This window comes from Hemiscyllium ocellatum, chromosome 2 (assembly GCF_020745735.1).
Source record: "Hemiscyllium ocellatum isolate sHemOce1 chromosome 2, sHemOce1.pat.X.cur, whole genome shotgun sequence".
Lineage (NCBI taxonomy): Eukaryota > Metazoa > Chordata > Chondrichthyes > Orectolobiformes > Hemiscylliidae > Hemiscyllium > Hemiscyllium ocellatum.
This window is the reverse complement of record NC_083402.1, coordinates 18,970,426-19,081,270: the sequence shown is the minus strand read 5'-3', so window position 1 is coordinate 19,081,270 and position 110,845 is coordinate 18,970,426. Positions and strand designations below refer to the sequence as shown.

The window sequence follows — 110,845 nt, the reverse complement described above, 5'->3', positions numbered from 1 at the left end:
CAACATATAACACTACATTTAAATATCTAATCCCCTTATAAACTCTCTCTACGTGCCTACATACAGACCAAACAAAAATGGTGTTATGGGTAGTCGCAAAATCGGGGAAGATAGCTCAATGTCTATAGTGTTCTCTGAGGTAATCCTTTTGTCTTACAGGATTTGGTGATTTCTCTTTTCTCCAGACAGTTTCGTTCACCTATGCAGGCACAAATGAGAAAGTCTCTGATTTCCTCAGTAGAATATAGAGGAGATTTACAAGGATAATGCTTGGACTTGAAAATTGCAGTAATAAAGAAATATTGAATAGGCCAAGGTTCTCATCTTAAGAACGGGGTAACTGAAGGTCACATAGATGAGGCACAAAAAATAATGAAGGATTTGGATAGAGTGGACTGGTAAAACATGTTACGCCTGGCAAAGTGATTGATAGTAGGGTTAAAGGGGATATGAGGGTAAATGTTTTCATCATGAGATATTCTTGGTGAGAGCCTTAAATTCCGACCTTAAATTTGCAATTTGTTATTATTGTTGACCAAAACAATCATAATTTCTTCTTTTTAAAAGTTATTTTCTCCTCTAGATTGCCATTTAATTCTAGTTAACATCAGCTGCTTGGTGAATGTCACTCAGAACAGTTAAATCTGCAGATCCCAGGGTACGAGTCTGCAATCTCTGCAATTGCTTGCTGCCTCATTTTTGGAAAGCTTTGCTCTCCGATACCTTGGTGATGCTACAAATGAGTGTGCATGAGAGAAGCCAAATATTTACAAACATGAAAGCAGGCAACTTGCCTATGTGCTCACAGATAATATTGGCCAGGAGTTCAGGAAAATTAAAGGAAGAGTGAAGCAAGGATGGGGGAATTAATATTAACAGGGTTAAGAGTGAAGTACATGGCGGCCTTCATTGCAGTTATGATCAATTTCAGTTGTAACATTTATTCATTGCGACACAAAACAAGGAAATAAAGGGAACTGAAGGTCAGACTGGAAGGAATGACCACAGAAACTAACAGATCCAAGGTAAGAACCGAGATAACAAGGAACCTTGCTTGAAGTTGTGAATTAAAACTTTGTGCTGAAAGCTGTGAAGTTCTTTGATTTTCCAAAACTTATTTTCCCTTTACGCCTCCACAAATAAAACCTTTGCTTGCTTGAACCATGTAGACTTAAGGGAGGCTATCTTTTTCACCACAACAGAGAGAAAGAAAATATGTATCTGTTATGCGAGGTGAAATTGTTCTTTTTTTGCCAAATCTCCAGCAATTGCAATGAATCCTCTTTCTGCAGGCAAGACATGAGCAGTCTACCACCTGCATTAGTGCTGACCAAATCATTGCATCAGTCATGTACAATACAAAGGTCACTAACCCTGCCTGTGTCTTGGACGGATGTGAAACCAACTTGTGCTGTTTTAGGAGCTGGATTAAAATAGATTTAGCGGCAATAGAAACTGACTACGCAAGTCAATGCCAACACCACAATCAACTTATCAATGCTAAACATTTACAAACTTCTTCAAAAAGTAAATTATCTTCTGTGAAGTTAAAAAAAGTTTTATGATGGCTTTCACAGACAAAGTAGAGAGTTTCACAACTAATGGGGTATTGTTGAAGAATAATCACTGTTGTAATGTAGACAATGTGACTGACAATGCACACACAATAACTCCTTCATTTAATCTGCTTTTCTGTTGCACTGGACAGTCTATTTTTCTTGAAAAGAATGCTTAGTTCTCACTGATTTATGTGTGAAAAATGGCTTATCCAATACCCTCACTGTTATATTATTTATTTTTGTTAATGGTATGTGGTCACCAGTAGCCAGGTCAGTATTTATTACCCCAATCCTATTTGCCCAGAGGGCAGTTTGGAATGAATTACATTGCTCTGGGTCTCGAGCCAGACCAGAGAAGACAGCAGATTTTCCTCCCTAGAGACAATAGTGAGGTAAGTGAGTTTTTTTGACAATGGTTACATAGTCAGCATTTCTATTTTTGACCTTATTTTTGACCAGGACTCATTGATTAAGTTCAAGTTTCACTATCTACTCTGGTGGGTTTTGAACCCAGAGCATTAGTCCCCAGGCGTTTTGAATTACTACCCAGTGATATTAACATAGTACGACTGCCTCCCTGGATGCATTGTCCTAGATATTGGACTTGAGTCTCGAGGATGAGCTGTAAGCTGACAGCTTTCTAACTTATTGGTGAGAGATTTACAAACAGCATCCCCTTAAAGCCCTTATGAAGTCCAGCATCAGTCAGTAAAGGTTGCATCTTGAAATCTTGTGATACCACTGTCAGAAAACCAGCAGGATATGAGCAAGTCATAGAGCCACACAATCATCTTAATTTCAAAGTGGGCAGTATGATTTTCCTCTATCACTAAATTACAATCAATGTTTCAGAATCAATGTCCAGGCAATGTTATATTGACACTCCACCAGCAGTTGATATTACTTTTTCTGTATGAGTGAAAGCATGTAAATTAGCTGTTTAAATCACAGCATAATTTCTGATGCAATAATATGGTTTGTTCTGACAAAATCTTTCATTGCTTTGCAGTTTTCATTAGAAACCATCTCGCCTCGCTGAAATTGGCCTTGTACAATTTTCTACCCATTAATCACATTAAATTTAGCCAATTTTACAACAATTGGCTAACATTACATTAATAAAGTTTATTAAATACATTGAGGAAGAGAACATCATCATTGTTTCAATGTAAAATGACAGCAAAGTATTGGAATAAAACAGAAAACACTGCAGAAACACAGTAGGTCTGGCACCATCTGTTGAAAGTGAGACAGAGTTCAAGTTCAATACTCTTGTTTGGAATCCCACTAACAACCCATTGTATGAAGATGTCTTTCCTCGTCTTTGTCCCAGATAATCAAGCCTTTATTCTGAGATCTAACATCTCCTCATAGGGAAATCTTGCCAAGCCCAGCCTCAGCCTGGTGAAACTACCCCTCCTTACAGATTACTATACCACCCCGTTTTATGTCATCAGTAAACCTGGAAATGTTGCATTGGGTTCCCTCACCCAGGTCATTTATTGCATATTGTGAATAGTTGGGCTTCAAGCACTGATCCATGCCGTCATCCTATCTGTCTGCCACTTGGAAAAAGACCCATTTATTCTCACTATTTACCAGCTTTCAACCATTTCTTGATCATGCTAATGTATTATCCCCTACCCCTATCCCATGTGCTTTAATTTTGCTCCCTAACCTCATTTGAGGGACCTTCTGAAAATCACTTTGTTTTCCCTTCTATGTTCTACTGGTTATATCCTCAAAATCATGCTAGTAGATTTGTTAAGCATGATTTTCCTTGCATAAACCCATTCTGGCTTCATTCAATTCAATGAATGCTTTCAAAGTGGATAGAGATGCAGGTCTAATGGGTCAAATGGCCAAGCCCTGCTCCTATTTTCTATATTTCTAACCCTGGAGATCAAGGAAAGGAGCAGTTTATTGATGTTTGTAAGCTGATTAAAGTTAAAAGGAGAGCAGGGCACATATGTTTGGGGATGCATTAATGCTACAATAAGCTATCAAAGGAAGAGTTGTAAATTCTGACCACTTGCACCATCCAGATGGGTTCAGGCTGAATCTTCGGGACAGGCATACAGCAAGGGAGGTTGGGTTCCACCTACCTTATTGTTTATGGGGTTAAGTGACCATGAGTACTCTCCTCCATTGTAACTCAGCTAATACTGATCTGAGAGTCATGACTACTGAAGTGAAGTGAGATATAATTGTTATGGTGGACTCTGCAGTGTTTTCTGTTTTATTTCAGATCACCAGTATCCACAACACTTTACTATCATTTTATATTGAAACAGTAATGATGTTCTGCTCCCCAGTATTGACTGGGAATACTATCAGTCAAGCATTTTAGCTGTGTCAGTTTTTGTCCAATACATGCAGGAGGGTTTTCTGACACAGTATGTAGACAGATCAATAACAGGTGATGCTATATTGGCTTTGGTACTGGGGAATGAACCCGGGCAGGTGTTAGATTTAGAGGTAGATGAACACTTTGGCGATAGTGACCATAATTTGATTATGTTTACAATAGCAATGGGCAGGCATAGGTATATACCGCAGGGAAAGAGGTATAACTGGGGGAAAGGCAATTATGATGTGATTGGGCAAGATTTAGGATACATAGGATTGGGAAGGAAACTGCAGAGAATGGACACACTTGAATGATCAGCCATGATCATAATGAATGGTGGTGCTGGCTCAAAGGGCAGAATGGCCTACTCCTGCACCTATTGTCTATTGTCTATAAATGTAGAGCTTATTCAAGGAACAGCTACTGTGTGTCCTTGGTAAGTACATGCCTATTAAGAAGGGAGGTAGTTGCAAGAGAGGGAGCCATGGTTTACTAAAGAGGTTGAAGCTCTTGTGAAGAGAAAGAAGAAGGCTTATGTGAGGATTAGGCATGAAGGCTCATTTAGGGGGCTTGAGAGTTAAAAGTTAGCCAGAAAAGATCTAAAGAGACAGCTAAGAAGAGCTAGGAGGGAACATGAGAAGTTGTTGGTGGATAGGATCAAGGAGATCCCTAAGGCCTTCTATAGGTATATCAGGAATAAAATGACTAGAGTAAGATTAGGGCCAATCAAAGACAGTAGAGGGAAGTTGTGTGTGGAATCTGAGGACATAGGGTAAGTGCTTAATTAGTAATTTTCATCAGTATTCACACTGGAAAAGGGCAATGTTAGTGAGAATACGGAGATACAGACTATTAGATTAGATGGGATTGTGGTTGACAAAGAGGAGGTTTTAGCAATTTTGGAAGATCTGAAAATAGATAAGACCCCTGGGCCTAATGGGATTTATCCTTGGAATTACTGGGAAGCTAGGGTGGAAATTGCAGAGCCCATGGCATTGATCTTTATATCACCATTGTCGACAGGAGTAGTGCCAAGAGACTGGAGGATAGCAAATGATGTTCTCTTGTTTAAGAAGGGGAGTTGGGACAACTCTGGTGATTATAGGCCAGTGAGCCTTACTTCAATTGTGGATAAGGTTTTGGTAAAGGTTATAAGGGTTAGGATTTGTAATCACCTGGAAAGGAATAATTTGATTAGGGATAGTCAACATGATTTTGTGAAGAGTAGGTAGTGCCTAACTAATCTTATTGAGTTCTTCAAGAAGATGACAAAACAGGTAGATGAAGGTAAAGTGGTTGATGTGGCGTATATGGACTTCTGTAAGGCATTTGATAAGGTTTCACGTGGTATGCTATTGCGCAAAATACGGAGTTTCGCGATTGAAGGTGATGTAGCAGTTTGGTTCAGAAATTGGCTAGCTGAAAGAAGGCAGAGGATGGTGGTTGATGAGAAATGTTCATCCTAGAACTCAGTTACTTGTGGTGTGCTGCAAGGATCTGTTTTGGAGCCACTGCTGTTTGTCATGTTTATAAGTGATCTGGATGTAGGTGTAGAAGGATGGGTTAGTAAATTTGCGGATGACACTAAGGTAGGCAAAGATGTGGATCGTGCCAAAGGATGTTGTGGATTACAGATAAACATAGATAAGATGTAGAGTTGAGCTGAGAAGTGACAAATGGAGTTTAAAGCAGAAAAGTGTGAGGTAGTTCACTTCAGAAGAAGTAACAGGAATGCTGAGTACTGGGTTAATGGTAAAGTTCTTGGCAGTGTAGATGAACAGAGAGATCTCGGTGTCCAGGTGCATAAATCTCTGAATGTTGCCCACCCAGGTTGATAGAGTTGTTGAGGAGGCATATGGTGTGCTGGTGTTTCTTGGTAGGGGGATTGAGTTTCAGAGCCATGAGGTCATGCTTCAGCTATACAAGACTCTGGTTAGGACGCCCCTGGAGTATTGCATACAGTTCTGATCACCACATTATAGGAAGGATGTGGAAGTTTTAGAAAGGGTTCAGAGGAGATTGACTAGGACATTGTCTGGTATTTAAGGAAGGTCTTACGAGGAAAGGCTGAGGTAACTGAGACTGTTTTCATTGGTGAGAAGAGGGTTGAAAGGTGACTTAATCAAGACATATAAGGTAATCAGAGGGTTAGAAAGGGTGGACAGTGAGGGCCCTTTTCTTCAGATGATAAAGGCTAACACTAGGGGACATAGCTTTAAATTGATGGGTGATAAATTTAGGACAGATATCATGGGTAGTTTCTTTACGCAGAGTGGAAGGGGCATGGAATGGCCTGCATGCAATGGTAGTAGACTTGCTGACGTTAAGGGCATTTAAATGGGCATTGGACACACATATGGATAATCAGGTCGACGCAACATTGAGGGCCAAAGGCCCTGTACTGCATTGTAATGTTCTATATTCTATATGGAAAGGGTTCCACTCATCAGCAATCAGTCTGATGAGCAGGAAGATATATTATCAGTAAAAGGAGCACATTGCATTAACATTTTCCAATAATGCTGTTTTTCTGAATGATTTTCTTCATTTAACAATCAACAAACAAATTGACAGGGAAAGTAAGGTTTGACTAATGAACTCCATGACAGATGATATATTTGGCTTGTCATCACTCAAAATGGTGCAAAGCCCATTCTGGGAGCTATTAAAATGGGGCTGAAAGATACATAACAATCAATTACTTGGAAATTATGTCATTTTGTTAGTACGCCTAAATCCTATTTCATAGGAAACATAGAAACATAGACCTTTTTGTTTCTGTCACATGGTAATGTATACTTCAAAATAATATTAATGACAAACCAATACTTAGTGGTAAGGTTTAGCCTCTGCTGTGTTAGCTGCCCCATGTCAGAGTGACGGAGCAGGCTTATTATTGCTTGCTTTTCCTTCATTTATTCAATAAAGGGATGTGGGCATTTCTGTCAAGGCCAACATTTGTTGCCTATCCCTATATGCCCTTAAGCTTAGGGGTCTGCTAAATTGAAGTGGATTCAAGAAAGATTTACAAGGATGTTATCAGAACTGGAAGGTTTGAGTTATAGGGAGAGGCTGGATAGATTAGGACTTTTCTCACTAGAAAATAGGAGGTTGAGGGATGACTCGGACAGGTTTATTTGTGATCTTGTAGAGGTATTCTGTGTAATGGGAGATTTTACAGGATTTACTTAAATAACTGCTGTCCAGTGATGCTACTGTACAGGTGTTTTGTGTCGATAATGATCATACATCAAGAATGCCCACTAGCAAAATCCTGGAAAGTGTAAGAGCTGCAATGAGTTCCACAGATTCACGCCTCCGGCTGAAAAAATTCCTCCATTTCTCAGTTTTAAAGAGTAATCTCTTTAGTCTGAGGCTGTGCCTTCAAGTCCTAGTCTCTCTTATCTATGGAAACATCTTCTCCAAATCCATGCTATACAAACCTCAGTATTCTATAAGTATCAATGAGAACCTCCCTTATCATTCTAAACTCCATCAAAATCAGACTCAACTGCTCTTCATACTGGACCCCCTCCAAAACCAACACACCTTCCCTCATTTACAGGGCCTAATACTGCTCACAATATTCCAAATGCATTCTGACCAGAGCCTGATACAGCCTCAGCACTACTGAAAGAGGGGAGGAAGACATAGTAAGCAAGTAGAAAATGAACTTGAAAGAAAACAATCTTATGGTTAGCTTTACCACATAAATCCCAACAGAAATTTCAGGTTAGCAAAAATAATAAGACCTTGAATTGAATAAAGCTGATTATGTTAAAGCTACATATAATAAATAAAATTAAAGCTATAATGCTATCAATTTTTGTGCTCCTGTCCAAAAGATTGTATCAGTATATTTGTTGGTGTTAATCTTCAAGTTGCTACTTTAAAAAAGAACAAATTTATAAAGAGGTAGTGAGTTGGGAGAATTGCAACTTCTAAGCTTGTAACCCAGTGTGACTGCCACCAAAGAAATTGCATTTGAATTGCACCTTTTATGACCTCAATTTAGCTGAAAATGTGTTCCAGTCAACTTGAAGCTTAGACACTTTTGTAATGTAGCACAGCAGCCAATATATGCACATCAAGGCTCTCTGAAATAACAGTGAGACAAATGACCAGATAATCTTTATTTTGATTATGAGTGTTCAGAAAGGAATATTTGACAGGCCATCAGGGAGATCTTTCCTGCTTAATAGAGTTGTCGTTTCTTCGACTCTTTTGCATCCAATTAAGAGAGCAGATGTTGCCTCTTTATAACTTCAGTTCTGAATGATGCCTCCAATTCTGAATGGGCCTTCTACCTTCACTCTAAATGGCATTCAGCAAACCGACTATGCTATTTGCACAAACATAAATATCACACAATTATTTGCAGGAAGTGTTTAACTTTCGCGCTCTCAGAAATAATTATGTCCAAGAAGTTGTTCTATCAAAACCAAGAACTATATTTGACTGGACATTTTCTAACAGGAGAAATTAACTAACCAGTGAAGAACAAGACAGTTACTTATTTGCCAAACAGCAATGTATTTGTCAGTATCCAACGTTTTGTTTCTAGTAAGATACAATGTCATCACATTCTAGTTATATGTTAATTTCCTTATAAACAAAAGAAAGCTTTAATATCAAATGCACTGACTTCAATGCTATTTCTTTAATGTTATTGCTATCACATTGCTCTTAAGTAAAACTTACAGTTGTCAATCAGCAGATCGTCCAGCTCATGAGAGTTCGGAATGAATTGCACAAAAGTTCAGAGAGCTTTCTTTTACCACATCATATGTTTGCATTTCTCTCGTCCTTGGAGCTGGTTTGAATAAATTAACATGACTGCTCACTTTTTCCATGTCGTTTCACCACTATGTCTGCAGCTCAACTCAGCAACAAGTCATCAATGAATGTTACAAAGTTATGCGACTAGTTGATTAGCTTAGGGGAGATTAATAGCACTCAAAGATATCCAGACAAACTAAGTGGATAGGGTAAGGACTGGGGAAATGGATTATAATGTGAATAAATACAAGGCAGTGAATGTCAACACAGGAAACCTGAAACATCGTATACAATGAATGGGTACTATTTAGAGCTGTCCATTAGCAAAGGTGGAAGAGGAAAAAGATTTGTGTGTAATTATTGTCCAAGTGCTCTGTCAAGGTAAATTTGTCAGTAGAGGACTAATCAAGGAATGGAATTGCAACAAGTATTTTCTTTTTAAACCTACTTAGCTGGGGCTTTATTTTGCTTTGTTGCTTGTATTGTGGAAAATGTCTGCTGAGCAGAATACAGAAAAAGTGAAATATTCTCTGGAAAGAGCTTATGATTTAATATCCATCGGTGCTGTAAAATAATGTAGCCAGACGATTAGCATAAGATTAAAAAATTGAAAGGTTATGGGTTAGAGACTTAAGTCTACAATCTAGACTGAGACTCCACTGCACTGTCAGAGCAGCCATTTTTCACACAGACTATTAAATTCAAGACCCCATCTGCCATTGTCATAGAGATGTTACAGCACAGAGAGATTTTTTTTTTCATTCACAGGATGTGGGCGTCACTGCCCAGGTCAGCATTTATTGCCCATCCCTAATTACCCAGAGGGCAGTTAGGAGCCAACCACATTGCTGTGGGTCTGGAGTCACATATAGTACAGATCAGGTAAGGATAGCAGTTTCCTTCCATAAAGGATAGTAGTGAACCAAATGGGTTTTTTTCTTACAGTCGACAAATGGTTGTCATTACAATCCTAATTCCAAATATTTTCATTAAATTCAAATTCCACCATCTGCCCTGGCTGGATTCCAACCCAGTTCTGCAGATATTATCTGGGTCTCTAGGTTGATAATCCAGTGACGGCACCACTAGACCATCACCTCCCCAGAATTTAACCCATCAAGTTCATACCAGCTCTCTGTAGAGTAGCCCAGTCAATCCCATTCCCTCTTTTCATGCCCATAGCCCTGTCAGCTTATTTCCTTTAAGTGGCTAACCAGTTACCGTTTAGAATTAGTTACAGCAAAGGCCAATAATCCAGTAACCAGCTATATATGGGAGTGGGGCAGAAGCAATGACAATCAATCACTTGAAATGAAAATTGGAAGGGCACTAGAGTGAAATAAACTTAGAGGGCGAAAGGGAGAGAATGAGGGAAGTGGGTTTGACTGGGTTGCTTGAACATGGACTTGATGGGCCAAATGGTCTCTTTCTGTGCTGCAAAGGTTCTATGGATCCCTCTCAGGAGAGAAGTTGATCAATAATGCATGTTATAAGAGTGAGCAGAGATGGCAATGATCAACGAATAATTATTGCTGGAGTGATGGCTAACTCATTTATAGAATACAACAGGAACAGTAAAATTGTTTGATTTAGAAAATGGATTACTATCTCTATTACTAACATTAAAAGTACACAATGATATATCGGCTTACGATCAAAGGATTTAAGGAAATAGGTTGTAGCCTCTTAAAATAGCATTATGTAGAATCATTTCCCATGATGTCACACGTCATGAAGCATTCTTTTAGTTTAATCCATCCAGAAAGACACAAGAAACCTATCCATGATGGCATTCAGTTGCCGGGTAAATATTTCCACACCTTCTTCCACAGCACAGGAACCAGTTTTGAAATTTAAAGCAAAAAGAACTCACCATTTTTGGCAGCTGCTGTAGAATCCCAACCCTCCCCCCCCCACCCACCCCCACATCAGTAAATGATCATGTTCCCATGTATTTGTTTCAAGTGCTACACTTTTCTGTTTGGCCCACTAAATGGAGACCAACACTGTACAGAGACAACAGATGAGGTCTCACAAAGGTCAGATGAACTTGAATGGAAAAGATTTGAAAGAAAAATCACCAGTAGCCTGGTTTTAAGCGGATGTCACAGTGTTCAGGACACCTCACCCGAAAATAGGTTCCTCTACTGTGATGTTCCTTATTAACAAAATTATACTGTCCATGTTGGGGGAAGGGAATGCTTGACGGAAGTGTTCTGGAGAGTGGATTATTCAATGGAGTTCATTCAGAAGGTCTTTTGGCCACACAAATGGCATAGATTACAAAAATAAACTCTTTATATCAATTTTCCAGCATGGAGCAATATGGGGCAAGTCAACCTTACTAATCACCAATATAGCAAAATGTCTGCAAACCTCCAATGGTTGTGAAAGAATCTATATTTGCTGGAAAGGTCACCCTTCAGTTGACAACCTAATCTATCTCCTATTTCGCTTTCCGACCTCAGCCTTAATTTTTATATTGATAGTACTATTTAATGTTCTCCCTCACATATCAAGTTAACCATGGGTTTGACTGGGAGATAATTGTTGGCTTGTTAAGAGCAATTTCCAATTAGCAATGTAAATAGCAGGTACACAGCGTGGAGAAATCTAATCTATGTTCAAACTTTGATTAATGAGCCCCTTCCAAGTATGTGATTAAGTTTGGGAGGACTCTGCTCAAGCCATATGTTTCACTAAACTGCAACAGGCATTTGCACATCACACACAAACTCAGGGACATGTAATGTCCTAAGCTGCATTCAGCCAAGAGACAATAAAAATATCTGGAAGTAAACCTTGACCTTGAGTAGCAACAAGAGAAACATTGTGAACTCTGTGGTCTGGGATTATTCTCATCGCTGGAGGAGCAAGGAAAGGAGGAAGGGTCTGGAATCAAAGGATGAAGATTTATAGTAATGGCCTTTTACACTTTGTCTACCTCAGTTAATATTGGGGAAGTTGAAATTCGTTACTATTGTAATCCTAATATTTTTACACCTCTCTGAGATTTTTCTGTCTCTATCCGATTGTGTGGGGATCTATTTTACATTTCCTGCAATGTAAATGCCCCTTTTTGTTTTTAAGTTCAATTTGTAAGGCCTCATTTGAGGAACCTTTTAAGATACCATCCCTCCTGCTGCAGTAGTGACTCCTTCATCAATATTGTGACATCACCTTTTTTATAACTCCTCCATATCTTGCCTGAAGTCTGGTTACACTGGAATATTGAACTTCTAGTTCTGTCCCTCCCTTGACCATGTCTTTGTGACTATAATCATATCACATTCCCATGCACTAATCAACATTCACACACATCTACCTAATTTGTTAGATGCCTTGCATTAAAATGACACCCTGCCTTGCCATGCTTCTTTGTGCCAGAAATTGATGACATACATTCGGTCTTCCAAATTGACTTGTGCTCTTGTTAGTGCATTTACTGACAAATTGGTGCATATGTCCTATGCACATTCAAATAGTGAACTGAGAGTAAGGCAATATCTTGCTAAACTACACAGCACTTGATAACTTTATGTTCACAGAATTGAGCTCCACAATATCTAAGTCACAAACTCCATTCTGCACCTCTATTCTGCAACCCATTCCACTATCAAATTTAGTTATACCCCATCAACCAAATTAGCGAACTACTCCATAACGGTGTTAGTCCTATTCCGGTTCAAGTGTAACCTGTCGAACTTGTACAGGTCTCATACTTTTCCCAGAAATGAACCCAATGATCCAGGAATCTAAAGCCCTTCTCATCGCCCCAACTCCTCAGCCACACATCTACTCACCGAATCTGACACTCACTCGCATGCATTGGGAATTATCCGGTGATTACAATCTTTGAGATCCTGCTTTTTAATTTGTTTCCCAGCTCGCTAGTTTCTTGTTGCATCCCTCTTTCTACCTATGTCATTAGTCCCAGTTTGAACCACGATCTCTGTCTTTTCGCCCTCTCCCTTCAGAATGCCCTATAGCCATTCGTGAGATCCTTGACCCTGGTCCCAGGGAGGTAACACATCCTCTGGAGTCACACCTGTAGCCACAGAAATAATCTTACAAACCCTTTGTATTTACCCATAGATACATGGCTGCCAAATTAAAGTGGAGTTTGTGACTTAGATATTGTGGAGCTCAATTCTGTGAACATAAAGTTATCAAGTGCTGTGTAGTTTAGCAAGATACTGCCTTACTTTCAGTCCACTATTGGAATGTGCATAAGACATATGCACCAATTTGTCAGTAAATACTTCAAAATTTTCAATCAGTTTGAATCTGAATGAAGAGGGACTGTTCAGAATGGGGTTGTTTTCCTTGGGGCAGAGAAGGCTGGGGGTGGGGACATGGTTGATATCTAAATAAGGTTTCACTTTACAAATTGTCACAGAGTTATCATGCCTCAAAGGGAAGTCATTTGGTCCATTAAATCGATCTTGGCTTTTGTAGAGGAGTCAAAAAGTGTGGCATTGGAAAAGCACAGCAGCTCAGGCAGCATCCTAGGAGCAGGAGAGTCGACATTTTGGGCATAAGTCCTTCCAATGACTCTCCTTCTTCTCAGATGCTGCCTGACCTGCTGCACTTTTCCAGCGCCACACTTTTCAACTCTGACTCTCCAGCATCTGCAGTCTTCACTTGTTCTCAGTCTCTTTGTAGAGGAGTCTAGTCTGTTTCATTATCCTACTCTACCCCTGCAGATGGAAGTTTATTTTCCTCATGTTTGTCTGATTTTCCTCTGTAAACATTCAAATTTTTCATCTTCTCTCCATCCAATGTCCCGAACCTCCCACCCCAAAGTTGAAGGCAGCAATATCTAGATTATTCCTTCCTAAAAGTTAGTACACAGGTATGAACAGATTCATGAACACCTTCTTCATTGCTGTTATTAATGAACACCTCAAATTTTAAATTTAATGTTGATCTCACACTACGTGCATCTTCTCTGCAGCTGTAACAATGTATTCTTTGTTCTGTTCTATTACCCTACACTTTGTATAGTATAATCTGCCTGCACTGCATGCAAAACAAAACTGTACTTAGGTATATATAGCAATAATAAATCAAATTAAAACTTACTGCATAAGGTTCTTTATCACAAGCCCCCTATTTCTCTGCCTTAAATCTGTAAAACTGAGTGCCACAGTAATTTACTGATGAATTAATGGGAGCATATTCATTTTGGCTATTCTAACCTGTCATAAACTTGTACATCTCTATCAAAACTTCCTTCAATCTCCTTTGCTCCAAGAAGGACTCCAGCTTCTCCGGCCTAACCTTGTGGTTAAAGTCACCCATCCCTGGGAACATCCTGGTCAATCTCTTAGACACCTTTTCCAAGACTCTCATAACCCTCTTAATGAATGATGACTGGAAATGGATGCAATATTCCCACTGTCACCTAACCAGAGCTTGATAATGTTTAGCCTAGTGTCCTTGCTTTTGTCCTCTGTTTATGAAGCCCAAGATTAGATGTGCTTTGCTCACAACTCTCTCAATATGTCCTGCCACCATCAAAGATCAATACTTATGCACTGTCAGGTTCCTCTAATCCAGCACTTTCTTTAGAATCGTACCACTAAATATATATTGCCTGTCCTATCCCTTTTGCCAAATGCATCACCTCACAATTTATGTATTAAATACTATCTGCCACATGCCCACCCATTTTGCACTGTTGCAATTGACAAGCATCATCTTCCCTATCTGCTATGTTTCCAAGTTTGGTATCATCAGCACCTTTCCCGCTTCCACAGGACATCTTAAAGTAACATACTGCCAATGAATTGGTTTTGAAAATGCTTTCAGTGTTAATATGTTGGCAGAGAATACTGGTTAAAATGATGGTAATGACAAATAATTGTCAATGGATTAGTGGTTAGCACTGCTGCCTAACAGCACCAGGGGCCTGTGTTTCCAGGAGGCATTCTGTTTTCTTCACAGTCCAATGATGTGCAGGTTAGGTGGATTGGCCATGTTAAATTGCACCATAACATCCAAGGATGTGCAGTTTAGGTGGATTAGCAATGGGAAATGCAGAGTTACAGGGATGGGATGGATCAGTGCAGACTCATGGAGTCATAGAGTTATACAGCATGGAAACAGACTTTTCAATCCAACCAGTCCACACTAATCATATTCCCAAACTAAACGAACCCTGAATGATCAGTTTTTGCACTGTGGGGATTCTGTGTTTGTATAGCCTCCTATAAAAAAAGTCACATTCATTCCAAGATGAATGGTAGAAGGATATTTAATTTCAGCCTTGAAAAAGAAACTGCACACATATTTGGAATATTTGAATAGCTGTGAGGCTACATTTTTTCCTAGCTGACCTCTGGCTTCCATGCACAGCAGCAGGTTCTGGAATTGGACATCATTGTGTTGGCATGTTGAGTAGTACGCATAGAATCTCTGAGCACCTGTATGACCACAGGGCCAGGAGGTCAATTGAATAGCTGTTTCCCAAAGCACAGGCACAGTGAATGGCCACCTTCTGCACTGCATGATGTTACAATCCAAATAAATCTTGATTCCTGCCATTTCAGTTAATGGTTCCACTCTGTCATACTGACGATGTTTAGCCTTAGTGATTGGCAATCACGAATATCTTAAACAATATTAGAGTTATGAGAAACACATTCTCCATGAGAGATGTGAATGCTATTACATTCGTCCCCACCACCATCTAGAAAGTGGAGTACCGAAACATTAGTATCAAATACATAATAATTACACGTAATGCCAACTGAAAAATTGTCATTGGGTAACATTAGGATTGATGAGATTTAACTGCTTCTCAAAACATTGCCATATTATCTTTACTTATTTTCTGTCTGTACAAACACTACACACACTTGGTAGTGAATGAGGACTGGCCCTATGAAAACAGAAGCAAATGTACAGTTTGCTCAGAAATTAGGTGAAAAACTGAAAAGCTGCCAATATAAATGTCCTAACGTTCAAACACAGAGAAAGCAGGTAAAACCACTGGCTATTTCATATCCAGCTAGAGGTTCACATTTTTCTTCTCACATTTCAGAGAACTTGCAAACATTTTAGGATTGAAATAAAATGTTCCTTCAAGACTGATTGCTTCATTTATTGTCGAATTGTCGAAGCAAAGATTACATAAACTGTCCATGTTCAGTGACATACACCCATGTTCAACCTAATGAGAGTGAAAATTAGCATGTCTGTGGAACGTACAATAAATTAACCTAAGAATGTGCTAAAGTCATTGCTGTAGTAATCCAGAGGTTTTGCTGACTTAGGTCTATTTTCACACTGATGATTAATGAAACTTCTTGATCCAGAATTTGCACCATCGATATATCAATAAACATAAATTAAGTTGGAACTTTAAACAGTACTTTGAAACAGGAGGATACCCATATGAAAAGCTTTAGTTTTACATTGTTAAATATTTTTTTTAAAAATTGCTATAATCATGGCTACACCTAATTCAGTAATTGGTTTTCTGCAGATCATGTTCAAATAGAGTAAGCAAGTACTAAATTTAGTTTTTACTGCTTTAAGTGCTTAAGCTGTGAATTTGCAAAATTAAAAGAATTTAAACTACTCTTGAAAAACATTCTCCATTTCCAAAAGACAAAGCACCTCCTTTGATTATTTTTGATACCACAGAAATTAGAATGGTGCTCTAATCCTTTGCAGCTGTAAATACAACTGTGCGACTGACAGATCAGATAGCCTAGCTAAACTGGCTAGATTTTGTTTTATTATTTTTGTTTGCTGTTCCTACATCATTTCTGAAATTACTTTATGATGTTCATATGTTCATATGAACACACATAACCACTTCGAACGACAAGGAGTTAAACATAGAATTTTTTTTTCTCAGAACACTATAAACACAGGGGAGATGCATATACAGTGGTAATGTGACTGGGCTAGTAATCCAAAGGCGGTTAATGCTCTGGGAATAGGGGTTTATATCCCATCATTACAGATGATAAAATTTGAATTCAATACAAACTTGGAATTAATAGCTCCCCTATTGGTGATGAGGTTGATTGGCATCGATGTCTGCCTGGTTCATAAATGCCCATTAGGGAAGGAAATCTACCATTCCTACCTGGTCTGGCCTACATGTGACTCCAGATGCACAGTAATGTGACTGACTCCTAACTGCCTTCTGGATAATTTGCACTCTATAGACAAACAGAAAGAACCAATATCATTTACTCTCCCTTTGAAATCTTTTCATTCATTTGTCTGCCCAATTTAATCCTGAAATGACAGCATATACTGCTAGAAAGTAAGGAAGATATTGCCATTCTGAAGATGTCATCATAGTTTCTGCCTCAACCAAAGGTCTGAAATGTGAATTGACACAATGACAAAACTCGATGGTGCTCCTCCCAGGATTGGGAAATGAGATGATGAAGGCATGTCATTGTACAAGAGGTGAAAAGTCATCTTCCTGAATTTGGACAGTGAAAATGATGCAAATATGAAGAGATGGAAGTGTGTAGGCAAGTGATGATTGAGAGTGAAGAGAAGCTTTAATGGGCATATAGGTAACATGGCTGCAATTGTTCTGGTTTCAGAAGAGAGTAATTAAGGTGACAAGAATTAAAGTAATTAAACTTCTTCAGCATTACCATCATCCTGGGAGCAAAGCCCCTAGCATTGATCTTCTGTTCGATATCTTCCCATTGCCAGTAGCTGTGGTACTAGAATTACTTACTGACCTTGAAAACAATCAGATCATCATCACCACCTAGACCAGGCTATCCTGCAATGAATCATTGCTCTTAATATGACTGCTTGCCTTTTTCAGAGGAATTTGCCTCGTGGCTTTTGCCCTATTAAATCTCTTCACATTTTAAATCCCTCAATCTTTTATATTCAAAGGAATCTGGCCAATTGCTTTTCAAAAGCAGTTAAGATTGGCCACATCCAATCAATAAAGAAATAAAACATTCCTCATCGTGTCATGCCTCACTGGGGAAGCGTGCTGGAAATCGAGTCCTACTATTTATCCTCAGTGTCATCACAAAAATTAAACATTATATAAAGGCACACAAAATTTTATAATTTACCTGATCTTCAGATGTGGATTGATAGAAAGCATGAACCAGCTTTCTGTACAGAACAAGTATTCTCATTTATTACAGCTAAGTAGATTCTACTGAGAAATAAACAATTATGAACCTTTAGCAAATCAATTTACTTATTAAAACTTTTGCTTATAATCTTACCCTTACACAACACACACATGAAACAAAAGAGTGTTATGGACAAATGGAAAACTAGAAAAGTAGTTCAATGATCTCTATTCACAGATTTGCTGAAGCGGTTTTAGTGCTAATCAGGACATTGTTTCTTGATCTTCCTTCACTGGATGTTATCACTTGTTGCAAATGGCACAAGGCTGGTTCATACTTAAAAACATTCTCTGACTGATTCATTAAAAGTCCCTGTTTGCAGAAATGGAAGAAGGAAAATTAAATTTATTCCATTCAGACTTCAAGTGGCCTTTACTGCAGAGAACAGAGACACCTTCCGAGCTGGTGGAGGTCTGAGTGGTCACATTATCTTATTCATAGCCTCAAGCTGGTCTGCTACATTAGAACCAATCACAAAGCTGTTTACAGGCAAAAAGCCTTTGCCATCATAACTGGTCATCTATCCACAGACCAATCAGGTACTTGTTATTGGCTGAGTCTCAATTTTAACACAATCCTTCAGCTCCAGCTCACCTGCAAACTACACTGGCTACTGCTGGAGCCAGGATCTGTGAATTTTTTTTATTCATTCTGTGACATGGGCCAGAATTCATTGCCTGTCTTTGGTGGTCCTTTAGAAAGTGGTGGTGAGCTGCCTCCTTGCTACAGTCCATGTGCTGTAGGCATACCCACAACGCCATTAGAGAGCTCCTGGATATTTACCCAGTCACAGTGAAGGGAATATATTTCCAAGTCAGGATGGTGAGTTACTTAGAGGTAACTTGAAGATAGTGGTGTCCTAGATGAAAGTGGCCATAGGCTTGGAATGAGCTGCCTACGAAGGCTTGGTGAATTTCAGCAGTGCAGCTTGTGAGTGGCACGCATTATGCCACTGAGTGCAGTTGGTGAAAGGAATGAATGTTTGCAGATTTGGTGTCAATCAACAGGCTGCTTTATGCCGTATGGTGTGGTGTCTACAGTTGTGCTACATTCATTCAGGCAAGTGAATTTCATTGGCCTTAGAAGTTGGGTCAGGTAACTCTTGGGACATAGAGTCATAGAGATGTACAGCATGGAAACAGACCCTTCGGTCCAACCCGTCCATGCCGACCAGATATCGCAACACAATCTAGTCCCACCCGCCAGCACCCGGCCCATATCCCTCCAAACCCTTCCTATTCATATACCCATCCAAATGCCTCCTAAATGTTGCAATTGTACCAGCCTCCACCACATCCTCTGACATATCTTGATGATTCAGACATGCTTAGGGGCTCATACCAGAGACAAATGATTCGTCCTTGGTTTGAACTTCGAAGAGGGACAGGGATTTTAACTTCTTCTATACTGATTGGGACAGAGGCTTGGATCGGAGAGGGAGGTGAATTTGTAAATTGGGTCCAGGATTGTTTTTTGAAGCTATATGCAAGTATTCCAATTAGGCAAGGAGCCAAACTATTGTGCAATGAGCCTGGCCAGGTGATCGAAACCTCAGTGGGGGAGCATTTCAGAAACAGTAATTCTGTAAAATATTAAGTTACTTATGGATCAAGACAAGAGTAGTTCTCTGCTGAAAGTTTTAAACTGGGGGAAGGCTAACTATCACAATATTAGATAGGAACCGGGGAACATAGATTAAGTGCAGCTGTTTGAGGGTAAATCCTTACCTGGCACGTGAGAATCTTTTCAAGATCAGTTCATTAGAGCTCAGGACCAGCATGTTCCAGTCAAAATATTAGGAGAAGTATAGCAAGATTTGGGAACCTTGAATGACGAGAAATTGACAGCCCAGTCAAAAAGAAAAAGGAGACAACTGTAAGGTTTAAGAAACTGAAGGCAAATAGAAGCTTCGAAGAGTGCAAAGATAGCAGGAAAGAACTCAAACAAGGAATTAGGATGGCTAAAAGGGGGCATGAAATATCATTGGCAAATAGGATTAAGAAAAATTTAAGATATTTTGTACATACATAAGGAGCAAGAGGGTAGCCAAGGAAAGGGTAGGTCTATTAAGGACAAAAGTGGGAATTTATGCATACATCTGAGGAAGTGGGTGAAGCCTTTAATTAATACTTTGTGTTGTACTCACAAAGAAGGAGGACATGGGGTGTGTATGTGTGTGTGTGTGTGTGTGTGTGTATGTGGGTGGGGTGGCGGGGGTGAGTCTCAGGAGGGATATCGTTAATCCTGTAAGGCATGTCAACATGAAAAATGTGTTTAGTGGACTAAAAAGCATTAAGGTGGACAAGTCTCCAGAATCTGATAGATCTATCCCAGAATGCTGAGGGAAGCAGGTGACGAAATTGCTCAGACCTTGTGCAAACATTTTGTATCATCTTTAGTCATAGAGAATATCCCAGAGGACTGGAAGATAGCCAGCATTGTTCTTTTGTTTAAGAAGAACACCAAGGGTAATCCAGGAAATTACAGGCCAGTGAGTCTTACGTCAGGAGTAGGGAAATCATTGCAGAAGAATCTTAGGGATAGGATTTACTCACACTTGGAAAAATATGGACTTATTAGCGATAGGCAGCATGGCTTTGTGCAGGGAAGGTCATGTCTCACAAACTTGAGTTTTTTTGAGGACGTGACAAAAGTGATTAATGAGGCCAGGGCAAATGTTGTCAATTTGGACTTTAGTAGGTTCTTGACAGAGTCCCTCCCTCAAGGTGAGCTGATCATGGAATCCACGGTGATCTGATAACTGGCTTAGCTATAGAAGACAGACAGTAGTGGTGGAAGGTTGTTTTTCAGACTGCAGATCTGTAATCAGTGGTGTTCTGCAGGTTTCAGTGCTGGGATCCATGTTGTTTGTAATGCACATAAATGATTTGGAGGAGAATGGAGGTGGCTTCTTTAGTAGATTTGTGGACAACACAAAGATTAGTGGACCTGAAGACAGGAGGATTGCTAGAGAGTATAATAGGGTATAGATCAGTTGCAGACTTGGGCATTAATCCAGATAAATGCAAGGAAGACCTAATGCAGGAGGGAAGAGTACAGTAAATGGCAGAACCCTTAGTAGTATCAACGTACAGAATGATCTAGGCATATAGGTCCACAGTTTCCAGAAAGTGGCAACATAAATGGATAAGGTTGTCAAGAAGGTGTATGGTATACTTAACTTCATTGTTTGGGTATAGAGTATAAACAATGGCAAAGCATGTTGCAGTCGAATCAATCTTTAATTCAGCCGCATTTGGAATATTGTGTATAATGCTGGTCACTTCTCTACCAGAAGGATGTTGAGGCTTTGGAGAATGTAAGGAAATAGTTTACCTGGATGTTGCCTGGATTGGAGGGTATGAGGTACGAGGAGCTTTGTTTGTTTGTTTTCACTTGAACATGAAAGGATGTTCATAGAGGAATCATAGAAGAAAGAATCATGGAATCCCTTCAGTGTGAAAACAGGCCATTTGGCCCAACAAGCCCACACTAGCCCTCCAAAGAGTAATCCACCCAGACTCTTTTCCCTACCCCATTATTCTACATTTCCCCTGACTAATGCACCTAACTAGAGTTTAGAAAATTATGAGAGGCAACAGATAGAATGGATAGCCAGAGTCTTTTTTTTTCCCAGAGTAGAAATGTCAATTACTCGGGAACACAGGTTTAAGATAATAGGGTGTAAGTTTAAAGAAGGCCTGAGTGGCAGTCGTTTTATACAGAGGGTGGTAAGTGTTTGAATCTGCTGCCAGAGGAGGTAGTGGAGGTGGATACAATAGCAACGTTTAAGAGGAATCCTAACATATATAAGAATATGAAATAGAGGGATACGGACCACAGAGAGGCAAAATGTTTTCAGTTTAGAAAAGCTCGTTGGAGGGTGAGTACAGACGTGATGAGCTGAATGATCACCTTCTGTGCCATTTCAATTTTATAACTTTAATTTAACTTAAACATTTGATCTTGCAACTCTGCATTAATGTACATCTCTCTTTAAATAACCTTTCTTTGAGGTTACTATCTGAATAATTTTGTTTACCTTTTGGATCAAACATTTTGCTTCAGACTTGAGAAATAAAAGCAGTTCCTGGTTAAATGGATTAATTTGAATTGGGCATCTACATAGGAAAAGCTAACATCTGCTTCCTGAACAAAACATGCAACACCATTTTGATACTGCTATAGAGTCAAAATAAAAAGCAATTTCACACAGATCCATCACTTGAGAATTTTGGTGTATAGTTTAGGATGACCATCCCTTGCAGTGCTACTGGATACCAGCATAATTAAAATCGCACTTGAAATAACTCCAAACAGACTGGTGTTCTGTCACCAAATGACCCTTTATTTACATTTGGAGAGTTGTTGAACTGATTCAGCTCCATTAGAGGCAGTCTCAGAGTGAACAGCACCTTTGACACTCTTGTTTGTATCTATCAGCCAGGGCTCTCTGATTGGACTAGGTTAACAGCCTGAATCAGGGAATTCATATTCTATGACATCCACCTGGCTGACTTCCTTACAATCGCTACATCTCTGCCCCTCTGAGTCCAATGACTTAGGATGGTTCATTTTATCATAGCTCCTCTTCAGGTGTTTTAGCATCAGGTCAGGTTCCTCAACACTACCTCTGATGCAGGCAGTGTGAAATGCGCAGTATCTCTCCTCTTGCACCCTGAGTGTCTCAGAAGAAATTCATTCTCGTCATCAGATGGCGACATCCGCTGTGTCCATTTCAGATTCTAAGATATCTCCAACACTTGATGGAGTTGGAGAAGCCATGGGCTCCAGGACAGTCAGGGCAGCATGGTGGTTCAGTGGTTAGCACTGCTGCCTCACAATGCCAGGGACCCGGGTTTGATTCCACCTTGGGTGTCTGTGTGGAGTTTGCACGTTCTCCCTGTGTCTGTGTGGGTTTCCTCCGGGTGCTCTGGTCTCCTCCCCCAATCCAAAGATGTGCAGGTTGGGTGAATTGGCCATGCTAAATTACCCATAGTGTCAGGTACATTAGTCAGGGGTAAATGGGTCTGGGTGGTTTCTTTTCGGAGGGTCAGTGTGGACTTGTTGGGCTGAAGTGCCTGTTTCCACACTGTAGGGAATTTAATCTAATCTAAATACCATCAAGGAGCCCGGCACATTTTGCACTTGCACCTTTTTGTGAGTTTGCGGCTTCCACATGGTCCACTTGCTCATTCAGGACCATCGCAGCTATCTGAACTTTGTATGTCACTGGACCTGACTTGGCATTAACCATATCTCTTACCCATGCAGAGCTATTCCCATGGTTCCAACATCAAATTTCATCCTTGAAATAAACTTCCCCTCTCACTTAAATGAATTTTGTGCCTGGCATTCATGTTCCAAATGCTGTCTCACCCTCTCCCCACCAGGTCAGGGAAGATCAGATTTAACCTTGTGCAGCGACTTCTCCCTGTTAGTAATTCTGCTGGAGCCAACTCTGTAGTTGCATGAGGAGTGGTCCGATAATCAAATTGGAACCAGAACAGTTTGGTATCTAGTGAAGCTCTAGACTGTTGGTTTAAACCTGCCCTCAAAGTTTGGATTGCTTTATCTCCCACATAATTGGATGATGGATGGTATGGAGCTCTCCTTATAAGTTGAATACCAGTTAAATTTAGGAAATACTCAAATTCCCTGCTAGTAAATGATGGCCGATTATTTGTGACAACACTTCAGGGAGTCCGTGAATTGCAAATGATGTGGACAGTTTTTCTATCGTTTCCCATGTTTGATAAATAAATTCTATGCACCTCTAGCCACTTTGAGTGGACATCCACAATGACAAAGAACATTGGGCACATGAAAGGACCTACATAGTTAATGTGTAACTAAGTCCAGGATTTACCTTGTCATTCCCATGAATGTGGGGTCAGTAATTTTTTATCTTGTTTGCACTCTGGTCACTGCCCAACCTATGTGGGGACATCTGCATTCAATCCTGGCCACCAGTCATTTCTTCATTTTGGAAACCCCTGGATGACTCTCGTGGTGCTTAGTCTGTATCTGGTTCAGGACAATCACTCTTGCTCTCCATCTTCACCTATGATCTGGTCTGCCAGAAACCAAAAAGATTTCAATTCTGGTTGTGACTGCCCTTTCACAGAATCCCTACCATGCGGAAACAGGACATTTGGCCCAAATTCACACCGACCCTCTGAAGAGTAATACACCTAGACCCATTCTCCTTCCCTATTACTTTACATTTCCCCTGACTAATGCACCTAATCTACACACCCCTGACAACTATGGCCAATTTAGCTTGGCCAATCCACCTAACCTGCACGTCACTGGACTGTGAGAGGAAATCAGAGCACCCGATGAAAACCCACACAGACACGGGGACAATGTGCAAACTCCACACAGCCAATCACCCGAGAATGGAATCAAAGCCAGGTCCCTGACGCTGTGAGGCAGCAGTGCTAACCACTGAGCCACTTTGCCATCCCTTTGGTTTCCCCAATCACCACCAGCTGTTTCAGTTTTACCAGAACCAAACCTTTCTGCACCCAAAGTCTGGTGCTGTCAGCTGTGATTGGAAGTGTGTCCAAAAAATGTAAAACCATTACGGATTCTACCAGCAACAGTACCACTGGCTCTATATTGGCTGGCGGGAGGGAACTCAATGCATCCACATTTGCTACTTGGTCTCCTGGACAGTATTCCAACTTGTAATTATATGCATTTAGCATTACAGCTCACCACTAAATTCAGCCTGAAGCTACAGGCAGCACTACCTTGTCCTCTTTAAGTAAACCTAACAGAGTTTGTGGTTCATTATTAATACAAATTTATGTCTGTAAAGGTGTTAGTGAAACTTCCTGATTCTGAATATGACTGCCAAATCTTCCTTCTCTATCTTGGTGTATTTATGCTCGACATCAGTCAAAGTCCTGGAGGCATACATTACTCTCGATTGGGCCACCTATGAGGTAATACAACCCTGATGCCATAATGGGAGGCATCACATAGGAATACCAGATATTATTTGGGATTACAGTATGTCAGCATCTTAGAGATGATACCTGGTTCTTCACTTCCAATAAGGCTATGGCTTGGCTATGCAACCATTTCCAAGGCTGACCCTTTTTTAAGGGTTAATGCAAAGATGCCAGAATGGAGGCCAGGTTGTGTATGATCAATAATTCATCAGTCCAAGGAAAGACCTAAGCTCTGGTAAAAATGTGGGAGCCAGGGCACCTTTGGTTGCCCTTACTTTATCTTCCAATCGGTGTCACCCAGTCTCTGTAGCCTACATAGTTCACTCTATGGTGCCCAGAACACATATTTCCACCTTCTAAGGCATACACCTGTCTGAGAGAAACATCTAAGGATTATGTCCAAGTTCTCTAAGTGTTCCTTATTGGTCTTCCCTGTTATTAGGACATCATCTAGTAGACCTTGTTAAATGACCTCCACTGTCCACTAAAAAAAATTGCATCGGCTGGCAATACCCTAAATTGCAGTCTAATATATTGGCACAAACCTTTATGGGTATTAATTGTAGCATACTCCTGGAAATCCTCATCTATTCACAATTACAGGTATGCATGGCGCATATCCAGCTTCGTGAAGGACAGCCCCTCTATTAGCGTTGCATATATATCAACTATGTGAGGGATTGGGTATTTATCCAGCTGTGAAAAACAGTTTACTGGTTGTTTAAAATCTCCATGAATGCAAACCAACTCTGCAAGCCTCACAATTTGCATAACAGATGCTGCCCATTCTGCAAATTGAACTGTTTGACGATTCCTTCACTTTCCAGCCTTCTTATTTCTGCCTCTACATTTGCTCATAAGGCAAATGGCACTAGACAAGACTTGCAGAATTGTAGAATTGCTTTCTGGCCAACATGCATGGTGGCCTACAGTCCTTCAACTTTCCTGAAAAACTTCCAGGCATTTAATTAGGACTTCGCTCAGGCAGCCATTTTCTAAATGGAAATGTTGAATCAATGTAGGTGAATTTTTCTCAACCAATTTCATCCCATCAAGTTTGGGACTAAAACTTTCACTACAATCAGTGGGAACTCAACTAGCTGCTTCTCATAAGAGACAGGAACCGAAGTTGTACTCTTAATCTCTAAAGGTTCCCTGGTATGGTTCTGTCTAGCTGAGGTCTTGCGCAAAAAAAGGTCTGGAGTCCCTCAGGACTTTTGTTAAATATTGGTTCGCCAATCACTGAAATGGTCACATCAATATCGACCTCCATTAGAGCCAGGTGATCATTTAACCAGATGCTTATGTTGATTGGTTCAGACTTGGATGTTGCTGAGCAACTTAGCTGTTCCAAACTAGATGTAGGTGGATTTTTCAGTGTGTATTCTCCCAGATACAGGTCTATGAGTTCTCTTATGCAATTTAGGTCTAATTGGACTCTTCTATATACTAGCAGCAGGTACAATGTCTTGTTGGCCTGGATTCTGAAGAAAATGTCAACTGATTGGCTGAGGCTTGGCTTTATTTTGGAGTTTTGCTGTGGGCTGTCCTAGAGTCCCTCTGTTCAGGATATGTCCTGAGTGAAGTTATGTAATTGCCTTTAAATGGTGTTCCCCAGTTTCAGTCAGACTGGCGAGGAGGTCTACTTTTATCAGAATACTTTACAACTCATATGTTCCACTTGCTGCATTTTCCAATGATAAATGTCAATTATATTGCCTGTTTGAAGTTCAGTTGTGCTTCAGCTAGTAGACACTTTTGCATCATTATATCATTAATCCTACATACCAAAGTCTCTCTCTCTCTCATCCTGTCATTAAGGGTTAAACCACAGTCACATGTCTCTGCCAATCATTTTAACCTAGTACCAAATCCAAATACGAATTCTCTTAGTTCTCAAATTGCTGAGTAAAACTGATAGTATCTCAGAATGAGAGGCGGATTGGAGACCTAATATTCCTTAACTAAATCCATCAACTCTTGAAAAGTTTTAGTATTTGGTGCCTCAGGAAAGTTTGGTGCCTAATAACTGAAAAAGCTGTGGGTCCACAAGCAGTCAGGAGAATTACTCATTGAATTGCCTTTCATCTGCCCCAATATTATTTGCCTGGGGAAAAAAAGTGTTCTTTCCACATACTGTGCCCAGTCTTCAACAACAGGATCAAACAAGTCAAACTTCTCAAATAACGGCATGATGCCAGAAATACATACCGAACTCAAAGATAGGCTGATAGGTTTAGGGAATGCTGAATGACTAGAGAAACTCAGGTTTTGATCAAGGAAAAGGAGGAAACATATGTCAGGTATAGACAGCACAGTTTGAGTGAATTCTTAGAAGAGTATAAAGGAATAGGAGTATACTTAAGAAGGAAATCAGGAAGTCAAAAAGGGGACATGACATAGCTTTGGCAAATAGACTTAAGCAGAATCCAAAGGGATTTTATAAATATATTAAGGACAAATGGTAACTAGGGATAGAATAGGGCCCCTCAAACACCAGCAAGGCAGCCAATGTCAGGAACTACAGGAGGTGGGGGAGATACTAAACGTGTATTTTGCATCGGTATTTACAGTGGAGAAAGACATGGAAGGTACAGAGTGTGGAGAATAGATGGTACATCTTGAAAAAGGTCCATAATCACAGAGGAAGTGGTGCTGGATGTCTTGAAACACATAAAAGTGGATAAATCTCCAGGACCTGACCAGGTGTACCCTCGACCCTCGAACTCTGTGGAAAGCTAGGGAAATGATTGCTGTGTCGCTTGCTGAGGTATTTGTATCAACAATAGTCACAATAAGGTGCCAGAAGACTGGAGGTTGGCTAACATGGTGCTACTATTTAAGAAAAATCATAAGGAAAAGCCTGGGAACTTCAGACCAGTGAGCCTGTCATTTGTGGTGAGCAAGTTGTTGGAGGGAATCCAGAGGGACAGGATTTACATGCATTTGGAAAGGCAAGGACTGATTAGGGATAGTCAACATGGCTTTGTGTGTGGGAAATCACATCTCACAAACTTGACATAATTGTTTTAAGAAATAATGAAGAGGATTGCTGAGGGCAGTGGGGTGGTTGTGACCTATATGGACTCCAGTAAGGAGTTCAAAAAGGGTCCTCATGGTAGACTGGTTAGCAAAGTGAGATTTCACGGAATACAAGGAGAATTAGCCATTTGGTTACAGAACTGGCTTGAAGATAGGAGACAGAGGATGGTGGTGGAGGGTTGACTTTCAGACTGGACACCTGTGACCAGTGGTATGCCACAAGGATAGGTGCTGGATCCACTGCCTCTTGTCATTTATATGCACGATTTTGATATGAACATAGGAGATATAGTTAGTAAGTTTGCAGATGACACCAAAATTGGAGGTATAGTGGACAGCGAAGAAAGTTACCTCAGAGTACAATGGGATTTGATCAGATGGGCCAATGGGCTGAGGAGTGGCAGATAGAGTTTACTTTAGATAAATGAGGTGCTGCATTTTAGAAAAGCAAATCAGAGCAGGACTTATATACTTAATGGCCAGGTCCTGGGGAAGTGTTGCTGAATAAAGGGACCTGGGAATGCAGGCCCATGGTTGCTTGAAAGTGGAATCGCAGGTAGATAGGAGAGTGAAGGCGGCATTTGGTATGCTTTCCTTTATTGGACAGGGCATTGAGTATAGGAATTTGGAGGTCCTGTTGCAGCTGTATAGGACATTAGTTAGGCCACTTTTGGAATACTGTGTGCAACTCTGGTCTCCCTCTGGATGTCGCCAGGGTTGGAGGATTTGAGCTATAGGGAGAAGCTGAACAGGCTGCGACTGTTTTCCCTGGAGTGTCAGAGGCTGAGGGGTGACCTTATAGAGGTTTATAACATCATGAGGGTCATGGATAGTGTAAATAGACAAGGTCTTTTCCCTGGGGTGGGGGAGTCCAGAACTAGAGGGCATAGGTTTCGGGTGAGAGGGGAAAAATTTAAAAGGGACTTAATAGGCAACTTTTTCCCGCAGAGGGTGGTGTGTATATGGAATGAACTGCCAGAGGAAGTGGTGGAGGCTGGTACACTTACAACATTTAAAAGGAATCTGGATGGGTATATGAATAGGAAGGGTTTAGAGTGATAGGGGCCAAGTGATGGCAAATGGGACTCGATTAATTCAGGATATCTCAGTATGGATGAGTTGGACCAAAGGGTCTGTTTCCCTGCTGTACATCTCTATTACAACGTTGCGAGCAAATTTCTTCAAGAGCATGCTTTCCTGTCATTGTCACTGAAACAATTCCACAGAGGCTGATACTCTGTCACCAAATCACCCTTTATTTACACGTGGAGAGTCCTTGCCACTGATTCAGCTCCCTCAGAGCCAGCTCTCAGAATGAACAGAATGTCTGATACTTCTCATCTGTCAGCCAGGGAACTCATATTCTATGAGGTCCACCTGGCTGGCCTCATTACAATCACTACAGCAATCATGATAAAGTGACTGTTTTCTTTTATAGGTATAGCTTCTATGATATTCCAGTTCATTAATTTGCTAGTAGCTAAAGTGTTGCCTGTATATTCTGCCAAGTTTTTATCTTTCCTGCAACAGTTGCTACAAGCTATGACTTTTAATTGATCGGGCAGTCTTTTATAAGTGAACTGGCCACCTTGTCTCACTTACCAACCAGTGGAAATATCTGGAGAAAGATGCCAAGGTTGGAGGATTTGAGCTATAGGGAGAGGCTGAATATTCTAGGGTTTTTTTTCCCTGGAGGGTCAGAAGCTGAGGAGTGACTTTAGAGGTTTATAAAATCATGATGGGTGTGGATCAGGTAAGTAGACATAGTATTTTCCCTGGACTGGGGGAGTCCAGAACGAGAGAGCATAGGGTTAGAGAGGGGGAAAATTTTAAAGGGATCTAAGGGGCAAATGTTTCCCGCAAAGGGTGGTGAGAGTATGGAATGAGCTGCCACAGGAACTGGCAGAGGCTGGTAAAATTTACAACATTTAAAAGGCATCTGGATGGGTAAATGAACAGAAGGGTTCAGAAGAATATGGGCCAGGTGCTGTCAAATGGACTAGATTAAGTTAGGATATCTGGTTGGCATGGACGATTGGACCGAAGGGTCTGTCTCTGTGCTGTGCATCTCTAAAACAAGGAACAATTCTCATGGTACCCTCAGGATAGATATAGCAGCCTGCTCGAGAAGACCCAAGCCTGGCTGGACCTTATCATTGGGCCTCTAAGAGTTGACTACTTCAGAGCCACAAAACCAAAAACACTGCACAAACTCAGCAAGCAGCATTTGAGGAGTTGGTGGTATACTGATAATGTAACTGGATTGGTAGTGCAGAGATTTAGAGTAATGCCTTAGGGGCACAGATTCAAAACACACACACACAGCAGCTCGTGGGAGATATATTCAGTTAACAAATCTGGAACACAAAACTAGCCTCAGTCATGGGGACCATGATAACAATATCATCAATTGTTATAATAACCTAGAAGTGGGGTTCACTAGGTTTAGGAAAGGAAATTTTGCTCTACTTACGTGCTTGTGACTTCAGAGCCACAGCAATATGGTTGACTCTGAACAATCTTCTGCTGTGGTCTCACCAGCTTTTCTCTGTATAAAAACGTACAGCTTTATACTACTACTAATCTCACCTCTTCTGTAACCCAGTGTGGTCTCCTCTACATCAGGGAGACAGGATGGCTTCTTGCAGATCATTTCAGAGAACATCTCTGGGATACCTGCATCCACCAATCTCACCGCCCCGTGGCTGAACACTTCAACTCCCCCTCCCACTCAGTCAAGGACATGTAGGTTCTGGGCCTCCTCCCTGCCAAATCGTTATCACCTGACGCCTGGAGGAGGAACGCCTCATATTCCACCTTGGGACCCTGCAACCGCATGGGATAAATGTGGATTTCAACAGCTTCCTCATTTCCCCTCTCCCCACATTATCCCAGTTCCAAGCCTCCAACTCAGTACTGCCCTCAAAGACCCATCACCTTCTCCCTCACCTTCATCCACCTATCACTGTTCTAGCTACCTCCACACAAACCCACCCCCCCTCCCATTTATCTCTCAGCCCCGACCCACAAGCCTCATTTCTGATGAAGGGCTTATACCTGAAACGTCAATTCTCCTGCTTCTCAGATGCTGCCTGACCTGCTTGCTTTTCTAACACCACACTCTCGATTCTTCTGTAACCTACTCTCCTTTTTTTCTTATCATTGGCAGCTGTATCACAATCCTACAATTTGAATTTTCTTACAAATGCTTCCACCAGTTTTATAAGAACTCTTAAAATCCACCTTCTTGACTATGGTTTCGGTCACACCCTGCTGCTTTGGTCTGGTATTCCTTTTTGTCTGATTACATTTCGTTGATGCGACTTATTGTACTTTTCTCTGCATTAACGATGCTGTGCAAATTCAAGCTTTTAATTACTGATATGATCATTCATTTCCGAATCATCCTCCACCTTTAAACTTTTCATTTGCTTCACTTTAAAACTAAATCTAACAATGCTTCAATCGGTAGGTTCTAGTGACTTGAAGAAGACTAAGTCATTTCATAAAAAAGGTTTCCTTTGTCGCTTCCAATAACAACTCAATAATATACTAAGACAGGAGTAAAGAGAAGTTATGACTTTTTCATTCCTGCATAAGGTTTTCTATCCAAGGGTTTGCATAGACAATATTTAAAAAAATATTTGTTGGTGGTGCAACTATTCAAACTATTTTAAACTAGCAGCACATTATGTTTAAAATCATTAATTTTTTTCTTTGATAATAATAGAAACTAACAATATGATATCAATTGAGTAGCAACTCTTACACCACCAGGCTATTCCAAATAATTTCTGTTTTGAAATGTCGTCAACTGTTATTACATAGCAGCAAACTTGTGAGCCCAGTAGTGAGATAAATAAATTTACTGATGTTGGTTGAGGGATCAATGTTAGCTAGGGCACCAGATCAATTTGAAATACAGTTATGGGGTCTTTCACACCCACCTGAAAAGGCAAGTACAGCCTCCTTTTTAAGATCAAATGCTGCACAGAGAGCATTACCACTGAGCAAAGGCTGAAACAATTCAGTGAAAAAAAAACATTGTTTGAGTTTCTTAATGGTTAAGGTTAAATTTGTTTGTTTCCACTTCTGTATGTTGCTAGCAGATAAAACTACTGTAAAGTCTTCATTTGATCAATAGTTAACCAAAAATTCTAATGCAAATATCAAGCAAAGAGGAGACAACACAAAAGGGGAAATAAAAGGCAACACGAATTTGTGAAGGATACAAGTTAATCTGTAGTTCATTATTTCTGGTTGTGTAATAATTCAATACCAAATGGTGCCAGCTATACATGATGTTCCTGGTACAAAAAACATAACATACACATATTGAAATCTAATCTTTATTCATATCAGATAATTTTGAAAAGTTTAAACATTTAATCTCTTCACATTGCTTGTTCTTAACACAGACGTAAGCTATTGCAACTTCTGATAGTTTGGAATTACCGCTCTACAACAGTATTACAAATACTTAGCTCATAAGAATTTCAGTGTTGGTGAAGAAGCTAAACATTCAACTACATTAAAATATTGCAAAAATATACTCTCAGTTTTATCACTACAAATACTATAATTTATAAACAAAACTGACAAAACACAGTGATCGGCACCATTATTGATGAAAGCTCATGGACCTGAAACTTGAATCTTTTTCTTTTTTGACAGATGTTGCCGGGGCCTGCTGATCCTTTTCAACTTCCATCTTTATTACAGATTTCCAGCATCTGCAGTACTTTGTCTTTGTGATAGAAAACAACCTGGCATATTAGTGTCAGCTGAACCTTCCGTACACTTAAGTAATTCTGTAGTTTCTTCAATCCTGGAGGATAATAAAAATGATCAATTATTAACTTTTCTCTGCTACTCTTGAGATTCTGGATACTTAAAAATATGATGACGTCAAATTATGTTTGAAACAAACAAAACTACAAGTATTTAACAAGGAATGACGGAAGGGATGAACAAGTTGCATCTATACAAAGCATTGAGGAGAAAGTGAGAACTGCAGATGCTGGAGATCAGAGCTGAAAATGTGTTGCTGGAAAAGCACAGCAGGTCAGGCAGCATCCAAGGAACAGGTGATTCGACGTTTTGGGCATAAGCCCTTCTTCAGGAAGGCTTTCCTGAAGAAGGGCTTATGCCCGAAACGTCGAATCTCCTGTTCCTTGGATGCTGCCTGACCTGCTGCGCTTTTCCAGCAACACATTTTCAGCTATACAAAGCATTCACAATCTCAGAATGTCCCAAAGCACTTTAAAGTAATGGAAGCAGTTTTAAAGTTTTACAGGCTGTTGCCATGTAGGAAACACAACAGTATAATAATCTCTCACAAACAGCAAGGTGATAACAACGTAATCATTTATTTCTGTAATGCTGGTTGTGGGATAATTCCCTGCTCTTTACAATTGTGTCGTGAGATCTGTTACTTTCATCTGAATGGGCAGATAGGGCCTTGGTTTAATTTATCATCTGAGAGAACGCAGTTCTGACAGTGGATTGCCCCCATTACTGGATGTCAGCCTCAATTTTTGTGGTAGACAAGCAGGATGCAGCAAGCCAGACAGCATCAGAAGGTGGAGAAGTCAACGTTTTGGGTGTAACCCTTCTTCAGCAATTTTTGTGCTCAAACTCTGGAGTGGCATTTGAACTCACAACCTATTGATTTATAGGCAACAATACCATGTTGACACTAATTTACTACTATTTTTAACAAATAGCTCATAAGTCAGCAAGAATCAAATTCTGTACTTATAGAACATTATTTGTCTTGAAAGTTCCAAAACATACATCGTTCAAATTTTATCACAAAAGTCTAGGAAAATGGTTGATGATTATCCTGGGTGCTATAAAAGGTAAATCGTTAATGCAGTTGCATGATTTTACAATGCCAATTTTTTCTTCTCATAGCCACTGGCTTCATCAATGACCCATCCATAAACTGATCAAAAGCTGCACTCAGTTTACTCAAGTGAAGTTTACAAACAATTACTGTTGTAGTTTTCAGTTTCTTCCACAGTGCGGTGCTGTGCTGAAACAAATCATGCAGCAACATCACATGTCAGTCTGGAAATCTGTCCCACCCGGTAGCTGGAACCAGATTTACAAAATTGTACCTGACATTTTCGATAGGCTTCAAAGTAATTTTATTTACCTTGAAAATATAAAAATAAAGAGAAGTGGAAAAAAACAAAAGTGCCATTTTTTTGTTAAAGTGATATACCTTGGAACATTTTTGTCTGTTGTATTAGATTAGATACCTACAATGTGGAAACAGGCCCTTTGGCTCAACAAGTCCACATTGACCCTCTGAAGAGAATCCCACCCCCTTTATTTACCCCTGACTAATCCATCTAACACTACGGGCAATTTAGCATGGCCACTTCACCTAACCTGTACATCTTTGGACTGTGGGAGGAAACCGGAGCACCCGGAGGAAACCCACGCAGACACGGGGAGAATGTGCAAATTCCACACAGACAGTTGCCCGAGGTGGGAGTTGAACACAAGTCCTTGGTGCTGTGAGGCAGTGAGCCACCGTGCCACCCATGTTAAAGGTATTGTTTAACAGCATGTCATATATGACTCAGACAATGGCTAGCCAGGTTTCTCTGATACCCAGATGATATAGTTACCAACTCCCTGATGTCAGGATTACATGACATGTGGTTGTATTCATGGTGAGAGTTAAACTGCTGGAGTTAATTCTACTAAAATAGGTTAGCAGTCAAATGGCATCATTGAAAAGGAATGAGAAATTTGTGGAATAAGAGCAAAGAAAATGCTGAAAAAAGTTTGTTATAACCTATTTCATAAATCCCCAGAGAAGGATTTCAAATCTGTAACAACGCATCTGATCAAAAATGACCACTTTTTTATTGATGTGAGATTTGAGAGCAATAATTACCAATTAGAAAAATGCAGAAGATGCCCCAGAAAATAAACTCAGCAATCAGGCTTCTCCTGCGAATCACTGCAATAAGAAGCAGTGACGTAAGTAATCTTCCCTGATGGAATGACTATCATTTACTTATCCATCAAAGCGAAGAATTTGATTTTAACTCAACACACTTTTTGATAGAAAGGCAGAGAAGAAACAAAATAAAGAAAGGCGGTAGAGTGAAAAAAAAAGTTGGGGACATAAGGAAATAACAAAGTAGAAAGAAATAAGTTACATTTATATAGTTTGACCTCAAAAAATCCCAAAAACTAATTCAGCCTTTCGAAGTGTGGCTTTTATAATATAGGGAAAATATGATGATAACATTTCATAATTGCTATAGTATTTTCTAAAATATGTGAACAAACTTATCATGGCATAGATGTTGAATACAATATAAAATTAGCGTCTTTAATTATTTCAGTAACAAAAGGAAAACACTCACATTTTGCTTATCCTTTCAACCTTATGTTTCATTGTCTGTGTCTGTAAAATGCAAGATATCCTCAAATAATTAAGTGCAAATATTTGTCATAAACATATATAAATGACAGACACAAATAGATCAAACAAATACTGTGTGTTTTATGGTGATACAAAATTAGCTTTATCATGTTCAATAATATATAACATACTAGAATTAGAAATAGGGGTAAGTAAGGACTAGATGCTTTAGTAAGAACAAGGTAAAAACAATGACTGCAGATGCTGGAAACCAGATTCTGGATTAGTGGTGCTGGAAGAGCACAGCAGTTCAGGCAGCATCCAAGAAGCAGCAAAATCGTTGCTCCTTGGATGCTGCCTGAACTGCTGTGCTCTTCCAGCACCACTAATCCAGACTTTAGTAAGAACCTGGAGAGTTATAGATCAGGAGAGTGCCTGCATTGCTCAATTCCCAATTGTATGATAGTGCAACACAGAGATATAAAAATAGGAGACTTTTACCTTACCCACCACTCCCCCACAACCTTACTTGTGATCAGAACTTGATATCCCTTTTGTATATGCTCTCATATGTACATTTCCATTTTAGGGAGCTAAACAGAAATATTTGGTGAGGCAAGGTCATTAAGCAGCTTTACTTCACTGATCGAAAATAAAAGTAAATATCAAAGCAATTTCCACTTGCTGGCCTCAAATTCCCTTTTCGTTTTGAAAACGTAGGGAAAATAATAATAAATTATATGCCTCATCCCTTTCAGAGACTGACTCACTTGCTTTTGTAATTATCTTTTCTTCAGACTACTTGGATGGCCTTAAGCTCATCCAAGTATCGCCTTTAAAATATGACCCCAAAATATCCTCCAGGTTTCCATTCCTTTTACTAATAACTTTGATACATAAAAGGAGGAATGGTTCTAATACTTTTCTATGCAGAGATTCTCCAGCATGCCTTGCAACAAAATCCAAGTCTCCCAGGATTGCATTCTCTTGAGGAATCTCCTGTTGTTTTTGAGTGAATAGAACTTTCCATATCACAATGAGTGTGTTCATTTGTTGGTCATTAGGGATGAGATGATTAACTAGTTAATGTTCCTTGGCATCCTCTGTACATATCTGAACTAGGCTGAATTACAATAATCAAAAGAGGTTAAGTGCTGGAGGCAGCATTTACACTGCTGGTCACCTCCTCCCAAGCTCTCAATAAGGCAGCCCTCTAGATCATGTGGAATTGCCTCCATTACTGCATCAACAGAAATGGTAACTTTTATTTGAGGACTCCATATATTAGAAAAACAGAAAATTGCTTTTACCTACAGTAGCTTATTTTCCAGTAAAACTCTATTCCATTTTGAAAATGTAATAGAGCCTGGAAATTCTTCTCAGGTTAATGAAGCTCTCAAAGGCAGTTTACTGGGTAGCGCAACAAATCAATTGTAAAAGTGTTAGCTCAAGCAGAAATACCCAAATGAGTATACTAATGTGCATTTTCCATCGAGAGGTTGCATAGATTGACATAGATCTGAAGATTCTTGTTTATAACAACTTTCCATTTGGTGCAATAACAAAAGCATCTGCAATTGATAGCAACCCTTTGATATTGGTAGGGATTGAGACAGAGAATAGGATAACTGGAGTGTATTCAAATTGACTCATGTTTATTAATGTCCTCTAGGAACGTGTATTGGAGTCCCAGCCTTTCAATGTATTTTTATACAAATTATTAAGGGACAGAGAAACAGGTTTGTTAATTATACTAAGGTGACAGAGTAGTGTAGCAAGAAAGAGAAAATTGTAAAGGAACACTGCTACATAGGAGCATGCAAAGCAATGCCAGGTAGACTTCAACGTGGAGAAATGTAAGTTCATCCACTTTGGGCCTAATTTTGAATGGATTATTATGTAAACTATGAGAAATAGGAAGTGTCAAGGGTCAGAGAGATTTAGAGGAAATCACTAAGAGTTGGTGGCAAGGTATTAACTGCTTGAGGAGAGTGCAAACGATATGTTTGTAATGCTCTTCATAACATGTAGGAGCAGAACAAGGCCGTTTAGCCTTTTGGGTTTGCTCCCCCATTCAATAAAATCTTGGCTGATCTGATAATCCTCAAATCACTTTCCTGCCTTTTCTCTAAACTATTGATTCCCTTACTTATTAATCTATATTTTAATGTGATTAATGATCCTGTTTTAACAGCTCTCTCGGTTTTTCGTGGTTTTTGTGCACATTACAAACTGTCTTCTTTAAACTGAGATGAGATAAGCATGAAAAGATGGCCTTTCAAAGGCTGATTGAGTCATATCTTGAACGTATTCAGAATCTTTAAAACAGGGATAAGTAAGTTGTTCATATCAAATAAATAACTTTTCTTTTTCTTTGCCAGAGAAATACTGCTGAAAGCTGATACACTGTAACTTGGAATGAGACAGGCCACTTTGACTTTGAAGTAGCACTTAACACTCAATATGGAATACACAATAAATAAACAACATCTAACATACTGCATTACAAAGAATGTCCAGTTTTTTAATAATTATAACATGAGATTCACTTAAGGTTGAGGGTGTTTAGAGAAATAGAAAGGGAAGGCTAAAAACAGCCAAAGAACATGTATTTAACATCTGTCAGGATTATCGTCTCCAACTATTACACATCAACTAATCTGACGCTCACTTGAGAAAGGCCAACTACCAGCAAGAATTGTGATGTAATAGTTCACAGTAACACATCCAACACAGAAATTTCACTATTAAACCTCATGTTACTTTACTTGAAACAATCTGTGAAACTCAAACATGCACACAAACATAGGAAGATTTTTTTTACTATCTGTCAATCAGCAGTTGAACTACTTTATATAGGTCAAAGTAATAAAACAAGGAAATCAAGTTTGGGGCTTTCTATCCAGACTTTATTTCTGACGTGGCTGATATCGACCCAGTGGCAACCCAATCAAATCTCCCCCCCTCCTGCCACCTTTCCTGTTGATTATTGGGATGGAAAGATTTCATCGCAAGTTGTACGGTGCTGTGAGAATTTTCCTAAATTCTGTTCCGAGAAAACTACGATTCAAAAAGGTACCAAAGAGAAGAAAGAGATGCAAAGATGCAAAGTTCAGATCTCTCCCCCAGTCAGAGGCATGAGATATCCTGGTGTGAACACAGCAGCGGTGGCACAGGACAGTTAGGTAATCAGACGATTAAAGTAAACTGAAGTCATAAGGGGCTGTCTGAGCTTGATGTGAAAACATATTAAGAGCCCAAAGTCAGAAATACTGACAATTCTGGTAACTGCAAATCAAGAGTATGGACACCAGACTGTTTCAGCAGTGAAAGGGTGGTCAAGTCAGGATTTTTCTCAATAGTTTTGGCAACAAGTGGCAGTAGGAGTGGGGAAAATCCAGCTTTATCGGGTTAAGGGATTGCTCCTGCCAGCTCTGAGGAAAGGAGTTGAGAGACATTTGTAGTTAGAACCCGAAGGTTCAGAGTACAGCAAACAGTTTAACTTTATGACAAAGATTATTGATACATGAAGATGTTGTGACATTTACAACAAACCTCCATTGCAACACTATTTGGGCCCTTGCAAAGAACGGACACTGGATATAAACATCACTTTTTAACTAATCCGAGGCTCCAACCATTCTAGTCCCTTAGAGCCATTGAGATATACAAGGAAATAGGCCCTTCGGTCCAACTTGTCCACACCGTTCAAATATCCTAAATAAATCTCGTCCCATTTGCCAGTCTTAGGCCCACATCACTCCAATTCTTTCCTATTCATATACCTATTCAGATGCCTTTTAATGCTGTAATTGTACTCCACCACTTCCTCTGATAGCTCATTCCATACACACACCATCCTCTGTGAGAAAAAGTTGCCCTCTTTTAAAACTTTCCCCCTCACCTCAAATCTATGCCCTTTAGTTTTGGACTCCCTTACCCCAGGAAAAAGACTTTGCCTATTTACCCTATCCATGCCCCTCATGATTTTATAAACCTTTTTCAGGTCACCCCTTTGCCTCCAATACTCCATTCCCATTTCATTTTCCATTAATCCCCTCTAATTTTTCCCCTTGATGTTTTTTCCTCTTCCTTTTCTATCTTCATTTTTCATACATTCTCTCTGCCTTCTTTATCTCAGTGTTACTCCTTTCCGTTCTTCATTTTACTATCTCCTGTTCCCTCATCCCATTCAGTCTACCTCCTTGCTCTCCAAACTACTTACCCTGTTATTTCTCCCTTTCCTGTCTTCTCTCCTCTCCACCACCTTGGTTCAATTATCTTGCTGTACTTTAACCCTTACTGACCTGAACGTGTCCTTGGTCTTGACTACTTGTGTGCAGTGTCACAGGAAATCATATTTTACCTTTATTTATGTCTGTGTCAAGCTGAGCTGTCAAACTGAATTGTCCAGCAACTTCTTTCCCTTTATATTGAAAAGGCAAGGCTGAATGAAAATGCATTAATGCACTTTTCTCACCCTTCTCATCCTGATTATTCACTTTAGGCTCTTGTATCTTAGTGCTGGTTGCACTTAGAACATAACTGCCTGAATAAAATGCATGTAATATTAGCATGTTTCCCAGACCTTATAAAGATTTGAAGGAAACCTTTGCCAATCTTTCTTACCTTTGTAACTTCTGTCAGATATAATGAATTGCTACTCATAGCTTTGGGCGATTCGTCTGTTGATAGCAGTGAGTTGTATCCAGATGACTGATGGCTAAGACTCTCTGGCGTCTCAACTCTCGTTTCTTTATCTGCAAAGACGTATTCATCTTTGGTCAACCTCTGTCTTTCGGCATGCTATGCAAGGTCAGATACCAGACATTGTGATTTACAGTGCACAGAAAAAAGTGTGGCAGGCATTGTTTAGAACTCCAGACGTTGCTGGTTCAGCTCCAAAATGGGATGCCTTATTCCTCTTGCCAATATTTACCGGAAAACTTTGGTTGACAACTCCTGAACAGTAATGTAAAATAGGATTACCTCCAGAATTCTAACTTTATCATGGTTTGACAAATGAATGACACTTCAAAGTAGTATGAATATCTAAATATGTTGGTACAATGCAAACAAGTACTGCAAGCAGAAGGACAACTATTATAATTACAAATGCATCTTTTGATGTAAACCACAATTCTTCCCATACATTATGTCGACATTGATAATGACTATTTTTAGGATAAAATCAAATTATTCTTGCAATTACTAGCTAAAAACTGAACTTAATGATAACAAGTTTATATTTCCTTAGGCTTCAGGTTAAAAAAAAATTCAATAAGAGATGCAAAATTTTAATAAGCTATAATCACCTTCAACTTAGGAATGAAAAAATGTGAATTACGATATTGATGGCATTCTTATTGTATGTGGTTAATGTTCTCCTGGCGATCAGAGAGGGCGGCAGCGAGGACACTCCCCAGGCAATGAGAGGCTGGAGGCTGCGAGTGCATTTCTCCTGCCATTTGGGGCCTGTGGCAGCAAAAGCAAGGTTATTCTCCCAGCGCTTGCGCAGTGATAGCAGCAGAGAAGTCATTCAGGGTTTGCTGCAGCAGTGCTCCTTCAGTGATCAGGGACGGCGGCCTCTTCAGGATGACAGCGCTGACAAGATGACATCTGCAACCAAAGTGGGACACGTGGCACGGTGGTGGTCTGGCCTGGCAGTGTAGCCAGGAACTCTTAGTTGTGAGGTGAGTATTTGTTCAGCAGCGTCAGCAAAGTGGGCCCAGTGGTGAAGAGATAGTGCCTAAAGTGAGGTGACTCCTACGTTGGTGGGTTCAGTGCAGGTGGCAGCCTCCCTTGAGGCTAGGTGCCAGCTGGGATTGGGTCAGAAATTCTATAATTTTTCACTTTTTTATTTTTCCAATTTATTCCTTTGACGTATAATGCGGAACTAATTATTTCTTTACGTTTCTAATTTTTTTCTGGTTTCCTAAGTATTTAATCATAAGTATCTGTACCAAGATACCTTTGTACCCAAAATGGCGCTGTAATGCAGTGAATATAAACTTTTCACTGTAGGTACATGTGACAATAAAGCTAATTCAATTCAATTCAGTAAGTGTATTACATGGAGTGATTGTAAACACAGATGTTCAGGAAATTCCAAGTCCATTGCTTAAACCTATATAATACTTGTGGACCTCAGCATACCTAAAGGAAGAGTGAGGATAGGTCCCACTAGTACATAGACCATCATTAGCTTTAAGGCTCGGAAAAGAAGAGAAAAACTAATAAGGGTCACCACTCCTGGTTTGCCTATTGGTAGAACTGCAGTTGAGATGAGGTTTGGGTAAAAACACAATTGGACTTAAATCCTAAATGTTCTACTCTAGTACTTCTTTTCTGCTTCTCTGCACATGCTCAGTTTTACCTCCTGTTTTATTTTCAATATTGCAAGTCAGCATAGCAAGGAACACATGAACAATACCAAATGCAACAGTGAGTATTGTGTCTCGATTTTGGATTCAGTGAAACATACAACTATAATTTGTATGCACATTGCCATTTATTTCTATATTTTAATTTGCACTTGGTATTCCCATTTTCAGCCACTAAATTCAATAAAAAGGGGAAGAAAATCAAAACCAGATGCCAGACAACATTCCAATAGATGTGACTTACGGAAGATGTATAAGAATCTTCTTTCCGAAGGGGAATAATATCCTCCACTCAGAGAATCCTAATACAATATCCTTTGCACAGCATTATATAATACAACTTCTAAAACAATAATGTATTGTGAAAGACAACAGTGTATAAAGTTAATTGCATACTTCAAATTAGAACGAGTTTACCTGAAGAATTGCAAATTGTCTTTGGGCAGAAGGTATACTCTTCGTTCCTACTGATGGAATCAGAAGACATATCGTTCTAAAGAAGAAAAGCATGGGATATAAAAAGCATTGTGTATCGCATATATCACAACATTTCATTCACTTTATGGTTTTCCATTATATAGATTCATAAAGTACACAAGGAGGCCATTCAGTCAATTGGGCATGTCAATTCTCAAAAGAGCCATGAATTAGTCTGAGTCATTACTTAATCTGAAATGAATTGAACATTGGTTTGAAAAACCACAGTAAAGTAGTAAATACATCAGATTGCTTTCCCTTAATAAATATTTTATTCCAGAAAATTATACTGCATATTTAATGTCAGTGTTGTCATTAAGTGATTCGTTTTATTTGCCCTGTAAAAAAAAGCTGTTTGTTCTATTCCAAGAAAAAGTGAATAAATTTGTAACAAGAACATACAAAAGAAGGAGCAGTTGTAATGAATAACAGCAACAGCACACAGTGCTGATCTTCCTGAATCTGCATGGTAGGTACAGGATTCCTCCATTCAAAATTTAGAAAAACAAACTTCAGAGATGCTGGTGGAAGAGGGGCTACAGTAACAGTACAAAGTGGGATACAAGAGGATTGAAATTCAATGGAAATATTTTGAAAAAAGGAAAGAAATTGAAAGGTCAGAAATAGCTATTTTAAGTAGGCCTCTTGGTGTGGCTTAATTTGCTTCCACAGGGAAAAGTGAAACCATAGCCGATGCTTCCTCGGTTTGATTTTTTGGTTGCTGTTCAGCAAGCTTAATTCATCAGGCCTCAATGAGTATATGACTCAGTCCCAAAGGACTAGGAAAGGTGGGGTGAGGATGGGAGGCTAGAGATTCTCACACCTGATTATGAACCATTAAGCACTGTTAGAGTATTCACGCAGGAAAAGAACAGGATCAGGCTTGCTTCTGATGCTGCCTGTAATTGAGTCGTGAGTTTATTGTTTAGCAAACTAAGTACGTCAAAAAAAAACTCTCGCTTACCTTTCTGGAATGCAGCAACAGCTGAGTTTCTAGCAGCACAACACGGCTCAGCAGGTTATTCCAGTCCTTCTCATCTATAATTACTTTTCCAGCTGTCGCACATTCCAAAGCCTGCAACCTACTCTGTACTACATCCAGTTCCAGGAGCTTCTCTTGACATTTGGCAATCTGACTCTTGAGCATTTTCATCTCTTGTGTCTGTGACTGTAAAGCAAGAAACAACTCTTTAGCTTAAAAAAAGGTATTGGTGGATGAAAACAGATTAATCTTTGCTCATAGTAGCAATTGTTTTAAAATACATCATCACAACTCCATTAAGTCCCCTCAACAAGAGTAAACACAATTATTATCATATCACAAATGTACCAGGAAAAAGATAGCCTCTTATTTCACCAGTGCTTCAACTCAGATAGCTGCTACAGTAATAGTGCATGTCAAAAATCACAGATTTGGATAAGTTGCATATCTTACAACTATTACAGCCAGTATAATGTGTATTAACATTGTTAATGTGGAAAAACATTCAATGGTCTATCCGAAGGGAAAAAATGTTGAGTCAAAGAATAAAATATTAGAAGGACGTCAAAAATGGTCACAAATCAAAGACATTTATACCAAATGACATGGATTATACTAAAAACCATGTATTTTGATGTTTGGAAAATGGACTGCTTTGTTGAAAAATTGTTGCACTTTTTAAAATTGTAACCTTATTGCAATTGTTGTTACACAACTGCTTGTTCATGCAATAATGAAAGCCTAGTTCTTGATCAGTTAGAGCCAAGGAATTATGAACAAATGGAGTTTTGGCTGGCGATAAGTAGCTGATTGACCTATGAACTATTAACCAGGTAGTAATGACAAAAGCCTTTTGCCAACCAACAACTATGTGATTGACTTCCAGATAACTGAACAGCTTGGGGTGTGAACAAAATAGGCAAAAGCAATTGGATCTCTGAAATGGAGCTTTATTTCTGCTCTGCATTAAAAACCACTTTAAGCCTCTGCAGTTTCTGTAAGCTGTGGTCTTAACCAGAGACTACATAAGCGTTCTACAAGCAAGTGAAAGCACCTGGAGAAGGAGAATCAAGGACCACCATGTCCTGCCGGACCAAAAGGACCACCTCAGCAAACCCTGTGAAGAGGGACCATTTGACTTTCTTCCCAGTCTTCCCCTCTGCCCATTACACTCCTGATTTTCTTCCTGTCAGTGTCTGTCTGTACATGTGTGCACGGGTGAGCTTGATTTCCAGTGCACTACCCCAGTGGGGGGAAGCAATGTATCATGGGAACAGGCTGACCAGTCCAACCACCTGATGTTAGTGGTTGCTTTCAACATAAGTAGCTCAGGTCCATGCTGTTTATATATCCCTTTGTTTATCTTTCCTTCAAGTACTTGACTAACGTATTGTTGGATGTCGATGTTTAAATCAATCATTTACTCCAGTATTAACCTTCTACATGAAGACAATGCTTCTATGCACTGTGCTAAATCTCTTACACTTTCTCTCATGCCCATGTTCTTTCATTCCTTCTAGTCCTATCCATATACTCCCATCTCCTACTTTATGTTTGATGTTCCATCAAGCTACCATGTAATTGTCCCTCTCGAAAAGAATCACAAGGCCAAAGCTTAGTACATTTATGATTCTTGACATCAGGCAGTATCTTCATAAAAGCATTTAAATACTGTGGCCAGAAGATCGGAGTCAGAGATTTGGAATTCTACAGCCAGTAACTCACTTCCTATCTTCTGCTCACCATCTACAAGGCACAAGTCAGGAATGTGATTGAATACTCTTCTTGCCTGAAGGAACACAGCTCCAGCAACACTCATGAGGCTTGACAACATGGGGACAAAGTTGCCAATTTGATGTTGCAAATTGAGTTCCTCCACCATTGCGCACCAAAAGCAGTAGGCACTATCTACACAATAGAATATAGAACATTACAGCGCAGTGCAGATCTTTCGGCCTTCGATGTTATGCTGACCTGTGGAACCAATCTGAAGCCCATCAACTAGGAGAAAGTGAGGACTGCAGATGCTGGAGATCAGAGCTGAAAAATGTGTTGCTGGAAAAGCACAGCAGGTCAGGCAGCATCCAAGGAACAGGAGAATCAACGTTTTGGGCACAAGCCTGAAGAAGGGCTTATGCCCAAAACATTGATTCTCCTGCTCCTTGGATGCTGCCTGACCTGCTGCACTTTTCCAGCAACACATTTTTCAGCTCTGAAGCCCATCAAACCTATACTATTCCATTTTCATCCATATGTTTATCCAATGACTGTTCAAATGCCCTTAAAGTTGTCTACTACTATTGCAGGCAGTATGTTCCATGTCCCTACTACTCTCCAAGTAAAGAAACTACCTCTGACATCTATCCTATATCTATCACCCCTCAGTTTAAAGCTATGTCTTCACATGCTAGCCATCACCATCCGAAGAAAACGTCTCTCATTGTCCACTCCAGCTAACCCTCTGATGATCTTATATGACTCAATAAGTCACCTCTCAACCTTCTCTCTAATGAAAACAGCCTCAAGCCCCTCAGCCTTTCCTTGTAAGACCTCCCATCCATATCAGGTAGCATCTTACTAAATTACCTCTGAACTCTTTCCAAAGCTTCCACATCCTTCTTATACTGCAGTGACCAGAACTGTACGCAATACTCCAAGTGCAGACGCACCAGAGTTTTGTACAGCTGTAGTATGACCTTGTGGCTCCGAAACTCAATCCCTCTACCAATAAAAGCCAACACACTATATGCCTTCTTAACAACCTATCAATCTGGGTGGCAACTTTCAGGGATCTATGAACATGGACACCTCTCTGCTCATCTACATTACCAAGAAACTTACCATTAGCCCAATACTCACCTGACACTTTTCCACATTAAACTCCATTTGCCACCTCTCAGCCCAGCTCTGCAGTTTATCTATGCCCCTCTTCAACCTGCAACATCCTTCAGCATTATCCACAATTCCACCAACCTTAGTGTCATCCACAAATTTACTAGCTCATCCTTCTACGCTCTCATTTAGGTCATTTACAAACAGCAGGGCAGCACGTTGGCTCAGTGGTTAGCACTGCTGCCTCACAGTGCCAGGGATCCAGGTTTGCTTCCCACCCTTGAGTGACTGTCTGTGTGGAGTTTGCACATTCTCCCCGTGTCTGCGTGGGTTTCCTCCGGGTACTCCGGTTTCCTCCCACAAACTAAAGATGTGCAGGTCAGGTGAATTAACCAAACTAAATTGTGCATAGTGTCAGGTGTATTAGCCGGGGTAAATATAGGGTGGGGAATCGACTGGGTCGGTTACTCTTTGGAGGGTGGGTGTGGAATTGTTGGGCAGAAGGGTCTGTTTCCATACTGTAGGAATCTACTCTAATCTAATCAGTAGCCACAAAACAGTTTCTTGCTGCACACCACTTGTAACTGAAGTCCAGGATGAACATTTCCCATCAACCACCCTCTGTCTTCTTTCAGCTAGCCAATTTCTGATCCAAACCGCTAAATCACCCTCAGTCCCATGCCTCCGTACTTTGTGCAATAGCCTACCATGGGGAACCTTATCAAATGCCTTACTGAAATTCATGTACATCACATCAACCTCTTTACCCTCATCCACCTGTTTGGTCACCTTCTCAAAGAAGTCAATAAGGTTTGTGAGGCATGACTAACCCTTCACAAAGCCGTGTTGACTAACCCTTATCAGCTTATTCATGTCGAGATGATTATAAATCCTATCTCTTATAACCTTTTTCCAACACTTTACTCATAACCGAAGTAAAGCTCACTGATCTATAATTACCAAGGTTGTCTCTGCTCCCCTTGTTGAGAAAAGGGAGAACATTTGCTATCCTCCAGTCTTCTGGCACTATTCCAATAGACAATGACGATATAAAGATCCAAACCAAAGGCTCTGCAATCTCCTCCCCTGGCTTCCCAGAGAATCCTAGGAAAAATCCCATCTGGCAAGAGGACTTGTCTATTTTCACACTTTCCAGAACTACTAAAACTTTCTCCTTGTGACCCTCAATCCCGTATAGTCTAGTAGCCTGTATCTAAGTATTGTCCCCTACAACATTGAATATTTTTTCAGTGTGAACACTGAAAAAATATTCATTTAGCGCTTCCCCTATCTCCTCAGATGGCACACACTACTTCCCACTACTATCCTTGATTGGCCCTAATCTTTCTCTAGTCATTCTTTCATTCTTGATGAATCTATAGAAAGCTTTAGGGTTTTTCTTGAGCCTAGCTACTAACGCCTTCTCATATCCACTCCTGGATCTTCTTAGTTCTCTCTTTAGGTCTTTCCTGCAAACCTGTAACTTTCAAGCACCCTAATTGAGCCTTCTTCCTAGCCTCTCAACCTAACATAAGCCTTCTTTTTCTTCTTAATAAGAGATTCAACTTCTTTAGAAAACCACAGCTCCCTTGCTCGACCATGTCCTCCATGCCTGACAGGTACATACGTATCAAGGATACGCAGCAGCTGTTCCTTGAATGAGCTTCACATTTCAATTGTACCCATCCCCTGCAGTTCCTTCCCCATCCATGCAACCTAAATCTTGCCTAATCGCATTGTCATTGGCTTTCCCCCAGCAATAACTCTTGCCCTGCGGTATATACTTATCCCTTTCCATTGCTAAAGTAAACATAACCAAATTGTGGTCACTATCACCAAAGTGCTCACCTACAGCCTAACCTAACACCTGGCCGGGTACATTACGCAGTACCAAATCCAATGTGACCTTGTCCCTTGTTAGCTTGTCTACATACTGTGTCAGTAAACCCTCCTACACACACCTGACAAAAACTGACCTATCTAAAGTACTCAAACTATGGTGTTGCCAGTCAATATTTGGCAAGACCCCCATAACAAATACCTTGTTTCTCACACTCCTATCCAGAATCATATTTGCTTTCCTTTCTGCTATATCTCTGGAACTATATGGAGGTCAATAGAAACCTCCCAACAGGGTGACCTCTCCTTTCTTGTTTCTAACCTCAGCTCATACTACCTCAGCCCATACTACTACAATGCCTGTATTAACCCACCAAAGTTGCTCTGACACCACTTACCTATCGTAGTTATGTCTAAAATTGCAACTAAAGAACCGGTGCCTAGTTACAGTGCTGACTTAGGTACGAAGGTAAGTGGTGACGTATAAATTTTTCACTATACTCATTGCGAACATGCGACAATAAAGCCTAATTCTAATTTTAATGTGTTACTTAAGCATGGTAGAAATTTCACAATTTATGTCAGTGCACTGGAAAGAAGCATGAAGTGAGTCAATGTTCAAGTCTTAAGTACTATGTTGAGATGAACTAACGTTTTTTTCAGAAAACATGGAGTCTTGTTGAGGGATCCAATACTCAGGTTTAGAGTTAACTAAGGAAGCAAAATGTAGCCATATGGCACGGCATGGTGGCACAGTGATTAGCACTGCTGCCTCACAGCGCCAGAGACCCGGGTTCAATTCCCACCTCAGGCGACTGACTGTGTGGAGTTTGCACATTCTCCCTGTGCCTGCGTGGGTTTTATCCGGGTGCTCCGGTTTCCTCCCACAGTCCAAAAATGTGCAGGTTAGGTGAAATAGCCATGCTAAATTGCCCGTAGTTTTAGTTGCAGGGGTAAACGTAGGGGAATGGGTCTGGGTGGGTGCGCTTCAGTGGGTCGGTGTGGACTTGTTGGGCCGTAACTGTAAGTAACCTAAGTAAATATAAGTAATCTAATGTGTTGTTTAAGATATAGAATTTCAATAAAGGCACTAGGAAGAAAATGTCCAATAGAATCAGAGTTCCAAAATTAGAATAGTTAAATCATTTTACAAATAACCTTCTATGTGCTTAGGATATTGACGTACTCACAAAATGATCAACTAGGATTGTAAACACCAACATTTGTTGCCTTCTCCTTCAGAATTAAGTTCTGAGAGGGAAGGTCCATTGTCAGCCTTGCTTTCAATGCCAATTGAAGTTCTTAGATGGCCACTTAAGCACAACTTAAGTGAGTCAGCCCACAACTGCTGGGATTAACCTAGCTGTAAGCAGGTCTGTCGCCATGATAAATGCCCAACAGGTCAAATTCTGCAGACCAACTGTCACTTCAGATGGACTGCTCAAGAAACTGGACAGAGGCAGGGATGTGTTTGCTGACAGCTCCCACCCTACCCCTTGCTCTGAACCCTCTTCCTGTACATGGTTATTTGTGAATAGAGGATTGCTACCACCATTTCCCTTTCTTTCGCTGTGTTTAAAGGCTTATTTGGTTTAGAAGTGTAGAAAAACAACCATTCATGAGTCATAATAAGAGGTTCTTAACACATACAATTTACTACATGAAAGCAACTACACATAAATTTCACAAGCATGTTAGATGATTAATAATCATAATTTTCGGGGTCTTCTGGAATTGTGGTATTGTTGCTGTGTAGAGTTGAGCAAAAGTCTCGATCATTTTGAGAAGATTCCCTACCATCTAAAATTACTGGACTTCTATCAGAATTAAAAATCACACAACACCAGGTTATATTCCAACAGGTTTACATGGAAGCAGTAGCAGCGCTCCGAAAGCTAATGCTTCCAAATAAACCTGTTGGACTATAACCTGGTGTTGTGTGATTTTTAACTTTGTACACCCCAGTCCAACACCGACGCCTCCAAATCATTCTATCAGAATGTTGGAGTTTCTTTTTGAAGTAATGGGCTTGGATGCAGTGTCTCCAGCAGCTGAGCTATGCTGGAATGTACAGGGACAGTTTGTCTGGAAGCTGGGGAAACCTTTTCAAACCTGAGCCCTACAAAAACAAAGTAACTGTCTACACAAATTCCAAGAACGCCAACTTCAATCACATAAACATAGGACATTTGCTCCTACTTTAATAATCAGGAAGACCAATTCATCTCGAAAGAAACAACAAAGAGACTATTGTAGGAACAACAGATTTTGCGTCAAGATAAGGAACCAGTGATCAGTATAATTACAAGCCCTCATCTCAGCAGAGTTAAAGTATCCTTGCAGCTAACCCAAGGAGAGGGATCTGAAAGAGTGTTGATTCTCCCAGAGAGTTATTCCCCAGAGCTTTCACCCGGAGAAGGATCCCAGATAGCTACCGTGTCGAGAACTATCTCCACGGCTACCACCAGAAGAGGGATCCCAGAAAGCTACCACCCAGAGAGCGTGTGTTTACTTTTAATAGTGTATTTAATCACGGTCCTGTACAACTGTGATAATTCACTGCTTGTTGCCTTTCATTTCTTATAATATACTTACTTCTTTTTGTATTTGATAAATGCAGAGATTCTTCTGCTCCTGAAACACCTGTCTACTGCCTTATTCTGTTCACATTCCTAAATAAGTCCAGTGTCAGAACCAGGGATCTGGGGATGATTCAAACCACCTAAATATCAGCAAATTACTGATCGCAGAACAGATACCCTACAGCTACTTGTAAGTCAGAAAGTTCAGTTTCAAGTCCCACCTACCCTACCTGAGTTATAAAATGCCTCAACAGGTTGTATAAAAATAATTTACATTAGCTAGCAGTTATAAGACTACAAGGAAACAGTGATGACATGTCTGATCCCTCAGAGCTTGTCATGTGATTTGCCCACTGAAGATTGAAAATCATCACATTGAATTAAGCTCCATACAATCTTCAACATTAACTCTTTTAGGACCATGACCATGTATAATACCCCTTCTCCTGTGATCCCCAATCCAAGAACCCTCATTAATTTTGTGACTAAGCTGTCGCAGGCCATTCATCCTCTCCCAGGAGTTGTTAACCCAACCTGCAGGCCGGCAAGTCAGGAGGCTAGGAATGGTGGTGAATTTTGAGACAGAGTCTGGGAGACTGTCTGCAGCCTGCACTCATTTGGTGGAGTGTGGAATTGGGAGCTGGGGAGGGATGCAGTTTGATTCAGGCTCATCAAAAATGCCAATGGCATAATGAAATGAGCCTTAATAGGAAAGCATTTATAATGATTCAACATGCCTCCATTTCCATCTTCCACCATCCTCTTCAAATTTGCCATTCTATCTCATACAGGCTGAGAAAATTCATCCCAAAGTCTCAACTCACTGTGCTGTAATTTTAAGGAACTGATGAAGTTGCCTCAGGATTACTTGCAATCATCTCCAATACCATTTACAAACAAAAAGAAAAGATTTAAATTAGGTTACAGCAATCATACATTATGTGCTTGTTATACTTCCAAGTCAAATACTCCTGTTCAAGTTATCCAGATCTCTTACAACCTATAGTCTTTTAAAAACGCATGTTTGGCATGAGTTAAGCATGACTAACTGGACTTTACTACTTATTAATTTTTTCCTGGATGTTGCATCAGATTACTTTTAGGTTCAATAGAAACAACACTTACTTCATAGGACGTGGGCAGTTCTGTATATTCTTTAACAGGTTTATCTTCTATAAATTCATTTTCAGGACTGGATGAAATATAAATTATTTTCATATCATCATTGGGTAAATGCCGTTCTACTAAAGGTTTCATCTGGAAAAAAAATTGAGAAATTTATTCCTCTTCATTTTCTTTTTAATACAAGCATGCAAATACATGCACACACACATACATTATTGCGCTACTTCAAAAGGCTGATCCATTGATGGATACTCTCAGTGTAGAACAGCACTTGCAGTGAGTGCTTTTAGAGAAATCACAGGCCTGCATAGCTGGAGTTATTTGTTCACTAATTTAAGTGGATGGAAAATCAGGCATTTCAACCCACAATTTCCTGAGCTGACCATCTTCAGAGCAGCTTTCTGAACTGGAAACAACCATCAATGAAACCTACCCTAGTGTTCTTGAGTAATATGCAATTGAAATATAGTTATTTATTTAAAATTCAATAGTTTGCTACAGAATTTGGTTTACTTTTCCTAATTTGAGCAGAAATGTATCCATCCTAAAACATTACATTAAAAGCATCCAAGAAAGACCTGAAGAATGAATACGAGTACAGGACATCAGAATAAACAGACTGATGCCTGTCTCTTATATTATGCATTCATAAGAATCAATACATGAACTAAGATCATCTATACATATATAAAAAGTTTCGCATTTGGCATGTGTCTGTCATATATCTTTCAAATAAGACCAACCATAAGGACATTGAGGATAGATATATAGCTGCTTCCTGATTTTAAAATGACCTTTTCTGTCAAGATCATGTCCCATAGAAATATAAGAATTGAGTGGAGTAGGCCATTTGGCCCCTCCAGCCTGTTCCACCTTTCATGGTTGATCACGCTGTTCCCATATAACCTTTGATTCCAGGTCTGTTCCCAGACATGAGTCAGTCCTTATGAAGTCTAACTTGTTCTCCACTCAATGTGTACTAATTGAGCCCTACTGTGCAGTGTGAACTGCTTTTTTTTAAACTAATCTAACCAGAAATATTACCTTAATAATTTTAGTATAGAAATGGATTTGCTTTAACTGAGGAAACACAGTCTCATTAAAAAACACAATTGGAGGGTTGTTTTTCAGACTGGAGGCCTATGACCAATGCTGTGCCACAAGGATCGGTGCTGGGCCTTCTACTTTTTGTCATTTACATAAATGATTTGGATGCGAGCATAAGAGGTACAGTTTAGTAAGTTTGCAGATGACACCAAAATTGGAGATGTAGTGGACAGCAAAGAGGGTTACCTCAGATTACAACAGGATCTGGACCAGATAGGCCAATGGGCTGAGAAGTGGCAGATGGAGTTTAATTCAGATAAATGCGAGGTGCTGCATTTTAGGAAAGCAAATCTTAGCAGGACTTATACACTTAATAGTAAGGTCCTAGGGAGTGTTGCTGAACAAAGAGACCTTGGAGCGCAGGTTTATAGCTCCTTGAAAGTGGAGTTGCAGGTAGATAGGATAGTGAAGGCGGTGTTTGGTATGCTTTCCTTTATTGGTATTTAGAACGGGAGTTGGGAGGTCATGTTGCGGCTGGACAGGACATTGGTTAGGCCACTGTTGGAATATTGCATGCATTTCTAGTCTCCTTCCTATCGAAAAGATGTTGTGAAACTTGAAAGGGTTCAGAAAAGATTTACAAGATTTGCCAGTTGGAGGATCTGAGCTACAGGGAGAGGCTGAACAGACTGGGGCTGTTTTCCCTGGCGTGTCGGAGGCTGAAGGGTGACCTTATAGAGGTTTACAAAATTATCAGGGGCATAGGTAGGATAAATAGACAAGATCTTTTCCCTCGGGTTGTGGAATCCAGAACTAGAGGGCATAGTTTTAGGGTGAGAGGGGAAAGATATAAAAGAGACCTAAGGGGCAACTTTTTCATGCTGAGGGTAGTACATGTATGGAATGAGCTGCCAGAGGATGTGGTGGAGGCTGGTACAATTGCAACATTTAAGAGGCATTTGGATGGGTATATGAATAGGAAGGGTTTGGAGGGATATGGGCCGGGTGCTAGCAGGTGGGACTAGATTGGATTGGGATATCTGGTCAGCATGGATGGGTTGGACCGAAGGGTCTGTTTCCATGCTGTACATCTTTATGACTCGATGACTGATGAAGATAGGGCAATGAATGTTTCTGCATAGACTTTACTAAAGCATTTGACAAGGGCCCCCATGAATAATCCAGAAGATTATGTCACATGGGATTTACAGTGAGTTTGTAAATTGGATACAAAAAATTGGCTTGGCCATTAAACTAGTTGTGGAAGAGTGCTTTTCTGACTCAAAAGTCTGTGACCAATGGTGTTCTTTAAGGATGAGAGCTGGGACCTATGTTATGTGTAATTTATATAAATTATTTTATATAAATCGCTTCATGTACAGGTATAACAATGGCATCTATCCAACAATGTGGAAAATTGCCCAGCTATGTCCTGTGCATAAAAAGCAGGACAAATCCAAACTGGTCAACTGTTGCCCCATCAGTTTACTCTCAATCATCAGTAAAGTTTTAGAGGTGTAAACAAGCAGCACATGCTCAGCTCACTCATGCCCAGTTTGGCTTCCTGACTTCATTACAGCCTTGGTTCAAACATGGACAAAAAAGTGGAATTATAGAGGGGAGGTAAGAATGACAGCCCTTGACATCAAGGCTGCATTCACCAAAGTGTGGCATCAAGGAGCACCATCAAAACTGGAATCAATGGGTACCAGAGCGCAAACTTGGAATCATACCTAGCACGCAGGAAGATGGTTAAGGTTGTCAGTCATTTCAGCTCCTTCACATCTCTGCAGGCTGTCTTCAGGGTAGTATCCTAGACCGAAGCATCTCATGCTGCTTCATTCAATGACCTTCCCTCCACCATAAGGTTAGAATTGGGGATATTTGCTGATGATTGCACAATGTTCCTCCGCAGATACTGAAGCAGTCCAGGTTCAAATGGATAATATCCAGGCTGGTAACACTTGCACCACAGAAATGCCAGGCTATGACCATCACCAATAAGAAACAATCTAACGACCACTCTTTGACATTCAACAGTGTTACCACCACTGAATCCTTCACTATCAACATTGTTGGGGTTACCATTGACTAGGAACACAGCTGGATCCACCAAATAAACACAGTGGCTCCAAGAGGAAGTCAGAGACTAAGAATACTGTGGTGAGTAACTCATCTTCTGACTCCCCAAAACCTTTCCATCATCTACAAGCCACAAAGTCGAGAGTGTGATGGAATACTGCCCACATACTCGAGGGGTGTAGCTCCAACAATACTCAAAAGTTTGACAACATCCAGGACAAAGCAGCCAGCTTGACTTGCACCACATTCATAAACACCCACTCCCTCCACCAGTAGCAGCTGTTGCACGTTCTAGTTCTATGTTTTCAATATTCTGTTCCCATTTCTTTCCTTTAGCCTGAAGAACTATATCTAACTTTTTCTTGAAAATATTCAGTGTTTTGCCTCAATTGCTTTCTGTAACTGAGAATTCCAGAGGCCTACCAGTCTTTTCATAAAGAAATTTTCCTTGAGCTTAGCAATAAATGGACAACCCTACAACCATAAACTGTGACCCCTAGTTCTGGACTCTCTGATTATTGAGAGCATGCATTCTATGTTTATCCTATCAAGTCCTGTTAGAATTTTATAAGTTTCTATGAAACTCTCCTCTCATTCTGCTAAAGTCTATTGAGTATAGTCCTACTTATCAAACTCTCGTTATACAGTTGGTCAATGCCACCTTGATGTCACTGGCAGTCATTTTCACCTCACCTCGAGAATCCACCCCTTGAATCCATGTTGGAATCAAAGTTGTACTAAAGTCAGGCGCTGGTGGAACCTAAACTGAGCAACTCTGAACAGATTAATGCTAAACAAGTGTTGCTTAATAACATTAACTCTACATCGTTGTACTGATGCTTGAGAGTAGACAGATAGGACAGTAACTGGCCAGATTAGAATTGTCATAAGAGTCATAGAGATATACAGCATGGAAACAGACTCTTTGGTCCAACTCACCCATGTCAATCAGCTATCCTAAATTAATTAAGTCCCATTTGCCAGCAATCAGTCCACATCCCTCTAAATCTTTCCTACTCATGCACCCATCCAGATATCTTTTAAATGCTGTAATTGTACCAGCTCCACCATTTCTGCTGACGAGTCATTCCACACCACTATTTGCAGTGAAACAGTTTCCCTTTAGCTCCTTCTTAAATCTTTGCACTCTCATGCTAAACCTATGCCCTCTAGTTTTGGACTCCTCTAACAGGGTAAAAACTTTGTCTATTTATCCTATCCATGCCCCTCATGATTTTATACACCTCTGGAAGGTCACCCCTCAGCCAATGACGCTCCAGGAAAAACAGCCCAGCTATTCAGCCTCTCCCTATAGCTCAAGCCCTCCAAACTTGGCACCATCCTTGTAAATCTTTTCTGAATGCTTTCAAGTTTCACAACATCCTTCCGACAGGAAGGAGACCAGAACTGCACACAGCATTCCAAAAGTAGCCTAAACCAATGTCCTGTACAGCCCCAACATGACCTCCAAACTCCTATTCTCAATGCTCTGACCAATAAAGGAAAGCATACTAAACCCCTTCTTCACTATCCTATTTACTTGAGACTCCACTTTCAAGAAACTATGAACCTGCACTCCAAGATCTCTTTCTTTAGCAACACTCTCCAGGACCTTACCATTATGTGTATTAGTGCTGCCCTGATTTGCCTTTCCAAAATGCAGCATCTCACATTTATCTAAATTACCTCTATGTGCCACTCCTCAGCCCATTAGCCCATCTGATCAAGATCCTGTTGTAGTCTTGTCCTGCTTTATGTGAATGGAAAACAACTGGACAATTTTCCAAATTGTTGGATCAATGCCAGTGTTGCCACTCTACTGGAAACGTTTGGCAGGAGCAGGATAGTTCTGGAGAATACGTCCTCAGTACAATGTTAACAGGGCTCATATCCTTTGCAGTGTCCAATGCCTCCAGCCATTTCTTGTTATGACATGGAGTGAATTGCACTGGCTTTGATGCTGAGGAGCTCTGTAGGTGGCCGACATGGATCATCCACTTGGCTTGTCTGCTTTAAGATTGGTGCAAAAGTTCAGCTTCTGTGATTCTGTCTACTGATCATTGTTTTCTTTGCAATACAGAGATGTTTTCTGCTGGACCAGAACAAACTTAATACTACTAATTTATAAGCATTAATTGCTCATTTTTTGTGTACTTAGGCAGTCCTCTACATGTAAAAATTTAATATAATTGATAATGTATTATTCAAAGTAAAATTTTATTCGGAAATATGTTTTATATATGCTCTGATCATCTGTTCCTCAGTCATTCAAGTTCTGAATAGCAAGATTATACAGTAATGCTTATGAATTGATTTTAGTGCTGAATTGTGATTTCAAGCTGTGATACAATTATCAGCCACAGCTTTACTTTGCCTGCAGATTGCACTTGGTCTTAATTCTCTTTGTGCAACACCAGTGGAGATTAATTATTATAATATTTTGGGTAATACAAGTTGGATCTGATTTCTGATACAACAAGCAGACCAACAAAGCATTTGGAAACACTTTGGCTCTCACACTTCCCCAGTAGGCAGCACTCAGTGCTTTTTAACTTTCATGGTGTCTGTCCTTGACACAGCCACAATAAATGCATTGCTAAAAGGAAAAATCAATGGCAAAGAAAAAAAAACAGCAGTAATTTCAGCAGAATTAGGGCGGCACGGTGGCACAGTGGTTAGCACTGTTGTCTCACAGCGCCTGAGACCCGGGTTCAATTCCCGACTCAGGCGACTGACTGTGTGGAGTTTGCACATTCTCCCTGTGTCTGCGTGGGTTTCCTCCGGGTGTTCCGGTTTCCTCCCACAGTCCAAAGATGTGCGGGTCAGGTGAATTGGCCATGCTAAATTGTCCGTAGTGTTAGGTAAGGGGTAAATGTAGGGGTATGGGTGGGTTGCACTTCGGGGGTCGGTGTGGACTTGTTGGGCCGAAGGGCCTGTTTCCACACTGTAAGTAATCTAATCTAAAAAGAATTTATCTTACTTGGTCAGCTTTCGTGATCTGGAATGCATTACACAAAAAGGTGAATGCAGGCAATTTGAAAGTAACTTACAAAAAGGAAACCTATATATATAATATATAAGATACATATAGGAAAAATGTGCAGGCTACAAGGAACAGCAGTGGAATGAATTTAATTGCTGACTCTTTTAAAAAAAAACTGTCCAACGAACTGATAGACAAATTGCCACCCTATATGTTGAATGAATGGCCACCCTCTGTCAACAGAGGATGCTGGTGAGAAGCAACTGAACAGGATTCTGGAAGAAGTCAGTTCAGTCACCATGACTGAGAAGGAGATTGCAGAGAACCTGATGCTCTTCAGGAGGTGGCACATTCAACAGAGGGTGCTGGTGAGAAGTGACTGAGGAGATTCTGGGAAAAGTCTGCTCAGTCACAACTGAAATGGGGATCTCAGACATAGGCTTGACTGCTCAGGAAACAGGTTTCCATGCTGAGTGAATAGTGCCTGAAAAGATACTTACTTGGCAGGGGATGTCAGTGGTCAGCATATAGCGTCCTCGAGATCCTGTAGGAAAAGGAGAAGATGGATCCTGTCGCATGGTTCCCTTTTAGAAGCAAAGATTTATACTTCCAATATATCGATTTAGGATGGCCAATCCACCTAACCTCCACACCTTTGTGACTGTGGGAGGAAACCCATACAGACATAGGGAGAATATGCAAACTCCACACAGATAGTCACCTGAGGCTGGAATTGAACTTAAGTACTGGTGCTGTGAAGCAGCAGTGCTAACCACTGAGCTACTGCGCTGCCTTCTAGAGCCACAGATTGTCAAAGTCATTTGGCAGAATGCCTCATCACCAGAGCTTTCCAACAAGCACCAAGACATTGACTAGCTGGTGGTGAGAAAGGAACTTCCTATGAGATCCTTTCTGTATGCCCGGTCAGTCTGTGCCATCGCATGCTGACCTCGAAGCGGCTGCAGAGGGGATGAGAATGTCATACATCTCCTTCTGGAATGTGCCTTTGCAAAGGAAGTCTGGAGAAAGTTAAGGTTGGCTCGAGCAGCTACATGACGCAGGACTTTGTGCTCTGTGGTTTGTTCTTTGGGATGCACACTGAGACAAACATCAACTGCGTCTGGAGGACCATCCACTTAGTGAAAGACACTCTTTGGTTTGCCCAAAATCTGCTGGACTAGAGTGGACAAAGTTAAAAATCATACAACACCAGATTATAGTTGAACAGGTTTATTTGGAAGTACAAGCTTTTGGAGCGTGACTCCTTCGTCAAGTAGCTAGTGGGCATGATCACAGGACACAGAATTTATAGTAAAAGGTCAAAGTGCCATATAACTGATGCAATGTATTGAACTAACCTAGATAGTTGTTAAGTCTTTAATCACTTAGAATGAGATGCAGGTTTTGATTCATTTAAATGTATTTGCATCTGCAGTCCTCACTTTCAACCCGGGAAAAATCCAAAGTAGACCTGATATTAGGGAATGAGTCTGGCCAGGTGATCAAAACTTCAGTGGAGGAGCATTTTGGGAACAGTGACCATAAGTTTTAAGTTACTTAGAGATAAGTACAAGAGTCGTCTTCGGCCAACCTTATTAAATTGAGGAAGGCTAACTACGACAATATCAAGCAGGAACTTAGGAATGTAGGTTGGGAGCAGTTATTTGAGGGAAAATTCATACCTGGCATGTGAGAATCTTTTAAAGGCCAATTGATAGGAGTCCAAAAATATGCAGGTTAGGTTGATTGGCCATGCTAAATTATCCATAGCATTCAAGGATGTGTAGGTTAGGTGCATTAGCCATGGGGAATGCAAGGTGGGGTCTGGGTGTAGTGCTCTTCAGAGTGTCAGTGTGAACTTGTTCAGCTGAATGGCCTGCTTCCACATTGTAGGGATTCTATGGAGTTCACGACCAGCATGTTCCTGTGAAAATGAAGGACTTATCCTTCTAGATTTAGGAACCTTAGATGACAAAAGAAATTGAGAGTCCAGTCAAAAATAAAAAGGAGGCATTGGAGGAGAATGTAGGTGAACACATTAGTATGTTTGCAGATGATCAGGACAGCTGCAGACAGCAAGATGACTACCAGAGGATTTAGCAGGATATAGACAGGCTGGAGACTTGGATGGAGAAATGGCAAATGGAGTTTCATCTGAACAAATGTGAGGTGATGCATTTTGCGAGATGTAATCCAAGAGAGAAGTATACAATAAATGGCAGAACCTTTAGTAGCAATCAACATGGATAGGGATTGAGGCGTATAGATCCCTGGAAGCGGCAACACAAGCGGAAAAGGTTGTCAAGAAGCTGTATGGCTTGTTTGCCTTCATTGCCATATTGAATATACAAATTGGCAAGTCATGGTGCAGCTGAATAAAACTTTAGTTAGGCCACATTTGGGATATTGTGTACAGTTCTAGTCACCACACTACCATAAGTATGTGAGGCTTTAGAGACGGTATAGAAATGATTTACCAGGATGTTGCCTGCTTTAGAGGGAATTAGCTGAGACAGAGATTGGATAAACTTGGTTATGTTAATTTGAACAGTCGAAGGATAAGAGACAACCTGATAGAGGTTTGCAAAATTATGACAGACATAGATTGAATGGATAGCAGAAGTCATTGACACCAGGCTAGAAATAAGCGAAAATGAGGACTGCAGATGCTGGAGTTCAGAGTCTAGATTAGAGTGGTGCTGGAAAAGCACAGCAGGTCAGGCAGCATCCGAGGAGCAGGAAAATCGACATTTCGGGCAAAAGCTCTTCATCAGGACCAGGCTAGAAATGTCAATTATTAGGAAACATAGGTTTAAGGTAAAAGAAGGAAAGTTTAGAAGAGATGTGAGAGGCAGGTTTCTCTTTATACATAGGGTGGTAAGTGTCTGGAATGCCAGAGGTGATAGTGGAGGCATTTGCAATAGCAACGTTTCAGAGGCAACTTGACAGATAGTATGAAGTGGCAAGAAATAGAAGGAGACAGATACTGTACAGGTTTTTAGTTTAGAAAGGCGTGTGTCCACATAAACTTGGTGGGCTGAAAGGCCTGTTCCTGCACTGTACTGTTCTTTCCTCTTCATATGATTCTATATCTTAAATACAATGCAGCAAATTTCTACTAAAAAGTTTGATTTTCATGATCCTGTCTTTATAAAACTATTTAATGTGAATAATGCTACTTATAATTTAAAATATATACAGTACATTACATACACTGAAAGAAAATCAGATTATTTGCCTGCATTTCATTTATCACAGCATGCATTGCAAACTACAATAGCAAGAAACAGATTTAAATAGACTGAGCCTGTAAGAATAAAAAGCAACAAAGTCTAGAAATCGCCAGTAAGATTTATTAAGAACTGTAAACAAAGTGTTCATGAGGTTAAACAGCATTTGTGAAAGGAGAAACAGAGTTTACATTTTAGGTTGTGACATTTCATCAGAACTGTTGTAAATGCTACAAATATAACAGGTTTTAAATGAATCAATAGAGACGGGAAGAATAATGGAGAGGAAAGAAACAAAAGAATTGAAGAGTAGAGGCAGGAGAGATCAAAAGGGATGATAATGCAAGGCAGAGATGGGAGTTTTAATAGGTCTTGTGAAGAAACAGAAGATGCATTTAACAGAAGCACTATTAGTACTTTACCTGTTGCCTGAAAACAAAGGGGAAACAGGGAATGATCAGAAAATGTCGATGTTGAGTTCAGAAAACTAAAGTAAGTGCAAAGATACTTGCTGTTCCTCCAGCTTCATTGGAACAATGTGGAAGGTCGAATAAAAAGAAATCAGAGTGAGACTGAGGCAGAAAATTAAAATTAAAAAATAACCTGAAGCTCATGCTTCCAGACTAAGTAGAAATGTCCAATAAAACAATCACACAATCTGCATTTGATCTCCACAAGGCATGGGAGTCCCCAAGATGTAAAGTGAATACCTTATGCTATCAACTGAAAGGAATACAAGTAAATTAATGTCTAATCTAAAATGTTTTTGCAGTCCTGTAAGGTGGAAAGGGACAAGGTGAAAGGGCTATTGATGGATTTAAATAGAAAGGCACTATAGGAATGGAATGAGGTGCTTGGGTGATGGAAGAGACGACAATGATTTTGTGAATTTTTACAATGGTATTTTACAAAAAGATTGAACAGTCCAGGAAAACATAATGATAGAAATGATCAGGTGTACCATCCAGAAGCGTGCAAAATACTTAGTAAACAGCTAGCATAATATGCGAGTCTCACAAAAGGGAGGCACAGATTGTCCACACTTTGGGGGTGTAGACTTTACATTCTAAAATGTTTATAGTTTATGTAAATATTTAATTGGGTGGCTGTCCTAGCTACTTCATCCCATTCTACATCTCCTTCTTTTGAATATTATTGTCTGTTAAAACATTATAACAATTTTTCAGTGTTGACACATCAAACTGCCCTAACAAGATCAATACTGGCGGAATTTACAATTTGCCTAACACTGTACATTTACAAAATACCTTTAAAGTAGTTCATCACAGGGATTTAACAGCAAGGCCACAGAGAATAAGGTTTTTTTTCACCATGCATTTGCTCCTTTTGACAAACACTTTAAATGTGTCTGACAGTATGGTGATGGAAAAGCACCATTCCTGCTGAAGAGCTTATGTCCGAAACAGCGATTTTCCTGCTCCTGTTCCCCAACTGGGAGGGAACCCTCCTGTCTGTTGATTGTTGTGCGGTGCCCATTCATTCTTTGTCGTAGCCTTTGCTCGGTTTCCCCAATGTACCATGCCTCAGGGCATCCTTGCCTGCAACGTATAAGATAGACAACATTGGCTGAGTCACACGAGTACCTGCCATGTACAAGGTGGGAGGTGTCCTCACGTGTAATGGTGGTATCTATGCCCACACTCTGACAGGTCTTGCAGCACCTACCGTGACAGGGTTGTATGGAGTTGTCCTGAGAGCCGGGCAGAACAATGATCTGTTTGAGGTTTGGCAGTTGTTTAAAGGCAAGTAGTGGAGGTGTGGGGAATGTCTTGGTGAGATGCTCATCCTCATTGATAATGTGTTGCAGGCATGAAGAACTTGGCGCAGTTTTCAGCTCCTGGGAAATACTGAACAATGAAGGGTACCCTGTCGGTTGCAGCATGTGTCTGTCTCATGAGGAGGTCATTATGGTTCATTGCTGTGGCACGTCGGAACAGGCAATCAATGAGTTGGGCATCGTACCCCGTTCTTGTGAGGGCATCCCTGAGTACTTCCAGGTGTCCATCACGTTCCCCTTCATCTGAGCAGATCCGGTGTACACGTAGGGCTTGTCCATAGGGGATGGCTGTTTTAATATGTTTTGGGTGGAAGCTGGAGAAGTGTAGCATTGTGAGGTTGTCTGTGGGTTTGCGGTAGAGTGTGATGCTGAGGTGTCCATCTTGATGGAGACGCATGTGTCCAAGAATGAGACAGATAGTCGAGAATAGTCCATGGTGAGTTTGACGGTGGGATGAAACTTGTTGATGTCACTGTGTAGTTTTATCAGTGACTCCTCGCCATGGGTCCAGAGAAAGAAAATGTCGTCAATGTACCTGGTGTATAATGTTTGTTGGAGATCCTGCAGAGACAAGTCGTCCTGTTTGAACCTGTGCATAAAAATGTTGGCATATTGGGGTGCAAATTTGGTCCACATGGCTGTTCCATGTGTCTGGATGAAGAACTGGTTGTCACAGGTGAAGATGTTGTGAACAAGGATAAAGTGGATGAGTTGTAGGATGGTGTTTGGAGATTGGCAATTGTTGGTGTTGAGTACTGAGGCTGTTGCCGCGATGCCGTCATTGTGGGGGATGCTGGTGTAGAGTGCAGAAACGTCCATTGTGACGAGGAATGCTCCCACTTCGACTGGTCCATGGGTGCTGAGTTTCTGTAAGAAATCCGTAGTGTCGCGACAGAAGATGGGGTTCCCCTGTACAATAGGTTTCAAGATGTCTTCAACATAGCTGGAGAGATTCTCACATCGGGTCCATTGCCCAACACGATGGGACGTCCTGGTGTGTTGGCTTTGTGTACCTTTGGAAGGCAGTAAAAGTCGCCTACACGAGAAGTACGTGGGATGACTTAAGTAGTTCTGGGATTTACATATTAAAGAACCGAAATGAACAAACTCATTCTAAAAGATGAAAGACTTTACCTAAGTTTCTTCAATATATCATTTCAGCTGCATAACACTGTCATCTTTTGCTATAAATTCTCTGTTTTGAGAAGCAGTGCTTCAGAAGCTAGAGTCTCCAACTAAACCTGTTGGACTATAACCTGGTGTTGTGTGATTTTTAACTTTGTTCACATACATAACTCAGTGATTCCAGCTGCTACTCAAGTTCTGAAATTTGTTGCTCCTGTGGAGCTGCTGACACTTCCTGCACAGCAATATGTCTAGGACAGCCAAGTGTTCACAATTCTCAAATGCCATAGGATATGCATTCTGTCAAGATGCCCAACCTACTTTTAACTTAGCTGACATTAATCTTTTGTATTATTTACGATAAACTAAAAGTTAGTAGAAAATAGAGATTTCTCACTCTTAACACTGATCAGCTCATTCTCAAGTGTCTAAATTTCCAGCATAGTTCAGCAAATATGGAGGCAAAAGGTGAATGGGGTCTTGACATAAATTAGTTGCGAGCTCTGGATAAATTTAAGTTGATAAATTGTAAAAGGTGAAAGACCAGCAAAGAATACAAAACTCTGGAGGTAACAAAAGCATGCTATGAAGTTGCTTCACTTTCAGTTTCAGATAGCTCCCCAAAATCCTCTTCCACAATGTTGCTAAAACATAATGTAATGCTACTGTTTTATTGTAACTTCTAACTCACAACTAGCAAGACCACTGAAGATCCAAATGTGTGCATGAAAAATCATATAGAGAAAGTTCAATTTGCATTGATTTAAAGAAGAGCACAAAACACAGGATTCTGCTTTTCAATGTCATCTGTACTCATTGACAGATCAAAAAGGCTGTACCAGTACAAATTAACTATGTCAAAAAATGTTTGGTCCTATTTATTTTAATGCAATAAATAACAAAAAAGTAAAAAGCTATTAATTAAATTGGCTATCAATTATTATAAATCTGTTAAAATCATGCTTTTCTTCAAGAAGGTAGTTTCAAAACCCTAAAACTAGAATTTTAATTTTTAATCATATCTCAAACAATCTGTCACATGTACTAGTAAGCTAATTTTTTGTTTGAACAATCATTGCCTCAGACCCATCTTCAACAATGCCTAGATTTATTTATATAGTTTAATAACTGTTCTTAAATGTAAAATAAAACATTATAAATGCAAACAATGTAATTATACCACAAATAACTGATAAAATTATTAGACATACTAATTAAATACAAGGTGAGGCGCTTTCAGATGAAGACTGAAATCAAGGACTCTGAATATATCAACACAAATAAGTGGAAACCAACATTTGTACTACATAATTGGTGATTTCCCCTTATATTAATGTTCTTGTGAATTGTTCTCTTCAGTGATAAGCAAAAAACTTCAAGAAAATGTAATTATTTTTCAGCAACACTTATGTTCAGTAATTGAAGTTACATTCATTCTATTAGGTACAGAGGTAATCAAGGGAGCACATAAGTTTCAGTTAACAAAAAGACTTAAAGGGAAGGATTGAAGTAGTTTTTTTCCAGTGTAATAAAGATATGAAATTCCCTGGCACAAATCATTGCTGAAACAGTCCATAAACTGTTTTTAAGGAAAGTGTACTGCTAGAAAAAAAAAAGTGAAAATGGATAAGATTCTTTATGTTTCGTTAAGCACAAAATGGGTTTGAAGGAACAAATGCTATTTCCATACTGTAAAGTTGTTTGCCTCTAAGTAAAATGCTGGCTTTGCCTACGTTCCATGAAAGAATACATTTAAAAATGCAGTTAGGTACTTACTGGTACACTTGATTCAGATGGCAAGTTTTCAGGAATTAGTGATGCACATTTAAATCGTGACTGAATTTTTACAGGACAATTTGAATTCTTATTTGGTTCTGCCTTGATCTGAATTCAACAAAATAGGAAAATCAAATTACTTTCTAATGATTATCATCAGGCTGTAGTAAAATTACTACTCCACATATAAATGCATTTATATTTTAACAGGATTATTAGTATTATAAAATTAAACTGAAACTGAAGTACTTGCTATATAAAATTATTGGCTTAACCTTGATTTGACCCATCCTGATCTTCCTCCAGAGACTGAGAACAATTCTTCAGCGCAAGAAAAATTGTTGGTTATATAACACATTCTATTTCATAATAGGCCATGACATGGTTATGTTTTCAGAACAGCTCAGTCATAATTGAAGAGTTCAAACTATTTTGTTCAAACTGTCACTAAATGCAGCAAAGTTTCACATGTTAGTCTGCAGAACACATGATATGTACTCATCTTATCTCCAAGCAAAACAATCATCTAATACAAATATTGGAAGATGATGGCCACAATTTTAAATCCTCTGACTGCCAGAAATGAGAAAAAGGGTCAAGTATACAATCAAATAGGAAATTTTTTTTCCCTAAAATATATTTTATTCATAAAAATTATACAAGTACAGTATCGGGGTTGGGGGTGGGGTTGGAGGTGGACCGGGGTGGGGATCAGGGGGCGGGGTAGGACCAGATTGGGGGAAATGATGGACAGGGGGGTGAGGCAGAGCCCCAGAGGAAAGGCAATTAATTGATTTTCCGAATAATCGATTATCCGAACAAAATAGTACCCGCCCATCTCATTCAGATAATCAAGTTTGCACTGTATACATATTACCTATCAGGCATATAGCCCAAGTTTCCAGTCCTCCAGCACATAATAGGTGAAAGACCTTACACACTGACCTTTCCCTTTTGCATCTCTACAGTGGCTGTCTCGAGCTTCACTTCACGCCGCAGCATGTAGTCTGGACTTTCGAATGTGCCAGTGTGCAAGACTCAGTTCAGGACAACTCTTTGGACTGGAAAGTTAGCAAGTATTACACAATCCAAAGAGCATATTTCACTAAATCGATGGTCCTCCAGAGGTGCAGTATTAAGTCCCACATCACGAATATGCTCAAGACATAGCCACTCCTTCCTCAGCCCAATCTAACTATATTGTGCACATAAATTACTGGCTACAAATACACCCAGCCCAAGCCTGGAAAATCCCCTTTAAATACACATCAGTTTCAGATTACACCATCAGAAATCAATCTACTATTTTAAGCAAGAGCCCAATTAGGGAAGCAGTGATGGCTTCCCTGCCAGGCTCCATTTATCCTTTCTCATCTAGGAGGAGCCAGAATTAATTCTGCATACTTTAGAGAGATTTTGTTATCAGCCAGTGCAACTCTATTGTGAAATAAATGACATATAGCTACACCAACAATGTAAGAGAAAATTAAATACAAATCTTGAAATGTTATCCTGTACAGCACAGCAGATAAAACAAAGACTTTGCCACTACTATTTAGTTCAACAATTTCCACTTCCTGACACAAATTTTGTAATTTACTTAAATACCTTCTTCCTTGACAGTTCAGCTGCTTAAAAAAAATGAGCAGATGAGCTGTACAGACCAGGATGTCTCCGGCTTGTTCCTCAGTTTATCATAAATAAAACAAAATCAGTTAGGCTGGTGATCAAGATGTTCATATTGGCTTCAGTCTGCATTGGTTAAAGAATGAGCAAAATAAATACCTCGGGCTTCTGCTCCTCATGGCAAAATAATAACTTGCATACACATGTACTTTTTAAAAATTCATTACTTTGAAATTCTTGCTTGCCAAATACCTTGTTGAGGCTGCTCAGCTCCTTATGCCTTTTCATTACCAAGTTTATTATATCGCAGGAAAGCTGCATCTTTCTTTCTGCAAACCCATAGTGTAGAAACTGATCCTTTAACAGTAATGGTTTATACTGGAACTGGTCTCGTAGAACCTATAAAAAGGCATAATAACAACAGATGGTAAGCACCACACATTGAAGTAAGTTATTATCCAGTTCGCTATTTTCAACAGAGAATAGGGCAGCACGGTGGCACAGTGGTTAGCACTGCTGTCTCACAGCGCCAGGGACCTGGGTTCAATTCCCGCCTCAGGTGACTGACTGTGTGGAGTTTGCACGTTCTCCCCGTGTCTGTGTGGGTTTCCTCCGGGTGCTCCGGTTTCCTCCCACAGTCCAAAGATGTGTGGGTCAGGTGAATTGGCCATGCTAAATTGCCAGTAGTGTTCGGTAAGGGGTATATGTAGGGGTGTGAGTGGGTGGCGGGTCGGTGTGGACTTGTTGGGCCGAAGGGCCTGTTTCCACACTGTAAGTAATCTAATCTAATGGGGCTTAAATTAGAATTTTAGGATTTTAATCAGCTATATTTATGCATGTTACAGAAATAAATTTAAAATCCTTGCAGTTTAAACTTGTTATTCAAGTATTTGTTTTAAAACACCAGCATTAATCTAAGCCACGAAAATGCATATGAAAAACTGCAATTCTAAAACTAAATGTGATTAAGTAATGATTCCAGATTACATATTTAATGCCTTTGGCACATAATTTCAATCATTAGATTTCATGTTTTACAAACATGCATTTAGGACCTACATGAGATATTTATCAGAACAAGGCTGCTCTATTTTTAAAAAATGTTTAATGTCAAACATCCATTCTGACAAAAACAGATTCATTTCTGGAAATATGTATCAGAAAAGTGAAGTACTACTTTACTCTGCAAACGTTAGATATATTTTGAAAAATAGTTCAAATGACCTGATACTAAAGAAATTTAATTTTAGTTTGAAAAATAATATGCAGTTTTATCATTCTAGACTGTACAATCTGCTACTGTGGCATGACATCAACATTTTGTTTCCATTTAGGAATACTCAAAAAGAGATAAAACCTTTACAATAAATGCAAGCTATTTTACAGGATGATTTAGAGTTATTTAATAAAAAGACCACAAATCAAAAATAAATGCAAATGAAATACTTTGACTAAATCTAATTGAACGAAAGATAGTACTTATTGACTTACATACTGTAGACATTGGATCCTGTACCAGCTCAGTGGTGTATGCTTTCAACCACCATTTAAAGCTTATAACTCATGCTTGAACTGAAGCTACAGAACTCAAAAAGACGGAACTCAATGGAAGATTATGTTCACCTTGCCACAGAGCCTTTTATCACAATTTAATAAAGATAATTTGAACATAGAGAAAATGTAATATATGCTGATTGATAGTAAATTTAAAGTCATTGAAAAATAAGAAGTAAATACATAGCAGATGCAGTTTAACGTACATATGACGGAGGAAAGCAAGATACGGGCAATTTAGCTTGGTGGCACGGTGGCACATTGGTTAGCACTGCTGCCTCACAGCGCCAGAGACCCGGGTTCAATTCCCAACTCAGGCGACTGACTGTGTGGAGTTTGCACATTCTCCCAGTGTCTGCATGGGTTTCCTCTGGGTGGTCCGGTTTCCTCCCACAGTCCAAAGATGTGCAGGTCAGGTGAATTGGCCAAGCTAAATTGCCCGTAGTGTTAGGTAAAGGGGTAAATGTAGGGGAAATGTAGGGGTGGGTTGCGCTTCGGCGGGTCGGTGTGGACTTGTTGGGCCGAAGGGCCTGTTTCCACACTGCAAGTAATCTAATATGAAAATGTGTTCTAGAGGATAGATAAAAATGTGGAGGAAGAAATATGTAAAGTTAGATATATGGATGAATCCATTTTTAACTTTGGGTTGAAATCAAAATAAGGCTGTTTCTTCAACCAGTAGAAACATTTATCTTAATAGTTTACAATTTAAGTCTCACATAATTTTGAAATCTTATGTTAGACTCACCTTGTGAGCTTCTCCGTTACTGCGTAAAACAGCCAAAAAGTTGTAACCTGATTACAGAAGGATAGGTAACTGGAGGACAATTAGGAGGTAATTAGGAAAAGAAGCTGAGGGGAGATGAGAGTATTTTACACAGCAAGTCATGATGCACTGTTTGAAAAGGACAGCAGAAGTAATGGTAATCTTCAAAGGGAATTGAATTAGTACTTGAGGGGGACAATTTACCAGCTGTTATGGATCAGACCAGACCAGACCCATCAAAAAATTTTAAGAAGGTAGCCGAGACCCTATTTTATCTTATTTTAAAAGTAAATGTGAAGTGTCATGTTCCACATGCAATGCAACTGGCCAAACTACTCGACAAAGCAAAATACAATTTATTTAAACACTACAGTTAAAGTGCAATGAAAAAAAGGAATTTAGATTAACAGTTCTATTGAAAAATTTAACAAAGCAATACATACAGTAAGTATTATTAACTGTTCCGATAAAGTAACACTCCATAAACACACCGCTTGGGAAAAAGGCAAATTCAGACACAGATTCCCAAAAAAGGACCAAGAGAAAATTCAGAGGGTAGAAGCCAGGAGACATTTGCAGAAGCCCCCAACTCTATTAAGACTCCAACAGCTTCTGATGCTACTGGAAGTCCAAAATCCAGAGACATTGATCTGTGAGAGCTGGCCACACCCATTCAGGCTGTTTAATTTTTTTTTAAATCACCTATCAAGTTGTTTACTCAAGTGATCCTCACTAACCAGCTCAGCACCCCACGTTCAATCTCTCTCTTAAAAGATACCAGGACAAAATAACCTCTCAAAACCACAGCATCATCACAAAGGCCACAGAGAAAAATAGGGGAGTGGGACTATTTGGATTGCTGTTTCAAATGGCTGAATGGCTTCTTTTTGCATTGTCTGTATTCTATAATCTGTGGATGAAACCATACCAAGCTAGTTTAGAGGACATAGAAGGGGCTGAGATTTCTACAACTAATTTTCTCTACTGTTGTTTGAATTTCAGATTGGGCAATGAATCAACAGTATTGCTGAAGATTGATGTCAACATTCATAATTAGTTTGGATAATTGCATGGAGAAAAATGTTTAAAGGAGTAAGGGGATGGTTTGGATAAATGTGATGAAAACTACTTTCAATTAAATGGTCAACATTAACACAAACTGCCAATTAACATGTTATAGTTTTTATATATTTTTGCATATTTGTAACACGGTATAAACTGCAAGCAGTCTATTTCTGAGATGTTTTCATATAATATGTAATTTAAAAAAGCAAAAGAACAGTGGATGCTGGAAATCTGAAACAAAAACAGATATCACTGGGAAAAACTCAGTAGTTCTGGCAATACCTGCAGAAAAATCAGAGTTAACATTTCAAATCCAGTGACCCTTCTTCAGAACAAAACAGACCTCCTTCTGAAGGAGGGTCACTGGTCCCAGTACATTAATTCTGATTTCTCTCCACAGATGTTGCCAGAACTGCTGAGATCTTCCAGCAATTTCTGTTTTTGTTATAGAATATTTAGCCATTGGTCATGAAGGAACTTCACTGAGCTTTTTGAAGTTGTAATGAAGAGGACTGATGAGGGCAGCGCGAAGGACGTGGTCTATATTGACTACAGTAAGGCTACCAACAAGGGTCCTCATGGTAGATTGGTCAGCAAGGTGAGATCTCACTAAATACAGGGAGAACTAGCCATTTGGATACAGAACTGGCTCAAAGATAGAAGACAGAGGGTTGACTTTCAGACTGGAGACCTGTGACCAGTGGTGTGCCACAAGGATCAGTGTTGGGTCCACTGCTTTTCGTCATTTATATAGATGATTTGGATGTGAGCATAGGAGGCATAGTTAGTAAGTTTGCAGATGACACAAAAATTAGAGGTGTAGTGGACAGCAAAGAAGATTACCTCAGAGTACAATGGGATCATGATCAGATGGACCAATGGGCTGAGGAGTGACAGATGAGTTTAATTTAGATAAATGTGAAATGCTGCATTTCAGAAAGGCAAATCAGAGCAAGATTTATACACTTAATGGTAAGGTCCTGGTAAGCGTTGCTGAACAAAAAGATCTTGGAGTGCAGGTTCATTGTCCCTTGAAAGTAGAGTTGCAGGTAGATAGGGTAGTGAAGAAGGCATTTGGTATGCCTTCCTTTATTGGTCAAAGCACTGAGTGTAGGAGTTTGGAGGTCATGCTGCAATTGTACAGGATATTGGTTAGGCCACTTTTGGAATGTTGTGTGCAATTGTGGTCTCCCTTCTATGAGAAAGAAGTGGTGAATCTTGAAAGGGTTCAGACAATATTTACAAGGATGTTGCCAGGGTTGGAGGATTTGAGCTGTAGGGAGAGGCTGAATAGGCTGGAGGTGTTTTTCCTGGAGCATCGAAGACTGAGAGGTGACCATGTAGAGGATTATAAAACCATGAGGGTCTTGGATTGGATAAACAGACAAGGTCTTTTCCCTGGGGTGGGGGAGTCCACAACTAGAGGGTATAGGTTCAGGTTGAAAGGGGAAAGATACAAAAAGGAGATAAGGGACAACTTTTTCCCACAGAGGGTGGTCCATGAATGGAATGAGCTGCCAGAGGAAGTGATGGAAGCTGATATAATTACACCATTTAAAAGGCATCTAGATGGGTAAATGAATTGGAAGAGTTTAGAGGCATATGAGCCACATAACAACAAATAGGACTAGATTAGGTTCGGATATCTGGTCGAAGATGAGGGAAGAGGTGTGGGCGCAGGATTTGCACTTCCTGCAATGCCAGGAGAAGGTGCCGTGAGTGGGGTGAGGGCTGGTGGGAATGGACAATTCCCTTCGTGACTCCCTTGTCAGATCCATGCCTCCCACCAGCCCTCACCCCTCTCCCGGCATCTTCCCCTGCCACTTCAGGAAATGCAAAACCTGCACCCACACCTACCCCCTCACCTCTGTCCAAGGCCCCAAAGGATCCTTCCACATCCAACAGAAATTTACCTGTACCTCCACAAATGTCAGCTTCTGTTTCCAATGCATCCAATGTGGTCTCCTCTATACTGGGCAGATGGGACGCCAACTTGCAGATCGTTTCAGAGAACATCTCTGTGACACCTGTACAAACCAATCCCTCTGCTCCATGGCTGAACACTTCAACTCTCCCTGCACTCAACCAAGGACCTGCAGGTCCTGGGCATCCTCCATCACCAAATCCTAACCCCAATGCCCCGAGGAAGAACGCCTCATCTTCTGCCTTGGGACCCTGCAACCACACAGGATTAATGTGGATTTCACCAATTTCCCCATTTCCCCTCCCCTACCTTATCTGGGTCCCAAGCCTCCCACTCGGCACCACCCTCTTGACCTGCCCATCGTCTTTACCATCTATCCGCTCAACCCTCCTCTCTGACCTATCATCTTCTCCCCCTCTCTCATCAACGTATTGTATTCTCACCTCCCTTTTCCCCAGCCCCATCCCCTTCCCATTTAGCTCACAGTTCCCCAGCCCAAAAGCTTCATTCCAGATGAAGGGCTTATGCCCAAAATGTCGATTCTTCTGTTCCTTAGACTGACTGGCCTGCTGTGCTTTTCCAGCACCACACTCTCGACTAAGATGAGAAGACAGGCAACCATGAATCACTACAGCCCACTGATTTCACAATATGTAAATACAAGATATGTATAGCTGCAAGAGTAGGTCAGGAATCATGCAGTGAGGAACTCACCTCCCGACTCCCCAAAACTGGTCCACTGTCAACAAGGCAAAAGTCAGGAGTGTATTGGAATATTCCCTACTTGCCTGGATGCATGCAGCTCCAATAACACTCAAGAAGCTTGATATCATCAAGGACATATCTTCAAGAAATGCCTCCCTCCACAAGCAATGGATACAAGCAGCAGTGTAAACCACTTACAAGATGCACTGCATAAATTCATCAAGACTCCTTCTAAGCAGACAACTACTACCATCTACAAGGGGAAGGCAACAGATATATGGGAACACCATCACAAGTATTCCCAAGCTACTCACCAATATACTTGGAAGTATATCACCATTTTTTCATTGTTACCAGACCAAAATCATTGAACTCCCCTAACAGCATTGTGGGCATAGCAATATCAAATGGACTGCAGCAGTTCAGAAAGATAGCTCACCATCAAATTCTCAAGGACAACTAAGGCTGGCTCAGTGAGTAAAGCTTACATCCCATGAATGAATACTTTTTTAAAAAGTGTGAAAACTAACTGATTAAAAAAAATCACAGATTACATTTACATAACATCTTTATCATAACGAATTATTCCAAAGAATTTACTAGGAGCACTAGTGTATCACCAAACAGCTCTCAAAGGCTCCATGACAACACTCAAACACCACTTCCAAACCCACAACCATGAACCTAGGTCAAAGTCCTGAAATTTCCTCCTAATACATGGACTGCAGCAGTTCAAGATGGCTCACCATCAACCACTCGAGAGCATTTAGTGATGGCAATAATTAATGGCCTTGCCAATTATACTCATATGACAAGAAAGAATAAAAGAAAAAAATGAGTCTTAACACTGAAGAGATACCAGAGTGGATAAATGAAAACCTGGTCAAAGATGGGTTTCAAGTACTGTATTAAACATGGATGTTATAGTAATACTGTTACTGGACTAGGAGACCAGAGACCCAGAATAGTTCTCTTGGATCATCAGATTAAATCCCAATTTGGAATTTGAATTCACGTAATTAAATCTGAAATTGAAAAGTAAATCTCAGTATGTTGCCGTGAGACAATTGTTGTAAAACCTCATTTCATTCACAATTCCTTTAGTCAAGGAAACCTGCCATTCTTATCCAGTCTGACCGACATGTGACTCCATACCCACAGCAATGTGATTCACTCTTTTCTGCCCTCTGAAATGGCCTAGCAAGCCACCTACTTCAAGGGAAATTAGGTATGGGTTGACATCTATATTCCATCAAAGTTGAATAGTTGAACTATTTCTAATATTAATTATTTTTTATTTTGTAGATCAATTAATGACTTGCATTTAGTACTAACACAAATACATATTCAATAGGGCAGAAACATTGAAAGAAAGAAAGCTGTTTTATGTAACTCTGTGTAAATTGAAGAACCCTGAGTGGAACCATTCTGCATAAATGACCCTTCACAACTGAAAGTTTAAAAGCTTGCACTGGTGGCAGCATAATTTTGTCATTTCATATTAAAGTAATGGATGACTCAAAGTTAAAAGCAATACAGTATCTTACTAATTCAGCATGTTTTGACAAATTGCTCTGTATTACTCTGAGAAATAGCTTTCCTTGGAAGGGATAAATGCAATAGCCTTTGTAAATGTATTTAACTTAAACAAGAGTCTCAGACTTGGACACTCATAAGAGCATTCTGTTCTGAAACAGCATTCATTACTAATCAAAAGAAAAACATTTGCATTCAGTTCAACACAAATACATGTAACATGCAAGAAAGATGAAAGCATGTTTCTCCAAGATGCTGTTCATCTTATTGAAATATTCAATGTTTGTTTACAACTATTCCCGAATCAAACTAAAAGAAATATAAAATGATATTGATTTGGTCAGATGGTACTAATTCCACAATACTCAAATGCTAAATTACAGCAGAATTAGAAACTCTAAACAACTACTGAATTATCAGCTGATTCCTGACATTCCATCAGCTAAAAAACTGCATTCTACCAGCATAGCACTACAGATTAGCTCTGCATAATTTAGTATTTCAAACCATTTAACCTGCTTACTTGATCCACCTTGATTAAAAAAAAGTGACTTTAGAACACGATACACAATAGGAATAAGTAGCTTTTATTTAGTAAAGCTGTCACAATCCTCCAGTGCCCTGGAAAGTCTTAGGTGATTTATTGAAGTAGTTACACAGGATGTTAATGATGAAAGGGATTAATTCACATGCAACTCATACTCTATATTTAACAACAAGTACAGCAGGGGAAATAGTTCAATAAACATGGCAGTTTAACTCAGTGAATTTACAGCATTCTAAAATTATGAAAATAAATTTTTGTCAAATAAAAATGTGACAATTTGCAGAAAGTTATGACAGAAAATAACATCTAATTCTTACTTATAATTTAGTAAAAACCTTAGAACTGTGCATGCCCCATCATTACAAATCCCTATGTCTACTTGTATAATGAAACAGCCTTTATAAACAGCCATATCGTATTTGCACCTTCCTCTAAGTGGTGATTCTACAACACAGTTAACATGAAGACGGAATTATAGTGTAACAGGTTAGTAGAATCTGTTCCCATTATAAATGTAAACAGAGGAATTTATTATGGTACAAAAAAAGATGACATGATCATAAAATTTGAACTGTACAAAATCTGCATGCCCTTGTTATCATCCTCCAGTTTTACTTCCCTTGAAAACTGAATTCAACTATGGACAAGAGGTAAAGTAAGAGCTTGCTCACCCAGTCCCAAAGGCATGTCCAAAGTGAATTGAGCCATCAGATTATTTCAATACAGGTCATTCTGCTATAATGTGCTTTTCATTATTGCAAAGTTGCTCTCATGCAATTGACGAATTGGAAACATTGTTTCTAAAGCACTAACTTTTAAAGCGTGTATCGGTTATAATGCAATTCTGACCCCATTAGTTTAAACGGTGCTGCTATTACGTGATTTTTTTAATAACACTTGGTTGCATAAGAACGGAACTACTGCGTTACAGTAGAAACAACTGTGTCCTTATCAGGAGCCAAAATAGTTTCTGTTCAAGCTGTTAATCAGGATTATTTTAAGGCAATAAACTTGTACTGTTTAGTGGGATTGTTTCAGTGGGATGCTAAATCAATATCTGCTTTCTGTGATTTGAAGGAGGACCAACAGTAACCCAGATTAACTGTCTATGCATCTGACTATTTGTGTAACCTTGTTGTTGTATGTACAAAATGGCTGCCACATTTGTCTACAAAATCTTCAAAAGAATTAATTATACAAAGTACCTCACAAGAGTTCCAGAAAACAGGATACTATGTAAAGATAAAATATGTTACATTTACTCAGCTTCACATAATTTGATTGCCGTGAACCATATATGGATAATTTGAGTCATGTTATATTCACCTATCTTTCAATAATCTCTATTGTTAGATTGGCATTTCACGCTTTGCATACAATGTGTTTGGCAAGCGGCTTCAGAGACAATTAACTTCTTGCCCCAGCAAGTGGGTAGCTCAGATTCTGAACCACTTAGAAACTTCAGTTCTGTCCGATGATTTTCTTGTCTAACCAGGAAGCTTGTCACTGAAACCCCACCCTACCAGAGGCTGCCAACTAATTACAGGTTGAAGAGCTTTACTGGAGATTCAGGCTGTTCAGCTGTGAAGAACTTCTAAGTGTTTCTTGGGAGAGGCTTGCACAATGGAACTCAGAGGCAAATCAATGGATTGGTTTTCAGTGGTCACCTAATGATCCCATGCTTACCCTGCAACCACCGATTGGTTGGAGTAAAGGAGTCCCTACACTCCCTCAACTAGTTAGATCATCCACTTGCCAGGAAGGCAAGTAATCAGCTTGGTGGTGGTTTAAGACAAAAAACCTGCCATTACCTGACCATTTAAAGGACTTAATGGTGGCAGATCAAGAAGGTTGGGGCGGCACATTGGCTCACTGGTTAGCACTGTTGCCTCATACGCGAGGAACCCGGGTTCAATTCCGGCCTCTGGCAACTGTCTGTGTGGCGTCTGTACATTCTCCCTGTGTCTGCGGAGGCTTCCTCCGGGTGTTCCACTTTCCTAAAGATGTGCAGGTCAGGTGAATTGTCCGTGCTAAATTGCCCATAGTGTGAGGTACATTAGTCAGAGGGAAATGGGTCTGGGTGGGTTACTCTCCGGAGGGTTGGTGTGGACCTGCTGGGCCGAATGGCCTGCTTCCATACTGTAGGAAATCTAACTAATAAAAAGGTAACCTTAATTGTAGTGATAAACGGCTCCCTTTCGGAATGGCAGGCGGTAACCAGGGGTGTGCCGCAGGGATCAGGGACCGCAGCTTTTTACAATGTACGTAAATGATACAGATAAAGGTATTAAAAGTAATATTAGCAAATTTGCTGATGACACAAAGCTGGGTGACAGGGTGAAATGTGAGGAGGATGTTAGGTGAATGCAAAGTGACCTGGACAGGCTAGGTGAGTGGACGGATGCATGGCAGATGCAGTTTAATGTGGATAAATGTGTGGTTATCCACTTTGGTGGCAAGAACAGGAAGGCAGATTACTACCTAAATGGAGTCAAGTTAGGTAAAGGGGCAGTACAACGAGATCTAGGTGTTCTAGTACATCAGTAAATGCAAGCAAGCATGCAGGTACAGCAGGCAGTGAAGAAAGCTAATAGCATGCTGGCCTTCATAACAAGAGGAATTGAGTAGAGTCATAGAAATGTACAGCATGGAATTGACCCTTCGGTCCAACCTGTCCATACTGACTAGATATCCCAGTCCAATCTAGTCCCACCTGCCAGCACCCGGCCCATATCCCTACAAACCCTTTCTATTCATATACCCATCCAAATGCCTCTTAAATGTTGTAATTGTACTAGCCTCCACCACATCCTCTGGCAACTCATTCCATACACGTACCACCCTCTGCGTGAAAACGTTGCCTCTTAGGTCTCTTTTATATCTTTCCCCTCTCACCCTAAACCTATGCCCTCTAGTTCTGGACTCCCTGACCCCAAGGAAAAGACTTTGTCTATTTATCCTATCCATGCCTCTCATAATTTTGTAAAACTCTATAAGGTCACCCCTCACCAGTCAGCGCTCCAGAGAAAACAGCCCCAGCCTTTTCAGCCTCTCTCTGTAGCTCAGATCCTCCAACCCTGGCAAAGTCCTTGTAAATCTTTTCTGAACCCTTTCAAGTTTCACAACATCGTTCCGATAGGAAGGAGACCAGAATTGCACGTAATATTCCAACAGCGGCCTATCCAATGTCCTGTACAGCCGCAACATGACCTCCCAACGCCTGTACTCAATATTCAATACCAATAACGCCTTCTTCACTATCCTATCGACTTGCGACTCCTCTTTCAAGGAGCTATGAACCTGCACTCCAAGGTCTCTTTGTTCAGCAACACTCCCTCGGACTTTACCGTTAAGTGTATAAGTCCTGCTAAGATTTGCTTTCCCAAAATGCAGCACCTCTCATGTATCTGAATTAAACTCCATCTGCCACTTCTCAGCCCATTGGCCCATCTAGCCCAGATCCTGTTGTAATCTGAGGTAACCCTCTTCACTGTCCACTGCACCTCCAATTTTGGTGTCATCTGCAAACTTACTAACTGTACCTCTTATGCTTGCATCCAAATCATTTATGTAAATGACAAAAAGTAGAGGGCCCAGCACCGATCCTTGTGGAATTCCACTGGTCACAAGCCTCCAGTCTGAAAAACAACCCTCCACCACCACCCTCTGTCTTCTACCTTTGAGCCAATTCTGTATCCAAATGGTTGGCTCTCCCTGTATTCGGTGAGATCTAACCTTGCTTATCAGTCTCCCATGGAGAACCTTGTTGAACGCCTTACTGAAGTCCATATAGATCACATCTACTGCTCTGCGCTCATCAATCTTCTTTGTTACTTCTTCAAAAAACTCAATCAAGTTTGTGAGACATGATTTCCCATGCACAAAGCAATGTTGAATATCCCGAATCAGTCATTGCCTTTCCAAATACGTGTACATCCTGTCCCTCAGGATTCCCTCCAACAACTTGTCCACCATTGAGGTCAGGCTCACCGGTCTATAGTTCCCTGGCTTGTCTTTACCGCCCTTCTTAAACAGTGGCACCATGTTTGCCAACCTCCAGTCTTCCGGCACCTCACCTGTGACTAGCAATGATACAAATATCTCAGCAGTAATCACTCCTCTAGCTTCCCACAGAGTTCTCAGGTACACCTGATCAGGTCCTGGGGATTTATCCACCTTTAACCGTTTCAAGACATCCAGCACTTCCTCCTCTGTAGTCTGGACATTTTGCAAGATGTCACCATCTCTTTCCCTACAGTCTATATCTTCCATATCCTTTTCCACAGTAAATACTGATGCAAAATGGCTAGTATCATTTAGTATCTCCCCCATTTTCTGGGGTTCCACACAAAGGTTGCCTCGCTGATCTTTGAGGGGCCCTATTCTCTCCCTAGTTACCCTTTTGTCCTTAATATATTTGTAAAAACCCTTTGGATTCTCCTTAATTCTATTTGCCAAAGCTATCTCATGTCCCCGTTTTGCCCTCCTGATTTCCCTCTTAAGTATATCCTACTTTCTTTACACTCTTCTAAGGATTCACTCAATCTATCCTGTCTATACCTGACATATGCTTCCTTTTTCTTAACCAAACCCTTAATTTCTTTAGTCATCCAGCATTCCCTATACCTACCAGCCTTTCCTTTCACCCTGACAGGAACATACTTTCTCTGGATTCTCGTTATTTCATTTCTGAAGGCTTCCCATTTTCCAGCCGTCCCTTTACCTGCGAACATCTGCCTCCACTCAGCTTTTGAAAGTTCTTGCCTAATACTGTCAAAATTGGCCTTTCTCCAATTTAGAACTTCAACTTTTGGATCTGGTCTATCCTTTTCCATCACCATTTTAACAAGAATAGAATTATGGTCGCTGGCCCCAAAGTGCTCCCCCACTGACATCTCAGTCACCTGCCCTGTCGTATTTCCCAAGAGTAGGTATAGAAGCAAAGAGGTCATTCTGCAGCTGTACAGGGCCCTGAGACCGCACCTGGCATATTGTGCGCAGTTTTGGTCTCCAAATTTGAGGGAAGACATTCTGGCTATTGAGGGAGTGTAACGTAGGTTCACGAGGTCAATTCCCGGAATGGCGGGACTATCTTATGCTGAAAGATTGGAACAACTGGACTTGTATATGCTTGAGTTTAGAAGGCTGAGAGGGGACTTGATTGAGACATATAAGATTGTTAGAGGATTGGACACTCTGGAGGCAGGAAGCATGGTTCCGTTGATGGGTGAGTCCCGAACCAGAGGACACAGTTTAAAAATAAGGGGTAGGCCACTTAGAACAGAGTTGAGGAGAAACTTCTTCACCCAGAGAGTGGTAGTGTATGGAATGCTCTGCTCCAGAAGGCTGTGGAGGCAAGTCTCTGGATACTTTCAAGAAAGAGTTGGATGGAGCTCTTAAGGATAGTGGAATCAAGGGTTATGTGGATAAGGCAGGAACAGGATACTGATTGAGGATGATCAGCCTTGATCATAATGAATGGTGGTGCTAGCTCGAAGGGCAGAATGGCCTACTCCTGCACCTATTGTCTTTTCATTGCTGTTACAGCTGACATGGTAGCTCCCCATAGTCCACCCGTGCAATTATTTGCCTTCCACATAACCTTCCTTGCCATTTCCAAAGAAGGAAGATCATAACAAAAGAGAAGTAGATCATCAGCCAATTGAAGACAAAAAGTTTATGAATGACCATATTCATGAAAGACAATAATGATAAAACAACACACTCAAGGCATGTTTTATGAGATAAAATGTGACGCTAATTTTTTCACTTCCAAACTATATTAATTTATGCTTTTCAAGAAGTGACAGATAAGATGGGAGTAAAGGGAAGAAGTAGTGAAGGAATGAAAGAGAAAGACAGTATGAGTGTCCATCGAAAATCATCTAAATGAACTTGTGAACATTTCATTTGGGAGAACTCCCTCTAACTCAGTGAAAGCGTGCACAAGCCAAGAAGATCACAGGTTTTCTCCTGGATTTGGATACTATATTAAGCTGAAATTTAAATGTTTTAAGCCAAGGTTGCAGTACGGATATTTTAAAACTAAATTAGTATTACCAAGCTAGGGAAGGATCAAAGTAAAATAAAATTGGATGCATTCATTCACTGAACCTTTAGGATTCAGGACACCTTTGGTCACACAGGACAAAAGACTATTTGGAAGGAAATAACAGAGACTGCAGATGGCTTACTGACAAAAGAAGCAGGGTAAAGAAAATCAAAGGAGTAAAGTCAAGATGTACACTTGTACATCTCGTCACATGAAGTTTCAACTTATCTCAATGAATTAAGCTTAGAAATTTACAGGCTAAGTATACAGACAAAAGTTAATTTACAAAAAGACAAAACAAATTATATTTCTTCCACTTACTAAATCTAGCATGCAGAAGCTTCAGTGTTTAGCATGGCTCACCAACAAAAACAGTTGTACCTTATAAACGGCATCGAGAAAACGTGAGTCATTCTTTCCCGTAAGTTCTACTCCAGATGTTAGTAGCTGCTCGGTCACATATGTGGAGTATGAGGTGAAGGCATAACTGATGATTGGCAGAAAGGCAGCAGGATCACCCTTAGCAAGACTACAAAACATAAAATTAAATCTTAAACTGTTTAGTCCTAATATCATCATTAGCTAACTTCCTACATTAAGCTTACTAAATGCAACCAACAGCTGGACCTAAACTGTCTATTAATTTGCACTTTATTTAGAAATGACAATTTATATAATCTGGTGTTGTAACTATGTTGAGCCAAAGGTCTGTGTACTCAAATGCACTGAGTGAGCCTAGACCTGATCATGTTAAAGCATTCAGGTCTGAAGAGAAAATGTGCATGACTACTCATTAAATGTCAAGTCAGATTTCTGCCACTGTTGTCATTTACTATGACATATAAATTTACATTAGAGACATGTACATTTTTCTCATTGTAGATTTATATTAATGGAGTGTTTTTCTGTATTTGGATATTGGTTCGAAAATAACTCTGCAACTATGCAGATTACACTTTTTTCTTTTCAGCAGAGATCTGTCTCATCATATTATCTCAAGACTCAAGAATTCAAGCTCAAGACAGTATAAGTTAGAGTTTTGAAGCATCTTCATTAGTATTACACCATGAAAAAATTATTTTATAAAAGCAAAATACTGCAGATGCTGGAAATCTGAAATTAAAAAATGCTGGAGAAACTCAACAAGTATGGTAGCATTTGTGGAGAGAGAAAAACAGAGTTAACTGAGCCCAATATGACTCTTCTTCAATAAAAATAAAAGATTAATTTTATCTTAGGGAACTAAATTTTAATTGGAATAGAACGATTTTGGGCATTAATAAAAGACCATGCACGCGGTTCAAAAAATAATCTAAGTTGATGTACAATTATAACTCAATGCCTCAACATAAATAGAAAGCAAACCATAACAAGAATGGATGATAATCCAAAAGGTTATACACTCTAGTTCAGTTGAATTTATTTTGTTGTTGGATATCTTGACATTTTAATATAATTGTTCCCATACATTGGCAATGGCTGTCTTATAAACCTGGTCTCCAATTAAAAAATTACCAACTCTTTTCCTGAAGTACAACATTTGCCACTGTGGTTGGCCTTTCGTTCAATTTGAAGATCCAGTTTGTGAGCAATAAATTTCTACTCTGCAGTCATTAACTATGCATATAAAAGCAAAATCAACTTCAAATGATATGAACTTCAAAAGCATTTGATAGTTGATCTTTAATTCTGTCTATTTTATTTGTAGTGCTGGTTAATGTAATCCTGAACTTATTTACAAAATCTACCGTATAATTATCAGTGGCTGTAATCCTTCCCCCTTCCTCAACCAAAACATTCTGGGGCTAAGCGATGAAAGTTGTCAGCAAAGTTTTGGCTTTGTCTAGCTTGAATGATACCAGCTGACATTTTCCTTACTGGAGCCAAACAGAAAGCATCTGCCATAAATAGGCTACAGGGACACATCTTTAACAGAACAAGCCAGGACTCAAATGATTAACCCATTATTGTCCAGTCTCTACATCTGCTCCAGCTGCTAAGTAATAACATGCAACAGCAAGATGTTTTCAAAAAATAAAGTTAAAAGCTCCCTGTTCTGGCTAAATGCATTGATTCTACTAATGAAACCACGCAGAGCAGGAAATCGGAGGTTTGATCTGTCAACATTCACTGTCTATACACATGAATCTAAGTTGGGTTTCTAGATGACCTACTGGAAGCTGTCAGCACAGATTATTGGCTTCAAAAGATGATGGGAAAAAAACTGGAATAAGAAATGTTTCTGATTTATCTAAGAGCTGATACATAAAGGGTTAGCACATTTTCCATCAGCAACTATGATATCAGAATCTTAACACAGGCTATACAACCAGTGAAGACTTACTTTTTATGGGCCACATATCTCAGATATGTACAAATGCTTTTTGTTGCAAAGATGGTCGACAAAAACTATACATATATAACTACCATCATTATTTAAGCCTAACTGGTTGGCTTTCAGAGATGAAAATTTAATCCCAAATATTTTATGACTTCAAACATTTTTACAACTTCCAAGCACATATTATATAAGTAGAGTGATATAAAATTAAACCAAGTTAACAACGACAAATTTGATCAATACATCGACTAGATTTGAGTTAGAGCACGGAGTTTTTTTGGCAGTCGCAATGTAGAAGCACATAAAAACTGTAACTGAGTGAAAGTTACAATTGTAAGGAGTGGTGGAATATTATTGTTAGTTTTAGTGGAACAAAGGCTTCAAAGAAAGTTAACAAGAAAAAGAAATCTTGCATCTAAATGTTGCCTGTCACAACCATAAGAACAGGAGTAGACCATTCAACCCCTCAAACCTGTCCTGCCATTCTATGAGATCTGTGGTTGTACTCATACCTGCCACTCTTTAGTACCTTTGAGTGATAAAGTCATACAGCACAGAGACAGACCCCTCAGTCCAATTCATCCATGCTGACCAGGTTTCTCAACTAAACTAGCCCAATTTGCCTGCATTTAACCCATATCCCAAAACCCTTCTTTCCTATTCAGGACATATTTAAATGTCTTTTAATGGTGTAACGGCACCTGCCTCTACCACTTCCTCTGACAGTTGTTTCCATGTATGCACCACCCTCTGTGTGGAAAAGTAGACCCAAAGGTCCCTTTTAGATCTTTTTCCTCTCAACTTAAACCTATAACCTCTAATTTTGATCTCCCCTATCCTTGCTATTCACCTTATCTATGTCTATCATGGTTTTATGAACCTCTATAAAAGTCATCCCCGAACCTCCTACGCTTCAGGGAAAAAAGTCCCAACCTATTTATAACTCCTTATAAGCCAAACCCTCCAGTCCCAGCAACATCCTTGTAAATCTTTGCTGCACCCTTTCAAATTTAATAATATCCCTCCTAGAGTAGAGCATCCAGAACTGTACATAGAATTCCAAAAATAACCTCCAAAATCACAGTGGCAACATGACAACTGAACTCCTAAACTCAATGCTCTGACCAACGAAGGCAAGCATGCCAAATGCCTTCTTCATCACCCTGTCTACCTGTGATGTCACTTTCAAGGAACAATGTACCTGAACCCCTATTCAACAACACTCCCCTGAGCCTTACCATTAACTATGCAAGTCCTGCCCTGGTTTGTCTTACCAAAATGCAACACCTCATATTTATCCAAATTAAATTCCATTTGCCACTCCTTCGTCCATGGGCCCAGTTGATTAAGATCCCATTGTACTTGGAGCTAATTTTCGTCACTGCCCACTATATCACCAAATTTTGCTGTCATTCACAAACTTCAAAACATGTTTCCTATATTCTCATCCAAATTGTTTATATAAATGACAAACAACAGTGAACATTGCACCAATCCCTGTGGAATACTCTAGGTCACAAGCATGCAGTCCAAAAAACAACCTTCTACCACCGCACTTTATCTCCTGCCGTCAAGCTAATTTTTTATCCAATGCTTAACAACTAATCTAGCATCAACTTTTGTGTGTAGAAGTCTTCCTAACATCTCTCCTGAACAATTTGGCCCTAATTAAGCAAACTACCCACACCACTATAGTCTGGAGTATCATTCAAGTTGGGGCAGAAAAGAGGAATATAGTTGTAATACTGATAGATAGCACAGTTAAGGGAACGAAACTATTCTCTGCAGCGAAGACAGAGAGTCCTGAAGGCTCTGCTGCCTACCTGACAACAAGGTTCAGCAGACTTTCTGGGTTGGGGAGGAAGATGGAGTCAGAAGCACAAGATCCTGTAGTCCATGTAGGTACCAATGATACAAGTAAGATTAGGAAAGAGGTTTTGCTAAGGAATTATGAGCAGCTTGAAGCTAAATTAAAAAGCAGAACTACAATTACAAAGGTAGTAATTTCCAGATTACTACTGGATTCACAACAAATTAGCATAGGGAACTATGTTTGCAGAAGTAAATGCAGGGCTCAAAGATTGGAGTGGGAGAAATGGCTTCCAATTCAAGGAGCATTGATGCTAGTGCGAAGGAAACAAATAGAGAGCTGATCTATTGTGATACGCATCGTGAGAGTCATATTACAACCTGTGTCTGGCAAATCGTGGAACTAGGTTTGTAGAAACAGCTTTAAATGGCTTAGTGGGAAGAGTGGGTTCAATGGAAGGGAAATTTAGAATGTAAAAAAGAAATGAGAGAGTTGAGTTGCAGGGTAGTGGAAAGGCGACAGCTAATAAAAGTGTGACAAGAAAAGGTAGGAAATATATACAGTGTAGCAGAAATTAAAACAAGCAATAATGGTGAAAAGTCAAAATTTAAGATTCTTCATCTGAAAACATGTAGCTTTTGTAACAAGTTGGATGAGATAATGGCACAAACAGAAATAAATGAATATGACTTGATGCAATCATGTCTCTGTAATAGCTGAGTGACCAAGATTAGAAACTCAATATTCAAAGGCATTTAACATTCCAGAAGACTAGGTGAAAAGGAAAAAAGGTGCGGTAGCTTACTAAGGGGTGTTATCAGTCCAGTGGGAGTAATGATAGAGGTGCAATGCATCCTGATGCAGAATCAGTTTGGATGGAAATAAGGAATAGCAAGGGTAGAAAGTCACAGGTGAGAATGGTAGGCCTCACTGTAGTACAAAGTATAAAGCAGACTATAAGATGAGCAAGAATGTCATTACAATTGTCATCGTGATACTAATCTGCATATCAAACATTCTGGACAAGGGTGCATGGAAGATGAAATTGTAGAGTGCATCAGAAATTGTTTTTTGCTGTAGGGCATTGCGGAACCTAGCCAGAAACAGGCTATTTTTGATTTAGTAATTTGAGGTAGGATTAACAACATGGTTACACAGGGAGAAAGTGAGGATTGCAGATGATGGAGATCAGAGTCGAAATTATAGTGGTGCTGGAAAAACACAGCAGGTCAGGCAGCATCTAGGAGCTGGAAAATCGACGGTTCGGGCAAAAGCTCTTCGTCAGGAATGATGGGAACCTTCCCGATGAAGGGTTTTGCCCGAAACGTCGATTTTCCTGCTCCTCAGATGCTGCCCAAACAGGGTTACACAGTTAAGGATCCTTTAACTTGTAGCAATCACAACATGGTACAATCTCAATTTCAGTTTGAGGGAAAGTAACTCAGGCATCAAACCAGAGTCTTCAAATTAAGTAAGGCCAATTATAGAGTTATTAAGAAAGAGCTGTGCTGAGGGAGGATATTCCTGGAAATATATGCAGAGAAGTTATTTGGGTGGAACTGAGAAATAAGAAAGGGATGATCACCTTATTGGGATTGAATTATAGGCCCCGCTAATTGAGAAAGGAAATTGAGAAACAAATTTGTAAGGAGATCTCAGCTATCTGTAAGAATAATAAGGTAATTATGGTCGGGGATTTTAACTTTCCGAACATAGACTGGGACTGCCAATAGTGTTATGGGTTTAGATGGAGAGGAATTTGTTAAGTCTGTACAAGAAAATTTTCTGATTCAGTATGTTATCAATTCATTATGGGCGTACCTACTAGAGAAGGTGCAAAACTTGACCTACTCTTGGGAAATAAGGTAGGGCAGGTGACTGAGGTGTCAGTGGGAGAGCACTTTGAGGTCAGCGACCATAATTCTATTAGATTTAAAATAGTGATGGAAAAGGAAAGACCAGATCTAAAAGTTGAAGTTCTAAATTAGAGAAAGGCCAATTTTGACATTATTAGACAAGAACTTTCAAAAGCTGATTGGGGGCAGATGTTCGCAGATAAAGGGACGGCTGGAAAATGGGAAGTGTTCAAATTGAGATAACGAGAATCCAGAGAAAGTACAATTCTGTCAGCGTGAAAGGAAAGGCTGGTAGGTAGAGGGAATGCTGGATGACTAAAGAAATTGAGGGTGTGTTTAAGAAAAGGAAGGAAGCACATGTAAGATATAGACTGGATAGATCAAGTGAATCCTTAGAAGAGTATAAAGGCAGTAGGAGTATACTTAAGAGGGAAATCAGGAGGGCAAAAAAGGGACATGAGATAGCTTTGGTAAATAGAATTAAGGAGAATCCAAAGGGTTTTTACAAATATATTAAGGACAAAAGGGTAACTAGGGAGAAAATTGGGCCCCTCAAAGATCAGCAAGGTTAGAGTTAAGAAGAACAAAGAGAGGACACAAGCAGTCTTTAGCAAATAGAATAAAGGAGAACCCTAAAGCTTTCTATAGGTATGTGAGGAATAAAAGGATGATTAGGGTAGGAATAGGCCAAAGACAGAAGTGGGAAGTTGAGTGTGGACCGTGTAGAGATCAGAGAAGTGCTAAATGAACATTTCTCATCGGTGTTTACTCAGGAAAAGGAGAATATTGTTGAGGAGAAAAATTAGGTACGAGATATTAGACTAGAAAGGATTGAGGTTAGTTACGCACAGGTGTAATCAATTCCAGAAGGAGTGAAAGTAGACAAATCCCCTGGGCCGGATGGGATTTATCCAAGGATTCTCTGTGAAGCTAGGGAGGAGATAGCAGAGCCTTTAGCTTTGTCATTTGAGCCTTATTTCTGTTGTAGGAAAGGTTTTGGAAAGGATTATAAGAAATAAGATTTATAATTATCTAGCAAGCAACAATTTGATTTCAGATAGTCAACATGGTTTCGTCAAGGGCAGGTCGTGTCTCAGAAAACTCATTGAGTTTTTTGAGGTGACCAAGCATGTAGATGAGGGTAGGGCAGTTGATGTGGTATACTTGGACTTTAGTAAAGCCTTTGATAAGGTTCTACATGGTAGGATAATGGAGAAAATGAAGAGGCATGGAATTGAGGGTGATTTAGCAGTTTGGATAAGAAACTGGCTTTCTGGAAGAAAGCAGCGAGTGGTGGTTGATCTAAAATATTCAGTCTGGAGTCCAGTTACTAGTGGTGTCCCACAAGGATCTGTTTTGGGACCACTGCTGTTTGTCATTTTTATAAATGACTTAGACGCAGGCATAGGTGGATGGATTAATACATTTGCAGACGACACTAAAGTCAGTGGAGTAGTGGACAGTTTGGAAGAATGTTACAGGTTGCAGGGGGATTTGGATAAACTGCCGAATTGGGCTGAGCAGTGGCAAATGGAGTTCAATGCAGCTAAATGTAAGATGATGCACTTTGGGAAGAATAACAGGATGGCAGAGTACTTGGTCAATGGAAAGATTCTTGGTAGTGTGGATGTACAGAGGGATCTTGGAGTCCATGTGCATAGATTCCTGCAAGTTGCCACCCAGATGGACAATACTGTTAAGAAGACATACAGTGTATTAGATTTCATTGGTGGAGGAATTGAGTTCCAGAACCGCAATATCATGCTGCAACTATACAAAACGCTGGTGAAGCCACACTTGGAATACTGTGTACAGTTCTGGTCACCCCATTACAAAAAGGATGTGAAAGCATTGGAAAAGGTGCAGAGGAGATTTAGCAGGATGTTGCCTGGTCTGGAGGGAAGGTCTTATGAGGAAAGGCTGAGAGACTTGGGTCTTTCCTCATTGGAAAGAAGAAGGCTAAGGGGGATTTGATAGAGACATACAAGATGACCAGAGAATTAGATAAGGTAGACAGAGAAAGACTTTTTCCTAGGATGATGACATCAGCTTGTACGAGAGGGCGTAACTACAAATTGAGGGGTGATAGATTTAAGACTGATGTCAGAGGCAAATTCTTTACACAGAGAGTGGTAAGGGCGTGGAATTCCCTACCTGCTAAGGTAGTCAACTCAGCCATATTAGGGAGATTTAAACAATCCTTAGATAAGCTCATGGATAATTTTGGGATAATGTAGGGGGACGAGCTGAGAAACGTCCACAGGACAGCACAGCATCGAGGGCTGAAGGGCCTGTTCTGCGCTGTATTGTTCTATGTTCTAAGGTGGCCTTTGTGTGGAGCCGCAGAAATTGTGGGAGATACTAAACAAGTATTTTGCGTCAGTATTTACTATGGAAAAGTACATGGAAGATATAGACTGTAGGGAAACAGATGGTGACACTTTGCAAAATGCCCTAATTACAGAGGGGAAGTGCTGGATGCCTTGAAACGGTTAAAGTTGGATAAATTCCCCAGGACCTGATCAGGTGTACCTGAGAACTCTGTGGAAAGCTAGAGAAGTGATTGCTGGACCTCTTGCTGAGATATCTGTATCATCAATTGTCACAGGTGAGGTGCCAGAAGACTGGAGGTTGGCTAATGTGATGCCACTGTTTAGGAAGGGTGGTAAGGGCAAGCCAGGGAACTATAGTCCAGTGAGCCTGATGTCAGTGGTGGGCAAGTTGTTGGAGGGAATCCTGAGGGTCAGGATGTACATGTATTTGGAAAGGCAAGGACTGATTAAGAATAGTCAACATGGCTTTGTGCGTGGGAAATCATGTCTCACAAACTTGATTGAGTTTTATGAGAAAGTAACAAAGAGGATTGATGAGGGCAGAGCAGTAGATGTGATCTATATAGACTTTAGTAAGGTGTTCGACAAGGTTCCCCATGGGAGACTGATTAGCAAGGTTAGATCTCATGAAATACAGGGAGAACTAGCCATTTGGATACAGAACTGGCTCAAAGGTAAAAGACTGAGGGTGGTGGTGGAGGGTTGTTTTTCAGACTGGAGGCCTGTAACCAGTGGAGTGTCACAAGGAATGGTGCTGGGTCCTCTACTTTTTGTCATTTACATAAATGATTTGGATGCGAGCATAAGAGGTACAGTTAGTAACTTTGCAGATGACACCAAAATTGGAGGTGTAGTGGACAGTGAAGAGGGTTACCTCAGATTACAACAAGATCTGGACCAGATGGGCCAATGGGCTGAGAAGTGGCAGATGGAGTTTAATTCAGGTAAATGCGAGGTGCTACATTTTGGGAAAACAAATCTTAGCAGGACTTACACACTTAATGGTAAGGTCCTAGGGAGTGTTGCTGAACAAAGAGACCTTGGAGTGCAGGTTCATTGCTCCTTGAAAGTGGAGTCACAGGTAGATAGGATAGTGAAGAAGGCATTTGGCATGCTTTCCTTTATTGGTCAGAGTATTGAGTACAGGAGTTGGGAGGTCATGTTGTGGCTGTGCAGGACATTGGTTAGGCCACTGTTTGAATATTGCCTGCAGTTCTGGCTCCTTCCTATCGGAAAGATGTTGTGAAACTTGAAAGGCTTCAGAAAAGATTTACAAGGATGTTGCCAGGGTTAGAGGATTTGAGCTACAGGGAAAGGCTGAACAGGCTGGGGCTGTTTTTCTCTGGAGCATCAGAGCCTGAGGGGTTGCCTTACAGAGTTTACAAAATTATGAGGGCCATGGATAGGATAAATAGGCAAAGTCTTTTCCCTGGGGTCAGGGAGTCCAGAACTAGAGGACATAAATTTAGGGTGAGAGGGAAAAGGTATAAAAGAGACCTACGGGCAACCTTTTCTCACAGAGGGTGGTACGTGGATGGAATGAACTGCCAGAAGAAGTGGTGGATGCTGGTACAATTGTAACATTTAAGAGGCATTTGGATGGGTAGATGAATAGGAAGGGTTTGGAGGGATATGAGTCGGGTGCTGGCAGGTGGGACTAGATTGGGTTGGGATATCTGGTCAGCATGGCCGGGTTGGACCGAAGTGTCTGTTTCCATGCTGTACATCTCTATGACTCTATGATACTGGCAAAGCCAACATTCACTGCTTTTCCATAATTGTCCATGATTCTTTGTAGAAATTTGATGGAATAAGATCATTTTCCAGGACAAGAATGAGGTCTTATCCATGCTCGTCACATATGGGCCACATGGTAAAGCAGTTTAATTTTTTAGTCATTTTTTTTGTGGGATGTGTGTATCACTGACTGGGCCAGCATTATTTCTCATCCATCGTTGCCCTTGAGAAGGTGGTAGTGAGCTGCCTTCTTGAACCACTGCAATCCACCTTCTGGGGGTGATCCACAATGCCACTGGAGAGGAAATTCCAGGATTTTGATCCAGCAACAGTGAAGGAACAGCAGTATATTTCCAAATCAGGATGATGAGTGGCTTTGAGAAGAACTTGAAGGTGCTGGTGTTCCCATTTATCTGCTGCCCATGTCCTTCTAGATGGAAGTGGTCGTGGGTTTGGAAGGTGCTGTCTGAGGATCTTTGGTGAATTTCTGCAGTGCATCTTGTAGATAGTACACACTGCTGCTACTGATTGTCAGTGGTGGAGGGAGTGGATGCTCATGGATGCAGGACCAAACAAGCAGGCTGCTTTTTCCTGGATGGTGGTCAACCTTCTCAAGTGTTGCTGGGTCTGTAATCATCCAGGCAAGTGGGGAGTATTCCATCCTGACTTGCGTCTTGAGGATGGTGGACAGGCTTTCAAGAGTAAGGAAGTAGCTCGCTGCATCTTACCTGCTCTTGTAGCCATTGTGCTTTTGTGGCGAGTCCAGTTAAGTTTCTGATCAATGATAACTTTCAGGCTGTTGATAGTAGGGGATTCAATGATGGTAACACCATTGAATGTCAAGAGGTGGTGGTTAGATTGTCTCATATTGGTGATAGTCATAGCGTTGCATTTGTATGGCACGAATGTTACTTGCCACTTGTCAACCCAAGCCTGATATTGTTCAGATCTTGTTGTGTTTGTCCACAGAATGCTTCAGTGTCTGAGGAGTCGTGAATGGTGCTGAACATTATGCAATCATCAGTACACACCCCCACTTCTGACATTACGGTAGAGAGAAAGTTGCTGATTAAGTGTCTGGGACACTATCCTGAGGAAACTTGTATAGAGATGCCCTGGAGCTGAGATGACTCACCTCCAACTACCACAACGATTTTGCTATTGTCAGCTATGACTCTAATCAGGTAGGTAAAAACAATGACTGCAGATACTGGAAACCAGATTTTGGATTAGTGGTGCTGGAAGAGCACAGCAGTTCAGACAGCATCCGAGAAGCAGTAAAATCGACATTTTGGGCAAAAGCCTTTCACAGAGTGTTTGCCCCCTTGATGCCACAATTGGTCGAATGCAACCTTGCTGTCAAGGGCTGTCACTCTCACCTCATCTCTTTCGTTCATGTTTGAACCAAGGCTGTAATGAGTCTGGAGCTGAATAGCCCTCATGGAATGATTAGATTAGATTAGATTACTTACAGTGTGGAAACAGGCCCTTCGGCCCAACAAGTCCACACCGACCCGCCGAAGCGCAACCCACCCATACCCCTACATTACCCCTTACCTAACACTACGGGCAATTTAGCATGGCCAATTCACCTGACCCGCACAGGAAACCAGAGCACCCGGAGGAAACCCATGCAGACACGGGGAGAACGTGCATACTCCACACAGTCAGTCGCCTGAGTCGGGAATTGAACCCGGGTCTCAGGCGCTGTGAGACAGCAGTGCTAACCACTGTGCCACCGTATCGCCCACAAGAGCCCAATCAGAGCGTCACTGAGCAGGATATTGCTGAGTAATAGCAATGTTGATGACACCTTCAATCACTTTACTGATGATCGAGATTAGACTGATGAGGTCGTAGTTTGCCGAGTTGGATTGGTGCTGCTTTTTATGTATAGGACATACTTGGGCAATTTTCCACATTGTCAGGTAGATGCCAATGTTGTAACTGTACTGGAACAGCTTGGTTCCGAGAGCAGCAGGTTCTGGAGCACAAGTCTTCAGTACTATTGCTGGAATGTTGTCAGAGCTTGTAGCCTCTGCCATAGCCAATGCCTCCAACCGTTTCTTGATATCATGTCGAATGAATCGAATTGGCTGAAGACTGGTATCTGTAATGCTGGGAACCACTGGAGGAAGATGAGCTGGATCGTTTACTCAGAATTCTGGCTAAGATTGCTGCGAATATATCAACCTTATCTTTTGCACTGTTGTGCTTGGCTCTTTCATCATTGAGGATGAATACATTTGTGGAGCCTCCTCCTCCAGTAGGTTATTTAATAGCCCACCACCACTCACTGCAGAGCTTAGATCTGATCTTTTGGTTATGGGATCACTTAGCACTATCACTCGTTATTTATGCTTTTTGGCATCTAAGTAGTCCTATTTGGTGGCTTCACCAGGTTGACATCTTATCTTCAGGTATGCCTGATACTGCTTTTGGCATGCCCTCCTGCACTGTAAATTGAACTAGGACTGATCCCCTGGCTTGACGGTAATGATTGGGTGGGAGATATGGTAGGCCATGAGGTGACAAATTGTGCTGGAATACAATTCTGCTGCTGTTGATGGCCTACAGTGCCTTATGGATGCCTAGTCTTGAGTTGCTAGATCTGTTCGAAATCTATCCCATTTAACATGGTGATAGTGCCACACAACACGATAGAGGTTATTCTCAATATGCAGGCAGGACGCGTGTCCCAAAGGACGGTGCAGTGGTTGCTCTTACCGATACTGTTATGGACAGATGCATCTGCAGTTAGCAGATTTGTAAGGATGAGGTCAAGTATGTTTTTTCTCTGTTGTTGGTTCCCTCGCCACCTGCTGCAGACCAAGTCTAGCAGCTACATCCCAAGTTTTCATTCCCAAGAAAACATAAGAGAACCAATTACGCTTTTACAACGTACTGACAGCTTCAGTCACTTTTGCTTATATTAGCTTTATGTTTCCAGATTTCTTTCTAAATTAAATTCAAACAATCAAACCAACTTGCGATGTCTAAACTTTGTTAGATTGTAAAATACCCATTGCACGACCTGCTTGCCACAAGCAGTCTCTCTATTGCTCTCTATTGGAGCAAAACATAAGGAATGTTAACTTGAATCTAATGCATAGCAAGATAAGAGTTTAAATAAACCACTTTAGAAATTTGAAAGCATGTCCTGTCTGACACATTAGTGCACCTGATGCAATATTACACAGTCAGAAGGGCCATCATTCAAATGCCATGTTAAACTGGGCTCCATTTGCCCTGTCAGGTAGCCACGAGAAATCCACAGACAACAATTCCAAGGGCAGTAATAGTGTCATCCAATGTCCTGCCAAATTTATGCACAAAAGAAGTTGCCAGGTCATTGTCTCTTTGCTGTCAGTGGAATATGATTCCTTTCAAGTTTTTGCCACATTTCAAGAGATTAAACTTCAAAACTGTTCAACTGGATGCAAAATGCTACATGACAGATTAGTGAAAGATCTTACATAAATTTAAAAATGGATCACTTTCTTTTACACTTTTAGTCCATTAAAATGATAACAGTGCTGCATTTTAGCTTCTTACCCATTATAATCAATATCTTGAGGATAATTCAGTGAACGAAGTCCTTGTTCTAATTTTCGAAGTGATCCCTTCAAATCACCGGTTGTCATCTTACACCTACAACATGAGCAACAGGATCATGTAAATAGTCAAAAAAGTAATTGTAATTTACTAAATGGTGCTCAAAGGTTTCTTCATTTTTGCTAACCAGTAAACTGCCAGCAGTGTTGATAAGCAGAACAGAAATACAAAAGATGAGCCCAATGATGCTTCAAAGCAGTTCACCCAATAACTTCCTTTGGAAAGCTGTGACTATTCTGCAGGAAAACAGCAGTTCATGCAAAAAAAATCCCACAAATAGCACTGAGACATACAACCAAGAACTCTAAATTTGCTTACAGAGGAGCAGGAATGAGGATGCAAGGAGACTTCAAAGTGATTTAGACAAGCTGAGTGTGTTGGTAAACACATGGCAGATTGGCTAAACATGAAGTTGTACACTTCAGTGTGAAAAACAGAAGGCAGAATAATTATTTAAATAATGATATAGAGAGGTGTAGATGTCTAAAGGGATCTGTCTGTCCTTGTACACTGGTCAATGAAAGTAGACAGGTAGGCACAGCAAGCAGTTAGAAAGACAAATAGCATACTGGCTTTCGTTGTGAGGGGATTTGAGTTCAAAAGTAAGGATGTCTTGTTGCAGCTGTACAGGGCCTTGGCAAGATCACTTGGAGTATTGTGTACAGTTTTGGATTCCCTATCTAAGTAAGGATCTACTTGCTTTGGAGGGAGTGCAGTGGAGGTCACAAGGCTGATCAGGGTATGGCAGGACTATCATATAAGGACAAATTGCTTCAACTGGGCATGTATTCACTAGACTCAAGAGGACATCAGACTGAAATATACAAAATTCTAAGAGAGACGGACAGACTACACACAAGGAGGACGTTTCCCCTGTTGGAGAGTCTAGAACTACATGGATACAGTCTCAGGATACATGGTAGCCATTTAAGATCGAGTGCAAGGTACATTTGTTTGCTAAAATGGGAATGAACCTGTGGAATTCTCTGCCACCCATGGTAAAACTCAAGTCACTGAATATATTCAAAAAAGTGAGGTTTTTTTTAAGATATTAAAAGATATCAAGTAGTATGGAGAGAAAGCAGGAATCTAGCATTGATATAGAGGATCAGCCATGATCATATTGAATGGCAAAGCAGACTTGAAATATTTAATTCCCTAATCTTGCTCCTAATTTCTATGTTTCTATGAAAAGAACCCCTGAAACATAATATCCACCACACTACTATAACAATCCTGTAGATGTCCTGTCCCACTGTCAGGGCAGACCTGCTAGAAATGATAGAACAGTGGTATACAACTGAGACAGAGTTGGCCTGAAAGTCCTCAATTTAACTTTTATTCACTCACAGGATGGGCCACATGCTGGTTGGGCCATGAGAAGGTAATGGTGAGATGTCTTCTTGAACCATTGCATTTGGTGTGAATATACCACAATGTCTTTAAAAAGGGAGTGCCAAGGTTTTGAAGCAAGGGATTGATTATATAAATTCCAATCGGATGCTAAGTGGCTTGGAGGGGAACTTGCAGGTAGTAATTTTCCCATGTATCTACAGCCCTTGTCCTTCTAGAGTGGTAGTGGTTATGGGTTTGAAACATACTGACTTAGGAACCTTGGTGAATTACTGCCATTTTATAAATGGTTTTACTAAGCATCAGAGATGGAGGGACTGAATGTTTGTGATTGTGGTGCCAATTGAGTAGGTTGCTTTGTTCTGGATGGTGTCAAGTTTCTTGAGTGTTGTTTGTGATCCCCCCCCCCCAGACAAGTAGGAGCATTCCATCACACTCTTCATTTATGCCCGAAAATGGCGGCCAGGCTTTAGGAAGTCAGAATTAAAAAGTGTGCTGCTGGAAAAGCACAGCAGGTCAGGCAGCATTCAAGGAGCAGGAGAGTCAATGTTTCTGGCATAAGTCCTTCATCAGGAAAATGGAGGGTGAAGGGTGCAGACAGATAAACAGGTAGGTGGGGGTGGGGCTGGCAGGAAGGTGATAGGTGGATGCAGGTGGGAGATAATTGTGATAGGTGGGAAGGAAGTTGGACAAGTAGGACAGAACAAGAGGGTCATGCCGAATTGGAGGGTTGGTCTGGGATGAGGTTGGAGGGAAGTCAGAAGATGAGTTACTTGCTGCAAGATTCCAAGCCTCTGGACAGTTCTGGTAGCCATAGTATTTATACACCACGTCCAGTATAGTTCACTGGTCAATGGACAGCCATAGAGTGTTGATAGTGGGGGATTCAGTGGTAGGAATACTATAGAATGTCAAGGGATGATAGTCAGATTCTCCTCTCTTTTGTTGAAAATGGTAATTGCCTTGCATTTGTGTGGCACAAACTTTAATTGTCACCTGTCAGGCTGAGTCTGGTAATTGTCCAGATCTTGTCGCATTTGGGCATGAACAGTTCAGTGAATGAGGAATCACGAACAGTGTAAACATTGTTCCCTGACTATTGTTGTCACAAAGCTGGTTTCATTTTTCTAAAAGCTGTTCCTTTTCTCAAGGATACTATGTCCTTGGTTTCTTTAATTTGGGTAATAAACCACTGTCAGTGCCTATTAGTCTGGTTTGGTACAGAAATTAAAGAGTATTGAGAGGCCTTTTGTTGATATGCAAACAGATAAGACTTCAGGCCAAAGTGGTCATGGTTTAGAAGTGACCTGTATAATGAAAGGGGAGTGGTCAGCTCTCTAGACGAGCAGTTCAGTTCATCCAGAACTAGTTGGGAATTAACACTGAGCTGTGTCGAAACAAACTCTCTCTCTCTGCCCTTCTAACTCCAACCTGTAAGCATCTGTTCTATTCATTTATACTGGTTTCTAAGGGGGCTTGCTTATTGGGACTATTGTGTGTATTCAGAACAGCATAATTAAGTCTAGTTTGGATAGACTGAGTTCTGTAGGGGTTCTGTTTAATTTTGTGAATAAATTTTTGTCTGTTATTAACCTGGCAGTCAACCTCACTAACTGACATTTTCCAAAACAAATTGCAAAGTTATAGTCTGAGCTGCCTGCTTAAGAATGTTCTCAGTGGTCTGGCCTAACCCATAACATTGTACAACAACACTTCTGACATTATGATGGAGAGAACGCTATTGATGAAGCAGCTGAAGATGGCTGACCCAAGGACACTACTTTGAGGAATTCCTGCAAAGATGTTCTGGAGCTGAGATGTCTGACCTCCAACAACTACAATTATTTTCGTTTGTGCCAGATATGACTCCAACCAGCGAAGTTTTCCCCTGATTCCCATTGACTACATCTTTGCTAGAGCTTCTTGATGCCACGCTCATTTAAATTGGTGTTGATGTCAAGGGCAGTCACTCTCACCTCACCTCTTGAATTCAGGTCTTTTGTTCATGTTTGAATAAAGGCTGAACTGAGGGCAGGGGAGCTGAGTGGGCCTGACAGAACCCAAACTGGACATCAGGAAGCAGGTTATTGCTAAGCAACTGCTGCTTGATAACACTGTTCCTGAAGTCTTCTATCACTTTACTAATGATCAAGAGAAGACTAATCACGCATTGTTTGACCAGATTGAATCTGAACCACTTTTTGTATACAGGACATATCTGGGCAATTTTTCACATGGTCAGGTGGTTGGCAGATGCCAGTGTTCTGCTGTCCCAGAAAGGTTTGGCTAGGGATGCAGCAGGTTTTGGAGAACACATCTTCAGAACTATTGCCAAGATGCTGCCAGGGCCCTTAACCTTTGCAGTATCCAGTGCATCCAATGTGTTATCATGTGGAGTGATTCCAATCGGCTACTGACTGTCACCTGTGATGCTGAGGACCTCTGCAGATTGCCAAGAATGATCAGCACTCTGACTAAAGATTGTTGCCAATGCTTCAGACTTACATTTTGCACAATAATGGCTCCCACATGATTTGAGGGTAGGGAAGGTTCTGGAGTGTTCTCCTCCAGTGAGTTGTTAAATTCTCTATGATCATTCACAGCTAGATATGACAGGATTACAGAGACTAGGTCAGATCCATTGGTCATGAAATTGGTTCTATTTATCATTTGCAGCTTTTGCTGTTTGGCATGACTGCAGTCTTGTTCTGTAACTTCACTAGGTTAGTACCTTTTATTTTTAAAGAATGCCTGGTATTGTTACTGGCATGCACTCTTCTTTGAACGAGGACTTATCTCCTGCCTTGATGATAATGGTTGATCAGGAGATATGATAGGTCATGAGATTGTATTGCAGCACAATATTTTTTTAATTCAGTCATGAGATGTGGGTGTTGCTGGCTGGCCAGCATTTATTGCCCATCTCTATTTGCCCTTGAGAAGGTAGTGGTGAGCTGCTTCTTGAACTGCTGCAGATCAAGGATCAAGATGCAATCACAATGCCCTTAGAGAGGGAATTCAAGGACTTTGATCCAGTAACAGAGAAGCAACTGTCCTAATCAAAATGGTGAGTGGCTAGAAGGAGAACTTACAGATGGTGGTGTTCCCATGTATTTGTTGCCCTTGTTCTTCTAGGTGGAAGTGATCATGGGTTTGGAACATGCTATGTTTCTTTGCTGAAATTCCTGCAGACTACCTTGTAGATAGTATGCACTACTGCTACACAGCGCCATTGCTGGAGGGAGTGGATGCTTGAGATGTGGCGCCAAACAAGCAGTTTGCTGATGATACCTGCATTGAATGTCAAGAAGCATGGTTAGGTTGCCTTTTATTGGAGATATAGTCTTTGCCTGGCATTTGTTTGGTGTAAATGCTTCTTGCCACTTGCCGTTGGAAGATATTCTTAATGTGAAGAGTGACTGTGCAGCGGTACTCTTAGTGATACCATCATGAACAGATTTCTGAAACAAACAGATTGGCAAGGACGAAGTTTAAGCAAGATTCCTCCTTTTATTGATTCCAACATCACAAACCCAGTGCAGCAGCTACAGAATTCATCTAGCTCAGTCTGTGATGGACCTACCAAGGAACTCTTGGTGGTGGAATCGAAATCCCTATCCAGAATACATTCTCCACACCTGCCACCTTCAATGCTTCTTCCAAGTGCTTCAACATGGAGGAGTACTCATTCATCAGCTGGGAGATTACTTGGTAACAAACAGGTTTCTTTGTCCATGTTTGACCTGATACCATGAGCTTTCATGGAGTCCAGAATCAGTCAATGCTGAGTACTGCTAGGGAAGCTCCCTCACAACTAGACATCATTATGCTGCTCCTCTGCTCGGTCTGTCTTGCCAGTGACACAGGGCATGTCCAGGTTCGGTTATGGTGTTGTCTTGGACATTGCCTGTAATGTAAGATTCCATGAGTATGGCTATGTCAGTCTGTTTCTTGACCAATCTGACAGACAGTTCTGTCAATTTTGGCATTAGCACCCAGTTTTTAGTGAGGAAGACTTTACAGGGTTAGAGGGTTGTGTCATTGTTGTTTCTGGTTTTAGTCAGTGCCAGGTGGTCATCCATTTTCATTATTTTTTCCTTTCTAGCAGTTGATACAATTGAATGGCTTACTAGGCAATTTCAGAGTGCAGTTAAGATTCAAACACATTGCTTCAATATGGACTCCCATATTAAGGCAAACATGGGCAAGGAAAGTTCCTGTTGATTAACATGTACCGTCTTCCTTTAGTTGCTGAATTAGTACTCCTTTATGTTGAACATCAATTGGAAAAAGTAGTGTCAAAGTCTCAAAAGCTATTCTCTGTGAGACTTCAATGTCCATTACCAAGAACGGCAAAAAGAACACCAGTGTTGACCAAGCAGTTGGATCCTGAAAGAAATAAAAGCAAAGTACTGCATATGTTGGAAATCTGTTTGAAGAAGTCATTTGAACTTGAAATATCAACTCCATTTCTCTTTCCACAGATGATTTCTCCAGCATTTTCAGTGTTTGCTTGAGTCCTGAACAGCATTAACTGCCACACAGTTAATGATATAATCAAGAGGGAAATCTACCTTTTCCTTACCAATTCAGCTGTTGCAAATACATCTTCCATGGCAGGGTTACTTGGTGGAAGAGGGATGGGGTTCTCAACTTCATAGAGGATATGATCTATCGTTTTATCTAGCACTACCATAGTGCTAAATGGAATAGATTTAGCACAGATTAACAACTCAAAACCGGAGATCCATAAGGCACTGTAGATCTCCAGCAGGAGCAGAACTGGATTAAATCACAATGTGCAATCACATGATCTGGCATAGCCTTCACTCTGTCATTACCATCAAGAATTCAAGAATGTTAGAATTGTTATAGCACAACAGGAAGCCATTTAGGCCATTGAGCTTCTCATCCAGTGCCAATATAGAGGTCCACAGCACAGGATAAAGGCCCTTTGGGTCTGTGCAGTCAAAAACAACTGCTTAACTATTCTGAAGCCATTTTTCTGCATTTGGTTCATTGTCTTATATGCCTTGACAATGCAAATGCAAACCTAAATTCTTTTTAAATATTATGCAAATTTATGCCTTTATCACCCTTACAGGCAGTGAGTTTCAGATTTCCAGTACATTAACTTTTTCCCCTCGAATACCCTCCAAATCTCCTTCCCTTTACCTTAAATATATGCCCCTGGTCAATGATCCCTCCACCAAGGTAAAATGTTTCTTCTTATTTTGATGTGTGTCACCTAGCAAGCAATTGATGAATCAATGAAATAACTTCTGTTTAGATATGACCCTTTGCGCTTTCAGGGGTTTCTTTCAGGGTCTGTTCACAGACAAAAACTACTTTTGAAGTCCACTTGCACAAAGTAAGAAATCCACAAGTAGCAATAACGTAGTGACTAGTTAGTGATGTTGTATGAATTGACAGCTGGATTCTCTGCAGTTGTACATAAATTTACTATCTTCTAACTTACAGGCCAAGCGTACCATTGGCCAAACCATCACAAACCAATTCTGACATGGAAATATCAAATGCCTGCCTAAAAATCAGAGCTAATTAATTTACTGTCTCATCATGTAATTGTTCTGCAAACTCCTAAACAAAAAAAACAAAACAATCCGTAAAACATGACCTGTCCTTCTGATGTCATATTTGAACTTGCTATCTTTCTATATGTTGCCGTACATTATCTTTCAAAGAATCAATATATTTATTTATCTATATTTTCTCAACCACTCTAGATCAACTCTCTATAGTTCTGTTATAGGCAATTTGAGATTCAAACATGTTGCTATTATAATGGACTCCCATGGCACTAAGACATTAAGACAAACAATACTCACTACAGATAAAAACAATGACTGCAGATGCTGGAAACCAGATTCTGGATTAGTGGTGCTGGAAGAACACAGCAGTTCAGGCAGCATCCAGAGTGCAGCGAAATCGACGTTTCGGGCAAAACCCCTTCATCAGGAATAAAGGCAGGGAGCTTGAAGCGTGGACAGATAAGCTAGAGGAGGGTGGGGGTGGGGAGAAAGTAGCATGGAGTACAATGGGTGAGTGTGGGAGGGGATGAAGGTGAGAGGTCAGGGAGGAGAGGGTGGAGTGGATAGGTGGAAAAGGAGATAGGCAGGTAGTACAAGTCTGGACAAGTCATGGGGACAGTGCTGAGCTAGAAGTTTGGAACTAGGGTGAGGTGGGGAAAAGGGAAATGAGGAAACTGTTGAAGTCTACATTGATGCCCTGGGGTTGAAGTGTTCCAAGGGGGAAGATGAGGCGTCTTCCTCCAGGCGTCTGGTGGTGAGGGAGCGACGGTGAAGGAGGCCCAGGATCACCATGTTCTCGGCAGAGTGGGAGGGGGAGTTGAAATGTTGGGCCACGGGCGGTGTGGTTGATTGGTGCAGGTGTCCCGGAGATGTTTCCTAAAGAACTCTGATAGGAGGCATCCAGTCTCCCCAATGTACAGGAGACCGCATCGGGAGCAACGGATACAATAAAGGATATTAGTGGATGTGCAGGTAAAACTTTGGTGGATGTGGAAGGCTCCTTTAGGGCCTTGGATAGAGGTGAGAGAGGAGGTGTGGGCACAGATTTTACATTCCTGCAGTGGCAGGGGAAAATGCCAGGATGGGAGGGTGAGTTATAGGGGGACGTGGACCTGACCAGGTAGTCACGGAGGGAACGGTCTTTGCGGAAGGCGAAAAGGGGGGGGGAATATATCCCTGGTGGTGGGGTCTTTTTGGAGGTGGCGGAAATGTCGGTGGATGATTTGGTTTATGCGAAGGTTTGTAGGGTGGAAGGTGAGCACCAGGGGCGTTCTGTCCTTTATACGGTTGGAGGGATGGGGTCTGAGGGCGGAGGTGCAGGATGTGGACGAGATGCGTTGGAGGGCATCTTTAACCACATGGGAAGGGAAATTGCGGTCTCTAAAGAAGGAGGCCATCTGGTGTGTTCTATGTTGGAACTAGTCCTCCTGGGAGCAGATACAGCAGAGGCAGAGGAATTGGGAATACGGGATGGCATTTTTGCAAGAACTGCTGTGCTCTTCCAGCACCACTAATCCAGAATACTTTCTACAGCTTCATGGTCACTATTATTGAAACTATCTTTCAATTCCAGATTTTATTAATTAATTGAATTTATTTTAAATCTGACCTACTGTCATGGTGAGACTTGAAGTAGTGTCCTCAGGACATTGCATCAGGACATTGTGGCTCTTTTGAATGTCCTGATGCAACTTCGTTTGTGCGTGTTGGGATGGTTGCTTTCATAGCTCAGGACTTGGTCTGTGTGTGTGGCTCTTCTGTATACCTTTGTGGTGAATTCTCTGTTCGGTGTTCTCTGTACCAAAAGGGCCACAACACACTGCAGCACACCAGAACTACAAAAAGAGGAAGAAGAACACCTATACAAGGTGTTCACCAAAAACGGATACTGCGCAATTTTATCAACAGATGCCTAAGGGAAAGACAACGAAATGAGGACATGCCACAACACAAAGGACTGGCCACACTACCATACATCAGGAGCATTTCTGAACTCACAGCCAGACTACTGCGACCACTAGGACTCATAACAGCACGCAAACCAACAGCCACGCTCAGACAACAACTCACCAGGACAAAGAACCCGATACCCAGCATGAGCAAAACCAATGTAGTGTACAAAATCCCATGCAAGGACTGCACAAAACACTACATAGGACAAACAGGAAGACAGCTAACAACCCGCACCCATGAACACCAACTAGCCATGAAACAACACTACCAGCTATCCTTAGTAGCCATACACTCAGATGACAAACAACATGAATTCGATTGGGACGACACCACTACTATAGGGCAAGCCAAACAGAGAACAGCCAGGAATTCCTAGAGGCATGGCACTCATCCACAAATTCTATCAACAGACACAGCGACCTAAACCCTATATACCGGCCACTGCAGCGGACAGCAGCTGACAACCGGAAGCGGCAGATTCAGACCACTATAAATGCCGGAGGAATCAGCACAGAAGCGCTTCACAGGAGGCTCCCAAGCACTGAGGATGTCACCTAGAAAGGGGACGAAACGTTTGCAACAAAAACTCCCAGCTCGGCAAACAGAACCACAATGATTCTCTCCAATGCCTGCACATGCTTCCAAAACTGAGATGTCCAGACAACTGCATTACGTCAGGTGTGACCAAAGTAGAGTCTCATCAACTTGGTTTCTAAGAACAGATCATAAAGGCATCTCAAGAGCAGCATCAGGCATATCTAAAATTAGATTTCAACCTGGTGCAGCTACATCCATTAAAATGTAGATGATGGGAGCAGGAGTAGGCCATCGACGCCGAGAGCCATCTATGCCATTTATTATGATCATGGCAAATTATCGAGCTCAATACCCTAATCTCGCCTTCTCCCTATCCGATCGTTTTAGCCAGAACAGCAATATCAACCTCCTTGATTCTTTTAGCCACAAGAGCTATATCAAACTCCTTCTTTGCGCAATCTTTGCACCTTAAACACTTTCTGTGATCGTGAATTTCACAGGCTCACCACTCTGTGGGTAAAGAAATTTTTCCTCATCTCAGTCCTAAAAGGTTTACCCCTTATCTTTAAACTATGACCCATTGTTCTGGACTCCCCAACATCAGTAACATACTTCCTGCATGTAATGTATCTAGCCCTGTTAGAATTTTATATGTTTCTAAGATCCCTTCCATCCTACCAATCTTTGAAGCTCTGGAGAACATAAGCTAACTGACTCAATTTCTCCTCATGTCAGCCCTGCCATCCCAAGCATCAATTTGGTAAACCTTCACTGTACTCCCTTTACAGCAAGAACATGTTTCCTCAGATATGGAGACCAAAATAGCACACAATATTTCAGGTGTGGCCTTACCAATCTTCTTCAACATACAGTTTGCCTTCTTTACTGTTTACTTACCTTTTTACTTACTTTTAGCAACTGGTGCACAATGACACCTAGCACATACTTTGTGACAGAACTTCGGCGGTGGGGGGTGGGGGAAAGAAAGGGGGTGAAATGGATTGAAAACAAAAGAACACAGGGCTCTAACCGAATGATATGAGCAAGTTGAATCAGAGAGCAGGACTCTGACCCAGGGACCTAGAGTTAGAGGTCAGAGTTCAAAATGGGTCAGAGGGGACCCTCCATATTGGAAGAGAGGAAATTATGTTAGAGGACAAGACTGATAGAGGAACAATGGAGAATGTGACAGATGAGGAAATGGGGTTAGAGAGCAGGGTCCTGTCCCGGGAATGGGGTCAGAGGTCAGGGATTGAACCTTGGAAGATGGAGTCATCGGGGCAGGATTCTATCATTGGGAGATAGGTGAGGGAGTCGGGGGGGGGGAATACTGACGATGGACAGGGGGCCAGAGGGCACACTCTCACCTTGGGTGGTAGGGGCAGAAAGCAGGGCTCTCACTCTGGGTAGTGGAGCTAGGAGGCAGAACTTCACCCTGGACAATGGGGCCAGGCCTCTCACCTTGGAAGGTGGTGGGGTCAGAGGGCAGGGCTTTCACACTGGGCAGTGGGGTCAAAGAGCAGGGTTTCTCACCCTGGAGGGCGGTGGGGCCAGAGGGCAGGGCTCTCACCCTGAGAGGTAGGGTTAGAAGTCAGGGTCTCACCCTGGAGGGCGGTGGGGTCAGAAGGCAGGGCTCTCACCCTGGAGGGAGATGGGGTCAGAGGGCAGGGTCTCACCGTGGAGGGCGGTGGGGTAAAAATCGGTTATGGTCAGTCTGACGAGGGCGTGGGTTATAGGAAGTCGGGACAGGACGGTGGGTGGCGTGGATAATCCGAACCGGTGCTGGGGTTATCAGTTTGTGTTGAACTGACCAAACTCCCTCACCTGCCTGCGTGCCCGGCTTTGGTCCTCCTCGACCCGACTCTGAAGTTGTTAACGAACCGCCTACAGTTTGATGGATCGGTCCGGCAGGCGCCTCGCGCGGTGTTTGAATTTGATTGACAGGCTCCCCCCCTTTTTCTGAGTCAGCGCGGGTCCGCAGCGGGCGCCTCGCGCGGTGTTTGAATTTGATTGACAGGCTCCCCCCCTTTTTCTGAGTCAGCGCGGGTCTGCAGCGGGCGCCTCGCGCGGTGTTTGAATTTGATTGACAGGTTTTCTCCGAGTCTCCGCGGGTCTGCAGCGGGCGCCTCGCGGGGTCGGTTTGAATTTGATTGACAGGTTTCCCTCTAACGGCTGCCCTCCTCCGTCTCCTTCTCCCTTTGCCGGCGGATCCAGCAGCTCGCCGTTCCGTCCCCGCACATTCGCCAGCAAAAAAACACGTCTGTCTTGCTAGTAGACACACAACCATTCTTAATCTTTTGAACACGGTTCTTCCTCCCTCTACGCAATATTTTTTTTTAAAAATCGGTCTGTAATTTTCCCCGATATTGTTAGAATGCGTTTTCTGTTTCATTGATCGAATCTGCCCCTACATCTGCAAAAACAGGGATCTCACTATGGCAACTAAATTGATTTATATTAAAAGACCAAGTTGCTGGAGAGGCTCCGTGGGTCTGGCAGTGGCTGTGACAAGCAATCAAAGTTCACATTTCGGGTCCAGTGACCCTTCCTCAGGATCCGAAACGTTACCACTCGATTTCTCTGCGCATATAGAGCCAGACCTGCTGAGCTTTTCCAGCAACTTCTGTTTTCGTTTCTGATTTACAGCAGCAGCAGTTCCTTGGGTTTTTACTTGAATTCATACTTAGGAGAATAAATATTGTCAAAAAGATCATTCTGAAGGGGATGTGGGAAACAGAAGGACCTGGCATATAAATACACAAATCATTGAAGGTGGATTGAGAAAAATGGTCAACAAAGCACAGGAGATCCTTAACCATTTACCTCACTGACCAATTTATTTGGACAGCTGCCCTGTTTAATGGGGGAAAAATAAAGCTGCAGATGCTGGAGACCAGAAACAAAAGGAAAACTTGCTGGGAAAAACTCAGCAGGTCAGACAGCATTCGTGGGAAGAAAGCACAGTAAATATTTCAGGCACAATACTTGCATTTTTATGGCACCATCCACAATTTGTCAAGATTGTTTTAAAGCCAATGAGGTTCTTTTTGGAGTGGAGTCGTGATGGCAATTTCAGGAATGTGGCAAGTAATTTGGTCACAATTGTTCTACAAATAGCAGTATAAAAATAAAGTCATAGAGCTATAAAGCATGGAAACAGACCCTTCGATCCAACTCGTCTATGCCAGCCAGATATCTTAAATTAATCTTGTCCTACTCGCCAATATTTGGCCCCTAACCTTCTAAACCCTTCCTGTTCATATGCCCATCCAGATGCCTTTCAAATGTTGCAATTATACTCGCTTCCACTATCTCCTCTGGGAGCTCATTCAATACACGCACCACTCTCTGCATGAAAACTTTGCTCCTTAGGTCTCTTTTAAACCTTTCTCCTCTCACCCTAAACCTGTGCCTTCTAGTTTTGGACTCTGCTACCCTGAGGATAAGACCTTGGCTATTCATCCTATCTAGGACCCTCATGATTTTATAAACTTCTATAAGGTCACCCCTCCGTCTCCAATGCTCAAGGGAAAATAGGCCCAACCTATTCAGCCTCACCCTCCAACCCTGGCAACATCCTTGTAAATCTTTACTGACCCCTTTCAAGTTTCACAACACCCTTCTTATGAAAGGAGACCAGAATTGAACGCAATATTCTAAAAGTGACCTAACTGATGTTCTGCACAGCCTTAACATGACCTCCCAACTCCAATACTCAATGCACTGACCAATAAAGGCAAGCATACCAAATGCTTTCTTCACTATCCTGTCTACCTATGACTCTACTTTCAAGGAACTATGAACCTGCACTCCAAGGTCTCTTTGCTCAGGAACACTCCCTAGGTCCTTACCATTAAGTATGGGAGACCTGCCCTGCTTTGCCTTTCCAAAATGCAGAACGTCACGTTTATCTATATTAAACTCTGTCTGCCACTCCTAGGTCAGATCGGTCCATCTGATCAAGGTCCCATTGTAATCTGAGGTAACCTTCTGGCCAAATAATCTTTTTGGTGATGTTTATTTTGGATTCATATGGCTGGGACACCAGGAATAGCTTCCCTGCTTCTTTTCAAAATACTGTTAATACTTTCAAAATACACAATCTTTTACATCAATCGCAAAAGAATCATACTGGACCGAAAAGATCCTTTGGCCGATCGAGTCTGCACTGACAAAGGCAATACATGAATGCAAATCTTAGATAAAAATGCAGTCCCTGATTTTTTTTTACTCAGGCTCAAATAAATCTTTAGATTTTCAATTCACATGTACAAGCTTCAAGATTATAATTCAGAACAAGATGAAGTGAGGACAGCAGGACACCACTTTATTTTATATTGAGTTCTTACCTACAGATGGTGCAGGCCTGATTTCAGTTAGGTTAATCCATTGGGGGCAAACTGAGATACTAAATTAGTCCTTAATCATCCATTGTACGCTCCTCAATTGTCAACAGTATGGACAAATACACCATGGACATTTCCACCCTGAACTTAACCCTAATGAAGGAACGTGGAGTTTGTGTAAGGCAACATACAACTGAACTAAATGGATTCCCGACCTCTAAACTCACCACTTGCGAATGACAAGATTCTATCTAATGTTTATGGTTAGTGCCTTGAAATGTTTTCACTCCACAGACATAGCTAGACTTGCTAAGTATTTCCAATATTTTTTATTTTGTGTTCTGCAGTTACAGTACCTGTTTAGAATTGGTGGTCACTTACTTTAAATTATTGCACAATTACAATATAAATGCACCCAGAGGGAGTAGGAAGTAGGCTGCATAATGAAAAAAGTACAGGAAACCATATAACCAGAAAATTATTTAAGAACAGTATGTGTGATTTGGCAAGGCCAACATTTATTGTCCGTCCCTTATTGCTCCTCAGAAGATGACGGTGATTTACCTTCTTAAATTGCTACAGTCCATGCGAGTTGCCAGGATTCTAACCCAGTGACAATAAAGTAATGGCAATATATCATTCATGAGCTTTTATGGTAATCTCAAGTTTGATCTCATGTTTGATTCAGCATTCTCCCATTGCAAATGTGTAAACTCCTGTATGATGATTAACTAATTATCACAGTGTACAAGATAAGGATCCAGCATTGCAATTGCCATGCCATGTCTTATGTACCTGTATTTTTTTCTCTCCCTCCAGGAGATTACATCTTCAAGCTAATGCTTATGATCTCGTTTCATACAAATGTATAACAACAATGAATGGGGCCAATGTGTTTGAATCTTGCAATTGTCAGAGATGCTGTGATTATGATTGTTTGTGTTATGTATGAATTGCGTGGAAATAAATAAATATATTTCTGTACCAAGCTGTGTAACCAGCCAGACACCTTGGAAATGAACCAGTTTCCATGCTGCCCTTCTCCTTCCCGGTTGTAGAGAACACAGGTTTGTGAAGTGGTCTTGAAGAAATCTTGGCAAGACCTTACTACATTATAAGCAAATTATCTTGTATTTATATGTGTACAATTCATGTTTGCACTACATATCAAAATAGTTTGAATGTTGGGTAACGTATTGATGCCCAAATTCAATAGTCAATAACATAGCATGATTAGCAATGACCAGATTTGGTTATTTATGTTACTTGAATTATACGTATTGGCCATGTCAAGAGGGAAATGTCTGCTGCTTGATTGTGAAGCAGCGGCCACAGGAGGCCCTCCACCTAAAGAGTTGGGCATGCGGAAGGAACATAATATCTTAAAGCAGAAAACACTGGGGAAACTCAACAGATATGGCATCAGCACCCTCTCCACAGATGTTACCATGACCCACTGAGATTCTCCAACACTTTGTTTTTGTTTCAAATCTCTTAAGGGACTTGGCAGGGTAAATGCTGAGCCAATGGTTTTCCATAGGACAGTTTCAGACCAGTGGGCATAATTTCAAAATAAAACGGTGCCATTTTACGACTGAGGTGAGGAGGAATTTATTCTCTGAGCGTTGGAGTCTTCAAAATGCTTTCCCAGAGAAAGCTGTGGGACCAGAATCTTTATGCATATTTGAGGCTGAGATAAATAGATTCTTGATCAATAGGGCAATCAAGGATTACAGTGAAAACAAGTGGACGTGAGAAATATTGAATCAGCCATGATCCTATTAAGTGGTGGAGCAGGCTCAAGGGGCTGAACGGCCTACTCGTCTTCCTCTTTCTGACGGTGTTATCTCCAGCAGTTGCATTGTTGTGTTATTTAATATCTAGAAGCAGTGGTACATAGCACCTCTTTAAGTAGTCATGATTTGGAGGTGCCAGTGTTCAGATGGGGTGGATAAAGTTAAAAATCACACAACGTCAGATTATAGTCCTATATGTTTATTTGGAAGCAATAGCTGTCAGAGCACTGCTCCTTCATCAGATAGTTAGTGGGGCACTCTGAAAGCTAGTGCTTCCAAGTAAACCTGGTTGGGCTATAACCTGCTGTTATGTGATTTTTAACCTAAGATGCTGAACTGACGGTGAATACAACCAAGG

The 110,845-nt window shown here is 40.7% G+C and overlaps 1 protein-coding gene across 4 annotated transcripts; it reads right to left on the bottom strand.

Annotated features, from left to right (window-relative positions):
- Positions 1-32,229: 32,229 nt before the first annotated feature.
- Positions 32,230-106,529, bottom strand: cep44 (centrosomal protein 44). 4 transcript variants are annotated; one of them, XM_060842967.1, is made up of 12 exons: positions 106,170-106,529; positions 100,648-100,692; positions 94,891-94,986; positions 81,640-81,787; positions 67,362-67,508; positions 65,484-65,591; positions 51,443-51,574; positions 43,047-43,250; positions 42,023-42,098; positions 39,852-39,982; positions 35,224-35,264; positions 32,230-32,660 (listed from the first exon to the last, which is right to left on the bottom strand). In XM_060842967.1, the coding sequence occupies exons 3-12, from the start codon at positions 94,977-94,979 to the stop codon at positions 32,549-32,551; spliced, it is 1,188 nt and encodes a 395-aa protein (XP_060698950.1). In that variant the 5' UTR covers positions 94,980-94,986; positions 100,648-100,692; positions 106,170-106,529; the 3' UTR covers positions 32,230-32,548. The 4 variants fall into 4 exon arrangements, with proteins under 4 accessions (XP_060698950.1, XP_060698940.1, XP_060698957.1 ...); XM_060842957.1 differs by lacking the exon at positions 100,648-100,692; XM_060842974.1 differs by lacking the exons at positions 100,648-100,692; positions 106,170-106,529 and adding an exon at positions 99,396-99,436.
- Between the last annotated feature and the right edge of the window lie 4,316 nt (positions 106,530-110,845).

Bases quoted from the DNA above. Each gene is read 5' to 3' on its own strand.
- cep44 (XM_060842967.1), bottom strand. From the start codon at position 94,979: ATGACAACCGGTGATTTGAAGGGATCACTTCGAAAATTAGAACAAGGA. The intron at 51,575-65,483 runs GTAAGTACCTAA...TTTTTTTTCCAG, and splicing joins CATCTGAATCAAGTGTACCA to ATGAAACCTTTAGTAGAACG. The intron at 42,099-43,046 runs GTAAGCGAGAGT...TTTCTTCTTTAG, and splicing joins TGTTGCTGCATTCCAGAAAG to AACGATATGTCTTCTGATTC.